The following is a 144179-nucleotide window of genomic DNA, read 5'->3' as shown; positions in this document are numbered from 1 at the left end:
GCACTTAATGACTTTCCAATTATTTAAATCTGACTATATTTTTGTGGCAAGTGTTTTGCCATTTTGCTCATATAATTCCTGACTTTTCTTTGATAGATGGATTCCTGAATATTTTATACTCTCGACAGCTGTTTTAAATGAAATTTCTTTTTGTATATCTTGCTGTTGGATTTTGTTGGTGATGTATAAAAGAGGATTTATGTGGATTTATTTTGTATCCAACAACTTTGCTAAAGTTGTGAATTATTTCTAATAACTTTTTATTAGAATCTCTGGGGTTCTCTAAATATACCATCATATCATCTGCAAATAGTGATAGTTTGATTTCCTCATTATCGACTCTTATTCTTTAATCTCTTTTTCATCTCTTACTGCAAAGGCTAGGATTTCTAATACAATATTGAATAATAATGGTGATAGTGGGCAACCTTGTTTCATGCCTGATCTTAATGGGAAAGGTTCCAGTTTATCCCCATTACACATGATGTGTACTGATGATTTTAAATATATGCTCCTGACTATTTTTAGGAATAGTCCATTAATTCCTATACTCTTAAGTGTTTTTATTACAAATGGATGGTGCATTTTATCACATGCTTTTTCTGCATCTATTGAGATGATCATATGGTTTTTGTTAATTTGATTATTAATATGGTCAATTATATTAATAGTTTTCCTAATATTAATCCAGCCCTGCATTCCTGGTATAAATCGTACTTGATCATAGTGAATTATCCTCAGGATGATTTTCTGAAGTCTTTTTGCTAATATCTTTTTTAAGATTTTAGGATTAATATTTATTAAGGAAATTGGTCTCTAGTTTTCTTTCTCAGTTTTCATCCTACCTGGTTTAGTACCATGTCTGTGTCATAAAAGGAGTTTGGTAGGACTCCTTCATTCCCTATATTTTCAAATAGTTTATATAACATTGGGGCTAATTGTTCTTTAAATATTTTGTAGAATTCACCTGTAAATACATCTGGTCCTGGGGATTTTTTCTTAGGGAGTTGATTAATAGCTTATTCTATTTCTTTTTCTGAAATGGGAGTATTTAAGAAATTTATCTCCTCCTCTGTTAATCTAGGAAGCCTATATTTTTGGAAGAAATCATCCATTTCACTTAAGTTAACAAATTTATTCGCAAAAAGTTGGGCAAAGTAACTCCTTGTTATTGCTCTAATTTCCTCTTCATTGGTGGAAAGATCCCCATTTTCATTTTTAAGACTAATAATTTGATTTTCCTTTTTCATTTTTCTGGTCAGATTTACCAAAGGTTTATCTATTTTATTGGCTTTTTCATAAAACAAACTCTTAATTTTATTTATTAATTCAATAGTTGTTTTTACTTTCCATATTATTGATTTCTCCTTTTAATTTTAGAATTTCATGTTTAGTATTTGCTTGGGTGTTTTTAATTTGGTCTTTTTATAGCTTCTTAAATTGCAAGCCCAATTCATTGATCTTCTCTTTCTCTATTTTATTCAAGTAATCCTCTTAAGATATAAAATTTCCCCTTATTACTGCTACAGCTGCATCCCTCAAATTTTGGTATAATGTCTCATCATTGTCATTATCTTGGGTGAAATTATTAATTGTTTCTATAATTGGTGTTTCATCCAATCATTCTTTAAGATGAGATTATTTAGTTTTCAATTACTTTTTGGTCTATTTACACCTAATTTCTTGTTGATTGTAGTTTTTATTACATTGTGATCTGAAAAGAAAGCATTGGCTATTTCTGCCTCCCTGCATTTAATTTTGAGATCTTTATGCCTTAATATATGGTTAATTTTTGTATAAGTTTCATGAACTGCTGAGAGGAATGTATACTCCTTTCTATCACCATTCAGTTTTCTCCAAAGTTCTATCATACATAAGTTTCCTAATGTTCTATTTACCTCTTTAATTTCTTTCTTATTTGTTTTGTGGTTTGATTTATCTAATTCTGAGAGTGAAAGGTTGAGATCTGCCAGTAATATAGTTTTGGTGTCTATTTCTTCTTGCAACTCTCTTAACTTCTCCTTTAGGAAGTTAGATGCTATATCACTTGGTGTATATATATTTAGTATTGAAATTGCTTCATTGTCTATGCTACCTTTTAGCAGGATATAGTTTCCTTCCTTATCTCTTTTAATTAGATCAATTTTGGCTTTTGATTGATCTGAGATAAGGATGGCCAGCCCTGCTTTTTTGACTTCACTTAAAGCATAATAGGTTCTGCTCCAGCCTTTTACCTTTGCTCTGTATGTATCTCCCTGCTTTAAAAGTGTTTTTTGTAAGCAACATATTGTAGGGTTCTGCCTTTTGATCCAGTCTGCTATCCTCATTGGCTTAATGAGAGAGTTCATCCCATTCACATTTACAGTTAAAATGACTAATTCTGCATTTCCTGCCATCATATTATCCCCATATTATGCTTTTTTCCCTTCTCCCTCCTGAACCCCTTCCCCAGTATTAAACTTATGGACTCCACTTGTGTCACACAGCCCTCTTTTTTTTAGTATCTTTCCCCCCTCCTCTTAATTTTCTTCTCCTTTCTTGTACCCTTCATTTGTTACTCTTTTCCTTTTCTTTTTTCCTCTCTCCCCTTTTAATGAGGTGAGAGAGAATTCTCTGAAAAACAAATATGTTAATTATTTACTCTTTCAGCCTACTCTGATGAGAGTACAATTCACACAATGTTCCCCCCCCTCTCTATTTTCCCTCAGATATGGTAAATTTTCTTTGCCTCTTCCTTAAATGTAGTTTCCCTCTTTTTATCTCCCCTTTTCCCGTTTTCTGATACTATCCCCTTTCCCTTTATACTTCCCTTTTTATTTTTATTATTTTTTTAACTTTTTTTTTTTACTTCCCCTTTTTTAAATGTTATATCAGTAAAATCAAATTATACATGTGGACTTTCTGTATATCCACAACAGAAATTAAGTTCTCAAGAGTTCCTTTTACCTTTTTCTGCTTCTCTTGAGTCTTGCAGTTTGAGATAAATTTTTTTTGTTTGTCTGGTTTTTTTCTTAGAAACAAATGGAATTTCTCTGTTTCCTTAAATGTCCATCTTCTTCCATGGAAGAAAACACTAAATTTAGCTGGGTAGTTTATTCTTGGCTGCATTCCAAGTTCTTTTGCCTTTCAGAATGTCAGATGCCAGGCCCTTCAATCTTTTAATTGAAGCCAAATCTTGAGTGACCCTTATTGTGGCACCTTGTTATTTGAACTGTTTTTTTTTCCTGGCTACTTACAATATTTTCCTTAGTCTGATAGTTCTGCATCTTGGCCACAATATTTTGTGGAATTTTTTTTAGGGTCTTTTTCAGAAGGTGTTTGATGAATTCTTTCAACACCTATTTTCCCTTCTGTTTCTGTTATCTCTGGGCAATTCTCTTTGATGATTTCCTGTAAAATAGAATCTAGGCTCTTTTTTTCATCATAATTTTTGGGAAGTCCAATGATCCTCAGATTATCTCTCCTAGATCTATTTTCCAAGTCTGTTGATTTTCCCAGTAAATATTTGATGTTATTCTCCAGCTTTTGATTTTTTGGGTTTTGCTTGAGTGATTCTTATTGTCTCAATGAATCATTAATTTCTAATTGTTCAGTCCTGATTTTTAATGAGTTATTTTCTTCGTTTGCTTTTTTTACTTCATTTTGAATATGTCCAATTGAGTTTTTAAATGAGTTATTTTGCTTTATTGAATTTTTTTCCATTTCACTAATTTTGTTTTTTAGTGAGTTATTTTCTTTTTCCAATTCACAAATCTTACTTTCTTGGGAATTCTTTATCTTTTCCAATTCATAGATCCTACTTTCCTGTGACTTTTTAACCTTTTCCAATTCACAAATTTTGTTTCCCTGCACTTCTTGTTGATTCTTTACCTTTTCCTGTTCAAATTTCAGGATGTTGTTACTCTCTATCATAGCTTCTCTTTCCTTTCCCCATTTTTTTATAACTCTCTTTTTGATAGTCTCTTCTAGGAGAGAGTTATGTGATGGGGGCCAGGTATCATTCCCCTTTAGGGAATTATCTGGAAATTTTCTGCTGTTAGCCTCCTCAGGGTTGGAAACACGCTCTTTTTCTGTATAGAAGGTGTCAATTTTTAGTTTTTTTTAAAAACCTATGGGGTCTGCCTCCAGGGTAGGAAATTTACCAGCTTCCTCACAGAACAGGGATAGGATGGATTTCAAGTATCTTGTGAATGGGTTGCAAAGACAAGAAGGAGCTCTGGGAGAGAGTCCTCCCCCCACCCCCACCAGAAGTGTCTCAGAGATGGTTAGCACAGCTGCTCTTTGGGCAGCCCCCTGCTGTGTGGCCTAGCAACTGCCCTGAGGCTAGAGGCTGAACAGTGAAAGTGTCACAACCCCAAGCCAAAGCCCTCCATGGGGCTGTGGACATTAGCAGCTCTAGCAAAAAGTCCCTGCACTTAGACCAGGAAGTATCTCTGCCTGGGGAAGCACAGTCGCTGCTGTGGGAGTTTCACTGTTGTGGGAATTTCACTGCTGTGAAAGTTTCCCTGCTGTGGAAGTTACACTGCCTCAGGCCTAGCCCCCCATGTGCAGGTTTTTAACTGTCCCAAGGAAAAGCCCTGATAGCAGAAGGCAGCTGCACAGCCGTGCTGCGATCTGTGTTGAGTCACTTCCAATTTAGAATAGTTATAGGTTCTGGTGGGTTTTTTGTTTTTGTTTTTGTTTTTGTTTTTGTTTTTGTTTTTGTTTTTGTTTTTTTAAGTGGCTTTGATTTCTCTGCTGATCGACTGTTTTACAAGCAGAGGAGATCAATCAGCCTATGCCAGATTCCTCTGTCTCAGTAGCTTTTCTAACCCCAGAGGCCTCCCCAGCCCATTTGGCACAAGATGCTAGCCTTTAGTCTAACCCTGTCTGTGCTGGTCTTTTTCTCCACCCCTCAGGACCAACCTTTTCTGATGATGAAATTTCAGTTTCTCTTTGCCTGGTAAGTTGTGCTTCTAATCTTTGTGGTTTTTACGTCTTTTTGCATTTTGTTTGAGGCTGAGTTAAATAGTTTGCATTGAGGGTAAGAGGGAGCTCAGACATTCATGTGTATCTTCTCTGCCATCTTGGCTTCTTCCCCATTTGCCAAACTGTTAACCCCTGCTTATGCTTTTCTCCTTTCCTTCTCCCTTACCTTCCTCCCCAGTATTAAACTTGTGAGCAATGCTTGCTTTTCACAGCCCTCCCTTTTTAGTAGAATTCCTCCCCCTATTATACCCCTTTTCCTCACAATTTCTGTATTGCCTTCCCTTTAGCTTACTCCTAACCTTTTTCACTTTTCCCCTCCCACTTTTCAATGAAGTGGAATAAGTTTCACCATAAATCAAATATGTATAATATTTTTCATCTTAAGCCAATTTTAATGAGGATATGATACAGGCTACGTTCATCCCCCTCCATTCTTTCTCTCAGATATAATAGGTTACCTTTGCCTCTTTGTGAGATGTAGTACCACCACTTTACCCCTTTTTATGATATAATTTCCTTTCCACTTCTAATCTCTAGAACAAATTATTTTTCTTCTTTTTTATTAATTTTATAATTATACATTTTTGACAGTATATATGCATGAGTAATTTTTTTGTAACATTATCCCTTGTATTCATTTTTCCAGATTTTCCCCTCCCTCCCTCTACTCCCTCTCCTAGATGACAGGCAATCCCATATATTTTACATGTATTACACTATAACCTAGATTTAATATATGTGTGTAATCCAATTTTCTTGTTGCAGATGTAGTATTGGATTCCAAAGGTATAAGTAACCTGGGTAGATAGACAGTAGTGCTAATATTTTCCATTCAATTCCCAGTGTTCCTTCTCTGGGTGTAGTTGTTTCTGTCCATCATTGATCTGCTGGAAGTGACTTGGATCTTCTTAATGTTGAAGATATCCACTTCCATCAGAATACATTTCCATACAGCATTGAAGTGTACAGCGATCTTCTGGTTCTATTCATTTCACTCAGCATCAGTTGATGTAAGTTTCTTCAAGCCTCTCTGTATTCCTCCTGCTGGTCATTTCTTACAGAGCAATAATATTCCATAACCTTCATATACCATAATTTACCCAACCATTCTCCAATTGATGGACATCCATTCATCTTCCAGTTTCTAGCCACTAGGAAAAGAGCTGACACAAACATTTTGGCACACACAGGTCCCTTTCCCCTCTTTAGTATTTCTTTGGGATATAAGCCCAGTAGTAGCACTGCTGGATCAAAGGGTATGCACAGTTTGACAACTTTTGGGGCATAATTCCAGATTTCTCTCCAGAATGGCTGGGTTCTTTCACAACTCCAATAATAATGTATTAGTGTCCCAGTTTTCCCACATCCCCTCCAACATTCATCATTATTTGTTCCTGTCATTTTAGCCAATCTGACAGGTGTGTAGTGATATCTTAGAGTTGTTTTAATTTGCATTTCTCTGATTTGGAACACTCTTTCATATGAGTAGATATAATTTCAATTTCATTATCTGAGAATTGTCTGTTCATATCCTTTGACCATTTGTCAATTGGAGAATGGTTTGATTTCTTATAAATTAGGGTCAGTTCTCTATATATTTTGGAAATGAGACCTTAATCAGATCAGAACCTTTAACTGTAAAAATGTTTTCCCAATTTGTTACTTCCCTTCTAATCTTGTTTGCATTAGTATTGTTTGTACAGAAACTTTTTAGTTTGATGTAATCAAAATCTTCTATTTTGTGAACAATAATGATCTCTAGTTCTCCTCTGGTCATAAATTCTTTCCTCCTCCACAGGTCTTAGAGGTAGACTATTCTCTGTTCCTCTAATCTATTTATGATCTCATTCTTTATGCCTAAATCATGTACCCATTTTGATCTTATCTTGGTATATGGTGTTAAGTGTGGATCCATATCTAATTTCGGCCATACTAATTTCCAGTTTTCCCAACAGTTTTTTTTTTTCAAATAATGAATTTTTATCCCTAATGTTGGTATCTTTGGGTTTATCAAACACTATATTCTTTTAGTTGTACCCTTTTTTGTCTTTTGTACCTAATCTGTTCCACTGATTGACTGGTCTATACCTTAGCCAATACCAAATGGTTTTGATGACTGCTGCTATATTATATAGCTTTAGATCAAGTATTCTCAGACCACCTTCATCTGACTTTTAAAAAATTAATTCCCTTGAAATTCTCGACCTTTTATTCTTGCATATGAACTTTGTTGTTATATTTTCTAGGTCACTAAAATAGTTTCTTGGGAGTCTGATTGGTATAGCACTAAATAAATAGATTAGTTTGGGGATTATTGTCATCTTTATTATATTTGCTTGGCCTACCTAAGAGCACTGAATGTCTTTCCAATTATTTAAATCTGACTTTATTTTTGTGGCAAGTGTTTTGTAATTTTGCTCATATAATTCCTGACTATTCTTTGGTAGATGGATCCCCAAACATTTTATACTCTCAACATTTGTTTGGAATGGAATTTCTCTTTGTATCTCTTGCTGTTGCATTTTGTTGGTGATGTATAAAAATGCTGAGGATTTATGTGGATTTATTTTACATCCAGCAGCTTTGCTAAAGTTGTGAATTATTTCTAATAAAATTTTATTAGAATCTCTAGGGTTTTCTAAATATACCATCATATCATCTGCAAATAGTGATAGTTTGATTTCCTCATTACCGACTCTTATTCCTTTAATCTCTTTCTCGGCTCTTATTGCCGAGGCTAACATTTCTAATACAATATTGAATAGTAATGGTGATAGTGGGCAACCTTGTTTCACTCCTGATCTTACTGGGAAAGGTTCCAGTTTATGTCCATTGCATATTATGCTTACTGACGGTCTTAAATATATGCTCCTGATTATTCTAAGGAATAGTCCATTTATTCCTATACTCTCAAGCGTTTTTAGTAGGAATGGATGTTGGATTTTATCAAATGCTTTTTCTGCGTCTATTGAGATGATCATATGGTTTTTATTAATTTGATTATTAATATGGTCAATTATACTAATAGTTTTCCTAATATTAAACCAGCCCTGCATTACTGGTATAAATCCTACTTGATCATAGTGTATTATCCTCAGGATGATTTTCTGAAGTCTTTTGATAATATCTTATTTAAGATTTTAGCATCAATATTCATTAAGGAAATTGTTCTATAGTTTTCTTTCTCAGTTTTCAATCTACCTGGATTTTTTCCTGGGAGTTGATTAATAACTTGTTCTATTTCTTTTTCTGCAATGGGAGTATTTAAGAAATTTATCTCCTCCTCTGTTAATCTAGGAAGCCTATGTTTTTGGAGGAAGTCATCCATTTCACTTTAGTTATCTAATTTATTGCCATAAAGTTGCACAAAGTAACTCCTTATTTCTCTAATTTCCTCTTCATTGGTGGAAAGATCCCCCTTTTCATTTGTAACACTAACAGTTTGATTTTCCTCTTTCCTTTTTCTGATCAGATTTACGAAAGGTTTGTCTATTTTATTGGCTTTTTCATAAAACCAACTCTTGGTTTTATTTATTATTTCAATAGTTTTTTTACTTTCACTATTATTTATTTCTCCTTTTAATTTTAGTATTTCAAGTTTGATTTTTTGATGGGGGTTTTTAATTTGGTCTTTTTCTAGCTTTTAAAGTTACAGGCCCAATTCATCAATCTTCTCTTTCTCTATTTTGTTCAAAGAAGCCTCTAAAGATATAAAATTTTCCCTTATTACCATTTTAGCTGCATCCCACAGATTTTGGTATAAAGTCTCATCATTGTCATTATCTTGGGTGAAATTATTGTTTCTATAATTTGCTGTTTCACCCAGTCATTCTTTAATATGAGATTATTCAATTTCCAATTACTTTTTGGTATTTACCCCTAACTTCTTATTGAATGTAGTTTTTATTGCATTGTGATCTGAGAAGAAGGCTTTTATTATTTCTGTCTTCCTGCATGTAATTTTGAGATCTTTATGTCTAATATATGGTCTATTTTTGTATAAGTTCCATAAACTGCTGAGAAGAAAGTATACTCCTTTCTATCATCATTCAGTTTTCTCCAAAAGTCTAGCATACCTAGTTTTCCTAATGTTCTATTTACTTTTAAATTACTTTCTTATTTGTTTTGTTCTTTGATTTGTTTACATCTGAGAGTGCAAGGTTGAGATCTCCCACTATGATAATTTTACTGTCTATTTCTTTTTACAACTCTCTTAACTTTTCCTTTAGAACGTTAGATGCTATACCACTTGGATCATATATGTTTAGTATTGACATGGCTTCATTGTTTATGCTACCTTTTAGCAGGATATAGTTTCCTTCCTTATCTCTTTTAATTAAATCAACTTCTGCTTTTGCTTGATATGAGATAAGGATGGCTACCCCTGCTTTTTTTGGCTTGACCTGAAGCATAATAGATTCTGCTCCCACCTTTTACCTTTACTCTGTGTGTATCTTCCTGCTTTAAGTGTGTTTCTTGTAAACAACATATTGTAGGGTTCTGCCTTTTGATACAGTCTGATATCCGCCTCCATTTGATGGGAGAGTTCATCCCATTCACATTTACAGTTAAAATTTCTAATTCTGTATTTCCTGCCATCATATTATCCTCAGATTATGCTTTTTCCCTTGACCCCCCGTGAACCCCTTCCCCAATATTTAATTTATAGACCCCATTTGGGATGCGCAGCCCTCCCTTTTTTAGTATCCCTGTCTCCTATTTCCAAGTCCTTCCCTTATTCCCCTTTTCCTTTTCCCTTTTCCTCTCCCCCCTTTTAATGAGGTGAGGGAGAATTCTCTGAAAAACAAATATGTCAATTATTTACTCTTTGAGCCTATTCTAATTAGAGTAAGTTTGACACAATGTTTCTCCCCTTCTCTAAATTGCCTCAGATATGGTATATTTTCTATGCCTCTTTCTGGGATATAGTTTCCCTCTTTTTATCATTCCTTCCCCTTTTTCTGATACTACCCCCTTCCCTTTATTTCTCCCCCCCCTTTTTTTTATATCCATGTGGACTTTCTATATATCCTCAACAGAGATACAGTTCTCAAGAGTTCTTTTTACCTTTTTCTGCTTCTCTTCAGTCTTGTGGATGTACATCAAATTTTTTGTTTAAGTCTGTTTTTTTTTTTCTTAGAAACAAATGGAATTCCTCTGTTTATTGAATGACCATCTTCTTCCATGGAAGAAAATGCTAAACTTAGCTGGGTAGTTTATTCTTGGTTGCAAAGCTTGATCTTTTGCCTTTTGGAATATCAGGTTCTATTCCCTTCAATCTTTTAATGTGGAGGCTGCCAGATCTTGAGTGACCCTTATTGTGGCCCCTTGATATTTGAATTGCTTTTTTCTAGCTGCTTGTAATATTTTTTCCTTTATGTGGTAATTCTGCAGCTTAGCCACAATATTCCGTGGAGTTCTTTTTTTAGGGTCTTTTTCAGAAGGTGTTCAATGAATTCTTTCAATGCCTATTTTCCCTTCTGTTTCTATTATCTCTGGACAGTTCTCTTTGATGATTTCCTGTAAAATAGAATCTAGGCTCTTTTTTTGGTCATAGTTTTTGGGAAGTCCAATGATCCTCAGATTATCTCTCCTAGATCTATTTTCCAGGTTTATAGATTTTCCCAGTAAATATTTGATGTTATTCTCCAGCTTTTCATTTTTTTTTTGTTTTTTTTTGACTGATTCTTGTTGTCTCAATGAATCATTAATTTCTAATTGTTCAGTCCTGATTTTTAATGAGTTATTTTCTTCATTCACATTTTTTAGTTCTTTTTGCATATGCCCAATTGAGTTTTCAAATGAATTATTTTGCTCTATTGAATTTTTTTCCATTTCCCTAATTTTTTTAGAGAGTTATTTTCTTTTTCCAATTCAGAAATCCTACTTTCTTGAGACTTTTTTATCTTTTCCAATTCAGAAATCCTACTTTCTTGAGAATTTTTTACCTTTTCCAATTCAGAAATCTTACTTTCCTGTGATTTTTAAACGTTTTCTAATTCACAGATTTTGTTTCCCTGCACCTCCTGTGAATTCTTTATTTATTCCTACTAAAATTTCTGGACATTGTTATTCTCTATCATAGCTTCTCTTTCCTTTTCCCATTTTTCCTCAAACTCTCTTAACTTTTTAGTAGTCTCTTTTAGGAGAGCATTATTTGATGGGAGGCAGGTATCATTCCCCTTTAGAGTGCTATCTGCTGACTCTCTGCTGTTAACTTCCTTGAGGTTGGATACCAGCTCTTCCTCTGTGTAGAAGGAATCGATCGTTCTCTTCAGCTTTTTACTCATTGTTAAAAATATTTTGGGGTCTGTCCTTGGGGTAAGTGTATTTATTTCATTATTTACCAGCTTCCTCCCAGACTGGATGGATTCAGTGGCTCCTGTGCCTGAGCTAAGAGAGAGCTCTGGGAAAGAGTTCCCCTCCCCCTCCCCGGAAATGCCTCAGAGGTGATATGGCTGTGCTGTGAGGGTGCCCAGTAAAGGACCCCACTGGGTGTCCTAGGGACTTCCCTGAGGTTTAAGACTGAACAGTAAAAGCGACACAAAGCCCAGCCAATGCATCCTGTAGGGCGTGGATATCAGCAGCTGATGTGAAAAGCCCCTGTGCTCAAACTGGAAGTGTCTGTCTGGAAACCACGGTCCCCATTTCAAAGGTTCTTCTTCTCTGGGAATTCTGGGGCTGCTAGAGTTCCACAGTCTCAGGCTACACCTGACCTTATGTGGATTAGATGTTGCCTTGGGCTGTTCAGCCTCTTAACTAGCCCAAGGTGAAGTCTTGGACAGCAGAAGGAGGCTTCACAGCCATGCCGAGATCTGTTAAGTCACTTCCCAATTGGGGTGGTTTTCGGATCTAGCTTTATATTTTAAAGTGGCTTGATTTCTCTTTCTGAACTGCTGTTTTATAAGCAGAGAAGAACTAACAGCCTGTGTCAGATCCCTCTATCTCAGTGGCTTCTCTGATCCCAGAGTTCTCCCCAGCCCAATAGGCGCAGTGTGCTAGCCTTTTTTCTTCCTCCCCTTGGAACTGACCTTTTCTGTAGAGACTCCAGATTTTCTTCAGCTGGTAAGTCGTGCTGTTAATCCTTGTGGTTTCTATCAGTCCAGCATTATTTTTGAGGCTGATTTAACTAATTGGTAATAAGGGAAGAAAGGAACTTAAAAATTCACGTGTGTCTTCTCTGCCATCTTGGCTCTGACCCTCTAGAACAAATTATATATGTGTTCTTTATGTATCTTTATGGCAGAAATATAGTTCTTAAGATTTCTTTTTATCTTTTTAAAAATCTCTTGATTTCTGTATTTGGAGATCAAACCTTTTGTTGAGATCCAGTTTTTTCATCAAGAATAGATGGAATTCATTTATTTCATTAAATGCCCATCTTCTTCCCTAGCAAAAGATGCTCATTTTTGCTGGGTAAGTTATTCTTGGCTGCATACCAAGTTCCTTAGCCTTTTGCAATAGAATGTTCCAGGCCCTTCGATCCTTTAATGTTGATGCTGCTAGATCCTGTGTAATCCTTATTGTGGCTCCTCCATATCTGAATTGATTTTTTCTAGCAGCTTGCAATGTTTTCTCCTTTGTCTGATGTTTCTTGAACTTGGCCACTATATTTCTTGGCGTTTTGATTTTAGGTTCCCTTTCAGTAGGTGATCGATGAATTTTTTCAATGTCTATTTTACCCTCTGTTTCTAAAATGTCTGGGTAGTTCTCTTTGATAATTTCCTGGAAAATAGTGTCCAGGCTCTTTTTTTCCTCATATTTTTCAGGGCGTCCAATTGTTCTCAGATTGTCTCTCTTGGATCTATTATCCAGGTCTGTTGTGTTCCCAAGAAGGTACTTGACATTCTTTTCCATTGTTTCATTTTTCTGGTTTTGCTTGACTGATTCTTGGTGTCTCCTCGAGTCGTTCACTTCTATTTGTTCCATTCTGATTTTCAATGATGTATTTTCTTCACTCACTTTTTTAAATATCTTTTTGTAATTGTCCAATTGAGTTTTTATCTTCTATGGAATTTTTTTCCATTTCATCAATTTTATTTTTTAGAGAGGTGTTTTCTTTTTCCAGCTCACTAATCCTGTTTTCTTTAGAGTTGTTTACCTTTTCTAATTCACTAATTTTGTTTTTCAATGATTTTTAAATTAATTTTATAATTATAACATTTTTGATAATATATATGCATAGGTAATTTTTTTACAACATTATCTCTTGTGCTCCCTTCTGTTCTGAATTTTCCCCTCCTTCCCTCCACCCCTTCCCCTAGATGGCAGGCATTCTTATACATATTAAATATGTTAAAGTATATCCTAGGTACAATATATATGTGCAGAACTGAATTTTGTTGTTGTTGTTGTTGTTGCAAAGGAAAAATTGGATTCAGAAGGTAAAAATAACCTGGGGAGAAAAACAAAAAATGCTAACAGTTTACAATCATATCCCAGTGTTCCTTATCTGGGGGTAGCTGATTCTGTCCATTATTGATCAATTGGAATGGGATTAGCTCTTCTCTATGTTGAAGATATCCACTTCCATCAGAATACATCCTCATACAGTATCATTGTTGAAGTGTATAATGATTTCCTAGTTCTGCTTGTTTCACTCAGCATCAGTTGATGTAAGTCTCTCCAAGCCTCTCTGTATTCATCGTGTTGGTCATTTCTTACAGAACAGTAATATTCCATAATATTCTCATACCATAGTTTACCCAACCCTTCTCCAATTAATGGGCATCCATTCATTTTCCAGTTTCTAGTCACTATGAAAAGGGCTGCCACAAACATTTTGGCACATACAGGTCCCTTTCCCTTCTTTAGTATTTTATTGGGATATAAGTCCAGTAGTTGCACTGCTGGATCAAAGGATATGCACAGTTTGATAACTTTTGGGGCATAATTCCAGATTGCTCTCCAGAATGGTTGGATTCTTTCACAACTCCACCAACAGTGCATCAGTGTCCCAGTTTTCCCACATCCCCTCCAACATTCCTCATTATTTGTCCCTGTCATCTAAGGCAATCTGACAGGTGTGTAGTGGTATCTCAGAGTTGTCTTAATTTGCATTTCTCTGATAAGTAGTGATTTGGAACACTCTTTCATATGAGTGGAAACAATTTCAATTTCATCATCTGAAAATTGTCTGTTCATATCCTTTGACCATTTATCAATTAGAGAATGACTTGATTTCTTATAAATTAGAGTCAGTTCTCTGTATATTTTGGAGATGAGGACTTTATTAGAACATTTAACTATAAAAGTGTTTTCCCAATTTGTTACTTCCCTTCTAATCTTGTTTGCATTAGTTTTGTTTGTACAAAAGCTTTTTAATTTAATATAATCAAAATTTACTATTTTGTGATCAATAATGATCTCTAGTTCTCCTTTGGCCATAAATTCCTTCCTTCTTCACAAGTCTGAGAGGGAAACTATCCTATGTTCCTCTAATTTATTTATGATTTCGTTCTTTATGCCTAAATCATGGACCCATTTTTATCTTATCATAGTATGTGGTGTTAAGTTTGAGTCCGTGCCTAATATCTACCATACTAATTTCCAGTTTTCCCAGTAGTTTTTGTCAAATAATGAATTCTTATCCCAAAAGTTGGGATCTTTGGGTTTGTCAAACACTATATTGCTATTTTTATTCACTATCTTGCCCTGTGAACATAATCTATTACACTGATTAATTAGTCTACTTCTTAGCCAATACCAAATGATTTTGGTGACTGCTACTTTATAATATAGTTCTAGATCAGGTACAGCTAGACCACCTTCATTTGATTTTTTTTTCATTACTTCCCTTGAAATTCTTGACCTTTTTGTTCTTCCATATAATTTTGTTGTTATTTTTTCTAGGTCTTGGGAGTCTGATTGATATAGCACTAAATAAATAGATTAGTTAGGAAGTATTGTCATCTTGATTACATTCGCTTGCCCTATCCAAGAGCACTTAATGTCTTTCCAATTATTTAAATCTGACTTTATTTTTGTGGCAAGTGTTTTGTAATTTTGCTCATATAATTCCTGACTTTCCTTTGGTAGATATATTCCCAAATATTTTATACTATCAACAGTTATTTTGAATGGAATTTCTCTTCGTGTCTCTTGCTGTTGGATTGTGTTGGTAATGTATAAAAATGCTCAGGATTTATGTGGATTTATTTTGTATCCTGCAACTTTGCTAAAATTCTGAATTATTTCTAATAGCTTTTTAGCAGAGTCTTTGGGGTTCTCAAAATATACCATCATATCATCTGCAAAGAGTGATAGTTTGATTTCCTCATTACCTATTCTAAATTCTTTAAATCTCTTTCTTGGCTCTTATTGCTGAGGCTAGCATTTCTAGTACAATATTAAATAGTAATGGTGATAGTGGGCAACCTTGTTTCACTCCTGATCTTACTGGGAATGGTTCCAGTTTATCGCCATTACATGTGATGTTTACTGATTGTTTTAAATATATGCTCCTGATTATTTTTAGGAATAATCCATTTATTCCTATATTCTCTCGTGTTTTTAGTAGAAATGGATGTTGGATTTTATCAAATGCTTTTTCTGCACCTATTGAAATGATCATATGGTTTTTGTTAATTTGGTTATTGATATAGTTGATTATGCTAACATTTTTCCTAATAGTTTTTCAATGATTTGATTTCTTTATCCACTCTGTTTTTACATGTGTGAGATGATTTCTCCAGACTCTCTTGACAAGCTTCCCTTTCCTTTTCCAATTTCTCTTCTAGCTCTCTTGTGAGAGTTTTTTTTTTATTTCTTCTATGACATTTTTGTGTATTGAGAAGCAGATCATATCCCCCTTTGGGGATTCCTCTGGAGATAGTCTGCCTCCTCAGGGTTTAAATTCTGCTCTCTATCCATATAGAAGCTGGCAATGGTTAGAGTCCTTTTAAATTTTTTGTTCATTTTGTCAGAGAAGAATCAAAGAAAACAAATTAATAAGGAAAAGAAACGGTCTGCTTTGGAAGGGGGGATGGGGCTGGATATTGTTATTGGGCTTCATCTACAGACTGTGAGAGACAGCAATAGCTGTGCTGTGTCTGTGCTCTGAAGCTTTGAGGCTCTAAGAATGCTCTGAGTCAGTCCAGGTGGAGGTGGGAGTGGCCAAGTCAGGAGAGACACTAGCTTTTCGGGATTTTATTCTTTACCTCCTGTGTTTACAGCTTCTCTGCTGATCCTGGCTTGCTGCCAAGACAGAATATCCATACTGGGGTAAAGGTAGTTCCACAGAAATGGCAGAGATCTTACCCCTCCCCACTCTGGTCTTCACAGTGTCAGCTGTCTTGCTCTTGCTACTTGCCCTCAGCCTGTTCCCATTCTGTTTGGCCCCTACCCTGAGCAAAACCAGACCTTTTCTGACAAGTTTCAAGGATGTCTTCTGTTGTTAATTATTTGTGTTTTTTTTTTCCCTTGTCAAGTATTCTGAGGCTTGTCATGAAGTAAATTCTGAAAGAAAATGTGGAACTCAAGCAGCTGTGTGCCTCCTCTCTGCCATCTTTGCCAGAAGTCCCAAGAAACTACATTCTTAAACTTCCCTAAGACAATTATGGGTGGGTTTAAGCCAAAGAATTATCATTTTTTTTTTAAAACAAAGTTACTCTCAACATTGTGTCTCATGCAGATAAATTATGAATGTGGAGTTTGCATCTACAGGCTAGATGAATGTTTAGAATGTAAAAAAAGGGATATTCTCAAATAATAAAAAATTTGCTATGATTTCCTAAAAAGATAAACTTTTATTGTATTTAGTGTGGATAGTTTTGCTTTTGCTGAGTAATGTCTGATTCTTTGACCTTATTTGGAGTTTCTTGGCAAAAATACTGGAAAGGTTTGCCATTTCTTTCTCCAGCTCATTTTATAGATTAGAAAAATGAGACAGAGTTTAATGAGTTGCATAGGATCACACAGGAAGAGTCTTCCTGACTTCATTCCTGCCACTCTATCTGTTGTAACACCTAGCTGCCTAGCATGGATACTACTAAATAGAAAGTAGCCTTTTGAAAATTTCCTCCTTTACAGTGTTGTTATGAAAAACATGCTCAGGAAAAAATGTTAATTGTTAATATGTAGGTATATTCAAATTTCTGATTCCCCTTTTGTCTACAGTGCATACATCTTAGTAACAAAACAAGGAAGATGAAGTAAATAATTTTGCCTTAGGTAAAATATTTTTGCTCCCCTTTGAAGCACATTCGTAAAGCACATCCAATTCATCTAAGAAAGCCTTGCATTCCCAGTTGATAGACAAGCCTTCTCATGTTATTCTTCTCTTGGATCATAAATTTCCAGGAAAGGTTGCTGGATATTTTGTAATCTTTTTGTTCATGAAGTTCAGTTTGAAATTCCCTTACACAGCTGTGTCTTCTTGTTTTCACTTGAGAAAACAAGAATTTTTTTTAATAGACTTCTGTGAGTATTTCTACAACTGTGGGCAAATGTTAAGCTTACTGTTTCCAATCCATGTTACACCACATTATTTATTTATCTGTCACAGAGCACTAAAACTTGGTTCTAATTTGAAGTTTAATTAAATCTTTTTCTTTTAAGCTCAAACACCATATGTATATAAATAAAATAGAAATAACAGAATTAAAGGTTTAAAATTCAACAAATGGAATCATCTCTGCCTAAAATAGACTAGCCTGTTAATTTAATTCAACAGACATGCCTACTATGGCTGCTTGCTAGGGTTATGAAGACAGAAATGAAAATTCTTTTCCTTAAGGAACTTCAATTTTATAGGGTAAGTACGCTATGTTCATAAATATATATAAGGAAAATTGAAGAGAAATTAATAACAACTGGGAAAAGGGTCAAATCAGGAAGAAGTCAGAGAAGGAAGATACAGAATAGAAGGAAACAGGAAAGATGGTTAAAGGTTCATATTGTCTGGGACACATGAACTGAGCCCAGAAGAAAGTCATGGCTTGATTCTGAGAAGTGAGAATGAATGCATTTTGGATAGCTTGTTTAACTATATAGAAGCAAGGTATAACAATATTGAATTCAGGGAATAAGTAGTAGTCAGTTGATTAAAAAGTAGTGGTTATAAAAAAAAGGAGAATGAAATAAGGCTTGAAAGTTGAATGGAAACCAGAATGTGAAAGGATATAACAAAGTATAAATGTTTCATCTGGCAGGCAATGGTAAATCAATTTACATGGTAAGGCACATGTGTTCACTTCAGAAACTTGCTATCATTTTTTCTTTAAAATCATAGCTACAGTGCTCTTGTTCATTATTAATTACTAGATGCAATAAACACTACTATGTGTCACTTTTATTTTAGGAATGCTGAGGTCCCCAGAAATACACTCAAAATCTTCAACAGAACTATTAAAAATGATAGCAAGGGAAAGCTCCCTCAAAGAGCAAGGATTCCTCTATAAAATAAGGCAGGTCAATCTGCTACTACTTGGAGTAACAGACATTAATCAGATAACTCATGGAATGAGGCTTCTGACATCAACTGATCTGGGTCAACTTCATTTTTTTTTATAAACTGAATCAAACATAGATTTTAACTGTAAGACATAGCTATTTATCTATTTAATAAACATTCTTGATTAGATTTTTAGATTTGTATGTCCTTTCTCATTGAAAATTGGGGCAGATATATCAACTTCTATTCCTCTGTAGAGCTAATGGTGGCTATCACCACAACTTCCTTTTTGTTATATACTTTATAAATCACTTTCTGCTTTGCAAAAATCAATGAAAGTATAATTACTCTCATTTTACAGGTGAGAAAATAGATGAGTTTTAGAGTAGTTTTGTAATTTTTCTATCATCACCCACCTAATAAATATTAGGGCCAGCAATCAATTCCAGCTCTCTTGATTCCATATCAAATTAATTTCTATACAGCATGTTGCTTAGTCCAATGCTATGTATTATTTAAATGTTCAGTAAATAAATGGCAATTTGCATTTATGATACGATTATTTCATTTTTTTATTTTTATGATGCTTTTATTTACTTTAGTTCACTGGCAAAGCTAAAAGTGTTTGAACTTCAAGCAAAGATCAGGAAACTTTCCTAAATAGAATAATCACACATATACCAGGGAATGGGGAAATATAATCACTGTTTCCATTTCCCTGTATAAACAGAGCAGTGATTCCCATGCATCAACAGGTAGCCCTTCTCAGTTAACATCATATACCTTTCAAAATAGGAGAATTTTAGACCTAGAATTATAATTTCTATAGACATGTCCTAAAGAGGAAACTCCTTCTACTAATGAATAATGATATCGGCTGAACAACTTAGGTGTAGAGAGTTAATCAGGGACTTCCCCAGGGCCACAAAGCCAGTATGTGGACCTTGAACCTAAGCCCTATTAATTTGAGGCTAATTCTAGCCACTATTCAACACTGCCTCTCCAGGAGGAAAAAAGTAGATTAAGCAAACCTTCGCCTGTGAAGTCTGTCAAAAATAATAGTGAAAGAAATGGGTAGCTGGGAGTTCTTCCTGTCCTTTCTCTAAATGAGGGTTGCCCTTTGTACTAAAGGCACAGTGTAGTGTGCAGAGCTTGTTGTCAGGGATTTGCCTCTTTTCCTTGCAGGCTGCTATGTACTTTTGTGCTAAATGAGCCATCCATCTTTAATTGCTGTGTGCCAAGTTGATTTGTCTGCTCTTGTCATTTCTTGGCATCCAATGAACACTATATTAACTCACACATTTTTCCCTTTCCCTCATGCATTTCTCAACATCCCATCACATTTTGAAGCAAAAATATGTTTTTCTTGTATAATCCAACCTTCACCTCATTTTTCATTTTAAAAATGGAATTCACAGATACAAGTAAAGATGTTTCCAGCCCACTTTGCTCCTGGCAGCTGCATACTTCCTGTTTTTTGGTTTGTGGGAGGGAAATAATTTATTAGTACACACTCCTGTGCTTTGTAGTAGATTCAGCCCCTCATCTTTATTTCCCTGGACATCTTCTGAACTGAGTTTTGAGAGATGTCTAGTCCTTTCCATGAGCAAAGGATCCTTAACCCTCATCTGCAAAGCTTGGAAGAAAAACAAATTCCCAATGTGCATGTCATTTATTTTCACTTGCAAACCATGACTTTTTTCTCCTTTTGTTTCTCACAAACAAAATATTCAATTTAAAGAAGGAAACTACTAAATTGTTAGAATTCTTACAAGGTGCTAAGTCACTGGAATGAATAGAGAAAATAATTATCTAATTCAGCATGATTGATCTGACCCTACAAGGAGACGTTATGGGCCAGAACTTGAAACAAGGTACTGAGTGGAATTGAGGAGACAATGGTTAAACCTAATTTAGCTTTGATTTAATCCTACAACAAATAGTGGTTTCCTAGTGATGAAATGATTGATGTATGCTCAGTGTACAGCAGTGATCTTCAAACTTTTTAAATAGGGGGCCAGTTCACTGTCCCTCAGACTGTTGGAGGGCTGGACTATAGTAAAAACAAACACTCACACTCTGTTTCCGCCCCTCAGCCCATTTGCCATAACTTGGAAGGCCCCATAAATGTCCTCAGCAGGCCAGCAGCGGGCCGTGGAGTTTGAGAACCCCTAATGTACAGTATATAAGCAAGAAGCTCCCACAAGCTCACAGAAACCCACAATCCCACATTCTAGGAGATTCAGAGTAAAGATTCATTCCCATGTCAACCTTTGTGCTGGCTGGAGACATTCGGACAAGAGCTCTCAGGAACCAAGGAGAAACGAAGGCCTCCAGAAAACTAGCTGAGCCCCAAGTGAAGGAGATAAGATTTTGAAAGACACAATAAAGGATCTGGACTTTAACTCCTGGCTGCATTTGAGGTGATTATTGAAACTGAACTGAAGCCAAGGCTGCCTCCAGAAGCTCTCCAAGAAACCTGCACCCAAAGAATGATTATAATTTAGAGAAAAAGAACATCACACTAAATAATACTCCAAAAAGAATTTAGAAATTCTTGTTAAAGATTAGGAAGTTTTGAGCAAAATAAGTGAAGATATTAGAAGTGTGATTAATGATTTTTGCTTTTTATTTTTGTTATTTATTTTGTGGTCATTTAAAAAATTATATTGTTTATTGAGTTTAATGGATTCAAAAGAGAGAGGCTGATTATAAAGTAAATTACTTTTTAAGAAGATGGTTTATGATGATGAATTGTAGATTTTCTGGAGCCACAACATCACAAAGATTGGAAGGATATTATAAAGCATCTAGACCAACTCATATCTGAAGAAGAATCATCTTCAGAGCATTGGTTTTTGAGGATATCTGAACCTTATTTACTTAATTAAAAAAAAAGCTAATGTCATCTATGCCTTATTACATTTTAGTTATTTTGTTAAGATGTTTCTCAATTATATTTTAATTTGGTTCAGGACACATTTAGAAATGTTGATGGCCTTATACGGTGATGTATTTGACATCTCTGGTTTAGAACATTTCCTATAAATGGTTATTCAAACTTTTCTTAAAGATCACTAGTGAGGAGACAGTCATTAACTCTTTGGGAAGTTCATTCTACTTTTTAAAATTTTTCATTTTATTAAAAAGAATAAAATAAAGAAAAACAGAAAAAGAAAACAAAGCAAAATAAGATAAAGTAGAATATTGCTAGGTGCCTAGCAGAACATCAGGGAGGATTCAAAATATATCATAATAAATTACCAATTCAAGAAATGATATATAATAGTAGAAGAAACTATATTTGTGAGTATCTATCTTTTCCTACTTCCTTGTAGGTCATTCTTTTATTTTCTGCTGTGTGCATTTTAAATTTTATTCTTTCCCCCCCTTTCATCCTCCCATCTCCTCCACGCAGGCTATAGTTAAGCAAAGATTTATTTATGTATTCATATATAGATATATACATACATTCACATACATACACCTGCTTTCATAAACACACACACACACACACACACACACACACACACACACACACACACACACCTTTCCTATCCCTGCTAATTCATTGCTTTAATTCTACTCCTTAACTTACCTTGCTTTTATTTAATTTCCCCCCACCCATGGATCTCTCCCTTGATTTCTTCCCCAACCTTTTGCTTTTCTCTTTGCCCTTTTCTCTCCCCTTATTTCTTTATAGATTTTGGAAGGTGCTATACTCTTTTGGGCATATATATTTTGTTGCCTATTTAACCCACTCCCAGTATGAGTAGGCTTTCAGAATTATGAGTCCTTCTCATGTCTCTAATGCCTCTGTATCAATTCTTCTGCTCCTCATTTATATAACATGATTACTATTTTTACCTTACCTTTGCCCCAGTCTTTACTTTGAGTTGCCTAGTTGCTGATGTCAATATTAAACATAAGGTATAAATTTTCAGGTAAAAAACATAAGTAATTTGTCTTGTGAAATTGTAAAGTTCCTTGAAATTGATCTTTGATATTGGCTCTTATATGTTAAATTTTCTATTGAATTTGGTTTGGTTTAAAGGTCTGAAAATCTTCAAGTTTGTTGAATACATATTTTTTTTCATTCAGTATCATACATAATTTTTCTGGATATGATATTTTTGTCACAGGCCTAGTTCTTTTGATTGCTGGTAGATATGATTCCAGGACCTGTGGTCTTTTATTATGGTTGCTGATAAGTTCTGTACAATTCTAATTATAGTTCTAGCATGTTTAGATTTTTTTTCTTGCAAGGTTTTTGTCTTTGTTGTGGGGGTTTCAAAATTTGGCAATAATATTTCTATGTATTTTCCACAAAGGATCTGTTTGAGGTGCAATCAGTGGATTTTTTCCTATTTCTATTTTCCCCACATGTTCTTTCACTCCAGGACAATTTTCTTGGATTATTTCTTGCATTACTGTGTCAAGATCCTTTTTTTTTTTTTTTTGGTCACAGCTTTTAAGTAGTCCAATTATTCTTACATTTTTTCTTCTTAATCTGTCCTCCAGATATGTTGTTTTTCTTACAAGATGTTTCACATTGTTCTATTTCTTCATTCTTTATAATCTTTTTTTGTATTTCTTAGTCTCTTATAGCTTCACTGGCTTTTCCTTGACCAATTCAAAATTTCAAGTAATTATTTTTGTCTTTAAAGCTCTGTACCTCTTTTTCTAATTGGTTAATTTTTTTCACAATCTTCTTGTTTTTCTTGGATGGCTTTTTATTTGATTTTTTATACTTTTTGTCAATGTCTCTAATTTGATTTTAAATTATTTTTTGAGTTCTTTTATAAATTTTCTCTGGGCAGGGACCCATTTAATCTTAGTCTTTAAGGTAGAACAAAGTTTTTTTTTTTTTTTTTTTTTTTTGCTGAGGTAATCCAGGTTAAGTGACTTGCCCAGGGTCTCACAGCCAGGAAGTGTCTATGAAGTCAGATTTGAACTCAAGTCCTCCTGACTTCAGGGCTAAGTTTTTATTTTTTATGTTGGGTTCTTTCTTTGCTAGTTCAATTTTCTTTAAATGAGAAGTGTTAATGTAGGCACTTCTAATTATAGATGTGGGGATAATGCCATTAGCTTCACTTCAGCTCTCCCCTCTGCCTGGAATCCTAACTAGGAATGCCATTCTCCTGCAAATACCCCAAACCAGCAGCATTCCTGCCCCATCTTCTAGTCTGCTGCTTCCCTCTTGCTCAGGGGTGTGTCTCTGAAGCACAACTGAACATGGTGGTCCTAATCAGCTGAGATTCACTCAGTCTTCTTGGACTCAGACCCCCAACTCCACCAACAGTCAGAGAGGTGAAAATTTCTATGGTTTTTGCGGAGGCTCCAGCCCAACCCAGCTAGCTCCAGGGTTTCCCACTTGATGTTTCTGTAGATCTAGCCTAGAGGTTGGGTAGAGAGGATGATTGGTTTAAGGCTGAAACTTTGAGTTGATGCACTGGAATTAGACAACTGAGCACTTAAGGCTAGTTATTGATTGGACAATACTTTATTAGCATATGCTTGGAAAATGGCCCTTCGCACTATTCTGTGCTGGCTCGATCTTTTGGTGTCTACAGATAATTGTAGGAGAGATTAGGGGATGGAGTAAAACAAGCCAGGGTCACTTTGGCTGTGGATGAGGAGAAGGAAGGTCGTAGAGAGCTTGTGTCCATTCCCTTCACTTCTCCCCCTAAAGACCAAGAATAAAGACAAAGGACTTTTGCTTATCCTGACTCTGGCTGATCCCAAGGCATCCAGGGTGCTAACCTGGACTTCACAGCCTCCAACTCGGGTATTTTTCTTGATAGGGTCTTCAGAAACATTTAGGGAAAAGCCTCCCATTATTGAACAGCAGGTTTGTCATAAACTCATGGGTTCTATAATTTACAATAACCTTTATCCTTTTAATACACTCCCCAAGAGAACTGTTATTCTCTCAGAATAGCTTACAGTATCCTCAGTTAGGTATTAGGTGAAAGAATGATCTTGTGTTGACCCAATTTACACTAATATGAATAATTGGCAATAATGGTTTATATTAATATAAGGCTGTAAGGTTTCTTGCCAACTATTTTTTTCTTTTAATACACACTACAACCCTATGAGTAAGTGCTTTTATCCATATATGAAACATGAAGAAACTATGTTCAGAATTTTTAAGTGATTTACCAAGGATCACATAGCTACAAAATATCAGAGGCAATGAGTATTTGAAACTATGTTTCTTTTTAAAATTTTTCTTTTATTTTTCTAGGTCATACATGTACATTTGTTTTTTCATCTACTTCTGTATGAATCAGATTGGAAGAGATAAATCAAAACAAAAGATAAAATAAATGAGAAAGAAAAAAAAATGATGAAAATAGTATGCATTGACACACATTCAGTCTCATCCTGAATGAGAAAGGCATTTGCCGCCTAAAGTTTCTTGGGATTGTCTTGGATCACTAAATTGCTAAAAAGAACCAAATCTATCATAGTTGATCACACAGGCTTATTCCTATGTACACTGTTTTCCTCATTTTGCTTGCTTCACTCAGCATCAATTCATGTAAATCTTTCCAGGCTTTTCCAAAATCAGACCCTTCACCTTTTTTTTTTTTAATAAAACAATAACATTCCATTACTCTCATATACCATAACTTATCCAGCCATTCCCCAGCTGATGGGTATCTACACATTTTCCAGTTCTTTCCAACCTCAAATAGAGCTGCTCTAAACATTTTTGCAAATGTGCATTTTCCCCCTCTTTTATGATCTCTTTGGGATATAGAGACAGTAATGACATTGCTGGATTAAAGGATATGTACAATTTGATAGCCCTTTGGACATATTACCAAATTTGAAGCTATATTTCTTCTACCAAATGTATCCGTCTATATACTATTGCATCCTTTCTCTCCTTATAAATATAATGGAGAAATGGAGATAAGAAAAAGAAATGCCTCTGAAATCAACGATGTGAACTGACATCCCATGCCAACCATTCTATCTCCAACTTCTCTGAGTCTCAGCTTCCTCATTAGGAAAATGAAGAGATTGGATCTAAAACCTCTGAGATCTTTCCAGCTCTACATCTATGATTCTAAACATTTCTATTAATAAAAGGAGATTTTGAATTTGGAACTCCAAACAAAAAAAATTAAAATTGCTTTTAATATAATAAATTTAATTTAATTAATTATTTTTTTCATACACATTGCTTGTATATTTGGAGAGAAAAATCAGAACAAGAGGGTAAAACCTTGAGAGAGGAAAATAATGGAAAAAAAGAAGTGAACATAGCATGTGCTGATTTACATTTGATCTCCATTGTTCTTTTTCTGGGTGCAGTTGGCATTTACTTCCCAAAGTTTATTGGGATTGCCTTGGATTGAAAAATATTTTTAAAATGTTTATTAACCCAAATGAACCTGTTGTTAATAGAATTTCAAAATGAACTAATTCTGGCAGTTTGAGGAAGGAATCACTGGATAAGGAGGCCACTACACAGTCACCAACCTTGTCCATTGTAACGAGCTGTCGTCTCCAGAAGCTGCTGGATCGCTCTCTGGGAAGAGATCTGCTGTGTCTTCTACTCAAATCTCTCCGACAGATTCTTCTTCCTGTAGAGAACCGTTGTCTCCAGGCAGTTGCTGTTAACTCTTGTCCTTAGCAGTGACTTCCCTTCCTGCAGAGAGCCCCGTCAGGCCTGATGTAATGCAGAGAGTCTTCTTCTTTCTCTGAGAGTCCTCTCTTTTATTCTCCCAGAGAATGGGCGTGGGATAATGCAAGGGCTTCTGGGAAGAACCACCCCAGCCAATGAGCTTGCCCCCTCTATCAAGTCAACCTGAGTTCTCACCTTGTAATTGTCCAGAAAACCTGAATTCTCACCTTGTCACTGTCCAGACAACCTCAGTTCTCACTTAGTAATCCTAACATCTCCCCCTTTCTTTTGATTTAGAACATAGGACAGTCATGACCTTGAAACATAAATCCATCAATATGGGAAGTATTACAGATAATTACATAAATTACATAAGCACATAGTAACATAGTAACATAACACATGCTAGAAGTATATAACATAATCATAAATTGAAAATTTATAAATGTCCATAAGTCCATTGTCCATTAGTCTCATCTTGTGTGAGGAAGTCTAATGATTCCTGCTGGTTTTTAAAGTTCTTTAACAGTCTTCTTATTATCCATGCTCTTTCAGTGTCAGATGTTTCTTAGATCTTCTCCTTTATTTTGAGATCTTTCTCTTTTTCTGTCTCTCTCTGATGGACAAGGCGAATATGACTCGTTGGCACCCATCTGATTCCTTCTCCTGCTGAAGAAATACAAGCAAACCCTCTCTCCCAGGCAGTTAACCTATCTAATTTCCTTCTATTTACCACTTTCCCTGTTCGGACGCCAAATTGCAAAGGTCTGGTCTAGCTCCTCTTGTCAGGATAAGCAAAAGTCCTTGCCCCACGTTGGGCGCCAATTGTAACGAGCTGTCGTCTCCAGAAGCTGCTGGATCGCTCTCTGGGAAGAGATCTGCTGTGTCTTCTACTCAAATCTCTCCGACAGATTCTTCTTCCTGTAGAGAACCGTTGTCTCCAGGCAGTTGCTGTTAACTCTTGTCCTTAGCAGTGACTTCCCTTCCTGCAGAGAGCCCCGTCAGGCCTGATGTAATGCAGAGAGTCTTCTTCTTTCTCTGAGAGTCCTCTCTTTTATTCTCCCAGAGAATGGGCGTGGGATAATGCAAGGGCTTCTGGGAAGAACCACCCCAGCCAATGAGCTTGCCCCCTCTATCAAGTCAACCTGAGTTCTCACCTTGTAATTGTCCAGAAAACCTGAATTCTCACCTTGTCACTGTCCAGACAACCTCAGTTCTCACTTAGTAATCCTAACAGTCCATGAATCTTTTAGTCTCATCTCCCTGAAATGAGACTTGTGTTCACCAGCAATTTCTCTGTCTCTATTTCCAAAGTCACAGGTTTTCAGAATGCACTAATATTTTTCTTAATGGCCTCTGGGCTATTATGAAAGTGGAACATAGAAGTGGTTATATGAATAAATCAGTATACATTTTTCTTTTAATGTTAACTCAGTTAATCTTTGAGAAGGCACAGACCAATTTACATGCTATGATATGACACTGTTATTACTATGATTGCTCTAACTTCTAAAAATAATGGATAATGAGAGACAAATACTTAGAAATCAATTGTTTACTTTTTATTCAAGTAATATGCCAACTGACCAGCACTGTAGCTACAGTTTTGTGGATTAAGTAAACCCTTTAGAAACATTCAATCCTCAATGATACTTGGTATTCTTGTTTCCAATTAAGTATAACTTTACTGGGTTACAATTGTCTATCTTCCTCAATGGCTTAAAACAGACAGTCTTAGCTTCATTCCACTTATTTTTTATTCATGTAACTCTTGACTATTTAGTTGTTTAGTTAAATTTTCTATTCCATTTACTTTCAGAGGGACAGTTATAATCATTGATATTCTCTCTCTCTCTTTTAATATGCCATGCCATTCCATTTATTTATTTTTTTATTTTATTTATAATTTTTTGACAGTATATATGCATGAGTAATTTTTTTTATAACATTGTCCCTTGTATTCATTTTTCCAAATTATCCCCTCCCTCCCTCTACTCCCTCCCCTAGATGACAGGCAATCCCAAACATTTTACATGTGTTACAATATAACCTAGATACAATATATGTGTGTAAATACCATTTTCTTGTTGCACATTAAATATTAGATTCCGAAGGTGTAAGAAACCTGGATAGATAGACAGTAGTGCTAACAATTTACATTCACTGCCCAGTGTTCCTTCTCTGGGTGTAGTTGTTTCTGTCCATCATTGATCAACTAGAAGTAAGATGGATCTCCTTTATGTTGAAGATATCCACTTCCATCAGAATACATCTTCAAACAACATTGAAGTATACAGCCATCTTCTTGTTCTATTCATTTCACTCAGCATCAGTTGATGTAAGTCTCTCCAAGCCTCTCTGAATTCCTCCTGCTGGTCATATTCCATAACTTTCATATACCATAATTTACCCAACCATTCTCCAATTGAAGGACATCCATTCATCTTCCAGTTTCTAGCCACTACGAAAAGAGCTGCCACAAACATTTTGGCACATACAAGTCCCTTTCCCCTCCTCAGTATTTCTTTGGGATATAAGCCCAATAGCAGTAATGCTGGATCAAAGGGTATGCACAGTTTGATAACTTTTTGGGCATAGTTCCAAAGTGCTCACCAGAATGGTTGGATTCTTTCACAACTCCATCAACAATGTATTAGTGTCCCAGTTTTCCCACATCCCCTCCAACATTCATCATTATTTGTTCCTGTCATCTTAGCCAATCTGACAGGTGTGTAGTGGTATCTCAGAGTTGTCTTAATTTGCATTTCTCTGATCAGTAGTGATTTGGAACACTCATATGAGTGAATATAATTTCAATTTCATCATCTAAGAATTGTCTGTTCATATCCTTCGACCATTTATCAATTGGAGAATGGTTTGATTTCTTATAAATTAGGGTCAGTTCTCTATATATTTTGGAAATGAGACCTTTATCAGAACCTTTAACTGTAAACATATTTTCCCAATTTGTTACTTCCCTTCTAATCTTGTTTGCATTAGTATTGTTTGTACAGAAACTTTTTAGTTTGATGTAATCAAAATCTTCTATTTTGGGTTCAATAATGATCTCTAGTTCTCCTCTGGTCATAAATTCCTTCCTTCTCCACAGGTCTGAGAGGTAGACTATTCTCTGTTCCTCTAATCTATTTATGATCTCATTCTTTATGCCTAAATCATGGACCCATTGTGATCTTATCTTGGTATATGGTGTTAAGTGTGGATCCATATCTAATTTTGGCCATACTAATTTCCAGTTTTCCCAACAGTTTTTTTTTTCAAATAATGAATTTTTATCCCTAATGTTGGTATCTTTGGGTTTGTCAAAGACTAGATTGCTATAGATGTACTCTTTTTTGTCCTTTGTACCTAATCTGTTCCACTGATCGACTGGTCTATTTCTTAGCCAATACCAAATGGTTTTGGTGACTGCTGCTATATAATATCTCTTTAGATCAGGTACACCTAGACCACCTTCATCTGACTTTTTTTCATTTGTTCCCTTGCAATTCTCGACCTTTTATTCTTCCATATGAATTTTGTTGTTATTTTTTTCTAGGTCATTAAAATAGTTCCTTGGGAGTCTGATTGGTATAGCACTAAATAAATAGATTAGTTTGGGGAGTATTGTCATCTTTATTTTATTCACTCGGCCTATCCAAGAGCACTGAATGGCTTTCCAATTATTTAATTCTGACTTTATTTTTGTGGCAAGTGTTTTGTAATTTTGCTCATATAATTCCTGACTATTCTTTGGTAGATGGATTCCCAAATACTTTATACTCTCAACATTTGTTTGGAATGGAATTTCTCTTTGTATCTCTTGATGTTGCATTTTGTTGGTGATATATAAAAATGCCGAGGATTTATGTGGATTTATTTTGTATCCTGCAACTTTGCTAAAATTCTGAATTATTTCTAATAGCTTTTTAGCAGAATCTTTGGGGTTCTCTAAGTTACCACCATGTCATCTGCAAAGAGTGATAGTTTGATTTCCCCATTTCCTACTCTAATTCCTTGAATCTCTTTCTTGGCTCTTATTGCTGAGGCTAGTGTTTCTAGTACTATATTGAACAATAATGGTGATAGTGGGCAACCTTGTTTCACTCCTGATCTTACTCAGAAAGGTTCCAGTTTATCTCTATTGCATATTATGCTTACTGACGGTCTTAAATATATGCTCCTGACTATTTTAAGGAATAGTCCATTTATTCCTATACTCTCAAGCGCTTTTAGTAGGAATGGATGTTGGATTTTATCAAATGCTTTTTCTGTATCTATTGAGATGATCATCTGTTTTTTATTAATTTGATTATTAATATGGTCAATTATACTAACAGTTTTCCTAATATTAAACCAGCCCTGTATTCCTGGTATAAATCCTACTTGATCATAATGTATTATCCTGGGGATGATTTCTGAATTCTTTTTGCTGATATCTTATTTAAAACTTTAGCATCAATATTCATTAAGGAAATTGATCTATAATTTTCTTTCTCAGTTTTCGATCTACCTGGTTTAGGTATCAGTATCATGTCTGTGTCATAAAAGGAGTTTGGTAGGACTCCTTCATCCCCTATTTTTTCAAACAGTTTATATAACATTGGGGCTAATTGTTCTTTAAATGTTTGGTAGAATTGACATATAAATCCATCTGGTCTTGGGGATTTTTTCCTGGAGAGTTGATCTTGTTCTATTTGTTTTTGTTCTATTTCTTTTTCTGAAATGGGACTATTTAAGCAATTTATCTCCTCCTCTGTTAATCTGGGAAGCCTATATTTTTGGAGGAAAGCATCCATTTCACTTAAGTTATCAAATTTATTGGAATAAAGTTGGGCAAAGTAACTCATTATTTCTTTAATTTCCTCTTCTTTTGTGGAAAGATCCCATTTTTAATTTGTAAGACTAACAATTTGATTTTCCTCTTTCCTTTTTCTGATCAGATTTACCAAAGTTTTATCTATTTTATTGGCTTTTTCATAAAACCATCTCTTGGTTTTATTTATTAATTCAATAGTTTTTTTAACCTTCAATATTATTGATTTCTCCTTTTAAATTTTGTATTTCCAGTTTGATTTTTCGTTGGGGGTTTTTAATTTAATCTTTTTCTAGCATTTTAAGTTGCAGGCCCAATTCATTAATCTTTTTTTTCTCTATTTTGTTCAAATAAGCCTCTAAAGATTTAAAATCTCCCCTTATTACCGCTTTAGCTGCATTCCATAGATTTTGGTATCATGTCTCATCATTGTCATTATCTTGGGTGAAATTATTGTTTCTATAATTTGCTGTTTCACCTAGTCATTCTTTAAGATGAGATTATTCAGTTTCCAATTACTTTTTTATCTATTTATCCCTAACTTCTTACTAAATGTAGCTTTTATTGCATTGTGATCTGAGAAGAAGGAATTTATTATTTCTGTCTTCCTGCATTTAATTTTGAGATCTTTATGTCCTAATATATGGTCAATTTTTGTTTAGGTTCCATGAACTGCTGAGAAGAAAATATATTCCTTTCTATTGCCATTCAGTTTTTTCCAAAGGTCTATCATGCCTAGTTTTCCTAATGTTCTATTTACTTTTTAAATTTCATTCTTATTTGTTTTGTGGTTTGATTTGTCTACATCTGAGAGTGCAAGATTGAGATCTCCCACTATAATAGTTTTACTATCTATTTCTTTTTGCAACTCTCTTAGCTTTTCCTTTAGAAAGTTAGATGCTATACCACTTGGTGCATATATGTTTAGTATTGACATGGCTTCATTGTGTATGCTACCTTTTAGCAGGATATAGTTTCCTTCCTTATCTCTTTTAATTAGATCAACTTCTGCTTTTGCTGGATCTGAGATAAGCATGGCTACCCCTGCTTTTTTTTTGGCTTGACCTGAAGCATAATAGATTCTGCTCCACTTTTTACCTTTACTCTGTATGTATCTCCCTGCTTTAAGTGTGTTTCCTGTAAACAATATATTGTAGGGTTCTGTCTTTTGATCCAGTCTGCTATCTGTCTCCATTTGATGGGAGAGTTCATCCCATTCACATTTACAGTTAAAATTACTAATTCTGAATTTCCTGCCATCATATTATACCCAGATTTTTCCTTGACCCCCGTGAACCCCTTCCCCAATATTTAATTTATAGACCCCACTTGCCATGCGCAGCCCTCCCTTTTTTAGTATCACTCCCCCCTCCTTCCAAGTCCCTTCCTTTATTCCCCTTTTCCTTTTCCCTTTTCCTCTCCCCCCTTTCAATGAGGTGAGAGAGAATTCTCTGAAAAACAAATATGTCAATTATTTACTCTTTGAGCCTATTCTGATGAGAGTAAGATTCACACAATGTTTCTTCCCCTCTCTAAATTCCCTCAGATATGGTATATTTTCTATGCCTATTCCTGGGATGTAGTTTCCTTCTTTTTATCACTCCTTCCCCTTTTTCTGACACTACCCCCTTCCCTTTACTGTTCCCCCCCTTTTTTATATCCATGAGGACTTTCTATATATCCACAACGGAGATACAGTTCTCAAGAGTTTTTTACCTTTTTCTGATTCTCTTCAGTCTTGTGGATGTACATCAAATTTTTTGTTTAAGTCTGTTTGTTTTTTCTTAGAGACAAATGGAATTCCTCTGTTTCATTGAATGACCATCTTCTTCCATTGAAGAAAATGCTAAACTTAGCTGGGTAGTTTATTCTTGGCTGCAATGCTTGATCTTTTGCCTTTTGGAATATCACGTTCTAGGCCCTTTGATCTTTTAATGTGCAGGCAGCCAGATCTTGAGTGGCCCTTATTGTGGCCCCTTGATATTTAAATTGCTTTTTTCTAGCTGCTTGCAATATTTTTTTCCTTTGTGTGGTAATTCTGCAGCTTAGCCACAATATTCCGTGGAGTTCTTTTTTTAGGGTCTTTTTCAGAAGGTGTTCAATGAATTCTTTCAATGCCTATTTTCCCTTCTGTTTCTATTATCTCTGGACAGTTCTCTTTGATGATTTCCTGTAAAATAGAATCTAGGCTCTTTTTTTGGTCATAGTTTTTGGGAAGTCCAATGATCCTCAGATTATCTCTCCTAGATCTATTTTCCAGGTCTATAGATTTTCCCAGTATTGGGAAAAGTATTTGATGTTATTCTCCAGCTTTTCTTTTCTTTTTTTTTTTTTTTTCTTTCTTTCTTTCTTTCTTTCTTTTTTTTGTTTTGTTTTGTTTTGTTTGACTGATTCTTGGGTTCTCAATGAATCATTCATTTCTCTTTGTTCCATCCTGATTTTTAATGAGTTATTTTCTTCATTCACATTTTTTAGTTCTTTTTGTATATGCCCAATTGAGTTTTTAAATGATTTTGCTCTGTTGAATTTTTTTCCATTTCCCTAATTTTTTTTAGAGTTATTTTCTTTTTCCAATTCAGAAATCCTACTTTCATATGATTTTTCTAATTCACAAATTTTGTTTCCCTGCACCTCCTGTGAATTCTTTATTTTATCCAACTCAAATTTCAGGACATTGTTATTCTCTATCAGAGCTTCTCTTTCCTTTCCCCATTTTTCTTCAAACGCTCTTAACTTTTTAATAGTCTTTTCTAGGAAAGAGTTATGTGATGGGGGGCAGGTACTGTTCCCCTTTAGAGTGTTATCTGCTGACTCTCTGCTGTTAAGTTCCTCGGGGTTGGATACCCGCTCTTTCTCACTGTAGAAGGAATCAATAGTTCTCTTTAGCTTTTTACTCATGTTTAAAATCTTTTGGGGTCTGCCCTTGGTGTAAGAAGTTTATTTATTTATTTCTTTACCAGATTCCTCCCAGACTGGATGGATGCAGCGGCTCCTGTTCCTGAGCTAAGAGAGCTCTGGGAGAGAGTTCCCCTCCCCCTCCCTGGAAGTGCCTCAGAGGTGATTAGTATGGCTGTGCTGTGAGGGTTGCTCAGTGAAGGACCCCACTGTGTGTCCTAGAGACTTTCCTGAGATTTAAGACTGTACAGTAAAGGCGACACAAAGCCCAGCCAATGAGTTCCGTGGCACGTGGATATCAGCAGCTGACATGAAAAGCCCCTGGGCTCAAACTGGAAGTGTCTGCCCGGAAACTGCAGTCCCTATTTCAAAGTTTCCCCTTCTCTGGGACTTCTGTGGCTGAGTTCCACAGCCTCCACCCAAGCCCAGCACTATGTGGATTAGATATTGCCTCAGGCTGTGTCCCAGTTGTTCAGGCTCTTAACTACCCCAAGGTGAAGCTGGACAGCAGAAAGCAGCTGCACAGCCTTGCCGAGATCTGTTAGGTCACTTCTGGATTGGGGTGGTTCTGGTATCTGGCTTTATATTTTAAAGTGGCTTGATTTCTCTTCTGAACTGCTGTTTTATAAGCAGAGAAGAGCTAACAGCCTGTGCCAGATTCTTCTATCTCAGTGGTTCCTCTGATCCCAGAGTTTTCCCCGGCTAGATCGGCACAGTTTGCTAGCACCTAACCCTGTCTGTGCTGGCCTTTTTTCTTCCTCCCTTGGGAACCGACCTTTTCTGTTGAAACTCCAGATTCTCTTCAGCTGGTAAGTCATGCTTCTAATCTTTATGGTGTCTATCAGTCCAGTGTTATTTTTGAGGCTGATTTAACTAAATGGTAATGAGGGAAGAAGGGAGCTTATAGATTCACGTGTATCTTCTCCAACATCTTGGCTCCGCCCTCATTGATATTCTCAAGTATTTTACAGTTTGATGTCTTTTCATGATGTCTTTTGATTCATGTATAAATTGAATTTAATTTAAGTTATACAGATTAGCACAAGGTCATTATTCATTCTCTCTCTTTCAGAGTCATCGATGTCCAGTAGCAGGAGAGAACCAAGATAACTATTGATGACTAGATATGCAGTGCATGACTTTGTCTGTGATGGCTAACTAAACCCTAAGTGCTCCACAACACCTCTTTTATCTACCTTCATGGTTGTTGGAACAAATTATTTTTATCTGCCTATTCTTCTAGGGGAAGTCTTTACATGCTTGGGATATACATCCATGTAAGTCACTGTATTGAGACACGTTGGTTACTTTCAACTTAGTTTTAACTCATCTGGTGTGTAGATGCTGTGCATGCTACAGCTTATGGAAGCCACCAGTGAGAGTTAAGTGGATCAATTGGATCCAAAGATGGAAAACAACCTTATAAAAAGTTTGGCAGCCTTCACTCTTGAACATACCCCATTTTGTAGTTTACAAAGTTCTTAATTTGTATCCTATGCTGATGCTTCATTTTAGTCACTATGGAAGTGACACTGAGCTCTTCTTGAAAGTAAGGTCAGCAGAGTGAAAGGTTTTACATCAAAATGAAATGATTACAATGTCTTAGTAATAGCCTATGTATGTTTGCTGTCTGAAAAAATATTTAACTAAAGTCAGAGTCAGATTACAAGGTTAGACACATACAGCATGAAGTATTTTTCAGTCAGAAAATGCATTAGAAGAAGATTATTTACTAAATTGAAAAGATCCAACAAAAGGCATCAATGAGAAGAATACCCTTGTAGATGAAAGAATGCGGATTCTCAAATTATCAATATACTATCTACTTCTTTATTCCCATGAAGAATGTGAGATAGATAGTGAAATTATTTTCATTCAAATATGATAGATGAGGAAACAGGGCAGGAGAGGTTGTATAGTTAATAAAAATGGATACAGTAGTAAATTGTAGTGTAGTAAAATGTAGTAACTGAACGGAGCTCTCCTAAGTACAAACCTAGTGCTTATTCTATTGATCACATATACTCTAGAATGCCAGAAAATTAACTCATGTTTATCTTCAAAAATAACTATTGATTTTTAAAAAATTTATTGATTTTCTTTTGTTATCAATTAAGAGTGTCACCTAAAACATGTGGTTATGTGTGTCTATCACATAAATTATACATTATTTATCTTATTGTGAATGTACATATACAAAACCATACAGATAAATGATTTAAAAATTAGAAATCCAGGGGCAGCTAGGAGGTGCAGTAGAAAGAGCACCAGCCCTGAATTCAGGAGGACCCGAGTGCAAATCTGGTCTCAGACACTTAACACTTCCTAGCTGTGTAACCCTGGGCAAGTCACTTAACCCCAGCCTCAGGAAAAAAAAAAATAAATCCATAATTTCATCATTGAGATGGTTTCTCTGCCTGTATCTATCAGCATATGTTTACCTTCTTGTCCTATGAAATTCTTTCCCATGGTAAAATATTCAAAGAAATCTATGATCTCATTAATTTAAATTTTTTTTTCTCTCATAGTGTAGATAACAATTCTGTGCATACACTCCTTTTTGATTCTTGCTCATTGTTCTTATATAAATTTATCAAGGATAGTCAATACAATGCACTTGACATCCTTTTTTTTTTTTTTCTATTGACATTATAAGAATATTACAGAAATACTTAGGCTATCTCTTGTTGTCCTTTGCCCATGGCATAATGCTAGCAACTCTTTTGTTTCTGTCATATACTTTCCTGATAATATTTATATAGTTCTTTAAAGTTTCTCATTAGTTATATTTTGAAACCTCATCACACTAAGTATGTGCATCTCTCCTACTCTTTATGACATTCATTTTCTTTTTTAAACTTTTGTCTATGGTTTTTTTATTTGTAGTTTTAAATAATAGCTTTCTATTTTCAATATACATGCAAAGAGAGTTCTCAACATTTATCCTTGCAAAACCCTGTGTTCCAAATTTTTCTCTTTTCCTCTCTTCTGCCCCCTCCCCTACATAGCAAACAGTCTAGTATATGTTAAACGTGCAATTCCTCTACATGCATTTTCATACTTATATAATAATCATTTTCAATTATTTGAAGATTGTTGTATTCCATATCTTGCATATACAAAATTATTGTTAGAATATTGTTATTAAGAGATGAGTTTTTCTTTCTGGGAGACATTTGCATTTACAAAAAGAGAGCTACATTTTTTAAAAAGCAGTATCATCTCATCTACTCTCCCAACTGTTCAATTATGGATCTAATTCACGTTCTTTTTTTTTTTTAATTAATTTATTTTTTTTAATTTTTATTTTATTTTATAATTATAACTTTTTTTTTGACAGTGCATATGCATGGGTAATTTTTTACAACATTATCCCTTGCACTTACTTCTATTCAGATTTTTTCCCTTCCTCCCCTAACCCCCTCCCCCAGATGGCAAGCAGTCTTATATATGTAAAATATATTACAGTATATTCTAGATACAATATATGTGTGTAGAACCGAATTTTTTGTTGCACAGGAAGAATTGGATTCAGAAGGTAAAAATAACAGTTTACACTCATTTCCCAGTGTTCCTTTTCTGGATGTAGCTGATTCTGTCCATCATTAATCAATTGGAATCAATTCCTTTCTGTCTCCATTTAGCTTTCGCCAAAGATCTATCATATCGAACTTTTCTCGTATTCTATTTACCTCTTTGACTTCTTTCTTATTTATTTTGTGGTTTGATTTATCTAATTCTGAGAGTGCAAGGTTGAGATCTCCCGCTATTATAGTTTTGCTATCTATTTCCTCTTGCAGCTCTCTTAATTTCTCTTTTAAGAATTTAGATGCTGCACCACTTGGTGCATATATGTTTAATATTGATACTGCTTCATTATTGATGCTGCCCTTTAGCAGGATATAATGCCCTTCCTTATCTCTTTTAGTTAGATCAATTTTTGTTTTTGCTTGATCTGAGATGAGGATGGCTACTCCTGCTTTTTTGGTTTTGCCTGAAGCATAATAGATTCTGCTCCACCCTTTTACTTTTAGTTTGAATGTCTCACCCTGTTTCAGGTGTGTTTCCTGTAAACAACATATAGTAGGATTCTGACTTTTAATCCAGTCTGCTAACTGCTTCCTCTTTATGAGGCAGTTTGCCCCATTCACATTTATGGTTAGAAGGACTAATTCTATATTGCTTGGCATCCTATTAACTCCTGCTTATGCTTTTCCCCTTTCCTTCCCTTTTACCCCGCTACCCAGTATTAAACTGATGAACACCACTTGCTTTTCCCAGCCCTCCCTTTTTAGGATCCCTCCCCCACCTTAAAGTTCCTCCCCTTATTTTACCCCTTTTCCTCGAAATTTCTGTATTCCCTTCCCCTTAGCTTACTCCTTCCCTTTCACTTTTCAATGAAGTGGAAGAAGTTTCACCATAAATTTGTATTGAAGAGCAGCTTATATCCCTCCCAGGGGATACATCTGGGGACAGTCTGTTCCTAGTCTCCTCAGCATTTGAAGTCTGCTCCCTCTCCACACAGAAGCTGTCAATGATTAGAGCCCTTTTGAATTTTTTGTTTATTTTGTCAGAGTAGGAATCAAAGAAAACAAACTGACAAGAGAAACAATTGGTCTGTTTTGCGGGGGATGGGGCTGGATGGTATTAATGGGCTTCCTCTACAGACTGGGGGTAGGGCAGCAGAGAGCCACTAACAGAATAGCAATGACTGTACTGAGTCTGCGCTCTGAGGCTCTGAGAATGCACCGAGTCAGTCCAGGTGGGGGTTGGGGGTGGCAGGGCTCTGAGAGATGCTGGCTTTCTGGGTTTTAATCTTCACCTCCGGTGTTTACACCCTCTCCGCTGCTCCTGGCTTGCTGTCAAGACAGAGCATCCATACTGGGGCAAAAGCCCTTTTGCAGAAACGGCAGAGATCACACCTCTCCCCCTCCGGTCTGCACTGTGTGAGCTGCCTGTCTTGCTCTGGCTGCCTGCCCTCAATCTGTGCCCAGTCTGATTGACCCTCCCTCGAGCAAACAGAGACCTTTTCTGGCGACTTTGAAGGATATCTTCTCTTGGTGATTATTTGTGGATTTCTTTCTGGGTCAAGCATTAAGTCAGAGGCTTGTCATGAAGTAAATTCTGAGAGAAAAGGAGGAGCTCAAGCAGCTGTCTGCCTCCACGCCGCCATCTTGGCCAGAAGTCCTCTAATTCACTTTCTTTCTTTTTTTTTTTTTTTTTTTTTATTATATATATATATATATTTTTATAATATTATCCCTTGTATTCATTTTTCCAAATTACCCACCTCCCTCTATTCCCTCCCCCCGACGACATACATTTTACATGTGTTACAATATAGTCTAGGTACAATACATGTGTGTGAATATCATTTTCTTGTTGCACAATAAACATTAGAATCCGAAGGTACATGCAACCTGGGCAGACAGATATTAGTGCTAACAATTTTCATTCCCCTCCCAGTGTTTCTTCTCTGGGTGTAGCTACCTCTGTCCATCATTGATCAACTGGAAGTGAGTTGGATCTTCTTTATGTTGAAGATTTCCACTTCCATCAGAATACATCCTCATACAATATTGTTGTTGAAGTGTACAGTGATCTTCTGGTTCTGCTCATTTCACTCAGCATCAGTTGATTTAAGTCTCTCCAGGCCTCTCTATATTCCTCCTGCTGGTCATTTCTTACCGAGCAATAATATTCCATAACCTTCATATACCACAATTTACCCAACCATTCTCCAACTGATGGACATCCATTCATCTTCCAGTTTCTAGCTACAACAAAAAGAGCTGCCACAAACATTTTGGCACATATATGTCTCTTTCCGCTCTTTAGTATTTCTTTGGGATATAATCCCAGTAGTAGCGCTGCTGGGTCAAAGGGTATGCACAGTTTGATAACTTTTTGGGCATAATTCCAGATTGCTCTCCAGAATGGCTGGATTCTTTCACAACTCCACCAGCAATGTATTAGTGTCCCAATTTCCCCACATCCCCTCCAACATTTGTCATTATTTGTTCCTGTCATCTTAGCCAATCTGACAGGTGTGTAGTGGTATCTCAGAGTGGTCTCTGAGTTTTTTTTCATTAGTTCCCTTGCAATTCTTGACCTTTTATTCTTCCATATGAATTTTGTTGTTATTTTTTCTAGGTCATTGAAATAGTTTCTTGGGAGTCTGATTGGTATAGCACTAAATAAATAGATTAGTTTGGGGAGTATTGTCATCTTTATTATATTTGCTCGGCCTATCCAAGAGCACTGAATGTCTTTCCAATTATTTAAATCTGATTTTATTTTTGTGGCAAGTGTTTTGTAATTTTTCTCATATAATTCCTGACTTTTCTTTGGTAGATGGATTCCCAAATATTTTATACTCTCAACATTTGTTTGGAATGGAATTTCTCTTTGTATCTCTTGCTGTTGCATTTTGTTAGTGATATATAAAAATGCCGAGGATTTATGTGGATTTATTTTGTATCCTGCCACTTTGCTGAAATTTTGAATTATTTCTAGTAGCTTTTTAGCAGAGTCTTTGGGGTTCTCTAAGTATACTATCATGTCATCTGCAAAAAGTGATAGTTTAATTTCCTCATTTCCTACTCTAATTCCTTGAATCTCTTTCTCGGCTCTTATTGCCGAGGCTAGCGTTTCTAGTACTATATTGAATAGTAATGGTGATAGTGGGCAACCTTGTTTCACTCCTGATCTTACTGGGAAAGGTTGCAGTTTATTTCTATTGCATATTATGCTTACTGACGGTCTTAAATATATACTCCTGATTATTCTAAGGAATAATCCATTTATTCCTATGCTCTCAAGAGTTTTTAGTAGGAATGGATGTTGGATTTTGTCAAATGCTTTTTCTGCATCTATTGAGATGATCATATGGTTCTTATTAATTTGATTATTAATATGGTCAATTATATTAATAGTTTTCCTAATATTAAACCAGCCCTGCATTCCTGGAATAAATCCTAGTTGATCATAGTGTATTATCTTGGAGATGATTTTCTGAAGTCTTTTTGCTAATATCTTATTTAAGATTTTAGCATCAATATTCATTAAGGAGATTGGTCTATAATTTTCTTTCTCAGTTTTCGATCTACCAGGTTTAGGTATCAGTACCATGTCTGTGTCACAAAAGGAGTTTGGTAGGACTCCTTCATCCCCTATTTTTCAAATAATTTATATAACACTGGGGCTAATTGTTCTTTAAATGTTTGGTAGAATTCACATGTGAATCCATCTGGTCCTGGGGATTTTTTCCTGGGGAGTTGATTGATAGCTTGTTCTATTTCTTTTTCTGAAATGGGACTATTTAAGCAATTTATCTCCTCCTCTGTTAATCTAGGGAGCCTATATTTTTGGAGGAAGTCATCCATTTCACTTAAGTTATCAAATTTATTGGCATAAAGTTGGGCAAAGTAACTCCTTATTATTTCTCTAATTTCCTCTTCATTGGTGGAAAGATCCCCCTTTTCATTTGTAAGACTATCAATTTGATTTTCCTCTTTCTTTTTTTTGATCAAATTTACCAAAGGTTTATCTATTTTATTGGCTTTTTCATAAAACCAACTCTTGGTTTTATTTATTAATTCAATAGTTTTTTTACTTTCAATTTTATTGATTTCTCCTTTTAATTTTTGTATTTCGAGTTTAATTTTTGGTTGGGGGTTTATAATTTGGTCTTTTTCTAGCCTTTTAATTTGTAAGCCCAATTCGTTAATCTTCTCTTTCTCAATTTTCTTCAAATAAGCCTCTAAAGATATAAAATTTCCCCTTATTACTGCTTTAGCTGCATCCCAAAGATTTTGATATGATGTCTCATCATTATCATTATCTTGGGTGAAATTGTTAATTGTTTCTATAATTTGCTCTTTCACCCAGTCATTCTTTAAGATGAGATTATTCAGTTTCCAATTACTTTTTGGTCTATTTACCCCTAACTTTTTACTGAATGTAGCTTTTATTGCATTGTGATCTGAGAAGAAGGCATTTATTATTTCTGCCTTCCTACATTTAATTTTGAGATCTTTATGTCCTAATATATGGTCAATATTTGTATAGGATCCATGAACTGCTGAGAAGAAAGTATATTCCTTCCTATTGCCATTCAGTTTTCTCCAAAGGTCTATCATACCTAGTTTTTCTAATGTTCTATTTACTTTTTTAATTTCTTTCTTGTTTGTTTTGAGGTTTGATTTGTCTAAATCTGAGAGTGCAAGGTTGAGATCTCCCACTGTTATAGTTTTACTGTCTATTTCTTCTTGCAGTTCTCTTAACTTTTCCTTTAGAAAGTTAGATGCTATACCACTTGGTGCATATATGTTTAGTATTGATATGGCTTCATTATTTATGCTACCTTTCAGCAGGATATAGTTTCCTTCCTTATCTTTTTTTAACGAGATCTACTTCTGCTTTTGCTTGATCTGAGATAAGGATAGCTACCCCTGCTTTTTTGGCTTTACCTGAAGCATAATAGGCTCTGTTCCAACCTTTTACCTTTACTCTGTATGTATCTCCCTGCTTTAAGTGTGTTTCCTGTAGGCAACATATTGTAGGGTTCTGCTTTTTGATCCAATCTGCTATCCGTCTCCGTTTGATGGGATCGTTCATCCCATTTACATTTACAGTTAAAATTACTAATTCTGTATTTCCTGCCATCGTATTATCCCCAGATTATGCTTTTTTCCCTTGACCCCCCTGATCCCCCTCCCCGATATTTAATTTACAGACCCCCCCTTGTGACGCGCAACCCTCCCTCTTTTTTTTTTTTTTTTTTTTTTTAGGATCCCTCCCCCCTCCCTCCAAGTCCCTTCACTTATTCTCCTTTTCCTTTTCCCTTTTCCTCTCCCCCCTTTTAATGAGGTGAGAGAAAATTCTCTGAAAAACAAATATGTTAATTATTTACTCTTTGAGCCTCTTCTGATGAGAGTAAGATTCACACAATGATTCTCCCCCTCACTAAGTTCCCTCAGATATGGTGTATTTTCTATGTCTCTTCCTGGGATGTAGTTTCCCTCTTTTTATCACTCCTTCCCCTTTTTCTGAACCGACCTCCTTCCCTTTACTACACCCCCCTTTTTTTCTTTTATATCAGTAAAATCAAATTATCCTTGAGTATTTTTTATATACCCACAACAGAGTTACAGTTCTCAAGGGTTCTGTGTACCTTTTTCTGTTTCTCTTCAGTCTTGTGGATGTAGATCAAATTTTTTGTTTAAGTCTGGTTTTTTTCTTAGAAACATATAGAATTTCTCTGTTTCATTGAATGACCATCTTCTTCCATGGAAAAAGATGCTAAACTTAGCTGGGTAGTTCATTCTTGGTTGCAGTCCTTGATCTTTTGCCTTACGGAATATCAGGTTCCAGGCCCTTCTATCTTTTAATGTGGAGGCAGCCAGATATTGGGTGACCCTTATTGTGGCACCTTGGTATTTAAATTGTTTTTTTCTAGCTGCTTGCAGGATTTTCTCCTTTGTGTGGTAATTCTGCAGCTTAGCCACAATATTCCGTGGTGTTCTTTTTTTAGGGTCTATTTCAGAAGGAGTTCGATGAATTCTTTCCACATCTACTTTCCCTTCTGTTTCTATTATCTCTGGACAGTTCTCTTTGATAATTTCCTGTAAAATAGAATCTAGGCTCTTTTTTTGGTCATAGTTTTCTGGAAGTCCAATAATCCGCAGATTATCTCTCCTAGATCTATTTTCCAGGTCTATAGATTTTCCCAGTAAGTATTTGATGTTGTTCTCCAGCTTCTCATTTTTTTTGTTTTGTTTGACTGATTCTTGGGTTCTCTGTGAATCATTCATTTCTATTTGTTCCATCCTGACTTTTAAGGAGTTATTTTCTTCTTTCACAGTTTTTAGTTCTTTTTGTAAATGCCCAATTTCGTTTTTAAATGAATTATTTTGCTCTATTGAATTTTTTTCCATTTCCCTAATTTTTTTTTTGAGAATTATTTTCTTTTTCCAATTCAGAAATTCTATTTTCTTGAGACTTTTTTATCTTTTCCAATTCAGAAATCCTACTTTCCTGTGTTTTTTTAACCTTTTCTAATTCACTAATTTTGTTTCCCTGCATCTCCTGTGAATTCTTTATTTTTTCCAACTCCAATTTCAGGACGTTGTTATTCTCTATCATAACTTCCCTTTCCTTTCCCCATTTTTCTTCAATCTCCCTCAATTTTTTAAGAGCTTCTTCTAGGAGAGAGTTATGTGATGGGGGGCAGGGATTGTTCCCCTTTAGGTTGTTGTCTGCTGATTCTCTGCTGTCAACTTCCTCGGGGTTGGATACCCGCTCTTTCTCTGTATAGAAGGAATCTATAGTTTTTCTAGCTTTTTTGCTCATACTTAAAAAAAATCTTTTGGGGTCTGTCCCTGGGGTAGGAAATTATTTACTTCTTTACCAGCTTCCTCCCAGACTGGATGGATGCAGCGGCCCCCTGCGCCTGAGCTAAGAGAGAGCTCTGGGAGAGAGTTCCCCACCCCCTCCCTGGAAGTGCCTCAGAGGTGATTAGCACTACTGTGCTTCGAGGGCGTAGAATAGTGAAGACAGCACGAAGCCCAGCCTATGTGTCCGGGTGGGCAGTGGATGTCTGCAGCAGGTGACGTGAGAAGCCCCTGTGCTCAAACTGGAAGTGTCTGCCAGAAACCGCGGTCCCTAGTTCAAAGTTTCTGCTTCTCTGGGACTTCCTGGAGCTGAGTTCCACTCCCTCCAGCTAAGCTAGGCAGTGTGTGTTGCCTTGGGCCGTATCCACCCACTTGTCAATCTCTTAACTATTCTCAGGTGGTAGCTGAGGCCACACCCCCTGGTGCCAAGAGTTCTGCTGAGTCACCCCCAGGGTCCGGGGGGAAAATCTAATTTGAGTTTTAAAATATTTTGGCTTTCTCTTCTGAACTGCTAAATAATTAGCAGAGAAGAGCTAACAGCCTGTGCCAGATTCCTTTACCTCAGTGGCTTCTCTGATCCCAGATCCCTTCCCAGCGCAATGGGCGCAGTGTGCCCCTACCCCACCGTCTGTGCTGGTCTCTCTTATTCCTCCCCTGAGAACTGACCTTTCCTGTTGAAACTCCAGATTCTCTTCAGCTGGTAAGTTGTGCTTCCAGTCCTTGTGGTATCTATCAGTCCTGAGCTAATTTTGAGACTTAATTTATCTAATTGGTTGTGAGGGAGTGAGGACGTTCACTGAGTCGTGTGTTTCTTCTCCACCATCTTGGCTCCGCCCTCTAATTCACTTTCAATTTGCACTTTCTAACCCATGCTAAAACTTTCCTAACACATACTGAAAGACAAGCTCCATAGATTGTCCAAGCAGTTGCCTGCCATAATCTAAGCAATAGACATTCTTTATCCAATTGGTATTTCCAATATGGTTAGTCATAAAACAAAAAAAAAATTCTTTTCATTGTTTTCTTATCAATCATAGGAACAATATTGAGTTCTGGTCTAGACTGTAGAGGTCACTTAGTCCTATCTTCTTATCTTTCAGATGTGGAAACTTAGGTCAAGAGAGGTAGGATAACCTTTCCAAGGTTACATAGTTAAGAGCAGAACTGAGATTTGAACCCAGAACTTCTGACTCCAAATTCAATTTTTTGACACAATACCAAGGTATCTTCTAAGTCTTCCATCAGATATCTACCCAATATATTATAAACACTTCTCTAATTATTTAATAAATTTTAGAGCACTAAGATCTCTCTATGCACTATTCATTTCTATTTCTATATATTCCACCCATCTGTTTTTTGAACCAATGATGTGAGAAGATTTGGCTAGTTTTTCTTAGATCCTTTACCACATGTAAAGTAGTTCTTTGTCTTATAATAAAATAAATGATTTTTCGAAACATTGACTTTATCTGTGACTCTGCCAAAAGATTGTCAACATGACAAAAACTATATTTATTTTACCTGGAAAGGGGACAGACACTGAAGACTATCAAGAGATAGTCATCATATGGACTAAGAAATAAGAAAATTGAATTGACCTTTTTTTTAATGCATGTATATATATATAGAGGGTAGCTTAACTCCTACTTTTGACTTTGACTCAATGTTGCTAGACTGGTTACATTTCAGGCTTCTGCTGCTGCTACTTGTGGTGATCTTGTCTTGCTGAGTAATGTGAAGAATGGTTCATAGGTGACAATAAAGAAAAAGTAAGCTCTAGCAGGTCTGTGTCTCTCATGTGCTTTTAAACAACAAAGCATATTTGTTCCTTTGTGAAAATTTATGATTGGAGACAATGATGTGAAAAAACTCAAAGAGTAGTAAGGACAAAGTTGTTTTTGCAACCAGCAAAATCTATTAATATGAGGGAAAACTTTTCACAAAACCCTTCAGTAAACAGCATGATGAATTCCCAAATAAAGCCCTGGCACAGGCTAGTCACTTTCATATTAACATCTAGAGAAAAACTTAATCTTTGGAAAAGTTCTTGACTTTGAAATAACTTGCCACAAAGTCTAAGTTCACCCAACTTTCCTAAATTGGAGCAGATTGCAGCTGACTTTTACATTGCATAAAAACTTCCCAGCATACTTTACCCCATTTTTAATTCCTGCCATCTGGCTAATACAAGAAAAAACAAAGTTAGCATTGTAGTATGCTGGAAATTCCATTCATCCTTAAATCTCTTGTTGGTCCATCTCTGTTGTGGGGCACTAGGCATATGCAAAAAATAAACAGTATAACCAAAACATATGTTCAATTACATCACTTCTACACTAAAAAAATAATTTTATTGGTTCATTTTTTTTAACCCCACAATTATTTCACAACCTGTTCTTCTTACCACAGGACCCTCATTTGTAACAAAAAGAAAATTGAGCATAATCAACAAAGTGACAGCAACATCCTATCCCTACAAACTCTCATTTTTCTAACAGTAAGAGGAAATATTATCTGTTCTTAAGGTTCAAAATTTGTCATTGTAATGCATTTCTGCTCAAATACTTATCATCAATTTGCTAAATAAAAATATTCTAATAACTACTCTCTACTATGTGGCTTAAGACAAAACTTCACTCTGCCTTTAAAAAGTTCACATTCAGAAAGAAAGTGAGAGAAAAGGAAGGAGGGAAAATTAATAATTAGTGGAATTGATAAACCTATTTAGTAAAAGATGGCATATAAGTTGTGTTTAAAAGCAAGCTAAATTTTTTAAAAGGCAAAGTTTGGGACAGAATACCTCCCAGATATGGTAAACATAGTGGGGAATGAAATATTTTCCATGGGGACCTGTTCAAAGTCCAGTGTTTGGAAAGGTGGATGAAATCCAAATTGTGTAGGGCATTAAATTGCTGAATACTTACCCCCCACCAGAAGTGATTGGGAGTCCCTGATGATTACTGATCAGGAGAATGACAAGGTCACACAGATGCTTTAGGAAGATTATTTACAGATATTTGAAAATGACTAAAGAAAGAGAGACCAACTAGGATACTATTACAATAATCCAAGAGAAAGGTAATGAGTGCCAGAATTAGGATGATGATTTGGGGAAGAGAGGTAAAAGATAGATTTTAAAAAGTAATATATAGGTAGAATCAGCTAAACTTGGCAATTGATTGGTGGCAATGGATGTTGATGATGGGATAATAAAATTAAAAAAAAAACACTATTAAGAATGATTATAAGGTTGTAGATCTGTGTGAATGGAAAAACGGACATGAAACAGAAAAAGTAAATTTGGAGAATTAAGATATTTTAGAGAAAATGAGTTCCACTGTGAAAAAAGTTTGCAAGATAATTCCTTAGTAACTAACCATTTTATTAATTAATGCTAGTGAATTATTAATAAAGGATCATTTGGTTATCTCTCCTAAACCAAAGACAGATCATGACAGCTTCTTGGCACTTATATGTCCTTGGAAATAGTTTTGGACTGGTGGTAATCAATTCTGATTGGTTAACAGTCAATGAAAAAAGTGAATATTATAATGAGAAACTAGGGAACATGACTTTAATTATGTTACTCATGGACAAAGAGAAATGTTCTCAAGCCAGACTACTTCCAGGATCTGGCAATCTAGACAAATGATCTACATCATTACTCCCCAATTCTATTTCTAGACTTTTACTCTTTACCTTTACCAAGTAACTTCTTCTCCAAGGTCCATTTAATCTGAATTTATCATCCAGTTGAGTTTATGGTACTGTTACCTACAGAATTCTAGGACATTCTCCTTCCTTCTTCAATGATTGTACCTCAACTGTGTCCCTCATAATAGGAGATTTTTAACATATATCTTGACATTCTCTTGAATACCCTAAATATGTCAACATATTCATTTCCAATGATCCACTTTTGTATTCTACATAAGAGATAGTTATACTATTTATCTTATCTTCACTCAAAAGTTTTCCACTTACATATTCAGAAATTCAGAAATGTCTTTATCAGATAGTGATCTTTAATAAATTCAATTTCCCTCTTCCTGACGACCTCTGCCCTTGACCTCCATCCTCATCATAATATCCAAGACTTTCACCTTTTCTATCCTAGGGTATAACTCTCCACTTTTGATACAATGGACTCTCATTTCTCAATCTCTCTTATTAAATGAGTTCAATTACATACTATCCTCTACTCTTGATTCTCTTGTTCTTTGTCCTACTATCTATCATGTCTTGTCAAATCCTAACCTTTGTTTACTCTCACGTTTGAACAACTTTGTCCTTATTCATACTACTGAATAGAAAAAGAGAAATTTCCAAAATTGCTAATCAAGTCTATTACAAAGTTATGATAAATAATCTCTATTTTCCTTTTATTTTCCCCTCTAACCCAAGTAATCCATGATGAAAAAATAACTGTGGGTCCAAATTATATAATCTTCAAGAAAAAAATATTGAGGCAGAGTTCCAAGCCAAAAGCACATTAATAAAGGGTTTATGACCCCATCTAAGGAAGTAAACCTCATATGTTACATGATTTGACATATTCCCTTTGTCTAGTACCTCAGTTTAATAATGCTTGATCAGACAATGCAGATAAAACAAACTAAAACTACAGAACCTTATTAATTAAAAGACCTTGATTCTGAATCTCCAGGAGGGTCTATATAAAATGCATACTCCCATTGGCTAATAAATGAGTTTTGAACAGACTTTTACAGAAATATTTTGATCTTCCAGGAAGTCCTACCTTAATCAGAGAAAGCAAATAGTGTGAAGAATATGTGTCTCTGTGTGTATGTATATATCTACATTTGTACACATTATACATACATACACACACATATATATATATATATATATATATATATAATTAATTAATTGCAGCTTGCTTGGGAATTGTGGAGGGGGATAAAAGGGAAATATATATGTGTTTATATGTGTGGATGTATGTATCTACTTATGTATACATAAATAAATCCTTTTGTAACAATAACCTGCTTGGGGGTGGGATAGAGATTAAAGGAGGAAAATAATAAAGTAAAAGAGGTGTGCAGCAGAGAAAAAAAGATCAATTTACAAGGAAGTAAAGAAAATATAAACACTCTTAAACACACACACACATATAATTCTTACTATTTGTTATATTTTTATAACTTGAATCATTCCTGATGTTGGGCTGGGGACATGATAATGTTCTCTTTTCTTTTGTGTAATTTTGTTTTGTATTACTTTTCTCCTTTTCTTTTTTCTTATTCTGTTTCTTCAAATAAAATAAATTTGGAAAAAAATAAAAGCAAGACTTTGATGAATAGTAATTGAATGAATGTTAAACCTTGATGAGTTTCAACAAGGGAGTACCAGAAAACTTACAAGAGAGTAACTTCACTCACTCAAAATCAAAATCAAATCTGATTGTCATTGATGTCAAAGCATCTGAAACTTCCCAAATTTCATTCATCAGAGGGGAGAGATGAAAAGAATATTCTTTCATTGAAAAATCAGATAATTCACATTCCACTCTGGTATTAACAAAATTGACAATTTATTTTTTTAAAAAGATGCATTTTACTGCAAATTTCTAGAGATTGTTCAGCTACTTTCTTGATTTACCTCATTATTATCTTAAGAGAAAGTAGATAGGTATCAGGATTGAACTTTCTTAAGTTCTTTCAGAACTGGGTGAAGTGATCTGCCAACAGTTAGTTCATAGTATAGGCAGGATTAAATACTAATCTGTGTGACCTAATTTCTTGTGGGTCCTCTTTTTAAAAAAAATTCAATAGTATTTTATTTTTTCAATTGCAACATTCAATTTTTTAAGATCTTTAGTTCCAATATTTTTCTCCCTCCTTTTTTTATCTCCTCTTTCCTTAAGATCGCAAGGAATCTGATATAGGTTATACATGTACAATAATATAAAATTATTTCCATGTTAGTCATGTTGCGAAAGAAATCATGAGAAAAAAGGTAAACAGACAAAAAAAGGTGAAAATAGTATTCCATCATGATATATACCACAACTTTTTCAGCCATTCCCCAATTGACAGGTTTCCCCACAATTTCCAATTATTTGCTACCACAAAGAGAGCTGTTATAAATATTTTAGAATATACAAGTTCTTTTCCTTTTACCTTAATCATCTTTGGAAATAGGTCAAGTAGCGGTATTTCTGGGTCAAAGGGTATAAATAGTTTAGCAATTTGTTGGGCATAAATCTCAGATTACTCTAAAAAATAGTTAGCTAAACTCACAATTCTTCCAATAATGAATTAGTGTTCCAATTTTTTCATATCCCCTCCAATATTTGTTTTCATTTTTAAGCATTTTAGCAAAAGCAATAGGCATAAAGTAATATCTCAAGGTTATCTTAATCTATATTTGTCTAATCCATAATGATTTATTCATGATTTTTTCTTTGTATTCTGCAACTTTGCTGAAGTTGTCAACAATTTCAAGTAATTTTTGATTTTATTCTCTAGAATTCTCTAAGTATAACCTCATTTCATCTGCAAAGAATGACAGTTTTTGCCTATTCTAATTCATTTAATTTTTTTCACTTATTATTATACCTATATCTCTAGTACAATATTAAATAATAGCAGTAATTAAGGGCACCCTTACTTCACCCTGATTCTATTGGGAAGGCTTCTGGCTTATCCCCATCACAAATATCATTGCTGATGGTTTTAAATATATATTACTTGTCATTTTAAGTTAAACTCCATTTATTCCTATGCTGACAAGTATTTTTAATAGGAATGAGTCAAAAGCCTTTTCTACATCTATTAAGATAATCATATGATTTCTGTTGATATTATTATTAATATGGTCAATTATGCTGATAGTTTTCCTAATGTTGAACCAGTCCTGCTTGGTACAAATCTCACCTGTGCATAGTTTATGACCCTAGTGATATATAGTTGTAATATTTTTATAGTATTCAATTTAAAATTTTCTGCATTATATTCATTAGAGAAATTAGTCTATAATTTTATTTCTCAGTTTTGGCTCTACCTTATTTGAGTACCACCACCATATTTTTGTCATGAAAGAAATTTGGTGGGATTTTATCTATTTTTCAAAATAATTGATTTGATATTGAAGTTAATTGTTCTTCACATGCTTGGTAGAATTCATTTGTGATTCCATTTAATCCTGAAAATTTTTTCTTAGGAAGTTCATTGATAGTTTGTTCAATTTCTTTTCCTAATATTGAGTTATTTAAGCATTTTATTTCTTCTTTTAATCTTGGTAATTCATATTTTGTATATATTCATCCATTTAATTTTTATTGTCAAATTTCTTGGCATATGATTAGGCAAAATAGTTCTTAACAATTGTCTTTTTCCTCTTCACTTCACTTTCATTTTTGATACTAATTAGTTTTCTTTTTTAAATCATTAACCAAATGTTTGTCTTTTAAAATTCTTTTTCCTAATTTTTTAAATTGCATGCTCAATTCTCTTTTCCTCTATTGATATAAGCAAAGATGGTAATTTTTTTCTAAGTACCTCTTTTAGCTGAATTCCATAAATTTTATTATGTTTTCTCATTATTTTATTCTTTAATGACATAAATTGTTTCTATTATTTGTTCCATGATGCACTTGCTTTTTAGGATTAGATTATTAAATTTCCAATTAAGTTTTAAGCTCTCTTTATACTGTCCATTATTGATATAATTTTAATGCATTATGATCTGAAAATCATGTGTCTACTATTTCTGGTTTTCTGCTTTTTTATATTTTATGTTCTAATACATGATCAACTTTTGTGTAGGTGCTATTTACTGCTGAAGTAAAGAAACATTTTCTCCACAGGTTTATCATTTCTCAGTTTTCCAGATCTTTATTCACCTCTTGAACTTCTTTCTTGATTACTTTTCTGGTTAGATTTATTTAATTCCAAAAGAAGAAAATTGAGGTCTTCCATTAGTATAATTTTATTATCTATTTTCTCTTATAATTCATTCAACTTCTCTAAAAATTTAGATGCAGTAACAATTGATGCATATAGGTTTAATATTGATATGACTTCATTCTCTCTGGTACCTTTTAGCAAGATATAATTTCCTTCTTTATTTATTTTAATTACATCTATTTTTGCTTTTCCTTGATTGCTACTCCTATTTTCTTTGTTTTGGCTGAACCATAAGAGAATCTGCTCCAGCTCCTTATTTGTATCTTATGTATATCAGTTTGATTCAGATGTGTTTCTTGTAAACAGACAATTTTAGGATTCTAGTTTATAAAAGCCCATTCTGTTATCTGCTTCTTTTTTATGAGTGAATTCATCCCTTCATATTTATATTTATGATAACTAGTTGTGTATTACTCTCCCTTATATTTTCCCACTTGTTTGTCCCCTCCTCTCTCTTACCATTCAACCTTTTTCTTTTCACTCTGAGTTTTCCTTCTGGTCAACATCTTCTCAAATATGACCTTCCCATTTATCAGTTGCTCCCTCACACTCCGTTACCTTTGTACTTAGAGGGTAATATTGGTTTCTATATCCAATTGAGTATCTATGTAATTCTCTTTTTGAGTCAATTTTGATGAGAGGAATGTTAATCTTTATCTTCTCCCCACACATCTTTTATTCCATTATAATATCTTTCATGCTTCTTTTTGTGGGATAATTTAGCCAAGTCAGTCTTCTCCTTTTTCTTCTTCCAGTGCAGTTTTCCTTCTTCTTTCTTCATATTTTTTGTATCATCTCATCCCAAATATCTTATTTTTGTATCCTCTAACCAAAAGTCTTTTAAATTGTTCATGTAATTGTTGAGTTACAAATAGTATCTTGCCGTAAAGATATGTAAGTACTTTAACCTTATTGGGGTTTTTTATGCTTTCTCTTTCTTTTTAACCTTTTTATATTTCCCTTCAGTCTTATTTTTAGAAGCCAAAGTTTTTATTCAACTTTTTTCTTTTAATTAGAAGTTTTTGAATGTCCTCTATTTCTTTAAATAGCCATTCCTTCCTCCATACTTGAAAAAGATAATATTCAGTTTTGTTGGATAGGTGATTTTTGGTCATAATCCTAATATTTTTGCCTTCTGGTAAGGTCATATCCCAAGCCATCTAGTTCTTTAATATGGAAACTGCCAAATCCTGTATAATCCTGATTGTACATCCATGATAGTTGAATTGTTTCTTATTGAGTGATTGCAATGCCTTCTTGATCTGGGAGTTTTGTTTTGGAGTATCTTTCAGGTGTTTATTATTTCAATTTATATTTTGCCCTCTGGTAATAATATATTAGGATAGTTTCTGAAATTTCTTGAAAGATACTTTCTAGTCTTTCTTATTCTTATTGTGACTTTTAAATAATCCAATCATTCTTATGTTATCTTTCCTGGATTTATTTTCTAGGTCAATTGTTTTTAAAATGATAAATTTAACATTTTCTTCTATTTTTTACATTTTGATTTTGTTTTATAATATTTTGATGTCTTAAGCAGTATTTACTTTCAATTCTAAATTTTAAGAAATTATTTTTTTCAAAATCAAATCAAGGTAGCCTAGCTGCATTAGATCAAAATTATATTTTAAAGCAGCAGTCACTAAAACCATTTGGTATTAGCTAAGAAATAAACTAGTTGATCAGTGGAATAAGTTAGGATCAAAGGACAAAATAGTCAACCTTAATAATCTAGTGTTTGAAAACCCAAAACCCCCAGCTTTTGGAATAAGAATTCACTGCTGACAAAACCTGCTGGGAAAATAGGAAATTAGCATGGCAGAAACTAGGCACTGACCCACACTTAACACCGTGTACCAAGATAAGGTCAAAATGGGTTCATGATCTAGGTATAAAGAATGAGATTATAAATATATTAAAAGAAATTAAAAGGATAGTTTACCTCTCAGACCTGTGGAGGAGGAAGGAATTAGTGACAAAAGAAAAACTAAAGATCACAAAATAGAAAATTTTGATTATATCAAATTGAAAAGATTTTGTACAAACAATGCAGACAAGATTAGAAGGGAAACAATAAACTGGGAAAACATTTTCAGATAGAGGTTCTGATAAAGGGCTCATTTCCCATATATATAGATAATTGAATCTAGTATATAAGAAATCAAGCCATTCTCCAATTGATAAATAAATGGTCAAAGGATATTAACAGACAATTTTCAGATGAAGAAAATAAAATTATTTCTAGCCATATGAAAAGATGCTCCAAGTCATTATTAATCAGAGAAATGCAAATTAACACAATTCTGAGATACCACTACACACCTGCCAGATTGGCTAAGATGACAGGAAAAGATAATGACAAATGTTGGAGGGGATGTGGGAAGACTGGGACACTGATACATTGTTGGTGGAATTGTGAATACACCCAGACATTCTGGAGAGCGATTTGGAACTATGTTCAAAAAGTTATCAAACTGTGCATACCCTTTGATACAGCAGTATTACTACTAGGCTTATATCCCAAAGAGATTTTTAATGAAGAGAAAGGGACCTGTATGTGCAATAATGTTTGTGGCAGCCCTCTTTGTAGTGGCCAGAAACTGGAAACTGAGTGGATGTCTATCAATTGGAGAATAACTAAATAAATTATGGTTTATGAATGTTATAGAATATTATTTTTCTGTAAGAAATGAAGGATGATTACAGAAAGCTGGAGAGACTTACATGAATTGATGCTTAATGAAATAAGGAGGACCAGGAGATCATTATATACTTCAACAACAATATTATATGATGATCAATTCTGATGATCATGGCTCTCTTCAATAATAAGATGAACCAAATCAGCTCCATTTTTTCAATAATGAAGAGAACCAGCTACACCCAGTGAAAGAATTTTGGGAAATGAGTGTGAACCACTACAAAGCATTCCCACTCCCTTTGTTTTTGTCCACTTGCATTTTTGATTTCCTTCACAGGTTAATTTTACATTATTTCAAAGTCCAATTCTTTTTGTGCAGCAAAGTAACTGTACAGATGTATATAGATATATTGTATTTAATATATACTTTAACATATTTAACATGTATTGGTCTACCTGCCATCTGGGGGGTGTGGGGGGAAAGAAGGGAAAAATTGGAACAAAAGGTTTTGCAATTGTCAATGCTGAAAAATTACCCATGCATATATCTTGTAAATAAAAACTATACAAAGTCCAAATTAAAATAAAAATTTTTTTCAGCTAACTTTTGTATTTCTTTTCCCATTTGGCTAATTATGGTTTTGTACTTCTTTGCCAATATGGCCAATTTTCTTCAGTAAATTTTTGAATATTTCCCCAATACTATTGACTTTTTTTTCATATATCTTCTTTGTAACGCTATTCTTTTCCCCACTTTTTCTTCTACTTCTCTAATTTGCTTTTAAAATTATTTTTAAATTTGCCTTTTCAGGAATTCTTCTGGGACCTGAAAACAAATTACATTTTTCTTTGAGGTTTCATATGTAGCCATTTTGACACTACTGTCCTCTTCTAAGTGTCTGTCTTGATCCTCCAATGTAAAGTTACATTAGCATAGTAACTTTCTATAGTCAACTATTTTTTTGCATTTTCTTTTGTTCTTTTCTTTATTTTTTTAGTTTTGTATTTGAAATTTTTTAAAATTAATTTTATGATTATAACTTTTTTTTTTAATGATACATATGTATGGGTAATTTTTTACAACATTATCTCTTACACTCACTTCTGTTCCGAATTTTCCTCTCCTTCCCTCCACCCCCTCCCCTAGATGGCAGACATTCCCGTACATGTTAAATATGCTATAGTATATCCTAGATACATTATATGTGTGCAGAACTGAATTTTTTGTTGTTGAACAGGAAGAATTGGATTCCAAAAATAAAAATAACCTGGGAAGCAAAACAAAAATGAAAACAGTTTACACTCATTTCCCAGTGTTCTTTCTCTGGGTGTAGTGCTCTTGGATAGGCCGAGCAGATATAATAAAGATGACAATACTGCCTAAACTAACCTATTTAATTAGTGCTATATCAAAGCCATTTGGTATTGGCTAAGAAATAGACTAGTTGATCAGTGGAATAGTTTAGGTTCACAATACAAAATAGTGAATACCTATAGCAATCTAGTGTTTGACAAACCCAAAGATCCCAACTTTTGGGATGAGAATTCATTATTTGATAAAAACTTCGGGGAAAACTGGAAATTAGTATGGAAGAAATTAAGCATGGACCCACACTTAACACCACATACCAAGATAAGATCAAAATGAGTCCATGATTTAGGCACAAAGAATGAGATTATATAAATAAATTAGAGGAACATAGATAGAAAGGAGTATACTTTCTTCTCAGCAGTTCATGGAACCTATACAAAAATTGACCATATATTAGGACATAAAGATTTCAAAATTAAATGCAGGAAGGCAGAAATAGTAAATGCTTTCTTCTCAGATCACAATGCAATAAAAACTACATTCAACAAGATATTAGGGGTAAATAGACCAAAAAGTAATTGGAAACTAAATAATCTGATATTAAAGGATGATTGGGTGAAATAGCAAATTATAGAAACAATTAATAATTTCACCCAAGATAATGACAATGATGAGACATCATACCAAATTTTGTGGGATGCAGCTAAAGCAGTAATAAGGGGAAATTTTATATCTTTAGAGGCTTACTTGAGTAAAATAGAGAAAGAGAAGAACAATGAATTGAGCCTGCAACTCAAGAAGCTAGAAAAAGTCCAAATTAAAACCCCCCAACCAAAAACTAAACTTGAAATTCTAAAATTAAAAGGAGAAATCAATAATATTGAAAGTAAAAAAAAACAAAAACAAAACCAAAAAAAACTATTGAATTAATAAATAAAACTAAGAGTTGGTTTTATGAAAAAGCCAATAAAATAGATAAATCTTTGGTAAATCTGACCAGAAAAAGGGAAAAGGAAAATAAATTTGTTAGCCTTAAAAATGAAAAGGGGGATCTTTCCACCAATGAAGATGAAATTAGAGCAATAATAAGGAGTTACATTGCCCAACTTTTTGTCAATAAACTTGATAACTTAAGTGAAATGGATGACTATCTCTAAAAATATAGGCTTCCCAGATTAACAGAGGAGGAAGTAAGTTGCATAAATACACCCATTTCAGAAAAAGAAATAGAACAAGCTATTAATCAACTTCCTAAGAAAAAATCCCCAGGACCAGATGGATTTACAGGTGAATTCTACAAAACATTTAAAGAACAATTAGCCCCAATGTTATATAAACTATTTGAAAAAATAGGGGATGAAGGAGTCCTACCAAACTCCTTTTATGATATAGACATGGTACTGATATCTAAACCAGGTAGGTTGAAAACTGAGAATGAAAACTATAAACCAATCTCCTTAATGAATATTGATGCTAAAAACTTAAATATTAGCAAAAAGAATTCAGAAAATCATCCCCAGGATAATACATTATGATCAAGTAGGATTTATACCAGGAATACAGGGCTGGTTTAATATTAGGAAAACTATTTGTATAATTGACCATATTAATAATCAAATTAACAAAAACCATATGATCATCTCAATAGATTCAGAAAAAGCATTTGATAAAATCCAACATCCATTCCTACTAAAAACACTTGAGAGTATAGGAATAAATGGACTATTCCTTAAAATAGTCAGGAGTATATATTTAAGACAATCAGTAAGCATAATATGTAATGGGGATAAACTGGAACCTTTCCCATTAAGATCAGGCGTGAAACAAGGTTGCCCACTATCACCATTCCTATTCAATATTGTAATAGAAATACTAGCCTCAGCAATAAGAGTGGAGAAAGAGATTAAATGAATAAGAGTAAGTAATGAGGAAATCAAACTATCACTCTTTGCAGATGATATGATGGTATACTTAGAGAACCCCAGAAATTCTAATAAAAAGTTATTAGAAATAATTTACAACTTTAGCAAAGTTGCTAGATACAAAATAAATACACATAAATTCTCAGCATTTTTATACATCACCAACAAAATACAACAGTAAGAGATACAAAGAGAAATTCCATTCAGAACAACTGTTGAGAATATAAAATATTTGGGAATCCATCTACCAAAGAAAATTCAGGAATTATATGAGCAAAATTACAAACACTTGCCACAAAATATAGTCAGATTTAAATAATTGGAAAGAGATTGAGTGCTCTTGGATAAGCTGAGCGAATATAATAAAGATGACAATACTCCTCAAACTAATCTATTTATTTAGTGCTATACCAATCAGACTCCCAAGAAACTATTTTATTGACCTAGAAAAAATAACAACAAAATTCATATGGAATAACAAAAGGTCTAGAATTTTAAAGGAATTAATGAAGAAAAATGTCAGATGAAGGTGGTCTAGGTGTACCTGATCTAAAGCTATATTATAAAGCAGTAGTCACTAAAAACTTTTGGTATTGGCTAAAAAAATAGAATAGTTGAGCAGTGGGACAGGTTAGGTACACAGGACAAAACAGGGTACAACTATAGCAATCTAGTGTTTGAGAAACCCAAAGATACCCACTTTTGGGATAAGAATTCATTATTTGAAAAAAAACTGTTGGGAAAACTGGAAATTAGTATAGCAGAAATTAGGCATGATCCCACACTTAACACCATATACCAAGATAAGATCAAAATGGGTCCATGATTTAGGCATAAAGAATGAGATCATAAATGGATTAGAGGAACATAGGATGGTTTACCTCTCAGACTTGTAAAGGAGGAATTTATGACAAAGGAGAACTAGAGATCATTATTGATCACAAAATAAAAGATTTTGATTACATCAAATTAAAAAGCTTTTGCACAAATAATACTAATGCAAACAAGTTTAGAAGGGAAGTAATAAATTGGGAAAATATTTTTACAGTTAAAGGTTCTGATAAAGACCTCATTTTCAAAATATATAGAGAACTGCCTCTAATTTATAAGAAATCAAACCATTGTCCAATTGATAAATTGGATATGAACAGACAATTTTCAGATGATGAAATTGAAACTATATCCACTCATATGACAGAGTGTTCCAAATCACTACTGATCAGAGAAATGTAAATTAAGATAACTCTGAGATACCATTATACACCTGTCAAATTGACTAAGATGATAGGAAAAGGTAATGATGAATGTTGGAGGGGATGTGGGAAAACTTGGACACAGATGCATTGTTGGTGGAGTTGTGAAAGAATCCAGCCATCCTGTAGAACAATTTGGAATTATGCCCCAAAAGTTATCAAATTGTGCATACCCTTTGATCCAGCAGTGCTGCTACTGGGGTTATATTTCCAAAAAATACTAAAGAAGGGAAAGGGACATGTATATACCAAAATCTTTGTGGCAGCTCTCTTTGTAGTGGCTAGAAATTGGAAAATGAATGGATGCTCATCAATTGGAGAATGTTTGGGTAAATTATGGTATATGAATATTATGGAATATTATTGCTCTGTAAGAAATAACCAGCAGGATGAATACAGAGAGGCTTAGAGAGACCTACATGAACTGATGCTGAGTGAAATTAGCAGAACCAGGAGATCACTATACACTTCAACAGCGATATTTTATGAAGATATATTCTAATTGAAATGGATATCTTGAACATAGAGACAATCCAATCCAGTTCCAGTTGATCACTGATGGACAGAAACAGCTACACCCAGAAAAGGAACACTGGAAAGGAGTGTAAAATGTTTGCACTATTGTCTTTCAACCCAGGTTACTTATACCTTCAGAATCCAATTCTTACCGTGCAACAAGAAATTTGATTTTACACACATATATTGTATCTAGGATATACTGTAACACATTTATTATGTATGGGATTGCCTGTCATCTAGAGGAGGGAGTAGAGAGAGGGAGGGGAAAATCTGGAAAAGTGAATACAAGGGATAATGTAAAAAAAAAATTACCAATGCATATGTACTGTCTAAAAAATATAATTATAAAATTAAAAAAAATAAGAATCTGATCAAGCCTCTGAATGGATTTTGGAGTGACAATACATATAGACATTCAGAGTAGAATAATTTTCCAGCTTCCAGTCTTGCAAGGACTTCAGGAGAGATATATCTCAATTGGATAAGAGGAAATGCAGCAAAGTACAGGTGTGACTGTACTTTGGAGACTCAGTATGGGGAAGTCCAGTGCTGGAAACTTAATGAAAGGCTTTTAGTCGCTACATTAGTAATGCCTATTCTGTCCCAGTTCACAAGTCCAGAGGATCAGAAGACCTCCTGTGAGGACTCCAAGGCAACCACAAAAGGCAAATTGTGAGCCTCAGAATCCAGCATAACTTACAGGGCTTGGCCAGGTTACCCCAGCACAGTGGGTAAGTGCCAGTACTGGGGAGAATCAGCAAACTAGTTCTGCAAAAGAAGTTTTGATCTTTATTCCCTGTGTCCTAGGAGCAGAAATGAACTTTTAAAAATGAGGAAAAAAACAAAAAGAGCTCTGACCATAGAAAGGTACTATGGTGACAGAAAAGATCTGGACACAAACCCAGAAGAGTAGAGCAATGGCGATATAAACTGGTTTCAAACTCAAAAGGCTGTCTCAGAAGAGCTCAAAAAGGATCTTAAAAAGAGAGATAGAAGAAAAATAGGAGTAAGAAATGAGATCTCTGCAGAAGAATTCTGAAGGTTTTGGGGGAAAAACCCAACAGCTTGGAAAAGGAAGCAAAGAAATTTATTGAAGAAAACAACTTCTTTTAAAAATAAATATGGCAAAATGGGAAAAATATAATGAAAAAAATAACTTAAAATACTACTGGCAAAATAGAAGAAACAAAACAACTCCTTAAAAATAGAATTGGTAAAATGGAAAAAGAAAATAACTTATAATATAAATTTGGTGAAATCAGAAAAAATCCACTGAACAAAATAATTTCTTCGAAAGTATAATCAGCTAAAGGCAAAAAGCAAAAACAAAACAAAACAAAATAAAAAACAAAACAAAAAAAAAAACCCAACTCTAACTGAAAAAAAAATATTAAAATTAGAAGTGGATACTTCCATTAGTGAATTACTTAATGAGTCATCAGGAATCAATGAAAAAAATTAAAAATAGAAAAAATGTAAAATTCCTCATTGGGAAAACAACTAATCTGGAAAATAGACCCAGTAGATCTAAGAATTATGTATCTGAAAACCATGATCAAAAAAAAAAGAATGTCCAGATAACATTATTGAAAGAATCATAAAGGAAAACTGATCTAATATCTTAGAACCAGAGGATGAAATAGTCATTGAAAAAATTTACCAGTCACTTTCTAAAAGAAACATCAAAATGAAAACTACAAGGAATATTGTATCTAAATTCCAGAATTTATTAAAATTATCAGATGAAGAAGAAAATACTTCAAACAGCCAGAAAGAAACAATTCAAGTAACAAGAAAAAACTATCAGAATTACCCTTGGCAGCTTCCATATTATCTGAAATATGATATTCAGTAAGGCTAAGGAGAATCAACTACTCAGAAAAATTGAGAATTTTCTTTCAGGGAAACGATGGATGTTCAATTAAATAGGAGATTTTTAATGTTTTCTAGTGAAAAGAACAGATCCAAACAGAAAATTTGATCATAAAATACAAAACTCAAGAGAAGCATGAAAATATAAACAGGAAAGAAAAATAAAGCAATTTTTTAAAGTTACAATGTTTGTATCACTATATGGGTAGATGTTACTTGGAACTCTTGAAAACTATTTGTGTCAGGGCACTTAAAAGTGGTATTCATAGACAGAGGTTATGGCTATTAAATTAATGAAGTGAAAAGTAAAGGGGTGGAAAAAGGATTATACTGGGAGAAGAAAAAAGGAGAGGTAAGTGGGGTAAATTATATCACATGAAAAGGCACAAAAGACCTATTACAATGGAAGGGAGGAAAGGAGGTACATGAATATTGTTTGAATCTAATCTCATTGGATTTGGCTCACAGAAGGAATAATATACTTACTAAGTTTAGTATAGAATTTTGTCTCATTTTGTAGAGAAGTAGGAAGGAAAAGGGAAAAGGAAAGGAGGAAGCTAATAGAAGGAAGGGAAGAAATAGAAGGGGAAAGGGAAAAGAAAGGGGGGCTTATAAAAGGGAGGGCAGGTTGAGAGAGGGTGGAGTCAGAAGTAAACTATTGGTAAGGAGAGAAAAGATGGAAAGAGGGAGAAAAGTGTAAAAGGGTAACATAGTATGGCAGAAAATACAGAGTTATTAATTTTAACTGTAAATGTGAATGTGATGAACTCTCCATAAAATGGGAATGGATAGCAGAATAGATTAAACTCCAAAATTCTACAATAGGTTCTTTACAAGAAACACTTTTGAAGTAGAGAGTGAAAGTAAAATGCTGGAACAGAATATATTATGCTTCAGCTGAAGTGGAAAAAAAAAAAGGCAGGATCCTGATCCTGATCTCAAATCAAACAAAAGCAAAAATAGATCTAATTAAAAGAGATAAGGAAACTACATCTTGCTAAAGGATACCATGGATAATGAAGTAATATCACTAATATCACCAGGTAGTTTAGTAGCCAAATTTTTAGAAAAGTTAAGTGAGTTGCAAGAAGAAATAGATAACAAACCTATTCTAATGGGAGATTTCAACTTCCCTCTCTCAAGGAATAGATAAGTTTAAACATACAAACACACAACAACAACAACAACAACAAGAAAGAAATGAAGATGAATAGTATTCTACAAAAGTTAATTATGATAGAACTGCAGAGAAAATTGAATGTGGATAGAAAGGAATATTCCCTTTTTCTGAGCTGTACATGCACTTACACATATTAGAACATATCACATCAAATGCAGAAAGATAGAATATATTAAATACATTCCTTTAAAATCATGATACAAGAAAAGTATGTGTAGTAAAGGGACATGTATAAAGAGAATAAAGATTAATTGGAAACTAAGTAATTTAATCCTTATAAAAGAATCAGTCTAACAACATATCATAGAAACAATTAATAATGCTATCCATGAGAATGATAATGACACAATATACTAAAATTTATGAGATGCAGCCAAAGCAGTTCTTAGGGGAAATTGCAAATCTCTAGATGCTTATATGAATAAAATGGAGAAAGAGGAGTTCAATTAATTGAGCATGCAAGTACAAAAACTGGAAAATTAAAAAAAATACAATTAAATACCAAATTAAAAATTCTGAAAATCAAAGTAAAGATCAATAAAATTGAAAGCAACTATACTGCTAATAAATAAAAATAAGAATTGGTTTTATGAAAAAAATAGATAAACCTTTGGTTAATTTGATTAGAAAAAGGAAAGATAAAAACTAAATTACTAGTATCAAAAATGAAAAGTTTGAATTTATCAGCAATGAAGAGGAAATTAAAGCAATAGTTAGGAGTTATTTTGCCCAATTTTCTGCCAATAAATCTGGCAATCTAAGTATAATGGATGAATATTTATAAAAATACAGATTGCCAAGATTAACAGATGAGGAAAGAAAATACATAAATAGTCCTATTTTAGGAAAAAGAAATTGAACAAACCATCAATGAACTCCCTAAGAAAAAATTTCCATGATCAACTATGAAAGACTTGGTTCTTGTCAGTGCTTCAGTAATGCAAAGCAATTCCAATAGACTTTGGACAGAAAATGCCATTTGCATCCCAAAAAAGAACTAAGGAGACTAAATCAACACATGCTACATTCACATCTTTTTTTTTTCTCTTTTTAAAAAATGATCCATAAAGCAATGTGTATTAAAAATAAATAAACTTACTAGAAAAAAAGAAGAAAAAATCTTCATGGCCAGATGGATTTATAAGTGAATTCTACCAAACATTAAAAAAAGTCAATTCTAATGCTAAATAAACTATTTAAAAATAGGAGAAGAATTCCTTTTATAACACAGATATGTTGCTGATATTTAAATCAGGAAGGGTCAAAACAGAGAAAGAAAACTATAGCCCAATCTCCCTTATAAATATTGATTTAAAAAATTTAAATATATTATTAGCAAACACATTACAGCAACTTATCATTAATATAATACACAATGATTTATACCAGTAATGCAGGACTGGTATATCAGGAAAACTATCAGCATAATTGGTTATATCAATAACCAAACTGACAGAAATTATATGGTTATCTCAATAGATGCAGAAAAAGCAATTAACAAAATATGACACCAATTACTATTAAAATGCAAGAGAGCATATGAATAAATGGGGTTTTCCTTAAAATGATAAGCAGCATCTAAATAAATCATCTGCAACATTCTATGTAATAAAGATAAGCTAAAAGTATCCCCATTAAAATCAGGGATGAAACAAGGATGTCCATTATCACCACTATTATACAATATTGTACTAGATAAGTTAGTTTTAGCAATAAGAAAAGAAAAAGAAATTGAAGGAATTAGAGTAGATGATATGGAAACAAAACTATCACTTTGCTGATGATATGATGGTATATTTAGAGAATCCTAGAGAATTAATTAAAAAGAACTAAAAAAAATGAACAACTTAAGCAAAGTTGCAGGATATAAAATAAACCCACATGAATCAGACATTTCTATAAATTTCCAACAAATATCAGTAGCAAGCAAGAGATAGAAAGGGAAATCCCACTTAAAACAACTCTAGACAAAATAAAATCAAGTACTCATGTGCAAACTGAGTCAATGTAATAACAATGACAATTCTACCTAAATTAGTCTACTTATTCAGTGCCATACCACTTACAGTACCAAAAATTACTTTTTAGAGCTAGAAAAAATAATAATTAAAAACTCACCTGGAAGAACAAAAAGTCAAGAGTATAATGGAATTAACAAAAAAAAAAAAAGTGGCCTGGCCATACCAGACCTAAAAACTATATTATAAAGTGGCTGTTAGCAAAATAATTTGTTACCAGTTAAGAAAGAGTAATCAGTGGAATAAGTTAGGTACACAAGATATAGTAGCCAATGACTATAGTAATCTAGTGTTTGATAAATTCCCAAATTCAAGCTTTTGGAATAAGAATTTTTTGTATTTGACAAAAATTATGAAAATTGATATGAAAACAGTATAGCAAAAACTAGGCACTGACCAATAGCTAATACCCTTTACCAAGATAAGGTTGAAATGAGCTCATAATTTAGACATAAAGATTCTTACTATATTAGGAGAGAGTTTCATGTCTTAGTGTTTTCTAGCTTTTTGGTCACAAATTTTTCCCTTCTCCACAAATCTGAGAGATAGACTATCCCTTGCTAAAAAAATTAAAAAATTAAAAAGTACTAAAAAAAGTGGAGAGAATAAAGACACAGAGATGGGAAAATATGTGACCTTTTTAAGAGATGCAATGGTTTTTAAAATTCTATTGTTGCTTTAAAAATATCATAGTTATTTGCTGTTAAGCCATTTCTCTTTAACATTCTTCCATGGATAAATACTTAGAGATCACACAAATCCTTCATTTTATTGAAAAGAAAACGCAGGCTCAAGGGGGTTATGATTTTTTTCAAGGTCATGTATGGATTAAAGAGCTGGAATCAATTTTTCTGATACCACTTGGCACATAATAGGTGGTTAATAAATGCTTCTTGATTTGACTCTAATTTGAAACTGAATATTCTTTTTAATTGCTTTCCACCTAGAAATTAATATATATAGCATATGCTGAAGAATATTGTAAGACTGGAAATATAGGATGAAAGTAGATTGCGGATATACTTGAATGCCAGGGTAAGGAGTCTGGATTTTGTTTGGTGGCTAATGATATTATCAGAACTTTTAACTGTAAAAATGTTTTCCCAATTTATTACTTCCATTCTAATCTTGTTTGCATTAGTTTTGTTTGTACAAAAGCTTCTTAATTTGATGTAATCAAAATTTTTGATTTTGTGATCAATAATGATCTCTATTTCTCCTTTGGTCACAACTTCCTTCCTCCTCCACAAGTCTGAGAGGTAAACTATCCTATGTTCCTCTAATTTATTTATGACTTTTTTCTTTATGCCTACATCATGGACCCATATTGACCTTATCTTACTATGTGGTGTTAAGTGCAGATCCATGCTGAGTTTCTGCCATTCTGATTTCCAGTTTTCCCAGCAGTTTTTTTCAATTCTTATCCCAAAAGTTGGGATCTTTGGTTTGTCAAACACTAGATTGCTATTTTTATTCACTATCTTGTTCTGTGAACCTAACCTAATCCACTGATCAACTAGTCTATTTCTTAGCCAATACCAAATGGTTTTGGTGACTGCTGCTTTATAATATAGTTTTAGATCAGGTATAGCTAGGGGTGGCTAATGATTTTATCAAAGAAACAATAGAGGGGGCAGAGCCAAGATGGCGGAGAAGATACATGCAAATCTGTAAGCTCCCTTCTTCCCTCATTACCAATTAGTTAAACCAGCCTCAAAAATAACGCTGGACTGATAGAAACCACAAGGATTGGAAGCACAATGTACCAGCTGAAGAGAATCTGGAGTCTCTACAGAAAAGGTCAGTTCCAAGGGGAGGAAGAAAAAAGGCCAGCACAGATGGTTAGGTGTTAGCACACTGTGCTGATCAGGCTGGGGAGAACTCTGGGATCAGAGAAGCCACTGAGATAGAGGAATCTGTCACAGGCTATTAGCTCTTCTCTGCTTATAAAACAGCAGTTCAGAAGAGAAATCAAGCCACTTTAAAATATAAAGCCAGATACTAGAACCACCCCAATCCGTAAATGACCTAATAGATCTCTGCAAGGCTGTGCAGCCTCTTTCTGCTGTCCATGCTTCACCTTGGGGGAGTTAAGAGCCTGAACAGCTGGGACACAGCCTGAGGCAATATTTAATCCACATAATGCCAGTCTTGGACTGAGGTTGTGGAACTCAGCCACAGAAGTCCCAGAGAAGGGGAACCTTTGAAATAGGGACCGGGGTTTCCTGGCAGACACTTCCAGTTTGAGTGCAGAGGCTTTTCATGTCAGCTACTGATATCCACACTCCACAGAATGCATTGGCTGGGCTTTTTGTCACCTTTATTGTTCAGTCTTAAACCTCAGGGAAGTCTCTAGGCCACACAGTGGGGTCCTTCACTGGGCAACCCTCACAGCACAGCCATATTAATCACCTCTGAGGCACTTCCAGGGAGGGGGAGGGGAACTCTCTCCCAGAGCTATCTCTTAGCTCAGGTACAGGAGCCACTGCATCCATCCAGTCTGGGAGGAAGCTGGTAAAGAAATCAATAAATAAACTTCTTACACCAAGGGCAGACCCCAAAAGATTTTAACCATTAGTAAAAAGCTAAAGAGAACTATTTATTCCTTCTACAGAGAGAAAGAGCGGGTATCCAACCCCGAGGAACTTAACAGCAGAGAGTCAGCAGATAACACTCTAAAGGGGAACGGTACCTGCCCCCCATCACATAACTCTTTCAGTTTGAAGAAAAATGGGGAAAGGAAAGAGAAGCTATGATAGAGAATAAAATGTTCTGAAATTTGAGTTGGAAAAAATAAAGAATTCACAGGAGATTCAGGGAAACAAAATTTGTGAATTAGAAAAGGTTAAAAAAATCACAGGAAAGTAGGATTTCTGAATTGGAAAAGATAAAAAAATTCTCAAGAAAGTAGGATTTCTGAATTGGAAAAAGAAAATAACTCTCTAAAAATTAGGGAAATGGAAAAAAATTCAATAGAGCAAAATAATTCATTTAAAAACTCAATTGGGCATATACAAAAAGAATTAAAAAATGTGAAAGAAGAAAATAACTCATTAAAAATCAGGACGGAACAAATAGAAATGAATGATTCATGGAGAATCCAAGAATCAGTCAAACAAAACAAAAAAAAATGGAAAGCTGGAGAATAACATCAAATACTTACTGGGAAAATCTATAGACCTGGAAAATAGATCTAGGAGAGATAATCTGAGGATCATTGGACTTCCCAAAAACTATGACCAAAAAAAGAGCCTAGATTTTATTTTACAGGAAATCATCAAAGAGAACTGTCCAGAGATAATAGAAACAGAAGGGAAAATAGGCATTGAAAGAATTCATTGAACACCTTCTGAAAAAGACCCTAAAAAATAACTCCACGGAATATTGTGGCTAAGCTGCAGAATTACCACACAAAGGAAAAAATATTGCAAGCAGAAAAAAGCAATTCAAATATCAAGGGACCACAGTAAAGGTCATTCAAGATCTGGCTGCCTCTACATTAAAAGATCGAAGGGCCTAGAACCTGATATTCCGAAAGGCAAAAGTTCAAGAATTACAACCAAGAATAAAATATCCAGCTAAGTTTAACATTTTCTTCCATGGAAGAAGATGGACATTTAATGAAACAGGGGAATTTCATTTGTTTCTAATAAAAAAAAAAACAGAGTTAAACAAAAAAAATTTGATCTACATCTACAAGACTGAAGAGAAACAGAAAAAGGTAAAAAGAACTCTTGAAAACTGTATCTCTGTTGTGGATATATAGAAAGTCCGCATGGATAATTTGATTTTACTGATATAAAAAAGGGGAGTAGCAAAGGGAAGGGGTTAGTATCACAAAAAGGGGAAGGAGTTATAAAAAGAAGGAAATTACATTCCAGGAAGAAGCATAGAAAATATACCACATCTGAGGGAATTTAGAGAAGGGGAGAAACATTGTGTGAATCTTACTCTCATCAGAGTAGGCTCAAAGAGTAAATAATTGACATATTTGTTTTTCAGAGAATTCTCTCTCACCTCATTAAAAGGGCAGAGAGGAAAAGGAAAAAGGAAAAGGGGTACAAGAAAAGGGAAGGGATTTGGAAGGAGGGGGAGGGATACTAAAAAGGGAGAGCTGTGCATCAAAAGTGGGGTCTATAAATTAAATATTGGGAAAGGGGTTCAGAGGGGTCAATGGAAAAAAGCATAATCTGGGGATAATATGATGGCAGGAAATACAGAATTAGTAATTTTAACTGTAAATGTGAATGGGATGAACTCTCCCATCAAATGGAGATGGATAGCAGACTGTATCAAAAGGCAGAACCCTACAATATGTTGTTTACAGGAAACACACTTAAAGCAGGGAGATACATACAGAGTAAAGGTAAAAGGTTGGAGCAGAATCTATTATGCTTCAGGTCAAGCCAAATAAGCAGGGGTAGCCATCCTTATCTCAGATCCAGCAAAAGCAGAAGTTGATCTAATTAAAAGAGATAAGGAAGGAAACTATATCCTGCTAAAAGGTAGCATACACAATGAAGTCATGTCAATACTAAACATATATGCACCAAGTGGTATAGCATCTAACTTTCTAAAGGAAAAGCTAAGAGAGTTGCAAAAAGAAATAGATAGTAAAACTATTATAGTGGGAGATTTCAATCTTGCACTCTCAGATGTAGACAAATCAAACCACAAAACAAACAAGAAAGAAATTAAAAAAGTAAATAGAACATTAGAAAAACTAGGTATGATAGACCTTTGGAGAAAACTGAATGGTGATAGAAAGGAATATACTTTCTTCTCAGCAGTTCATGGAACCTAAACAAAAATTGACCATATATTAGGACATAAAATCTCAAAATTAAATGCCGGAAGGAAGAAATAATAAATGTTTTCTTCTCAGACCACAATGCAATTAAAAACTACATTCAATAAGAACTTAGGGGTAAATAGACCAAAAAGTAATTGGAAACTGAATAATCTCATCTTAAAGAATGACTGGGTGAAACAGCAAATTATAGAAACAATTAATAATTTCACCCAAGATAATGACAATGATGAGACATCATACCAAAATCTGTGGGATGCAGCTAAAGCAGTAATAAGGGGAAATTTTATATCTTTAGAGGCTGATTTGAACAAAATAGAGAAAGAGAAGATTAATGAATTGGGCCTGCAATGTAAAAAGCTAGAAAAAGACCAAATTAAAGCCCCCCAACGAAAAATCAAACTTGAAATACTAAAATTAAAAGGAGAAATCAATAATATTGAAAGTAAAACAAACAAAAAAAAACTATTGAAGTAATAAATAAAACCAAGAGTTGGTTTTATGAAAAAGCCAATAAAATAGATAAACCTTTGCTAAATCGGATCAGAAAAAAGGAAAGAGGAAAATCAAATTGTTAGTCTTACAAATGAAAAGGAGGATCCTTCCACCAATGAAGATGAAATTAGAGAAATGAGTTATTTTGCCCAACTTTATGCCAATAAATTTGATAATAAGTGAAGTGGATGACTTCCTCCAAAAATATAGGCTTCCTGGATTAACAGAGGAGGAGATAAATTGCTTAAATAATCCCATTTCAGAAAAAGAAATAGAACAAGCTATTAATCAACTCCCCAGGAAAAAATCTCCAGGACCAGGTGGATTTATATGTGAATTCTACCAAACATTTAAAGAACAATTAGCCCCAATGTTATATAAACTATTTGAAAAAATAGGGGATGAAGGAGTCCTGCCAAATTCCTTTTATGACACAGACATGGGTACTGAAACCTAAACCTAAAACTGAGAAAGAAAATCATAGACCAATTTCCTTAATGAATATTGATGCTAAAATTTTAAATAAGATATTAGCAAAAAGAATTCAGAAAACCATCCCCAGGATAATACATTATGATCAAGTAGGATTTATACCAGGAATGAAGGGCTGGTTTAATATTAGGAAAACTATTAATATAATTGACCATATTAATAATCAAATTAATAAAACCCATAAAATCATCTCAATAGATGCAGAAAAAGCATTTGATAAAATCCAACATCCATTCCTACTAAAAGCGCTTGAGAGTATAGGAATAAATGGACTATTCCTTAGAATAATCAGGAGCATATATTCAAGACCTTCAGTAAGCAAAATATGCAATAGACATAAACTGGAACCTTTCCCAGTCAGATCAGGAATGAAACAAGGTTGCCCATTATCACCATTACTATTCAATATAGTACTAGAAATGCTAGCCTTGGCAATAAGAGCCAAGAAATAGATTCAAGGAATTACAGTAGGAAATGAGGAAATCAATCTATCACTCTTTGCAGATGACATTATGTTATACTTAGAGAACCCCAAGACTTTGCTAAAAAGCTATTAGAAATAATTCAGAATTTTAGCAAAGTTGCAGGATACAAAATAAATCCACATAAATCCTTAGCATTTTTATACATCACCAACAAAATGCAACAGCCAGAGATACAAAGAGAAATTCCCTTCCAAACAACTGTTGAGAGTATAAAATATTTGGGAATCCACCTACCAAAGAAAAGTCAGGAATTATATGAGCAAAATTACAAAATATTTGCCACAATAATAAAGTCAGATTTAAATAATTGGAAAGCCATTCAGTGCTCTTGGATAGGCCGAGCGAATAAAATAAAGATGACAATACTCCCCAAACTAATCTATTTAGTTAGTGCTATACCAATCAGACTCCCAAGAAACTATTTTAATGACCTAGAAAAAATAACAACAAAGTTCATATGCAAGAATAAAAGGTCGAGAATTGCAAGTGAACTAATGAAAAAAAAGTCAGATGAAGGTGGTTTAGGTGTACCTTATCTAAAGCTATATTGTATAGCAGCAGTCACCAAAACCATTGGTATTGGCTAAGAAATAGACCAGTCAATCAGTGGAACAGATTAGGTACAAAGGACAAAAAAATGGTACATCTATAGCAATCCAGTCTTTGACAAATTCAAGGATACCAACATTAGGGATAAAAATTCATTATTTGAAAAAAAACTGTTGGGAAAACTGGAAATTAGTATGGCAGAAATTAGATATGGATCCACACTTAACACCATACACCAAGATAAGATCAAAATGGATCTATGATTTAGGCATAAAGAATGAGAGCATAAATAGATTAGAGGGACAGAGAATAGTCTACCTCTCAGACGTGTGGAGGAGGAAAGAATTTATGACCAGAGAAGAACTAGAGACCATCGTTGATCACAAAGTAGAAGATTTTGATTACATCAAACTAAAAAGTTTCTGTACAAACAATACTAATGCAAACAAGATTAGAAGGGAAGTAACAAACTGGGAAAATATTTTTCTAGTTAAAGGTTCTGATAATGGTCTCATTTCAAAAATATATATAGAACTGACCCTAATTTATAAGAAATCATACCATTCTTCAATTGACAAATGGTCAAAGGATATGAACAGACAATTCTCAGATGATGAAATTGAAATTATATCCACTCATATGAAAGAGTGTTCCAAATCACTACTGGTCAGAGAAATGCAAATTAATACAACTCTGAGATACCACTACACACCTGTCAGATTGGCTAAGATGACAGGAACAAATAATGATGAATGTTGGAGGGGATGTGGGAAAACTGGGACACTAATACATTATTATTGGAGTTGTGAAAGACTCCAACCATTCTGGAGAATAATTTGGAACTGTGCCCAAAAAGTTATCAAACTGTGCTTACCCTTTGATCCAGCATTGCTGCTATTGGGCTTATATTCTAAAGAAATACTAAAGAGGAGAAAGGGACTTATGTGTGCCAAAATGTTTGTGGCAGCTCTTTTCATAGTGGCTAGAAACTGGAAGATGAATGGATGTCCATCAATTGGAGAATGGTTGGGTAAATTATGGTATATGAAGGTTATGGAATATTATTGCTCTGTAAGAAATGACCAGCAGGAACAATACAGAGAGGCTTGAAGAGACTTACATGAACTGATGCTGAGTGAAATGAATAGAACCAGAAGATCGCTGTACACTTCAATGCTGTATGAAAATGTATTCTGATGGAAGTGGATATCTTCAACATAAAGAAGATACAACTCACTTCCAGCTGATCAATGATGGACAGAAACAACTACACCCAGAGAAGGAACACTAGGAAGTGAATGTAAATTGTTAGCACTACTGTCTATCTACCCAGGTTACTCATGGCTTTGGAATCTAATACTTAACGTGCAACAAGAAAATTGGATTTACACACATATCTTGTATCTAGTTTATATTGTAACACATGTAAAATGTATGCGATGCCTGCCATCTAAGGGAGGGAGTGGAGGGAGGGAGGGGATAATTTGGAAAAATGCTTACAAGGGTTATTAAAAATTATTCATGCATATATACTGTCAAAAAATTTTATAATTACAAAATTAAAAAAAAATTAAAAAATAGATGAACTGAAAATGGAAACATAGTATGCCCCTAGAATTTCCAGTTACATCATGTTTTGAGATGACTTTTGAGAAGTGAAGATTTTTATTATCTTCTAACACTTAGAAATATTTGCTTTGTCTTGGTGGCATATAGAATTCCCATTGTACTCTAGTCCTTGTTAGTCTTAATCAGAGACCTGATAACTTTGATAATTTCTTTTTTTCTTCACTTGAGCTAGATTACTTATAACCACACTTGAACTTACTCTTGGCTTTATTTCAAACACAATGTCAAGATTTGCTTTAATGTAATGATATTTTAAATATGATTGAAAGGCATATGGTGGGATATTTTACAGTCATACTTCCATCTTAATTTTCTCTACATTTGGATCAAAACTAGAGACAGAATCATTCTTGAAAATGATTTTCTTTAAGTTATTACATTTTTTGGTACTTTTACAAAGATTTACTTCTGCAATATTATTCCAAGTTTTGTAGGAATAGTTGACCAAGGTGTTCCTAGAATACATTAAAGACACAAATGGGATAAACAGGACTTCAGCAAAAGGCCATAGTTTTCATAAGATTCAAAATTCTGAATATGATTTTAGACCATAAATTGGTAATTTGGTATCATTTAATTGTAACAGATAAAATGATTTTTAAAAATTATCCGGGGCTCATGTTCTAATTTCTCTTCGCGATAATATGGTCAGAAGTAATGCACATGATATTAAAGAACTATAGAACAATAGAGCTAAGAAAAGAACTTCAACAGCTCATAATCCTATCCTCTTTATTTTTAGGTGAAGAAACTAATACTCAAAGGTGAAGTCACTTGCTAAAGATCACATAAATAGTAACTAATCTAGAACTAGAATTCTTAACATTACTGATATGATACAAAAATTCTTTGTAACCTAAAACATTATACAAAGATAAGATTATTAGTATAATTTCCATCACTGCCATCCCATGACATTCCAAGAAGGACCAATTTTCAGAGATCTTGTAATAGTAGACTCTTCACATGGTAAATCACCCATTGTACTGTTTGGAAGAACTCCTTTGCAGTTCTGTATCATATTCAGGAATCTTATCACTAACAGTCTCATTATCCCGCAGAATACCTCACATCAGCCTTTGTCCTTGTAATTCATCGATTTATACATTCTGCCTTTTGGATTGGAAGGTAGAGTAAAAAGCTCATTTCAAAATATTCCTTTAAGCATGGTGTTGAGGCCATCCAGTCATTTTCCATCCAAATGTCCACTTTTCCATGTATTTTGAAAGCTATGATAGACTTCACTATCATCCTTATAAGCTGGGTACCATCTTCTCTTAATCTATCTTTTAGTTTCTTTTGTGTGTTATTTTCTGAACTAGATTATAATTTCTTTCAGGGCAGGGAACCTGTTTTTTCTTTGCATTTGTATCCCCAGCACATAGCACAGTGTCCAACACACAGTAGTCACTTAATAAATGTTATTGACTTGTACTGACTGCCAATAAAATCTTTTAATATTCATAAGCTTTTATCATTCATTATATTTTAAAACTAACCTTTTTCTTCATTTTTAATTTAAAGATGATTCTTTCCTTGAGTTAATAGTTTATTCTCATAAATTGTATTTATAAATTAAATTTTCCACTTTTTAAAAAATGGTTCTTTCCTTTAGTTAGTCATCAAAATCATCATCCCATATTTTAACTAAAAATGGATCATATGAGAAATCACTCTTTTTAAAAAAAGAAAAATGCTCCCCTTTTCTTATTATTTTTCTGAATATTAAACTTGGATAACTCCTACAGGAAGAATGCTATGATATACATAGAATATTCTATCTAAAGCAACAATATTCATCAGCACAAGAGGACTATATAGGGAGCTACTGTAGATTATTTGCTCATACAGCTATTAACAAAAATTAGCTGCTCCTAATGATACTCAAGTAAAATGCTATTAAACTAAAATCTACAGCTTGTTTTTCCATAGTTGGCTTGATTTATGACATGTGCATTGTTTTTCTTCTTCTAATGTAAATTTCTGATTAATAAAAACAACTTGAGATCTTTCTGATATAGCTCCTCACACAGAGAGTTTAATCTCCTGTCTATGAAAGGCCAAAAATAGTTTGAGACAAAGAAGTGACTAATGTTCTACTTTAATTTGTATGACACTGGTATTCCTTCGTTTATTATGCTTATTTGAAAAGCTTATTAGGTCATATTTTCCTAGCTGTCTCTCCTTATTTAATTCAATTGAATAACTTTATATTAAATGCTAGACCTTGTCAAAGGAACTGTCCCCTGGGGCTTATAAAAATCAGGAAGGAGTAAAAGGTAATACTATATTCATGCAACCATTTCCTTTTTTTTTTTTTAATTCCCTAAATGAAGACATTTTGAATGGTCATGCTCTCATAAAATTACTTTAGGGTTTATGTCATGAAGAGTAGTAGGAAATATAAGCCATATTGTGGCATGCAGTAAATGTTATGATATGGAATTTTTATTTTAACCTGGAGGTAAAAGGGAGCCAGAGAAAACTTTTGAGCCAGGAAATGATGGTCAGATCTCTTGGATAATTTGAGTAGGGTTGTTTCATGAGAAGGGATGTTATTACAGCAGTGAAATAAGAACTATTAAAGTTCCTTTAATATTCCAAATTGCTAGATCCATATGCAACAGTGTGGTATGGTATATTGGGAAGTATTATTTATCTACTCAGTTTGCCTTCTATCCTACAATGATTTGTTGCTCAGATAAGCTTCCTGTTATAAAAAAAATTCTCTTTTCTGAGAAACTAATTGTCTAAATTTTGTTTTGTTTTGTTTGCCTCTGAGCTCCCACCAGAGATAACACTTTGACAGACACTCCTGGGACGCCACCCTTCAATTATTTTTTTTCCAACTGCAATTCTAGTAAGTACACCCAGATCCACAAATGCTGGTGGTTAACACTATTTATAAAAGATTAAGCAGATTCAAAAAAAGAAAGAAAAATAAATTTTGCCTCTTTTAAGATAAAAAGATTTCATTTTCCCAAAGCACCCAAGAGCAGATAGGAATATAGAGTACTGTTTTGGGGTCTCTACTATCTGAAAGAAATGGGGAATGAGGTTCAGATACAAAGCATATATCCTATCACTCCATAAAGTCCGAATTCCATGCTCCTCATTGTGGTTGCCCTCTCCCATAAACAAAGTTTCTCATGGACTCTCTTTCTCTAAATCTATACATTTTTACCTCATCTCATGAAGTGTTGATGGTAGAGTATGTTCCTGAACCTGCTTAAACTGATTTCCTTTTAAATGAGTTTAATTATTCTTTAGGGATTTTAGTGGGAGGGGGAATGGATATAATCAATAATCAACTGGTCAATAGAACTGTTACCTTTCTAATTCAATCAAGGGATATGTTCATATTTCATAGAGGGATTACCAGATGTGAAGTCATGTTTACAAGTGAGTTTCACATCTTATTATTGTCCCTTGCTTCCCTGATTAGGTCCTGAGCTTTATATTCCTTCAGAATTACCCAGACCTTCCCATTCTTGCTAAAGCTAATATGATGATACATAAGATGGCATGGGGTTCCCTTAATTTTTGAATTTATAGTTTCTCTTAGAGAGATTATTATTTTATTTTTATTCTTTCCTGCTTGTCTATGATCTGATTTTTCTTAGGTTTATATATTCTATTATTTTTTGCTTCATTAAATTTTCATGGATGACTTTTTTACATTTAATTTGTATAAATATGTCATTCAGGGTCATGTGAATATATATCATTTATATTAACAGTGGGAATGATTTAATTAATACTCATATTTTATAGCTTTACAAAGCAATCTTTACATTAGAGATATAGAAAATACAAATTCAAATGTTTCTTCAATATATTAAGACATTCTCTTCAATATACTTCATAGGTTTTCAGTTGTGGCATGACTTCACAAATTTTGTCTGAGGTGTGGTTTTAAAAATATTCCAGAACATCCTTCAGGCTCCTCAGGTTATCAATACTGCGCAGTCTCTAGAACTTTGCATAGATCTACTTCCTCACCCAGCTGCTCATAGTTCATATTACTCTCCTCTATAAGCTCCTAGGTTTTGGGAAAAATAAACACTACTTCACATATTTATAAACATCACCCTCATGCTTGGAAGGCACTTCTTTTTTTATCTTCTTATCTTAGGATGTCTACCTCATTTCACAGTTCACCACAATAGCCACTTTCTTTAAAACATTCTTAAACTATGCAGGAAGTATTTCTCACTCTTGGCTGAATTTACCAGATCAATGAGATAATCAGATGAAATGATATTTGTAAAGCATTTGATACAGTATCTGGCACATAATAAATATCATAAAATATTTGTTGTTAATATCGCTACTTTAAAATGTTGTACTTATTTGTATGTATGTTGTTTCCACAGTAAAATGTAATTTCTTTAAGGACAAGAACTGTTTTAATTTTTGTTATTATGCTAGATGCTCAGCATGATACCTTGTGAATGAGAGATTCTGATTTATTCTGAAATATTTCCTGAATTAAAATCGACTATTACTTAGTCCTTTATAAGCTAAATCTAACCCAGGCTATTAACACAATCCTACAATCCTACAGGCTTGTCATTTTTATGAGCTTCACTATGATTTCATATTTCTCTCAACACCAGAAACACAATTCTGAGTTATAGAGGTAGCATTTATTAGAGTGAGTGGTGAATTTTTCTTAATTTTCTTTCTTTTCCTCTGGATCAAAATATCTCATTTGTTGGTTTTGAATAGTCTGATTGTTATTTAGGTGCTTCCAATAAAAAAAGGATGCTATAAGCAGTTATCTCTGAAGGCCTGCCTGATCAGAAAAATAGAAATGATAATTACATCAAGCAAGAAGGAATAGGTGAAAGCTATGATTTTCCCAGTAGTAATGTGTGCTACAGGAGTTGTATTATTTAAAAAAAATACTGCATACTATAGAACTGACATTTCAAATTGTGGTAGTTCTGGAGAAAACTTTCAAGAGTCCTTTGGATAGCAAGAGGTCAAGTCAGTCACTACTTAAAAAATTTAGATAACTGATTAGAAGGACAAATATCAAAGCTGAAGCTTAAATATCTTGGCTACACAAGGAAGACAAGACTCATTTGAAAGAATCCTGATGTTGAGAAATATTAAAGGCAAAAAAGGAAAAGGAAATGGCAAAATATGAGATAAATAGATAGTGCTATGAAAGCAATGAACATGAGTTTGGACATGTTTTGGGATATAGTGGAGGACAGAAGGACCTGGTATTCTTTGGTCCACTGGGTCACAAAGAGTCAGTTATGAGTGAACAAATGAATAGCAACAATAGCAACACCTAAGGTATACATCAGTTGTGATCTTCATTGATGGAGAGATTAAACCTTGTAGTCTTTAAGTAGTAAAGTATAATATCAATAAAATGGTTAGAATAAGCACTTAATAGATCTCATTTTTCCATTTTTCCCAGGGGACATTGCTCTCTTTAAATTACTTTTATATTTTTTTGGCTAAGTGCATTTTCAATTGTTTGATCTTTATAAAGCAGTGGTCCTCTTGAAGACTGATGGCTGTTTTTTACTCAAAGAGAGAAAGTATGTTTACTGTGGGGATGAAATGTTTATTTTGATGCAGCATGGAAATATACCAAGTTCATGTTTTGTTGTTTTTTGTTTTGTCTACTCATTAGCATCCACTTGGCTAAATTTTAAGAACCCAGAAAAGATATGCTGTCCTCTGCCCCACACAGGCTATGTTGAAGATTTATTGCTGTAAGAACATTTGGTCAGGCCTTTAAACTCTGGGAGTTTTTGTTTTTTTATCACAGAATTGAAAAGAGCCCTAAGATCAATGCTTGAGAATACTAAGTGAACATTGTAAATAAAACATATTGTGATATACTGATAAATGCACAACAGAATTAATATCAAAACATTGTGGCTTGACTTTCAAAACTGGTGCTGGATTTTATCAATACAAATATTGGACTTTTCAAAATAGGCTGTATCATTTTATTAACATTTGTAACTGTGCAAGCTAGGGGAGAAAGAAGGTTATTTAAATTGCATGCTTCAGGGCTCTAGATGATTGCTTTTGGGACAAAGAGGAGACTTTTTTACTTAACTTGAGGATGGAATAATTGACTAGCAGCTTAGTAGGCCTTTTCACCATATATTACCTGAAGTGATAGGGATTTTCTTATGACCAGAAGCACAATATTCAAATAAATGTCTGATGTAACTGTGAGATGCAAAGAGGAAAATCCAATGTTCTATTAATGGTAAGCTGACTTCTACATCTTAAATATATATATATATATATATATATATATATGTATATATATATATATATATATATATATATATATATATATATATATATTACATTTAATGTCTGTCTTCCTGAGGTGCTTCACAAAATCTGAAGTTCTATTTTTTTATGTTCAAGACTCTTTTACATTCTTAAAAATAATTAAGGACTCCAACATGATTTTGTTCATGTAGGTTACATTTATTGATGTTTACTATCTTCACAATAAAAATGTTTTAATATTACTATGAAAATTGTTAAAAAGTTATGGACCCTCATATCATACTTTGAGAACTGCTGGCATAGATCATTGATAGTGATGGATATTTAGTTGCTGACTTAAAACAATGTTGCTTCTAAGAAAGATCTGTATGCAATATAAAATATTAAATGATTTAAATTCTAGCTAGATAGATTTATGTCTCCACCATCCTTTTTAAAAAATCAGCAATTTTGCATGATTTAGGCATCTTAGGCTACTTCTCATTTGCAGTTCAAACTTGTCTGTCACTCTCCAATAACAAGGGCCACCATTTATCTTGAACCTTCAAAAATTCATTTTTTCTTAACAGTGCATATGTTAGTTTATTATTATCCACCTTTAAAAAATGGGGAAATCGACAATATTGTGTCTTAATTAAGTCTGATCTAACCAATTGGGAAAATATTAAATCCTCTTGAATAGGGCAAGCAAATATAATAAAGATGACAATACTACCTAAACTAATTTATTTATTTAGTGCTATTCCAATCAGATTCCTAAAAAAAACTATTTTAATGATCTAGAAAAAATAACAACAAAGTTCATATGGAAAAACAAAAGGTCAAGAATTTCAAGGGAATTAATGAAAAAAAAGATCAAATGAAGGTGGCCTAGCTGTACCAGATCTAAAATTATACTATAAAGCAATGATTAACAAAACCATTTGGTATTGGCTAAGAAATGCACTAGTTGATCAGTGGAATAAGTTAGATTCAAAGGACAAAACAGCCAATAACGTTAATAATCTAGTGTTTGGCAAACCCAAAGACCCCAGCTTTTGGGATAAGAACTCAATGTTTGACAAAAATTCCTGGGAAAATTGGAAATTAGTATGGGGGAAACTAGGCATTGACCCACATTTAACACCATACACCAAGATCAGGTCAAAATGATTTTATGACCTAGGCATAAAGAATGAGAGTATATATATATATATATATATATATATATATATATATATATATATATATATATATATTCATATATAATTTTTTCTCTTCTTTTCCTTTTTAAAATTAATTTTATAATTATACATTTTTGACAGTATATATGCATGAATAATTTTTTATAACATTATCCCTTGTATTCATTTTTCCAGATTTTCCCCTCCCTCCCTCTATTCCCTCCCCTAGATGACAGGCAATCTCATACATTTTACATGTGTTCCAGTATAACCTAGATATAATATATGTGTGTAAATCCAATTTTCTTGTTCCACGTTAAGTATTGGATTCTGAAGGTATAAGTAACCTGGGTAGATAGGCAGTAGTGCTAATATTTTACAATCACTTCCCAGTGTTCCTTCTCTGGGTGTAGTTGTTTCTGTCCATCATTGATCAGCTGGAAGTGAGTTGTATCTTCTTTATGTTGAAGATATCCACTTCCATCAGAATAGAATGGTTGGATTCTTTCACAACTCCACCAACAATGTATTAGTGTCCCAGTTTTCCCAGATCTCCTGCAACATTCATCATTATTTGTTCCTGTCATCTTAGCCAATCTGACAGGTGTGTAGTGATATCTCAGAGTTGTCTTAATTTGCATTTCTCTGATCAGTAGTGATTTGGAACACTCTTTCATATGAGTGGATATACTTTCAATTTCATCACCTGAGAATTGTCTGTTCATATCCTTTGACCATTTATCAATTGGAGAGTGATTTGATTTCTTATAAATTAGGGTCAGTTTTCTATATATTTTGGAAACGAGACCTTTATCAGAACCTTTAACTGTAAACATATTTTCCCAATTTGTTACTTCCCTTCTAATCTTGTTTGCATTAGTATTGTTTGTACAGAAACTTTTTAGTTTGATGTAATGAAAATCTTCTATTTTGTGATCAATAATGATCTCAAGTTCTTCTCTAGTCATAAATTCCTTCCTCCTCCACAGGTCTGAGAGGTAGATTATCCTCTGTTCCTCTAATCTATTTATGATCTCAAAGAATGAGAATATAAATAAATTAGAGGGACATTACCTCTTAGACCTGTGGAAGAGGAATGAGTTTATGACCAAAGAAGAATTGGAGATCATTATTGATCACAAAACAGAAAATTTTGATTATATGAAATTGAAAAGTTTTTGTACAAAAAGAATTAATGCAGATAAGATTAGAAGGGAAGCAATAAACTTCAAGCAAAAAATGGGCCTCGTTCAATTTCTGCAGAAGTATTTTATATCTACAACATAGTTCAATTAGCCTTAAACTATCAAGCAAGTTGTAGGAGAAGGAAAAGTTCTAAAAATGAACAGAGGAGGAAGTGTGAGGAAAAAAGGAAAGATCAAGATCTTTCCCTAGAGCAAGAGGATTTAAATGAGGAATTATGGTATGATTCTCTTGAAGAAGCTTCAACCCTGCCTAGAGAACAGATTATTGACAGGCCCACATCAACCCCACCTTCAGAGATGGAGGAAGAAAGAGGGGAAGAGGCAGAAACACAAACAGAATTGCCTGTGAAGAAGCCTAAGCCTATGACAAGATTAGAAAAAGCATTGGTTAAAGCTAAGAGAGAAGGACAGGATATAAGTAATTTTATACATGCATATCCTGTGATTGAAAATACTGACTCTGTAGGTAAAAAAAGGAGAAGATATGCACCTTTAGATTTGAATACAATTAAGGATTTGAAAAAAGGTTGTACCCTTTATGGGGCTACATCAGCTTATGTCAAAATGTTACTAGATGGTTTGTCTTATGAAGTCCTAACCCCGAATGATTGGAAATCCATAGCAAGGATATGCTTGGAACCTGGAGAAAATTTATTATGGCTTGCGGAATTTCATGAATTATGTAAAATTCAAGTCAGATGCAATTTGGAAATAGGAGTTAACACACAATTCACTTTTGAGCACTTGGCTGGTGAAGGTTGGTATGGAGAGAATTCAGAACAGATTAATTATACCATGACAATATATGAACAAATTGCTAAGGCTGCAATAAAAGCTTGGGGTGTCCTTCCTGGACAGAAAGATCGTGGAGAGGCTTTAACTAAAATACAGCAAGGTCCCAATGAACCTTTTGCAGATTTTGTGGGACGTTTGCAAACTGCTGTCAAAAGAACTATTGGAGAAAATTCAGCTACAGAAATAATGACCAGACATCTGGCTAAGGAAAATGCCAATGAGATTTGCAAAAGAATTATATGGGGATTAGACAAAGATGCTCCTTTAGAGGAGATCATAAGACGCTGTGCTACAGTGGAAACAAATGCTTTTTACACCCGGACAATGATGAATGTGGAAAGGCAGGGTCCCTCCTGGCAAGGGCCTTCTAGAGAAACTCGGTGATGTTTTCAATGTGGAAAAATTGGGCATCTAAGAGCTCAGTGTAGGTATGGAGATACAGTGAGAAGACAGGGTGAGAGAAGACCTAAAACCCCATGTCCAAAATGCAACAGAGGACTCCATTGGGCTTCAGAGTGTAAACTAATTCAGGGAAATAGGATGAGGGGCCCAGATCCAAGGCCCCAGGCAAAAAAGACTTGGGGCATGATGGCAGCTGATGTTACACCTAAAGAGCCTTTAGAAGGTCAGGATTCTGATTTGATCAACCAGCAGAAAAGCAATCACATGGCAGAAAAGGATTACCTGATAAGTGAGTCAAAAGGCAATCAGATTGCAAAAATGGATTACACTTGGGGAGAATATAGGCCTTTTAAACCAACAGGGCTGTGTCCAGTGCAAACAAATCCAATGTAATTGCCAGATGATGAGAAGAGATTTAGAAAGTGGTAAATAGAAGGTAATTAGATAGGTTAACTGCCTGGTAGAGAGGGTTTGCTTGTATTTCTTCAGCAGGAGAAGGAATCAGATGGGTGCCAACGAGTCATATTCGGCTTGTCCATCAGAGAGAGACAGAAAAAGAGAAAGACCTCAAAATAAAGGAGAAGATCTAAGAAACATCTTACACCGAAAGAGCATGGATAATAAGAAGACTGTTAAAGAACTTAAAAACCAGCAGGAATCATTGGACTTCCTCACACAAGATGAGAATAATGGACAATGGACTTATGGACATTTATAAATTTTCAATTTATGATTATGATTATGTTATATACTTCTAGCATGTGTTATGTTACTATGTTACTATGTGCTTATGTAATTATCTGTAATACTTCCCATATTGATGGATTTATGTTTCAAGGTCATGACTGTCCTATGTTCTAAATCAAAAGAAAGGGGGAGATGTTGGGATTACTAGGTGAGAACTGAGGTTGTCTGGATGGTGACAAGGTGAGAATTCAGGTTTTCTGGACAATTACAAGGTGAGAACTCAGGTTGACTTGATAGAGGGGGCAAGCTCATTGGCTGGGGTGGTTCTTCCCAGAAGCCCTTGCATTATCCCACGCCCATTCTCTGGGAGAATAAAAGAGAGGACTCTCAGAGAAAGAGGAAGACTCTTCATTGCATCAGGCTTGACGGGGCTCTCTGCAGGAAGGGAAGTCACTTCTTTGGACAAGAGTTAACAGCAACTGCCTGGAGACAACGGTTCGTTACAAGAAGAAGAATCTGTCTGAGAGATTTGAGTAGACACAGCAGATCTCTTCCCAGAGAGCGATCCAGCAGCTTCTGGAGACGATAGCTCGCTAAAGTTTTTATAGTAAAAAGTTCTTAAAAAGGCCTCATTTCCAAAATATATAGAGAACTAACTATAATTTATAAGGAATCAAGCCATTCTCCAATTGATAAATGGTCAAAGGATATGAACAGACAATTCTCAGACAAAGAAATTGAAACTATTTCTACCCACATGAAAGGGTGTTCCAAAATAGAGAAATGCAAATTAAAACAACTCTGAGATACCACTACACACCTGTCAGATTGGCTAGAATGACAGGGAAAGATAATGTGCAATATTGGAGGGGATATGGGAAAACAGGGACACTGATACAATGTTGTTGGAATTGTGAATACATCCAGCCATTCTGGAGAGCACTTTGGAACTATGCTCAAAAATTTATCAAACTGTGCATACTTTTTGATCCAACAGTGTTACTACTGGGCTTATAACCCAAATAGATTTTAAAGAAGGGAAAGAGGCCTGTATGTGCAAGAATGTTTGTGGCAGCCTTCTTTGTAGTGCTCAGAAACTGGAAACTGAATGAATGCCCATCAGCTGGAGAATGGTTGAATAAATTGTGGTATATGAATATTATGAAATATTATTGTTCTGTAAGAAATGACCAAAACGATGATTTCGGAAAGGCCTGGAGAGACTTACATGAACTGATGCTGAGTGGGGGAGCAGAACCAGGAGATCATTATGTACTTAAACAACATATGATGAGCAATTCTGATGGAGATGGACATCTTCAACAATAAGATGAACCAAATCACTTCCAATAGAGCAATAATGAAATGAACCAGCTACACCCAGCGAAAGGAATTCTGGGAGATGACTATGAACCACTACATAGAATTCCCAGTCCCTCTATTTTTGTCCTCCTGCATTTTGGATTTCCTTCACAGCCTAATTGTACACTATTTAAAAGTCCGATTCCTTTTGTACAGCAAAAATAACTGTTTGGACATGTATACATATATTGTATTTATCTTATACTTTAATATATTTAACATGCATTAGTCAATCTGCCATCTGGAGGAGGGGGTAGAGGGAAGGAGGGGAAAAATTGGAACAAAAATTTTGGCAATTGTCAATGCTGTAAAATTACCCATGCATATATCTGGTAAATAAAAAACTATAATAAAAAAAAGAATATTTTGTCTTAACCTCTGCCATCTACTATTAAGAAACAATACTGTCAAGATTTCAAATAACATCTTTTTATTTTTTTTTCATTACAATGTGCTGTTTTATTCATTCAATTTTTTTCTCCTACTGTCCAAAAAGACAGATACTAAAGCCCTATTTATGTATCCTCCTTAAAGTTCTGCTTTAGATTCTTTTCTCACGTACTTCTATAGAAGGAATTTTTATCTGGGATCTCATTTTGTTTTTGAAACTATTTTTGTTACTATATTTTAGCAAAATTTATTTCTTCTAAATGATATAATTTATTTTATACATTTAAAAATATTATTCTGAGAAAGAGTAAATGGGCCTTGTCAGATAGCCAAAAGGGTTCATGGTACACATAAAATACTGCTCAAAATTTTTCCTCTATATTCTTTCTTTTTATTATAGCTTTTTATTGACAGAACATATGCATTGGTAATTTTTCAACATTGTCCTTTGCAATCACTTCTGTTCCATCTTTTCCCTTCCTTCCTTCCACCTCCTCCCCTAGATGACTGGCAATTTCACACATTTTAAACATGTTAATGTATATCTTAAAGACAATATATGTTTACACATTTATACAGTTCTCTTCTTGCACAAGAAAAAATTGGAGTTAGAAAGGTAAAAATAACCTGGGAAGAAAAATGCAAGTAGTCCATATTCACTTCCCAGTGTTTTTTCTCTGGGTATAGTTGGTTCTGTTCATCATTGACCAATTAGAACTGAATTGGATCTTCTCATTGCCGAATATATCCACTTCCATCAGAATTGATCCTCAGATAGTATTGTTGCTGAAGTGTATAATGACCTCCTGGTTTTGCTCATTTCACTTAGCATCAGTTCATGTAAGTCTCTCCAAGCCTTTCTGTATTCATCCTGTTGGTCATTTCTTAGAGAAAAATATTCTGTAAATAAATTAAAACATTCATATACCATAGTTTACCCAGCCATTCTCCAAATATGCATCAGCACACCCATTCAATTTCCAGTTTCTAGCCACTACAAAAATGGGCTGCCACAAACTTTTTTGCACATCCAGATCCCTTTCACTTCTTAAATATCTTTTTTTGGGATATAAGCCTAGTAGTAACACTGCTGGATCAAAAGGTATGCACAATTTGATAACATTTTGAGCATAGTTCTAAATTGCTCTCCAGAATGGTTGGATCCATTCACAACTACATCAATAATGCATCAGTGTCCCAGTTTTCCTGCATCCCCTCCAACATCCATAATTATCTTTTCCTGTCATCTTAGCCAATCTGACAGGTGTATAATGGTATCTCAGAGTTGTTTTAATGTGCATTTCTCTGATCAATAGTGATTTGGAACATCCTTTCATATGAGTAGAAATAGTTTTAATTTTATTATCTGAAAATTATCTGTTCATATCTGTTAGGATTACTAGGTACTAATTTGGTTATCTAATTTAGCCTGGTACTTAACAATTCTCTAGCTCAGAGTTTACATCTTTAGTTCAAACCTTTAAAAGAGTTTACACTTTTAAAGAAGCAAGTTCATTGGTTGTAGGAGTTCCCACAAGCCCCTGGGAGTACTCACAAGCCCATTCTCTGAGAGGATAAAAAGAGGAACAATGAGTCTGGAAGACAGCAGTCTGGAAGGATAGAGTCTGGATTGGGTTAAGGACAAGACTTCCCAGGAGAACTTCAGGGAAGCTTGAGGAGATTTAGAGCCAGGATTAAGGAAGAAGAGGATACAAGATTCTACCTTCACTCTGACGGGAGGCTCCAGAAGCCTCCCAAGAAACCTGCTCACAAAGAAAAGGATTTACAGAAAAGAGAACGATCACAAATCTAAGACAACAGGACATTTACATTTCGGTGCCCAATGTGGGGCAAAGACTTCTGCTTATCCTGATTCTGGCTGACTCTGAGCCCTTCAGAGTGAGCTAGCCCGGACTTTAACACATATCCTTTGACCATTTATCAATTGGAGAATGGCTTGATTTCTTATAAATTAGAGTCAATTCTGTATATATTTTGGAAAGAGGCTTTATCAGAATCTTTAATTAGTAAAAAAAATGTTTTCCTAGTTTATTGCTTCCCTTCTAATCTTGTGTGCATTAGTTTTGTTTGTACAAAAGCTTTTTAATTTGATATAATCAGCATTTTCTATTTTGTGATCAATAATGGTCTCTATTTCTTCCTTGTATATTCTTTCTCAGTAACATCAATTGCCATATTTAACTGTCATTTTTTTTTTGCAGATGACTAACATAATCTACATGTAATAATGACATATTTACTATATTTCAGGCACTGTGATAAGCATTGGGGATGAAAAAGAACATAAAAAGATAATCCTTGCCCTTAAGGAGCTTAATAGATTGGAATAAGCAACATATAAACAAATATGTGCAAAGGAAGCTATACATAGATTAAATAGGAATAAATTAAAAGAGGGGAAATAGTGGAATTAAAAAGGGTTAGGAAAGGCTTCTTACAGAAGGTAGGACTTAAAGGAAGTCAGAGATATTAATAGTAGGAACAGAGAAAAGAGAGCATCCCTCACATGATGGACAAGCAGAGAAAATGCCTGAAACTGAGAGATGGAATATTTTGTTTAGAGGGTTGAAAGTCCAAAAAGGTATACTTGAATCAGACAACTGAGCATTTAAGGTTAATTACCTATTGGATGTGAGACAATGACTCTATTAGCATATGTTTGATAAATGGCTCTTCTTATTATTGGTGCCTGCTGAAAGTTTGGTATTAAGATAATCATAGGCAAGGATTAGAGGGCAGAGGGCAATTCTATCTACATCCCAGTAGGCTCTTGACCCTTACCTATCAACTTCACCTTCCTGGGTGAAGGGAAGATCAGTGATAGCACCAGCATCTCCCCCCAAGCAATCATCCCCTCCTATGACTTGACTGCAAAAGTCACTACTTAAAGCCAAAAAGGAAGGCAGAATACAACTAATTTGAGAATAGAAATGTATCCTGTGATTGAACAACTTAACTCTTCAGGTCAAGAAAGGAGAAGATACACTCTTTTAAATCTAGAAATCATGAAAAACATGTAAAAGGCTTGTACTCTTTATGGGGGTCTTATGTTAAGATGTTATTAAAGAATTTGGCTTATGAAATTTTAACTCCTAATGACTGGAAATCTATAGCAAGGACATGCATAGAACCTGGACAAAACTTGTTGTAGCTCTCTGAATATAGTGAACTCTGTATGATACAAGGCCAATGAAATAGGCAAACTGGAGTTAAAACATAAATCACCTGTGACCAACTAACAGGTGTAGGTCCTTATACAGACACTTTAGCACAGATTAATTACCCCATAGCAGCATGTAAGCAAATTGCTTCTGCTGCTATCAAATGACATGGAGCTTTATTCCAGGTCAACAGGACAGAGGAGAGTCCTTCATCACAATAGCACAAGGGCCAAATGAACCCTTTGCTGATTTTGTGGGACATCTGCAGACAGCCGTCATACAAACTATTAGTGAAAATGTAGCAACAGAAATTATGATAAGGCAACTTGCTAAAGAAAATGCTAATGAGGTTTGTAAAAAATTATACTAGGACTACACAAGGATGCTCCTTTAGAGGAGATCATTAGACGCTGTGCCCCAGTGGGCACAAATACCTTTTATATCCAGGCTATGATGCAGACTCCCCAGGATCCGAACATGGGAAGACAAGGTCCCTTTTGGCAAGGGACTTACAGAGAAATTTGTCAGTGCTTTCAATATGGTAAAGTAAGGCATCTGAAAACTCAATATTGGCATAGATACAGAGTGAAAAAACAGGGTGGGAGAACAAGACCTAAAACCCCATGTCCAAAATGCAACAGAGGTCTCCACTGGGTATCAGAATGTACACTGATTCAGGGAAACTGGATGGGGGGGCCTAGTCCCAGGGCCCAAAACAAAAAATAATTGGGGCATGATGCCAGCAGATGCTACATCCAGAGAGTCTTTAGAAGTTCAGTATTAAGACATAAACAATTAGCCAGGAAGCAACCTGATGGGAGAAAGGGATTGCAATTGGAGAAATTAGAGTTTTATGCGTCTGGGAGAGATGAAATCTGTTCCTCTTCAACCTATAGATCCCTTGCCTCCAGGCAGAGTAGGCTTGACCATTTCACTGCCTGAGAGTACTTACAAAGCAGTATTCATCCATACACTGATGTGGAAAACTGGAGATAATATCCCACTCATTGATACAGGCAGCAATGACTTATTAACCAGGAGAAGTAGTAGCATCAGGTTTACTGATACAGACTCCTAATAGACAATCTGGTAATAGTTGCCCAGATTGTTACTCCAAGCAAGAGAATCCAAGAATATTCTGGATTGCAGTAGTTACAGCTGACTGTCCTATACTCACTATCTATGTTAATGGCAGACATAGGTGCCAAAGATTAAGGTAGACACCTATATGTCTGGAATAGGAGGATCAATAGCAGCTGAAATTTGTGCTACCCCTTTGAGATGGACATTTGAAGACAAAACAGGAGTTTTACTCCTTTTATAGTTGAAAAAATCCCCATCAATCTGTTGGGAAGATACAATTAGGATTACAGATGAGTAATTCAGTTTTTTAGGCAGGGCTGCTGTTGAAGGTCTGCCAGCACTCTCACCTGTTCCTATTCAATGGAAAACTGACATACCTGTGGATAGAAAAGTGGCCCTTAGCTAGCAATAAAATTCAGGCCTTATTAGATATAGTACAGGAGCAACTTGACTGCTGGAACTCTGTCTTCCCAGAAATCAGCCAAAGTCAGGATAATCAAAAGTCTTCATTCTTGGTCTTTTGAGGTCTCAGTTAGGGGATTAGATCTAGCAATCTCCATACCTCCTTCCTCTCTCTCCACCACCAGGAGAATGCCTCAATTTCCTCCTCCTACTCCATCCACACAAGTCACTTCCCCTTCTTTGTCCACACCCACCAATAGAGCCAGCACAGAATGGTTGGGGAGGATCATCCTTCAAACATGTTAATAGAAAATCGACCAATTGGCAATTAGTCTCATGTGCTCTATTATCCAAGTGCATTTGCTCAGTTCTAGCCCTTTACATCTTTCTCTTTCTTTTGTTTTAGAACACAGGTGATCGCGCCCCCTGACTTCTCAGGAAGAAAGATGGAAGCACTAAAAAGGAGATAATCACACCCTCCTTGACATCTCAGGAAGGGAGATGAAAAGCACCAAAGGGAAGTGGGGATTGCTAGCGGGTTTCTGGGTTGAAGGGTCTTATTAGAGACAAGTATGCACAAACCTATCAGCATGGGAGTTATTACACAAGCACATAGCAATAACCCAGAAGCTATTAGTGATAACTCTCCCCACTATCAGTGCAGGCTTGATAAGGTGTAACAAACATGAATTGTACATGCAAATAGTGATATAACAAACAATATGAATCAACATGGTGTTGTAAAAGATTTCCAGAAGTCCTAGAAGGAGGGTATGTAAACATCAGTCACACATACATGCCTTCTTCAGCAACCAAGAGATAGTCCAAAACCAATCTATTGTCCATTACTTCACATGTTAGGGGATCCAATGATCTCCACAAGTTTTTGAAGTCCCGCAACAGTATTTTTATATGTTAGGGAATCCAATGATTCCTACAGGTTTTGAAGTCCTGCAACAGTCTAATGATGCCTCAGAGAATCCAATGATTCCTGAGGACTTTCAAGTCCTACAATAGTCTTATGATGTCTCAGAGAATACAATGATTCCTGAAGGTTTTCAAGTCCAACAATTTTTGATGTCCATGAGTCAAATTCCATAACTGCCAGGTTCTTTCAGTGGTGGGCACAGTCAGCAATGGAACCACCTGATGTTTCTTGGGTCTTCTCCTTCATTTCAAGGGTCTGCTCCGTCTCTTTCTGATGGACAAGGTGAATGTGGCTTGCTGGCACCCATCTGATTCCTTCTCCATCTGTGGAGATACAAGCAAACCCTCTCCCCCAAGCAGTTAACCTATCTGGTCCCTTCCATTCACCACTTTCTGGTCTTTCCACATGACCTGGTGATTATCCAAAGACAGTGGAGCTGTGCGCACTGGACACTGTCCTTCTGGTGGGTTATAAAACCTGTCTGCCGGAGCCAGTGCATCTTTGTCAAAAATCAAGAAGTTAATTGTATAAAGAGCTAGATTTAGAAGTTCTCTAGGGTTACCCGTGGCTACCCCTTTCTTTTGTTTTTTGGAGGAGTGTCTTAATATTTCTGTTCTTCACTCTACTATTGCTTGCCCTTGAGGATTAAATGGTATGCCAGTAGTATGTAAAATCTTATACTGTGCACGAAAGTGTGCAAAATGTTTAGAAGTATATGCAGGTCCATTGTCTGTTTTTATTGCTTGTGGCACACCCATAATTCCAAATGCTTGTATAAGGAATTTAGTGACCACTTGGGCTGTCTCTTTTGCTGCTGGCATTGCATAAGTGAATCCTGAAAATGTGTCTACCACAACGTGGATAAAAGATAGATGACCAAAAGATTTCTAATGGATCACAAGCATTTGCCAGATTTCATTAGGTCTCAGTAGGTGTGGTACAAAGAATTGGCACAGCCAAATAGAATTTATAGCTTCCAATATATATCAGCACTTTAAGGAACTTCAAGAGCAGGTGAAAAAGTATCCAGGTAAGATTTATATCTTGCATGTCCACTCTCATAGTGTATTTCCAGGTCCTATTTTTAATGATAATTCAAAGGCAGATAGCCTTCTAACTATGTTGGCCAATAATCCTTTATTTCAGGAAGTCCAAGAATCTCATTCTAAATATCATCAGACCACTCGAGCTTTACCTTTTCAATTTGGGATAACAAAAGAGGAAGCTAGGAGAATAGTAAAAACCTGTCCAGTTTGCCTTCCTTTCCATGCTCCTACATTCCCTCCAGGGAAGAACACTCATGGTTTGAGACCCAATGAAAACTGGCAAATCGATGTGACCCAGTCATAAATCTTTTGGTTGTCTGTCTTTTATCCATGTTGTAGTAGACACCTTTTCAGCATTTACTTTTGCAGTACCAGCACCAAAAGAGACAGCCTGAATGGTCACTGAATTCCTTAAAAAACATTTGCAATTATGGGTGTTCCACAAGCAATAAAAATAGGTAATGAACCTGCATATACTTCCTAAACATTTTGCACACTTTTGTGCACAGTATAAGATTTTACACACTACTGGCATACCCTTTAATCATCAAGGACAGGAAATAGTAGAGAGGAGAAACAGAGACATCAAGACACTCCTCCAAAAACAAAGTGAGAGTCACAGGTAACCATTGGAGAACTTCTAAATCTAGCTCTTTATACAATTAACTTCTTGATTTTTAACAAAGATGCACTGGCTCCAACAGACAGCTTTTATAACCCAATGGAAGGGCAGTGTCCAGTGCGAGCAGCTCCACTCTTTAGATAATAGCTAGATGATGTGGAGAGATCCAGAAAGTGTTGAATGGAAGAGACCAGATAGGTTGCCTGTTTGGGGAAGAGGGTTTGCTTGTATCTCTACAGATGGAGAAGGAATCAGATGGGTGCCAAAGAGCCATATTTGCCTTGTCCATTGGAGAGATATGGAGCAGACACTTCAAATGAAGGAAGGAGAAGATCCAAGAAACATCGGATGGTTCCATTGCTGATTGTGCCCACCACTGAAAGAGATGGCAGTTATGGCAACTGACTCATAGGCATCAAAAATTGTTAATGACTCTAATGCAGGACTTCAAAACCCTCAGGAATCATTTACCTTTTTTGTTGTTTGCTTGCTTATTTTATACTTTCTCACTTTTCTCCCTTTTGATCTGATTTTTCGGGTGCAGCATGATAAATGTGGAAATATGTTTAGAATACTTGCACATGTTAAACTAATATTGGATTACTTGCTATAAAAGTAGGGAGGTGGGGAGGGAGGAAGAAAAATTTAGAATACAAGATTTTACAAGGATGAATGTTGAAAACTATCTTTGCTGATATTTTGAAAAATAAAAAAAAATCTATTATCAAAGAAGAATATATGTAATAGAGTAAAGTGTGAGAAGATTATATAGGAAGGAGGGAGCCAGATTATGAATGGCTTTGAGTGTCAAGGAGAGGGTTTTATATTTGTTCCAGGAGACAATAGGAATTCACTATTCATTGAGCTTGGTAATGAAATGATAGGACTTGTATTTTTAAATTTTCTTTTATTTATGGTTTTTTATTTTTATTATAGCTTTTTATTTACAAAAGACATGTATGGGTAATTTTTCAACACTGACCTTTGCAAAATCTTCTATTCCAAATTTACCTCTTCTTCCCTTCCCCCTCCCCTAGATATGCATGTTAAATATGTGAAGTCCAATATATGTATACATATTTATGCAGTTATCTTGCTGCACAAGAAAAATTGAATCTGTAAAGAAAAAAAAGACTTGAGAAGGAAAACACAAATGCAAGTAAACAATAACAGAAAGAGTAAAAAATGCTATATTGTGGTCTACATTCATTGTCCATAGTTCTCTCTCTGGATGTAGATGACTCTCTTCATTACTGAAAAATTAGAACTGGTTTGCATCATCTAATTCTTGAAGAGAGCCACGTCTATCACAATTAATCTTTGTATAATGATCTCCTGGTTCTGCTCATTTCACTTAGCATCAGTTCATGTAAGTCTTTTAGTACTCTCTGAAACCATCCTGTTGGTCATTTCTTACAGAACAAAAATATTCCATAACCCTCATATACCACACTTTATTCAGCCATTTTCTAATTGATGGACATCCATTCAGTTTTTAGTTTCTAGACACTACAAAAATGGCTGCCACAAACATTTTTGCACATATGGGTCCCTTTCCCTTCTTTAAGATCTCTTTGGGATATAAGCCCATTAGTAACACTACTGGATCAAAAGGTATGCACAGTTTGATAACTTTATGAGCATAGTTCCAAATTGCTCTCCAGAATGGTTGGATTCACTTAGAATTCCACCAACAATGTATCACTATCCTAATTTTTTTCTTTTTTTAAAATTAATTTTATAATTATACATTTTTGACAGTATATATGAATGAGTATTTTTTTTATAACATTAGCCCGTGTATTCATTTTTCCAGATTTTCCCCTCCCTTTTTCTATTTCCTCCCCTAGATGAGAGGCAATCTCATACATTTTACATGTGTTACAGTATAACCTAGATATAATATAGGTGTGTAAATCCAATTTTCTTGTTGCATGTTAAGTATTGGATTCCGAAGGTATAAGTAACCTGGATAGATAGACAGTAGTGCTAATATTTTACATTCACTTCCCAGTGTTCCTTCTCTGGGTGTAGTTGTTTCTGTCCATCATTGATCAGCTAGAAGTGAGTTGTATCTTCTTTATGTTGAAGATATTCCCTTCCATCAGAATACATATTCATACAGTATTGTTGTTGAAGTGTATAGTGATCTTCTGGTTCTGCTCATTTCACTCAGCATCAGTTCATGCAAGTCTCTCCAAGCCTCTCTGTATTCATCCTACTGGTCATTTCTTTTTTCTTTTTTTCTTTTTATTTTATTTTATTAATTTTATAATTATACATTTTTGAAAGTATATATGCATGAGTATTTTTTTATAACATTAGCCCGTGTATTCATTTTTCCAGATTTTCCCCTCCCTTTTTCTATTCCCTCCCCTAGATGACAAGCAATCTCATACATTTTACATATGTTACAGTATAACCTAAATATAATATATGTGTGTAAATTCAATTTTCTTCTTGCACGTTAAGTATTGGATTCCGAAGGTATAAGTAACCTGGGTAAATAGACAGTAGTGCTAATATTTTATATTCACTTCCCAGTGTTCCTTCTCTGGGTGTAGTTGTTTTTGTCCATCATTGATCAGCTGGAAGTGAGGTATATCTTCTTTATGTTGAAGAGATCCACTTCCATCAGAATACATCTTCATACAGTATTGTTGTTGAAGTGTACAGTGATCTTCTGATTCTGTTCATTTCATTCAGCATCAGTTCATGCAAGTCTCTCCAAGCCTTTCTGAATTCATCCTGCTGGTCATTTCTTACAGAGCAATACTATTCCATAGCCTTCATTTACCATAATTTACCCAACCATTCTCCAATTGATGGACATCCATTCATCTTCCAGTTTCTAGCCACTATGAAAATAACTGCCACAAACATTTTGGCACACACAGGTCCCTTTCCCCTCTTTAGTATTTCTTTGGGATATAAGCCCAGTAGTAGCACTGCTGGATCAAAGAGTATACACAGTTTGAAAACTTTTTGGGCATAGTTCCAAATTGCTCTCCAGAATGGTTGGATTCTTTCACAACTCCACCAACAATGTATTAGTGTCCCAGTTTTCCCTCATTCCCTCCAACATTCATCATTATTTGTTCCTGTCATCTTAGCCAATCTGACAGGTGTGTAGTGATATCTCAGAGTTGTCTTAATTTGCATTTCTCTGATCAGTAGTCATTTGGAAAACTCTTTCATATGAGTGGATATAGTTTCAATTTCTTCCTCTGAGAATTGTCTGTTCATATCCTTTGACCATTTATCAATTGGAGAATGGTTTGATTTCTTATAAATTGGGATCAATTCTCTATATATTTTGGAAATGAGACCTTTATGAGAACCTTTAACTATAAAAATATTTTCCCAATTTGTTACTTCCCTTTTAATCTTGTTTGAATTAGTATTGTTTTTTTCAGTCACTTTTTGGTTTGATGTAATCAAAATCTTCAATTTTGTGATCAATAATGACTCTATTTCTTCTCTACTCATAAATTCCTTCCTCTTCCACAGGTCTGAAAGGTAAACTATCCATTTTTTCATCTAATCTATTTATGATCTCATTCTTTATGCCTAAATCATGGACCCATTTTGATCTTATCTTGGTATATGATGTTAAGAGTGGATCCATATCTAATTTCTGCCATACTAATTTCCAGTTTTCCAAACAGTTTTTTTTCAAATAATGAATTTTTATCCCAAATGTTGGTATCTTTGGGTTTATCAAACACTATATTCTTTTAGTTGTACCCTTTTTCGTCTTTTGTATCTAATCTGTTCCACTGATCGACTGGTTTATTTCTTAGCCAATACCAAATGGTTTTGGTGACATCTACTATATAATATAGCTTTAGATCAGGTATACCTAGACCACCTTCATCTGACTTTTTTTTTTCATTGATTCCCTTGCAATTCTCAACATTTTATTCTTGCATATGAACTTTGTTGTTATTTTTTCTAGGTCACTAAAATAGTCTGATTGGTATAGCACTAAATAAACAGATTAGTTTGGGGAGTATTGTCATCTTTATTATATTTGCTCAGTCTATCTACGCGCAGTGGATGTCTTTCCAGTTATTTAAATCTGACTTTATTTTTGTGGTAAGTGTTTTGTAATTTTGCTCATATAATTCCTAACTTTTCTTTGGTAGGTGGATTTCCAAATATTTTATACTCTCAACATTTGTTTGGAATGGAATTTCTCTTTATATCTCTTGCTGTTGCATTTTGTTGGTGATGTATAAAAATGCGGAGGATTTATGTGGATTTATTTTGTATCCAGCAACTTTACTAAAGTTGTGAATTATATCTAATAACTTTTTATTAGAATCTCTGGGGTTTTCTAAGTATACCATCATATCATCTGCAAAGAGTGACAGTTTGATTTCCTCATTACCTACTCTAATTCCTTGAATCTCTTTCTCGACTCTTATTGCCCAGGCTAACATTTCTAATACAATATTGAATAGTAATGGTGATAGTGGGGAACCTTGTTTCACTCCTGATCTTACTCGGAAAGGTTCCAGTTTATCTCTATTGCATATTATGCTTATTGATGGTTGTAAATATATGCTCCTGATTATTCTAAAGAATAGTCCATTTATTCCTATACTCTCAAGTGCTTTTAGTAGGAATGGATGTTGGATTTTATCAAATGCTTTTTCTGCATCTATTGAGATAATCATATGGTTTTTATTAATTTGATTATTAATATGGTCAATTATACTAATAGTTTTCCTAATATTAAACCAGCCCTGCATTCCTGGTATAAATTCTCCTTGATCATAATGTATTATCCTGGGGATGATTTTCTGAAGTCTTTTTGCTAATAGCTTATTTAAGATTTTAGCATCAATATTCATTCAGGAAATTGGTCTATAGTTTTCTTTCTCAGTTTTCGATCTACCTGGTTTAGGTATCAGTACCATGTCTGTGTCATAAAAGGAGTTTGGCAGGACTCCTTCATCCCCTATTTTTTCAAATAGTTTATATAACATTGGGGCTAGTTGTTCTTTAAATATTTGGTAGAATTCAAATGTAAATCCATCTGGTCCTGGGGATTTTTTCCTGGGGAGTTGATTAATAGCTTGTTCTATTTCTTTTTCTGAAATGGGACTATTTAAGCAATTTATCTCCTCCTCTGTTAATCTAGGGAGCCTATATTTTTGGAGGAAGTCATCCATTTCACTTAAGTTATCAAATTTATTGGCATAAAGTTGGGCAAAATAACTCATTATTTCTCTAATTTCATCTTCATTGGTGGAAGGATCCTCCTTTTCATTTGTAAGACTAACAATTTGATTTTCCTCTTTCCTTTTTCTGATCTGATTTAGCAAAGGTTTATCTATTTTATTGGTTTTTCATGAAACCAATTTTTGGTTTTATTTATTAATTCAATATTTTTTTAACTTTCAATATTATTGATTTCTCCTTTTAATTTTAGTATTTCGGAGGGCAGAGCCAAGATGGCGGAGAAGAAACACACGACTCAGTGAACGTCCTCACTCCCTCACAACCAATTAGATAAATTAAGTCTCGGAATTAGCTCAGGACTGATAGATAACATAAGGACTGGAAGCACGACTTACCAGCTGAAGAGAATCTGGAGGTTCAACAGGAAAGGTCAGTTCTCAGGGGAGGAATAAGAGAGACCAGCACAGACGGTGGGGTAGGGGCACACTGCGCCCATTGCGCTGGGAAGGTCTCTGGGATCAGAGAAGCCACTGAGGTAAAGGAATCTGGCACAGGCTGTTAGCTCTTCTCTGCTAATTATTTAGCAATTCAGAATAGAAAGCCAAAATATTTTAAAACTCAGATTAGATTTTCCCCGATCCTGGGGGTGACTCAGCAGATCTCGGCACCAGGGGGTGTGGCCTCAGCTACCACCTGAGAATAGTTAAGAGATTAACAAGTGGGTGGATACGGCCCAAGGCAACACACACTGCCTAGTTTAGCTGGAGGGAGTGGAACTCAGCTCCAGGAAGTCCCAGAGAAGCGGAAACTTTGAACTAGGGACCGCGGTTTCTGGCAGACACTTCCAGTTTGAGCACAGGGGCTTTTCACATCACATGCTGCAGACATCCACGCCCCACCGGGACACATAGGCCGGGCTTTGTGCTGTCTTTACTATTCTACGCCCTCGAAGCACAGTAGTGCTAATCACCTCTGAGGCACTTCCAGGGAGGGGGTGGGGAACTCTCTCCCAGAGCTCTATCTTAGCTCAGGCGCAGGAGCCGCTGCATCCATCCGGTCTGGGAGGAAGCTGGTAAAGAAGTAAATAAATAATTTCCTACCCCAGGGACAGACCCCAAAAGATTTTTTAAGTATGAGCAAAAAAGCTAGAAAAACCATAGATTCCTTCTATACAGAGAAAGAGTGGGTATCCAACCCCGAGGAAGTTAACAGCAGAGAGACAGCAGATAGCAACCTAAAGGGGAACGATCCCTGCCCCCCATCACATAACTCTCTCCTAGAAGAAACTCTTAAAAAATTGAGGGAGATTGAAGAAAAATGGGGAAAGGAAAGGGAAGATATGATAGAGAATAACAACGTCCTGAAATTGGAGTTGGAAAAAATAAAGAATTCACAGGAGATGCAGGGAAACAAAATTAGTGAATTAGAAAAGGTTAAAAAAACACAGGAAAGTAGGATTTCTGAATTGGAAAAGATAAAAAAGTCTCAAGAAAATAGAATTTCTGAATTGGAAAAAGAAAATAATTCTCAAAAAAAAATTAGGGAAATGGAAAAAAATTCAATAGAGCAAAATAATTCATTTAAAAACGAAATTGGGCATTTACAAAAAGAACTAAAAACTGTGAAAGAAGAAAATAACTCCTTAAAAGTCAGGATGGAACAAATAGAAATGAATGATTCACAGAGAACCCAAGAATCAGTCAAACAAAACAAAAAAAAATGAGAAGCTGGAGAACAACGTCAAATACTTACTGGGAAAATCTATAGACCTGGAAAATAGATCTAGGAGAGATAATCTGAGGATCATTGGACTTCCAGAAAACTATGACCAAAAAAAGAGCCTAGATTCTATTTTACAGGAAATTATCAAAGAGAACTGTCCAGAGATAATAGAAACAGAAGGGAAAGTAGATGTGGAAAGAATTCATCGAACTCCTAATGAAATAGACCCTAAAAAAAAGAACACCACGGAATATAGTGGCTAAGCTGCAGAATTTCCACACAAAGGAGAAAATCCTGCAAGCAGCTAGAAAAAAACAATTTAAATACCAAGGTGCCACAATAAGGGTCACCCAAGATCTGGCTGCCTCCACATTAAAAGATAGAAGGGCCTGGAACCTGATATTCCATAAGGCAAAAGATCAAGGACTGCAACCAAGAATGAACTACCCAGCTAAGTTTAGCATCTTTTTCCATGGAAGAAGATGGTCATTCAATGAAACAGAGGAATTCTATATGTTTCTAAGAAAAAAACCAGACTTAAACAAAAAATTTGATCTACATCCACAAGACTGAAGAGAAACAGAAAAAGGTACACAGAACCCTTGAGAACTGTAACTCTGTTGTGGGTATATAAAAAATACTCAAGGATAATTTGATTTTACAGATATAAAAGAAAAAAAGGGGGGTGTAGTAAAGGGAAGGAGGTCGGTTCAGAAAAAGGGGAAGGAGTGATAAAAAGAGGGAAACTACATCCCAGGAAGAGGCATAGAAAATACACCATATCTGAGGGAACTTAGTGAGGGGGAGAATCATTGTGTGAATCTTACTCTCATCAGGAGAGGCTCAAAGAGTAAATAATTAACATATTTGTTTTTCAGAGAATTTTCTCTCACCTCATTAAAAGGGGGGAGAGGAAAAGGGAAAAGGAAAAGGAGAATAAGTGAAGGGACTTGGAGGGAGGGCGGAGGGATCCTAAAAAAAAAAAAAAGAGGGAGGGTTGCGCATCACAAGGGGGGGTCTGTAAATTAAATATCGGGGAGGGGGATCAGGGGGGTCAAGGGAAAAAAGCATAATCTGGGGATAATACGATGGCAGGAAATACAGAATTAGTAATTTTAACTGTAAATGTAAATGGGATGAACGATCCCATCAAACGGAGACGGATAGCAGATTGGATCAAAAAGCAGAACCCTACAATATGTTGCCTACAGGAAACACACTTAAAGCAGGGAGATACATACAGAATAAAGGTAAAAGGTTGGAACAGAGCCTATTATGCTTCAGGTAAAGCCAAAAAAGCAGGGGTAGCTATCCTTATCTCAGATCAAGCAAAAGCAGAAGTAGATCTCCTTAAAAAAGATAAGGAAGGAAACTATATCCTGCTGAAAGGTAGCATAAATAATGAAGCCATATCAATGCTAAACATATATGCACCAAGTGGTATAGCATCTAACTTTCTAAAGGAAAAGTTAAGAGAACTGCAAGAAGAAATAGACAGTAAAACTATAATAGTGGGAGATCTCAACCTTGCACTCTCAGATTTAGACAAATCAAACCACAAAACAAACAAGAAAGAAATTAAAAAAGTAAATAGAATATTAGAAAAACTAGGTATGATAGACCTTTGGAGAAAACTGAATGGCAATAAAAAGGAATATACTTTCTTCTCAGCAGTTCATGGATCCTATACAAAAATTGACCATATATTAGGATATAAAGATCTCAAAATTAAATGTAGGAAGGCAGAAATAATAAATGCCTTCTTCTCAGATCACAATGCAATAAAAGCTACATTCAGTAAAAAGTTAGGGGTAAATAGACCAAAAAGTAATTGGAAACTGAATAATCTCATCTTAAAGAATGACAGGGTGAAAGAGCAAATTATAGAAACAATTAACAATTTCACCCAAGATAATGACAATGATGAGACATCATATCAAAATCTTTGGGATGCAGCTAAAGCAGTAATAAGGGGAAATTTTATATCTTTAGAGGCTTATTTGAAGAAAATTGAGAAAGAGAAGATTAACGAATTGGGCTTACAACTTAAAAGGCTAGAAAAAGACCAAATTATAAACCCCCAACCAAAAATTAAAATTGAAATACAAAAATTGAAAGGAGAAATCAATAAAATTGAAAGTAAAAAAACTATTGAATTAATAAAACCAAGAGTTGGTTTTATGAAAAAGCCAATAAAATAGATAAACCTTTGGTAAATTTGATCAAAAAATAGAAAGAGGAAAATCAAATTGATAGTCTTACAAATGAAAAGGGGGATCTTTCCACCAATGAAGAGGAAATTAGAGAAATAATAAGGAGTTACTTTGCCCAACTTTATGCCAATAAATTTGATAACTTAAGTGAAATGGATGACTTCCTCCAAAAATATAGGCTCCCCAGATTAACAGAGGAGGAGATAAATTGCTTAAATAGTCCCATTTCAGAAAAAGAAATAGAACAAGCTATTAATCAACTCCCCAGGAAAAAATCCCCAGGGCCAGATGGATTCACATGTGAATTCTACCAAACATTTAAAGAACAATTAGCCCCAATGTTATATAAATTATTTGAAAAAATAGGGGATGAAGGAGTCCTACCAAACTCCTTTTATGACACAGACATGGTACTGATACCTAAACCAGGTCGATCGAAAACTGAGAAAGAAAATTATAGACCAATCTCCTTAATGAATATTGATGCTAAAATCTTAAATAAGATATTAGCAAAAAGACTTCAGAAAATCATCTCCAAGATAATACACTATGATCAAGTAGGATTTATTCCAGGAATGCAGGGCTGGTTTAATATTAGGAAAACTATTAATATAATTGACCATATTAATAATCAAATTAATAAGAACCATATGATCATCTCAATAGATGCAGAAAAAGCATTTGACAAAATCCAACATCCATTCCTACTAAAAACTCTTGAGAGTATAGGAATAAATGGACTATTCCTTAGAATAATCAGGAGCATATATTTAAGACCTTCAGTAAGCATTATATGCAATAGAAATAAACTGCAACCTTTCCCAGTAAGATCAGGAGTGAAACAAGGTTGCCCACTATCACCATTACTATTCAATATAGTACTAGAAACGCTAGCCTCGGCAATAAGAGCCGAGAAAGAGATTCAAGGAATTAGAGTAGGAAATGAGGAAATCAAACTATCACTTTTTGCAGATGACATGATGGTATACTTAGAGAACCCCAAAGACTCTGCTAAAAAGCTACTAGAAATAATTCAAAATTTCAGCAAAGTGGCAGGATACAAAATAAATCCACATAAATCCTCAGCATTTTTATATATCACTAACAAAATGCAACAGCAAGAGATACAAAGAGAAATTCCATTCCAAACAAATGTTGAGAGTATAAAATATTTGGGAATCCATCTACCAAAGAAAAGTCAGGAATTATATGAGAAAAATTACAAAACACTTGCCACAAAAATAAAATCAGATTTAAATAATTGGAAAGACATTCAGTGCTCTTGGATAGGCCGAGCGAATATAATAAAGATGACAATACTCCCCAAACTAATCTATTTATTTAGTGCTATACCAATCAGACTCCCAAGAAACTATTTCAATGACCTAGAAAAAATAACAACAAAATTCATATGGAAGAATAAAAGGTCGAGAATTGCAAGGGAACTAATGAAAAAAAACTCAGAGGAAGGTGGTCTAAGTGTACCTGAGCTAAAGCTATATTATATAGTAGCAGTCACCAAAACCATTTGGTACTGGCTAAGAAATAGACCAGTCGATCAGTGGAACAGATTAGATACAAAGGACAAAAAAGGGTACATCTATAGCAATCTAATCTTTGACAAACCCAAAGATACCAACATTAGGGACAAAAATTTATTATTCAGAAGAAACTGTTGGGAAAACTGGAAATTAGTATGGCCGAAATTAGATATGGATCCACACTTAACACCATATACCAAGATAAGATCAAAATGGATCCATGATTTAGGCATAAAGAGGGAGATAATAAATAGATTAGAGGAACAGAGGATAATCTACCTCTCAGACTTGTGGAGGAGGAAGGAATTTATGACCAGAGGAGAACTAGAGATCATTATTGATCACAAAATAGAAGATTTTGATTACATCAAACTAAAAAGTTTCTGTACAAATAATACTAATCCAAACAAGATTAGAAGGGAAGTAACAAATTGGGAAAATATTTTTAAAAACAAAGGTTCTGACAAAGGTCTCATTTCCAAAATATATAGAGAACTGACCCTAATTTATAAGAAACTGAACCATTCTCCAATTGATAAATGGTCAAAGGATATGAACAGACAATTCTCAGAGGAAGAAATTGAAACTATATCCACTCACATGAAAGAGTGTTCCAAATCACTACTGATCAGAGAAATGCAAATTAAGACCACTCTGAGATACCACTACACACCTGTCAGATTGGCTAAGATGACAGGAACAAATAATGACGAATGTTGGAGGGGATGTGGGGAAACTGGGACACTAATACATTGCTGGTGGAGTTGCGAAAGAATCCAGCCATTCTGGAGAGCAATCTGGAATTATGCCCAAAAAGTTATCAAACTGTGCATACCCTTTGACCCAGCAGCGCTACTACTGGGATTATATCCCAAAGAAATACTAAAGAGCGGAAAGAGACATATATGTGCCAAAATGTTTGTGGCAGCTCTTTTTGTTGTAGCTAGAAACTGGAAGATGAATAGATGTCCATCAGTTGGAGAATGGTTGGGTAAATTGTGGTATATGAAGATTATGGAATATTATTGCTCTGTAAGAAATGACCAGCAGGAGGAATACAGAGAGGCCTGGAGAGACTTAAATCAACTGATGCTGAGTGAAATGAGCAGAACCAGAAGATCACTGTACACTTCAACAACAATACTGTATGAGGATGTATTCTGATGGAAGTGGAAATCTTCAACATAAAGAAGATCCAACTCACTTCCAGTTGATCAATGATGGACAGAGGTAGCTACACCCAGAGAAGAAACACTGGGAAGTGAATGTAAATTGTTAGCACTAATATCTGTCTGCCCAGGTTGCATGTACCTTCGGATTCTAATGTTTATTGTGTAACAAGAAAATGATATTCACACACATGTATTGTACCTAAACTATATTGTAACACATGTAAAATGTATGGGATTGCCTGTCATTGGGGGGAGGGAATAGAGGGAGGGGGGGTAATTTGGAAAAATGAATACAAGGGATAATATTATTAAAAAATATATATATATAATAAAAAAATTAAAAAAAAAAGAAAATTAACAAAACCAAAAAAAAAAAATTAGTATTTCAAGTTTGATTTTTATTTGGGAGTTTTTAATTTGTTCTTTTTCTAGCTTTTTACATTGCAGGCCCAATTCATTAATCTTCTCTTTCTCTATTTTGTTCAAATCAGTCTCTAAAGATATAAAATTTCCCCTTATTACCACTTTAGCTGCATCCCACAGATTTTGGTATGATGTCTCATCATTGTCATTATCTTGGGTGAAATTATTAATTGTTTCTAAAATTTGCTGTTTCACCCAGTCATTCTTTAAGATGAGATTATTCAGTTTCCAATTACTTTTTGGTCTATTTACTCCTAACTTCTTATTGAATGTAGTTTTTATTGCATTGTGATCTGAAAAGAAGGAATTTACTATTTCTTCCTTCCTGCATTTAATTTTGAGATCTTTATGTCCTATGCCCAGCCAATGCGTCCCGTGGGGCATGGATATCAGCAGCTGATATGAAAAGCCTCTGTGCTCAAACTGGAAGTGTCTGCCTGGAAACCCTGGTCCCTATTTCAAAGGTTCTGCTTCTCTGTGACTTCTGTGGCTGTGTTCCACAGCATCAGGCCAAGACTGGCACTATGTGGATTAGATATTGCCTCAGGCTGTGTCCCAGCTGTTCAGGCTCTTAATTACCCGAAGGTGAAGCCTGGACAGCAGAAAGAGGCTGCACAGCCGTGCAGAGATCTGTTAGGTCACTTCCCAATTAGGGTGGTTCTAGTATCTGGCTTTATATTTTAAAGTGGCTTGATTTCTCTTCTGAACTGCTGTTTTATAAGCAGAGAAGAGCTAATAGCCTGTTCCAAATTCCTCTATTTCAGTGGCTTCTCTGATCCCAGAGTTGTCTCCAGCCTGATTAGCATAGTGTGCTAGTACCTAACCATCTGTCCTGGCCTTTCTTCTTCCTCCCCTTGGAACTGACCTTTTCTGTAGAGACTCCAGATTCTCTTCAGCTGGTAAGTCATGCTTTTAATACTTGTGGTTTCTATCAGTCCAGCATTATTTTTTAGGCTGATTTAACTAATTGGTAATGAGGGAAGAAGGGTGCTTACAGATTTGCGTATATCTTCTCTGCCATCTTGGCTCTTCCCCCTCACTATCCAAATTTTCCCACATCTCCTCCTTTCAACATTCGTCATTATCTTTTTCTGTATCTTAGCTAATCTGAGAAGTGTGTAATGATATCTTAGAGTTGGATATGACCTATATCTTAAGAAGATCATTTCAATGGTTGGACAGAGAAATAGATACAGATAATATAGATTAAATATAGATATCTGTAGCCCAATTGCTCTTCAATTCCACTATATCCACTATATCAATTTGGTGACTTGAAGTAGATATCCTTGACAAATTTCCAACTCAGCATATCCAAAAGTCAACTCATTTCCTTTTTCCTCAAACTTTTCCTTCTTTCAAACCTACCCATTTCTGTTTAAGTTAACACTATCATTACACTCTCCCAGGTTCATAACCTCAGCCTTATCCTGCATATCTCATCTTTACCTCACAATTTCAATCAATGACTCAGGAAAACCTTGCTATTTTTCCTTTTTCCCTCGTCTCTTTTTTTTAGTTCTTCTCACATAGGCAAACATGTAAGTTTACACTATCATCACCTCTCACTTGAGAAAGTATTATTGCAATACTTTCTCAACACATTTCCCTGTTGTCACTCTCCATCCTCCATACTGCTGCCAGATTTTCCTTAAGGGCTTATCTAACCATGACATTCTAATGCTTAATCAACTCCAATGGTTTACAATTGCCTCTAAGATAAAATATAAACTCTTCTCATTAGTTTTTAAAATCTTTCATAACCTAATATTAATATATGTCTATTCTCATGGATATTATTCTCTTTCCTTCCATCTTTTATTTCTGGTTCTGATATATGATACTTTATCTCTGTCTCTATAGTATGGTGCTTCATTTCTCATCACTGCATTTATACATTGCTTGTCCCCATGTTTTTATAATAACCCACAACTATCTCTACCTCATTGAGTCCCCTTTATTCCTTTAAATACAGATCAGGAATCAACATATCAAATGATCAAGCATCATTTAAATGATTAGACAGTTTGTCCAAACTTCATGTTCTCTCACACCTCTGTAAAATGGGAATTTTACATAAAAAGTAAAACAACTTTATGTATTTCTGTGCTATAGGATACCAATAACCCAAAAAAGGTATAAACAAAACCTTAACCTTTACTGCACCCATTGAGCATCTCTTTACCCAAATGGTCATCACATTCCCAGGAGTATGGCTATAAGCCAACCTACACATTTGCAACAGAACTCAATTCTGTATCCTTAAATTCCTCCCTTCCTCCCAATACCAGAAGATCTGAACTATAGAAATACACTGAGCAGAAATTTGTTCAGATTATTGTATCAGCTGATCATTTTCTTGCCTCAATAGAATTTAGCCAATGAATAGAAAAATAAATGTAAAAAGAGCTGAACACTTGCAAATGTGGCTATATGGCAATTTATCATGCCTGAGAGAAAGAATATAACATTGTGCAAGGGTAGTTTGGTCCCTCATCCCATTTGGCATAAACTAAGGCTGACAACCTGAGAATTACCCAGAGTGGGTAGGGTAAAGTGACTAAGATGCTTTGAGATCCAGCTCCCAGAGAAATTACTTCTAAAAGGGAGGAAATCATAAAAAGGGGGGAAATAAAAAGGAGGAAGATTGAAGTTACACTCTCAAGAGGAAGAAAATTCACCTTTCTCAGGAGGAGATACATCAACAGGAAAGATGTCAATAGTAGAAGGGAATATGTCTTTTAGTAGAGATAAAAGAGTTCAAACATCTATGAATATAAAAGAAAGAAGCACAGAAGTAACTTAAAGACTATAGAACTCACAGAAGAACATGATGGTTAAGAAAACAAAACAAAACAAGATAAAACAAACAACAAAAACCAAAAGACTGAACAACATAGTGCAAAAATTAATATAATAAAATTTCTCAGATTTTTATGAACATAGAAAATAAAGTAACAATTGAAAGAATATGTTGATCACCTCTATGAAAAAGAAGGAAAAAAATCTATATTAGCAATGTGATTAAACAACCAAAATTTTTTGAATCACCAGAAGAAAGACATTAAACATAAGGAATTAAAAATTTTAATAGCACAAGAAAATAATCCACAAGGAACATCGTAGGGAAGTGAATTATTTATTTGGGAGGGCAAAAAAGTTAAACTGCTGCATTTAGCTCAAAATGAAAATATGAACCTATCCATAAATAAAAAGATGGTGATTCAATTAAGAAAAAAATGGAACATTAGATGGAAAAATAGACTTTAAGAATTTATTTGCTTCTCAAATACCCCAGCAACAGAAATACAAGAAAAGTAAGTGAATATAGCAAATAAAACAAGAGTCAAAATAAAACAGTTATAGAAAAATCATTAAGAGATTTATTCATAAATATGAGTAGGAAAAAGTGAAAGCAGAAATTAAATGAAAGAGATGGTGGTGAGAAACAGGCCTGAAAAGTCATGTATAAAATATCACAATACCTATCAATTTGTAAATGGGATGTTGCATAAAAAAGGGAAGGAGAAGAAGAAGATAGGGTGGATTATGTCATGTACTCTAACCATATCAAAGGCTAACAATGAAGAGAAAAAAAAAATTCCCCATACGAGAATGGGTGAGAGTGTAAAGAGATGGACTGCAAAAAGGTGAAAGAAAAGAGGAAAAGTCTTGTTTAGGGGTGGGAGGAATTATTATTGATGAATGTATTGGGAAAGGGAAATGTTCTATAAAGAGAGAAAGCTACTTATGGCTTAAATAATTTGGAGCTTAGAAAGACTACTCATCTTGCCTCAGAAGTAAAAAAAAAAAAAAAAAAGCTTCTTGGGGCAACTGACATCTAGGGGAGTTAAAGGGCATGAAACAACTAAAGATATTTTAGGTCAAAAGGGGGGAAATTATCAAGTGGTGGGTAAAGGTCAAATAGTCACATAATCAGGGCATAGAAAAAAATCCTTTCATAGGACAATATTCTCTTTGTCACCTGTAGGAGTTGGTATTTCTAAGGCTGAGGCAGAAAAGAAAAAAAGGGAGGCTAGGGACTAGATATTCAAGACCACAACATAGAAACAATTTAGAAGGAATCCAAATTAGATTTTTAGAAGCTTTAATTCCAAGAAAAATGTAATCAATAAAAAAGTCAATAAATAAGAATTAGGCAAGTAACAAGAAGTAAGGTGATAAATGTTTGCAGTAATCAGAAAGAAAAGTTAAATGATAAAAAATGAAGGAGAAAAATAATTTTAGGAAAAACACAGAAAATTAGAATTTTAAAATGAAGGAACAAAGAACATAAAGATGAAGTTTTAAAAAAAAGATTTTACTTGACTAACAAAGAGGAGGGGAAAAGGGGGAAGAATTAGTTAGCTAAGCAAGAAAATAAATAATTAATAAATAAAACTTTGAAATTAAGGAAATTAGTAAAAATAATAGGAGGGTCTTGAGGGTAAAAGGAAGACAGATGATGGATATAGGGTTTCCTTAAAATGGATTAAACTAAAAAAATAGAAAAGAAATAATATAGTATTTATAGAGTATGAGGGAAAATTCTTATTTCTGAAAAAATAATATTAGAGATTAAAAAAGTAAATATAAATCTAATTCACAATTTTAAATGTGAATGAAATAAACAATCTGATAAAAGAAAAAAAAAGAGTGCCAGATTAAATAAAAAACCAAAATTCTACAAAAGACAGAATGAAAGTTAAATTTTAAAAATTAAGATATATGAAGTGCATAAAAAGCAAGTGTTATAAGCATTTTATTAGGAAAAAATAGCAAATATAAAAACAGATAAATAAGGGAACTTCATTATGCTGAAAAGGAACCATATACAACCAACCAATATCAATTCTAAACTTTTATACACCAAAAGACTTAACATTTAAATGTTTAAAAAATAATAAAATTACAAGAACACAGAGATAGAAATACAAAAATGATAGATTTAATAACCCTCTGTAAGTGATAAATAAGTCTAACAAAAATATAAACAAAAGGAAAAATATAGAACTGAATAAATTGTTGGAGAAACTAAAGCTAAAAGATTTACGATATCTTCTCAGTAGTAATACTAAAAAAAGATACTTATTTCTCAGATTTATATGTGACTTTTTCAAAAAATGGATTATTTATTAGGGCAGAGAGATACTGCAAACAAATATAAAAAAGGTGTAAATACTAAATATATTCATTATAGACTCAGAAAACAATAATCAAAGAGGACAACAAAAGCCTCAAATCCTAATGGAGGCTTAACAATAAAAGTCTAAATAATAAATGATTCAAAGAACAAACCACAAAAAACAACAATAGTTATGTTAAAGAAAATTATACTTCTCAAACCATGTATTAAAATTATTGGAATATAGCTAAAGCAGTCATTGGAGAAGGAAAACATATCTTTACAAACATGTATTAACAAAATAGTTAAAGGGAAGATTAATGAACTAAATATATATGTATTTACAAAATTAGAAAGCCAACAAATAAAAACAAAAACAACAATAAGAAGAGAAGAGTGGACATTATAAGTTGGAAATAAGTAGATAAACAATAAACAAAACCCTATGGAAATGATAAACTAAAACTAAAAGAAGATTCTTCAAAATAACTTCTAAAATAACAAACTTTTAGCCATTATGATTAAAAAGAAGTTTGCAAAAACCTCATTGAATAGCCAATGAACAAGATTAATTCAGAACAAAACCATAAGAAATGGGAAGAAGAATTAGAACCTATTATGTCCAGTTATATATTAACACAGTCATAAAAAACTTTCAAAATATTTTAATCAACCAAATAAATAGATAAAATATAGATCTTAAATAACTTACCACCCTTAAATAGAAGTCATTCTAAAGGAACTACTGATTGGAAAAACAAACAAAAACAAGACTCCTGATGAATTGTTTTAAATTAAAAAAACTTAGTGTCCATACTGTAAAAATTATTCTCAAAAATAGAGAAAGAAAGGAAATTGCCAGAATCCTTTTATAAGACAAATGCAATAGATACTTTAACAAAGGAAAGACAAAGTTCAGAAAGAGAACTACAGATATCATTAGTAAATAGCTATAATAAATAAATACAATCCTGTCAAACAGATTTCAGCTATCTTTCCAAGAATTGATTATGACAAAATAATATTTATACAAAAGATGCAAAATTTATTCAAGATTAGAAAAGCAACCAACATAACTAATCATACCCTGTTCATCCTATAACATTATGTCAATATTAAATTCATACCTTCTCAATAAACCCTACATTTGGGGACCTTGCCTCCCCCTTATTGGTAAAGACATGAAATAGAATATCTGAAGGCTCTCCCTCTTTATTTACCATTTCCCTCAATGTTTTGCTTTTTAGTTTTTGTTTACGTGTCACCTTACTTCATTAAATTATAAGCTCCTTGAAGGGAGAGACTGTCATTTGGCATTCTTTGTATTAGCATATCTTAGCATAGCATCTGACATATTAAGTATTTATCAAATGTCTATTGATTATTTGTGATTTAGTAACTTAAAAAAATTTACAAACTATAGACATAGAGAAAACTTTTGAGTATTACAAAATATATATCTAAAACTAAAAGCAATCACTCCCATACAGTGAGGATATACTAAAATCCTTTCTAATAAATAAGGTGGAGAAGCCAGGATGCCAGGTCTCTCCATTACTATTTAATCTAGTTCAGGAAAACTGGCAATAGCAATAAGACAATGGAAAGAAATTAAAAACATAAAGATAGATAAAGAGCTATCTGATCATAATATGATGGTTGTCATAGAGAATCAGAAAATAATAATTTAGATTATTAATAACTTCAGCAAAGTTGCAGGTAACAAAATGAACACTCAAAAATCTGTTGCAATTTTATACAATAAAAACAAAATCTGAAGCAATAATAGAGAAATTCTATTCAGTGTTCATGCCTAGGTCCTACCAACATAATATGAATTACAATATTACTTAAGAAAATTTAGGTTTTTAACATTATATTGATCAAATTATCAAAAGGATTCTATTTAGAACTTGATAAAATAATAACAAAACTATTTTTACTATTAGATTTTGTTATTAGTCTAGGTAAAATTAGCCTAACAAGGGAAATGTTGAAAAGACAGGAATAAAGATTGGGTAGAACTTCCAGACTTCAAACTATATTATAAAATAGCAGTTTATACTGGTCTAGAGGTAGATCAATAGAACAGACTCTTAGATAATGAAAAATCAGAAACAAAGAAATTCCACAATATAGTATTCAATAAAGCAGAAAATATAAATTACTTAGTATAGAGCTCAGTACTTGATAATAAATCTTCTAAAAACTGAAAACCAGTCCTGCTGAAATTAGGTTTAAATAAACATTTCACACAAATTGATTAGTCAGGTAAATATTTAGTAAGCACCCACTATGTGTCAGTACTGTAGCAAAACTTTAGGGGTATAAAAAAAGGAAAAGAACATTTCCTTTTCTTGAGAAACATAATGTAAATAGAAAGAAAATATGTAAGCAACTATGTACAAACAAGACACATATAGGATAAATAAGAACTAACCAATTGATGATAGAAATAAATCAATTGAAGATGCAAAGCATTTGACAAAATCCAACATTCATTCTTACTAAAATCACTTAAGAGTATAGGAAGAAATGGATTATTCCTTAAAATTATCAGGAGCATATATTTAAAACCATCAGTAAACATCATATGTAATGGCAATAAACGGGAACCTTTCCCAGTAAGATCAGGAGTGAAACAAGGTTGCCCACTATCACCATTACTATTCAATATTGTGTTAGAAATGCTAGCCTCAGCAATAAGAATCGAGAACGAGATTAAAGGAATTAGAATAGGTAATGAGGAAATAAAACTATCACTCTTTGCAGATGATATGATGGTATACTTAGAGAACCTCAAATATTCTGCTAAAAAGCTATTAGAAATAATTCATAACTTTAGCAAAGTTGCAGACTATAAAATAAATCCACATAAATCCTCAGCACTTTTATACATTACCAACATAATCCAACAGAAAGAAATACAAAGAGAAATTCCATTCAAAATAACTATTGATAGTATAAAATATTTGGGAATCTATCTACCAAAGGAAAGTCAGGAATTATATGAGCAAAATTACAAAACACTTGCCACAAAAATAAAGTCAGATTTAAATAATTAGAAAAATATTAAGTGCTTTTGGATAGGCTGAATGAATATAATAAAGATGACAATACTCCATAAACTAATCTATTTATTTAGTGCTATACCAATCAGACCTAGAAAAAATAACAACAAAATTCATATGGAAGAACAAAAGGTCGAGAATTTCAAGGGAATTAATGAAAAAAAAATCAAATGAAGGTGGCCAAGCGGTACCTGATCTAAAACTATATTATAAAACAGTACTCACCAAAACTATTTAGTATTGGCTAAGAAATAGACTAATTGATCAGTGGAATAATCTGGGTTCAAAGGACAAGATAGGGAATAAATATAACAACTTAGTGTTTGACAAACCCAAAGATCCCAACTTTTGGGATAAGAATTTATTATTTGACAAAAATTTGCTGGAAAAACTCGAAATTAGTATGATAGAAACTAGGCAATGACCCATATTTAACACCACATACTAAGATAAGATCAAAATGGGTCCATGATTTAGGCATAAAGAACAAGATCATAAATAAATTAGAGGAACATAGGATAATTTCCCTCTCAGACTTGTGGAGGAGGAAGGAATTTGTGACCAAAGGAGAACTAGAGATCATTATTGGTCACAAAATAGAAAATTTTGATTACATAAAATTAAAAAGCTTTTGTACAAACAAAAGTAATGCAAACAAGATTAGAAGGGAAGTAACAAACTGGGAAAACATTTTTACAGTTAAAGGTTTTGATAAAGGCCTCATCTCCAAAATATACAGAGAATTGACTCTAATTTATAAGAAATCAAGCCATTCTCCAATTGATAAATGGTCAAAGGATATGAACAGACAATTTTCAGATGATGAAATTGAAACTATTTCCACTCATATGAAAGAGTGTTCCAAATCACTATTGGTCAGATAAATGCAAATTAAGACAACTTTGAGATACCACTACACACCTACCTGTCAGATTGGCTAAGATGACAGAAAAAATAATGATGAATGTTGGAGGGGATGTGGGAAAACTGGGACACTCTTGCACTGTTGGTGGAGTTGTGAAAGAAGCCAACCATTCTGGAGAGCAATCTGGAATTATGCCCAAAAAGTTATCAAAATGTGCATACTCTTTGAACCAGCAGTGATACTACTGGGCTTATATCCCAAAGAAATACCAAAGAAGGGAAAGGACCTGTATGTGCCAAAAATTTTATGGCAGCCCTTTTTGTAGTGGCTAGAAACTGGAAAATAAATGGATGCCCATCAATTGGAGAATGGTTGGGTAAATTATGGTATATAAATGTTATGGAATATTATTGTTTTGTAAGAAATGACCAACAAGAGAAATACAGAGAGGCTTGGAGAGACTTACATGAACTGATGCTGACTGAAATGAGCAGAACCAGGAGATCATTATACACTTCAACAACAATACTATATGAGGATGTATTCTGATGGAAGTGGATATCTTCAAAAAAGAGAAAATCTATCTCAGATCCAATTGATCAATTATGGACAGAATCAGCTACACCCAGAGAAAGAACACTGGGAAATGAGTGTAAATTGTTTGCATTTTTGTTTTTCTTCCCAGGTTATTTTTACCTTCTGAATCTATTTCTTCCTTAGCAACAACAACAACAACAACAACAACAACAACAACAACAACAACAAAATTCAGTTCTGCACACATACATTGTATTTATGAAGTACTATAACATATTTAATATGTATGGGAATGCCTGCCATCCAGGGGAGGAAATGCAGGGAAGGAGGGGAAAATTCGTATCAGAAGGGAGTGCAAAAGGATAATGCTGTAAAAAATTACCTATGCATATGTACTGTCCAAAAAAGTTATAATTATAAAATTAATAAAAAAACAAAAAATAAAGTTATCAATCTAAGATCCTAATTATAAAAAAGAAATAAAGCAATTGAATTAAGAAGGATTGGGAAAGGCTTCCTGTAGAAGAGAGAGTAGACATTGTAAGCTAAAAAAGTCAACAAAAAATTGTAATAGGCAGTGCTGGATGGGTTGTGAGGAGATGGGCATACTTGTGATGGAGCTATAAATAACCATTTTGGAAAGCAACTAGGAACTATACAAAGTGAGCATGCAATGCCCATTCCTTTAGACCCTTCTGTACTTATATATAGCAGGAGGCCACTGATAAGAAATCCAAAGCACACTACAACATTAATAGGAGCACTTTTGGTAATAGCACACACTTTTTTTTGGGGAAAATAGGTATTTATTAATTCTGGGAATGACTAAACTAATTGTGGTAGATGGAATGGAGTAAATATTGTAAAAATATTGTAAAAATGACAAATTTTAATAGACTTCAGACTCAGAATTCTACGCATTGCCTCATTTTGCCTCTGACCTTTTTTTCTTTTTCTTTTTTTCTTTTTTTTTCTTTTATTACAGTGACATAATCAGGCACATTTCAGGTGTTGTTTTGCAAACACAAAATGTTTAAATTTTTAATCCTTCTAACTTGCCTTGTCTCCCTTTCCCCAGATAACTATGATTTCTCCTGAATTGAAGATGAGAAGAAAAGTTGTAATTATTGTGATGTACTAAGGCAACAAAAACATTTTTAGTTGAAGTTCTATTAAAATGTGATATTGTTTTGTTTCTACCCACTTCATATTACACTAGGGTAGACAAAAGGCCCAGAATTCTGAAAAAAAAATTTCCCCTCATCAACCTAATTCAGTTCCTCAGATCATTAATCTTTTTTATGAGTTTCAAGAGCTTGGAGAATTTTCAAAATAGCCTTGTTGTTTCTCAGAGCAGGAGCCAGGACCTTTTGCTGCAATGACATGCTTGTCAGACACCAGAGCAGGGAAACAAAAGTCCTCATCTTCTTGACTAGGAAGTAAGCTGAAAATAGACTAACAAGACATTTTCCACCTGGACAATGTGGCCTTAGGGAGACACTTAAAATGTAGATTATCTATCAAGACCTTATAAACATAAATTTAAATCATCATTGTCATCATTCATCATTATTTACTGCAGGTAATAGAAGACACATTCAAATCCCAATAATGTTAATAAGTTACAAAATTCAATCATTTTACTGTCTCCACCTGTGTAATAATGTACTAACTGCTAAATATAAAAGAATAATAACAAGGTGACCTTACAGGCCCTATTTTTATCTGAATAACATCTCATAGAGTATCATGATAAAATGATAAACCCACATAAATCTTCATTTCTATATATTATCAACAAAGCCCAGAAGCAAGATATAGAAAGAGAGGGACCATTTAAAAGATTTGTAGATAACATAAAATACTTGGAAATCTACCTCCCAAGACAAAGCCAGAACTATATGAACACAATTATAGAACACTTTTCATACAAATAGATCTAAACAATTATAAGAATATCAAGTGTTCAAAGGTGGACTGAGCTAATGTCATAAAAATGACAATTCTACCTAAAGTAGTCTAGTCATTTAGTGTCATATCAATCAAACTGTCAAAAATTATTTTATAGAGCTAGAAAATATAATAACTCATTTGGATGAACAAAAATCAATAGTATCAAGGGAATTAATGGGAAAAATTCAAAGGAAGGTCACCTAGCTATACCAAATCTAAAACAATAAAATGGCTGTTATCAACATCATTTGATCTAACTGAGAAGTAGAGTAGTGGATCAATGAAATAGGTTAGCTTCACAAGACACAATAGTCAATGATTATAGTTAAATCTAGTGTTTGATAAGAACTCAGTATTTGACAAAAATTGATGGGAAAACTGGAAAATAGTGTGGTAGAAACTAGGCATTGACCAATATTTAGTACCCAACACCAAGATAAGGTTGAAATGGGTTGATGATTTAGGCATAAAGGGTCTTAGTATAAGCAAATTAGGAGAGCATGGAATGTACCTCTCAGATCTGTGGAGAAGGAAGGGATTTATGGCCAAAGAAGAACTAGAGAACATTTTGACATGAAAAAAATGTTTAGTTTTGATTACATTGAATTAATCAGTTTTTGCACAAGCAAAACCAATGCAGCCAATATTAAAAGGAAAGCAGAAGACTGGTGGGGAAATTATATTCCTGATTTTTCTGATGAAGGCCTCATTTCTAAAAAATATAGAAAAATAACTCAAATTTGTGGAAATATTAGAAATTAAGATAACCCTGAGGTACCACTTCACACTTCTTAGATTGGCTAAGATTACAGGAAAAATGATGATTAATGTTCAAGAGGATGTAGGAGTTGTGAACTGGTCCAAGCATTCTGAAAACAATTTGGAACTATGCTCCAAAGACTATCAAACTGTGCATACCTTTTGATCTAGCAGTGTCTCTACTGGATCAGTAATCAAAAGAAATAATAAAAAAGGAAAAAAGGACCCATTTGTGCATAAATGTTTATAGTATCCCTTTTTGTAATGCCAAGGAACTAGAAACTGAGTGGATGCTCCTAAGATGGGTAATGGCTGAATTAATTTGGTGTATGAATGTAATGGAATATTATTGTTCTATAAGAAATGTTCAGCAGGGTGATTTCAGAAAGGTCTGGAGAAATTTACATTAACTGAAGTGAGTAGAACCAAAAGTACATTATACACAGCAACAATAAGATTTTGTGATGATTAACTGTAATGGACTTGGCAATTTTCAACAATGAGTTGATTCAAGGTAATTACAATAGACTTGTGATGAAAAGAGCTATCTCTATCCAGAGAGAGGACTATGGGGACTGAATGTGGAGCAAGTCATATTATTTGGAACACAAAGTTTTATAAAAATGAATATTGAAAACTATCTTTGCACACATTTGGAAAAATAAAATACTATTTAAAATTATGTTGATGAATATATTTATGCAATCATTGTAAGTGATTCTTCCATTTCCTTCTCTCAACTCTTGAATCTACTCTTAACAAATTCCAATCTCCTGTTTGAATCAAATGTAAAGAAAGGTTAGTGCTTGCTTCTAGAGCAAAACTAAAAAAAGTTGCAGAAGGAAAATTTAAAAGTGGAATTAAAAGGTTCATATCTTTCAATTTGGCTAGTAATACACACAGTCAACCTTCTTTTGACTCTTCTTAGGCATTAAAAAACTTCTTCAAGTGGTCTTCCTTCCCTATTACTCAGTGTTCTGACACTCCCAGAGAATGGTGTAATTAAATTGTGTCAACACTGCATGTTTCTTTGATATCAGTGTGGTTAGTGAAATGTGATTTTTAAACAATGCAAACAATCCCAGGATGCTATATTAGGGAAACAATTTTGCTGAGACCATAAAAAAGAACAAAAGTCAGTATCTGAATATCTGTCTTAAAATATTTAGGACTTTGAATGCTAGTTTTTCCAAAATAAGCCTTTTTACCTGAAAACAATGTTTTAAATGCATAAGGTATCAAAAAATTGTTAGGGCAAATTTGAAAATTTGCAAACTTACTAAAGAAATAAAGATCTCTAATTTGTGGATCATGAGAAAGATCTAGTTAGGTAAATAACAACTATTCCCATGTCTGCAGAGTATAAACTAAGCATTTTAGGAAGTTAATTGTTTCAGACTACTGTTTATAAAGTTATAACTACAGGAAACCCTCTATATCTTGAAACTTGACTAATTTAGGTTCTCAAATAACAAAATTTTCTTTCTATAATCTTACTTTTTGAAAAAAAGAAATCATATGAAAGTAGGTATATATCAGCAATTTATTAAATAAGTTTCCAATATGTCAAAGAATGTTAAAGCTATAAATTTTAGGTCAATCTAATCTGATACATTTCTAGTCACATCAAAGTTTCAAATCAATCTTCTGTACTTTTTACAGCTGTGCTATGGTGCTACAGGTCATTGGTATTTACAATGGTTAAGTTTAGATAAGATCCTACAAAGAGGTGGGGCGGAGCCAAGATTGTGGAGAAGCTAGACAGAACTTTCTAAGCTCTCTAATTCCCTTTCTACCAAGTATTTAATTCAGCCTCAAAAACAGTGCTTGACTGGTAAAACCCATGAAGATTGGAAATACAAAAACTTACCAGTGGAAGAGAATCTGGAATATCGCCAGAAAAGGTTTGAACTGAGGTGGCGGGAGCAGACCAGTGCAGAGCAGGGAGAGAAATGGGAGTGAGGCGGCATCTGTGGTGGGAAGGTTTACACAGAGCTCTCTGCTGTAGCCTGACTGCTTTGCTTTGGTGGCAGAGTAGGGGATCAGCAGAGAAGTTGGAGCCTGGGGTAGTGGATATGCTGAGGGATGCCAAAGCCCAAGAGACTCTAGCTGTGTCCACCTAGGACTGGAAGTGACCCAGCACAGACCATAACACAGCTCTTTGTGGCATTCGGCAGTGAAGGGCTTATGGGGGGGGGGCAGTCACACACAGCAGGGGCACAACCCAGGGCAGCCTTTCATCTCTATAGTGAGAAGCTCTGTGGGAGATAGTGGAATTTCTCCAGCCCAACTGCACTCCCCAGGCAGGGACACTTCTGGTAAGGTAAGAAACAGGACGATTGCAAATACTCAAAGTGACCATTTGTGGGAGGGCAGTGATACCTTTGCTCCTTAACTACTAGCCCCAATGTGGTCACTAATCCTCACAACGGGGCTTCTAACAGGGCACTTACACAGCCCAGCTAGTGATACCCAGGCATAATCACTTCCCCATGGAGTTCTTCCCAGAGCCCTCCCGTAGCTCAGCTGTTCCTTGCAGCCCATTGAGAGGGCAAATACTGCCCATAAACCCATCCTCACTCTGCAGAGGAAGCTGGTAATCTCCTTGCCCTGAGGGCAGACCCTGAAGGTTTTAAAAAATGAGCAAAAAAAATGAAGAAAACGATTGAAAGCTTCTATGCAGAAAAAAAGAGCTGGTTTCCAAACCTGAGGAGGCTAATAGCAGACAGCTTCCAGACAATTCTCCAAATAAAGCTCTCCTAGAAGAAACTATTAAAAATCTGAAGAGAGAATTAGAAGAAAAATGGGGAAAGGAAAGAGAAGCTATGCTAGAGAATAATAATGTCCTGAAATGTGAATTAGAAAAGGTAAACAACTTCCTGAAATATGAATTGAAAAAGGTAAAGAATTCACAATAAGTGCAGGGAAACAGAATTAAGGAGTTGGAAAAGGTAAAGAAATCACAGGAAAGTGGGATCTGTGAATTGGAAAAGATAAAGAATTCCCAAGAAAGTAGGATTTGTGAATTGGAAAAAGAAAACAACTCACTAAAAAACAAACTTAGTGAAATGGAAAAAAATTCCATGGAGCAAAACAACTCATTTAAAAACTAAATTGGACACATACAAAAAGAAGTTAAAAAAGCTAATGAAGAAAATAACAAATTAAAAATCAGAACTGAACAAATAGAAATGCATGATTCATTGAGACACCAAGAATCAGTCAAGCAGAGCCAAAAAAATGAAAATCTGCAGAAAAAAATGTCAGCTATCTACCTGCCTAAACAACAGACCTGGAAAATAGATCTAGGAGAGACAATTTGAGGATTATTGGACTTCCCGAAAATTATGATGAAAAAAAAGTCTAGATACTATTTTATAGGAAATCATCAAAGAGAACTGCCCAGAGATAATAGAACCAGAAGGTAAAATAGACATTGAAAGAATTTATCGAACACCTTCTGAAAAAGACCCCCCCAAAACAAACAAATAAACAAACAAACAAACAAACAAAAAAACTCCACGGAATATTGTGGCCAGATTTCAGAACTATCAGACTAAAGAAAAAATATTAAAAGTAGCCAGGAAAAAACAATTCAAATACCAAGGTGCCACAATAAGGGTCACTAAAGATCTGGCTGCCTCTACATTAAAGGATCAAAGAGCCTGGAATCTGATATTCAGAAAGGCAAGAGAACTGGAATGCAGCCAAGAATAAACTACCCAGCTAAGTTGAGCATTTCCTTCCATGGAAGAAGATGGATATTTAATGAAACAGATGAATTCCATATGTTTCTAAGTAAAAAACCAGATCTAAAGAAAAAAATTGATCTCCAATGGTAGGACTCAAGAGAAGCAGAAAAAGGAAAAAGGGACTCTTGAGAACTGTATTTCTGTTGTGGATATAAATTAAGACTACATGTATAATTTGATTTTAAGGATATAACAAAAAAAAAGGGAAATAGAAATGGAAAGAGGATACTGTAAGAAAAAGGGGAAAGGGGAGGTAAAAAGAGGGAAACTACATCCCACAAAGAGGCAAAGATAAACTATCATATCTGAGTGAAACTAGAGAGGGGGAGAAACATTGTGTGAACCTTACTCCCATCAGAATTGGCTCAAAGAGAAAATAATTAACATATTAGTTTTACAGAAAATTCTTTCTCACCTCATTAAAAAGAGGGAAAGGAAAGGGGAAAAGGAAAAGAGCAATAAGGAAAGGGAATAAGAAAGGGAAAGGGATTTAAAGAAGGAGGGTTATGTGACGCAAGTGGGGCTCATAAGTTTAATACTGGAGAAGGGGTTCGGTGGGGATAAGGGAAAAAAGCATAATCAGGGGATATTATGATGGCAGGAAATACAGAATTAGTAATTTTAACTGTAAATGTGAATGGGATCAACTCTCCCATTAAGCGGAGGCGGATAGCAGACTGGATCAAAAGTCAGAACCCTACAATATGTTGTTTACAGGAAACACATTTAAAGCAGGGAATACAGAGTAAAAGTAAAAGGCTGGAGCAGAATCTATTATACTTCAAGTGAAGTCAAAAAAGCAGGGGTAGCCATCCTTATCTCAGATCAAGTAAAAGCCAAAATTGATCTAATTAAAAGAGATAAGGAAGGAAACTATATCCTGCTAAAGGGTAGCATAGACAATGAAGCAATTTCAATACTAAACATATATGCACCAAGTGGTATAACATCTAACTTCCTAAAGGAGAAGTTAAGAGAGTTGCAAGAAGAAATAGACAGCAAAACTATAATAGTGGGAGATCTCAGCCTTGCACTCTCAGAATTAGATAAATCAAACCACAAAACAAATAAGAAAGAAATTAAAGAGGTAAATCAAATATTAGGAAATTTAGGTATGATAGATCTTTGGAGAAAACTGAATGGCGATAGAAAGGAATATACTTTCTTCTCAGCAGTTCATGGATCCTACACAAAAATTGACCATATATTAGGACATAAAGATCTCAAAATTAAATGCAGGAAGGAAGAAATAGTAAAGGCTTTCTTTTCAGATCACAATGTAATAAAAACTACATTCACCAAAAAGTTATGGGTAAGTACATCAAATCATAATTGGAAACTAAATAATCTCATCTTAAAGAATGATTGGGTGAAACAGCAAATTATAGACACAATTAATAATTTCACTCAAGATAATGACAATGATGAAACATCATACCAAAATTTGTGGGATGCAGCTAAAGCAGTAATAAGGGGAAATTTTATATCTTTGGAGGCTTACTTGAAGAAAATAGAGAAAGAGAAATCAATGAATTGGACTTGCAACTTAAGAAGCTAGAAAATGACCAAATTAAAAACCCCCAATCAAATACAAAATTTGAAATACTAAAATTAAAAGGAGAAATGAATAATATTGAAAGTAAAAATACTATTGAACTAATAAATAAAACTAAGAGTTGGTTTTATGAATAAACCAACAAAATAGATAAACCTTTGGTAAACCTGATTATAAAAAGGAGAGAGGAAAATCAAATTGTTAATCTTAAAAATGAAAAGGGGGAGCTATCCACCAAATGAGGAGGAAGTTAGAGAAATAATGAGTTACTTTGCCCAACTTTATGCCAATAAATTTGATAACCTAAGTGAAATGGAGGACTACCTCCAAAATTATAGGCTTTCCAGATTAACAGAGGAGGAAGTAAATTGCTTAAATAGTCCCATTTCAGAAAAAAGAAATGGAGCAAGCTATTAATCAACTCCCTAATAAAAAATTTCCAGGACCAGATGGATTCATAGGTGAACTCTACCAAACATTCAAAGAACAATTAGCTCCAATGTTATATAAACTATTAGAAAAAAGATGGAATGAAAGAGTCCTACCAAATTCCTTTTATGACACAGACATGGTACTGATAACCAAACCAGGTAGGTTGAAAACAGAGAAAGAAAACTATAGACAAATTCCCCTAGTGAATATTGATGCTAAAATCTTAAATAAGATATTAGCAAAAAGACTTCAGATAATCATCCCCAGGATAATACATGATGCTCAAGTAGGATTTATATCAGGAATGCAGGATTGGTTCAATATTAGGAAAACTATCAGTATAATTGGCCATATTAATAATCAAATTAACAAAAATCATATGATCATCTCGATAGATGAAGAAAAAGCATTTGATAAAATCCAACATCCATTCCTATTCAAAAACTTGAGAGTATAGGAATAAATGGACTTTTCCTTAAGATATTCAGTAGCATGTATTTAAAACCATCAATAAGCATCATATGTAATGGAGAAAGATTGAAATCATTCCCATTAAGATCAGGGGTGAAACAAGGTTGTCCACTATCACTATTACTATTCAATAATGTATTAGAAATGCTAGTTTTGGCAATAAGAGTGGAGAAAGAGATTAAAGGAATTAGAGTAGGTAATGAGTAAACCAAATTATCACTCTTTGCTGATGATATGATGGTATACTTAGAGAACCCCAAAGATTCAACTAAAAAGCTATTAGAAATAATCCACACCTTTAGCAAAGTTGCAGGATACAAAATAAATCCACATAAATCATCAGCATTCCTATATATCACTAACAAAGTCCAACAGTTAGAGTTACAGAGAGAAATTCCATTTAAAGTAACTACTGATAGTTTAAAATATTTAGGAATCTATTTGCCAAGGGAAAATCAGAAACTATATGAACAAAACTACAAAACACTTTCCACACAAATTAAGTGCGATCTAACCAATTGGAAAAATATTAAATGCTCTTGGATAGGGTGAGCAAATATAATAAAGATGACACTACTATCTAAACTAATCTATTTATTTAGTGCTATACCAATCAGACTCCCCAAAAACTATTTTAATGACTTAGAAAAAATAACAACAAAGTTCATATGGAAAAACAAAAAGTCAAGAATTTCAAGGGAATTAATGAAAAAAAAAATCAAATGAAGGTGCCCTAGCTGTACCAGACCTAAAATTATATTATAAAGCAGTGGTTACCAAAACCATTTAGTATTGACTAAGAAATAGACTAGCTGATCAGTGGAATAGGTTAGGTCCAAAGGATAAAATAATTAATAACTCTAACAACCTAGTGTTTGAAAAACCCAAGGACCTCAGCCTTTGGGATAAGAATACAATGTTTGACAAAAATTGCTGGGAAAATTGGAAATTAATATGGCATAAAGTAGGACTGATCCACATTTAACACCATACACCAAGGTCAGGTCAAAATGGATTCATAACCTAGGAATAAAGAATGAGATTATAAATAAATTAGAGGAATATAGGATATTTTACCTCTCAGACCTATAGAAGAGGAATGAATTCATGACCAAAGAAGAACTAGAGATTATTATTTATCACAAAATGGAAAGCTTTGATTATATCAAATTGAAAAGTTTCTGTACAAACAAAATCAATGCAGATAAGATTAGAAGGGAAACAATAAACTGGGAAAACATTTTTACAGTCAAAGGTTCTGAACTACGTGGATGCCCATCAATTGGAGATTGGCTGAATAAATTGTAGTATATGAATATTATGGAATATTATTGTTCTGTAAGAAATGACCAACAGGATGATTTCAGAAAGGCCTGGAAAGACTTACATGAACTAATGCTGAGTGAAATGAGCAGGACCAGGAGATCATTATATACTTCAACAACAATACTGTATGATGATCAATTCTGATGGACGTGGCCCTCTGCAACAATGAGATGAACCAAATCAGTTCCAATAGAGGAGTAATGAACTGAATCAGCTACACTCAGCGAAAGAATTCTGGGAGATGACTATGAAACACTACATAGAATTTCCAACCCCTCTAATTTTGTCCGCCTGCATTTTGGATTTCCTTCACAGGCTAAATGTACACTATTTCAAAGCCCAATTCTTTTTGTTCAGAAAAACAACTGTTTGGTCATGTATACATATATTGTATTTAATTTATACTCTAATATATTTAACATGTATTGGTCAACCTGCCATCTGGGGAGGGGGGGAAGGAGGGAAAAAATTGGAACAAATGGTTTGGCAATTGTCAATGTTGTAAAATTACCCATGCAAATATCTGGTAAATAAAAACTATGAAAAATTAAAAAAATATAAAATAATGTTAAGAATAAAAAAAATCCTACAAAGACTCAAATATGTTTAAAGTACTATCTACACTAAAGCATACTGTGATCCTTGGATATCTTAGAATCAGCCAGAGTCAGCATAAGCAAAAGTCTTTATTCTTGGTTTTTTGGAGTCGCAGTCAGGGGATTAAATTTAGAAATCTCCAAACCTCTTTCCCCTCTCTCCACTGCCAAAAGAATAACTCTCCTCCTTTTACTCCATCCACTGATCTTACTTCCCCTTCTTTTTCCACACTCACCAATAGAGCCAGCACAGAATAGTTAAATAAGGTCATCCTCCAAACATGTTAATAGAGAATTGTCCAATTGGTAATTAGCCTCAAGTGCTAGGTTACCTTGCATCTGCTCAGTTGTACCCCTTTACAAAAGCAAGAAGCTGGACTCATATATGCTTTTATTTTATTTATTTTTTGTTTTGTTTTTTCAAGGCAATTGGGATTAAGTGATTTGCTCAGGGTCACACAGCCAGTCAGTATTAAGTGTCTGAGGCTGTATTTGACTCTAGAACCACTGCTCTATCCACTGTAATATCTAGTTGTCCCTTCACATATATATTAAAGGATTTTTCAGGAGAGATGACAACAGAAAGGACTAGGGCAATAATCCTCAATTACCTAGAAAATTGTGCTAACCACAGTAATACAACTTTACCTTTTTGGTTAATTGAAATTTTTTTGACTAAATTCTCCTAGTAGTCAGTCATAAATAAATAAGCATTTATCAAGTGCTTATTCAGATACTGTGTTTTATACTCTAGTAAAATGCTCAGGCACTATGGTTTGTTTCTTCCACTCAATTCCTAATAAATATTTCTAGAGTGCCATTTTTTTCTTCCATAAAATTTCTTTTCTACTATTTATAATGGCATTAAGATGATCACAGGTTCTCAAATTCTGTACCAGTGGAACATAACTTTTAGAGTTTAATCCTAGTAAAAGCCTGAGTCTTCTTTGTAAGGGGTGCTAACTTGCCTAAATATAGAAAGGCTCCTCAACATTAATGTGGTTAACTAAGTGATGAATTTTTGGCCACAGAGAGTCATAGAAATAAAGAAAAATATAAACTCCTTCTCTATCCTTTGTAATTCACTATCACATTTTAGTAAGCATAAAGAGAATGATAGAAAATAGTATAGAAAATTCTCAGAATCACAGAATTTTGAGACAGTCTCTCTCTCTCCCTCCCTCTCTCTCTCTCTCTCTCTCTCTCTCTCTCTCTCTCTCTCTCTCTCTCTCTCTCTCTCTCTCTCTCTGTGTGTGTGTGTGTGTGTGTGTGTGTGTGTGTGTGTATTAGCTCTTGGTACTGCAAAAGAAATATCTAGTGAATAGAATGTAAGGTTGGTATATCTAAGCTAAAAAAGAAATGTTTCATAAATTTGCTAAGCAGATCACAATGATTGTTATGGCAAATCAATTCTGAATAATAACAATATTAGCATTTTATAGTAGAAGGAGTAAGAGTAGTAATAGTAATAGTTGTAATAGCTAATATTTGTGTATCACTAAGATTTTCAAAGAGATTCTCACATACTGTCTTTTTTCATCTTCATGACATTCTTGGGAAATAGCTGCTGTTATTATCCTTGCTTTACTGGTGAGGAAACTGAAGGAAGATTGAGATAAAGTGATTTGCCACAGATACTAGTACGTATCTAAGACCAGATTTGAACTTAATTCTTTCTGATTGCTGGTCCAGGCTCTTTCCATTGTGGCCCTTTCCAGCCAACTAGAGATAGTGTTAAAAGCAAATCGGATAGTCCTGTGTAACTTATGTTAACTGCCTTCTCTGGATGCTATGAATCTGATACCAATGCCATAAGACTCCAAATTCTGAAATTAACTTTTCCTTCATCCCTCATTGTATAGAACTTGCTCTCATTACAAAAGTGTTAAATAAGAAATTGAATGACCATTAATGAGAAATGTTACACAAGAAATTTCTATATTTCCAATTTTATGAAATTCTAGCATACCAGAATGTTCTGGAGACTGTCTGTTGAAAACTGGAATGCTCAAGAATAAATCATAGTATTTATCAGTAACATGGCCAAGTTTCCATGCTTAGTATAGTATCATGTCTCTTCTGACCATCCATTTAATACTAAATCATAAAAATAATCTTGAGGACTACACTTAACAGTAACAAAGACCCTTAGGAGATTTTGAGAAGAAAAGATAAAAAATCTTTGCCCAATTTCATTCATTTCAGATGAAAAAGGTGTGGTCATTTCACTGTTCTCTAAAACAGATTTTATTCTGCACATAAATGGCATCGAAAGAGTCTAATTATTAAAAAGTTCTACTTTCAAATTGTGATGATTTAAATACTTTAATTTTTTGCCATCTTTCCTAAAATCATGACCTTTTGTCATATCAGTACCAACAAGCTAAATAGAGCTTTTAAATGGTTTGAAAAATTCCGTTTTCAAAATCCTTTTAAATGATAATGTACATTAATTGCATTTGAGTTTAATGCTATTTTCAGCCTTGAATACAGAAAAATGGTTTTATCCCTTTAAATATGATATTTGAAAGACATCTGAGGCCAAAAATAATGTTGGTTTGGATGAGCTCCCCAGATAGAAAAGGTTAGTTTGGGGGAATGATACTTATTTTTGATTTTTAAAAGCACATAAGTTGGATGGCCTTCCATGCCATATTCTGAGTTAGATCACCTGTTCTTAGATTAAAACAACAACTAAAACTATATCTGAGGTTAAGAAGACCTGAATTAAAATCCTTTCTTGAGTACTTTTAAGCTATGGATCCCTAGACAAATCACTCTAATTCTATGTACCCTTAGTTTTCATTTCTGTAAAATGGGAATATTAATGGTATCTCATTTCCCAGGATTGTTGTAAAGAGATAATATTTGTAAAGCAGTTTACAGATCTTTGCATTCTATATAAATGTCATTTTAAGGAACTTTAGAAAACATTTCTTTGAACACACTAATTTCATACATGAGAAAAATAAATCCAGACAGAGATTATGGGACTTTTATTTCTTCATTTTTAAAATAAAAGAATTAAACAAGATAATCATCAAAGAGTTAATAATAGAAAGAGTATTAGATTTCAAATCAGAGGACCTAGGTTAAAATTCTGACACCAATCTGCATGACCTTGGACAAATTATTTATTCATTCTGGGAATTTGAGCCTCTTCTAAGGATTCAGTAATAGAGAGACAGGTACCAGATGAACAGACACATACACCATTTTCTTCCTATTGACATTCATTTTGGATTGGAGATGACAGAACTAGACTGGCAAAAAGGGAGCACCAAGATTTCTAGGAAAGATCCTGATCTGTCTCTAGTATTTTTCTTCTTTACTGTCCTCTGCTTCCTCTATTCTAAAATGTTATGCTATTTTCTGAATCTATTTACCAAGTGTAGAGGGCTGGAACTCTGAAAAGGTATACTTAAGATTCAGTGTACTTGATTACATAATAATTCTCTAGATATTTATGTTTTCACTCTAGTCAAGTATATATACTGTATATATACAAGGTAATATAGTGAAGGTGATGTAATGTCTCTCCTGACAAGTTGGCATGTGCTCAAGTGTGGTTTGGCATGCTCTGTGTGAGATAGTGAAGTGATTATACTGGAGTATTTAAAGGAGTCACAGACACAGGACTTTCTCTCTCTCAGCCAGGCTATCTCAGCAGCAGCCCTAAGCCCCAGAGAATATCAGGCTCCAGACTCCATCTTGGACCAGCCATGTGGTGGCTCTCCTGCCTCCTTTACTTCTCTACCTAATGACCAAGGACTTGGGTTGAACCTGAGGCCTTCCAGAAAGCTAGTCCAGACACTACAACCAAGAACTTGAAACTTTTTTGGGGGAGAGACATTTCAAATATATTAATTTCACAAATCACCTGAAAATGGCATTTATTTTGTTCCTCCAATTAAAAATACAATTTAGAATTTTGAAAATTTAAATAATACAAGGGGTGATTTAAATGAAGTACTTTTTAAATAACACCAATTCTTTCTGACAAAATCTGTCAAGTATTTTAATTAGAAGAGTAATTTTGAAACCTGACTTTATTAGATGGAGCAGTAAATAGAGTGTTGGGCAGGAAGACTCATTTTCCTGAGTTCAAATCTGTCCTTAGATAATGACTAATGGTGTGACTTTGTGCAAGTCATTTAACCCTGATTGCCTCAGTTTCTTCATCTGTAACATGATCTAAAGAAGAAGATGTCAAATACTCCAATATCTTTGCCAAGAAAAAAAAAAAAACAAATGGGGTCACAAAGAATTGGATATAACTAAAAAGGACTGAAAGGGACAGACCTATTTGCAATAATATCTTTAATGTTACTTATCTTGGATTATCATAAAATTATAAAAACTTTTTAATAGAATTATAAATACATATATATGTATACAAATATACATGAGTACTTATTGGATGAATTCAGGCATTGTAAAATTAAAATCATTAAAAATATTGGAAACTATTGCATAGGAATGATAATTTGCTGAGGAGTATTTTAGAAGTAGAACAAAATTACATTTCATTCCAATTCCATTGCATTCTATTGTTAAATCTCCATTATGTGAAAGGCACTTTATTGAACCCTAAGATGATGGAAAGTAACATGGTCCTTTTTCTAAAAGTAGAAGGTGAAGGAGTATGTTGTACACAAATAACTTTGTTCAAGATAGGATGTGTTAGAGAAAAGGAAAGATCTAGATAAATTGTTATTAAAATGAAAAATTTAAATTGGGATCTGAAATGTTAGGTACTTCTATAGCAAGGCTTAGCAACTTCTTTCCCTAAATGGCATTTGTAATATTTAACAATTCAATTCAGTGTTACAGTATTTACAAATAATCTATTGTGCATCTGATAAATTTAACTTGATTGAGAAGCCAGGAGAAATAGACAATATGGTGCCTTCCCTACATGGGAGGAATGAGAAAGAAAAAAGCAGAGGAAAAGGGCACCAATTAGAAAGAAAGAAGTGTTCAAGTGGAACTAAGAAGCACCTATCCGTTTCTTTCCCTTTTCCTTCTCTCAGAGGATAGGAAATATACCAGTTAGGCATGTAATAAAGGTCTGTAAACCAGTGAAAATCTTAATACTTTTCCTCATTTAAATTGGTTTACCTGGAAATAAAATTCTGCACTCAAACCAAATAAGATTTTGGGAATAAACCCTTTGAACTCTAGCAAGTTCTTAATCACCCTGATTTTAATAGGTAGTTTTCAATACTTATTTATTCATTCTACATATATTTATTAGAGCCCTCAAGGAGCAGTGATATGTGCTGGGTACTCATGGAAGATACAAAAATTATTCTTTAGATCAATGAATTTCTCATAGGTTCCTAAGATTTATAATTTAAAGGAATCTTAGGGACCACCTGTCTATTCTATAAATAAGAATGCTAGAGCCAGGAGACAAGAATGGATTTATACCACCTATGTACTAAATAATAGGGTTAAGATTTGAACTCGGAGTCTTCTCTATATACAGACATTGTTGCTGTTTTTCTTTTCCTGAGGTACCATGATGCCAATTCTATTGATTATTTGTAAGACTGTTTTATATAGGTAGCCAGGAATGGAAAATTAAAAGTAAACTGGACTGTCAGTCTAAGCCATGAGTCAGAAGAAAAAAGCCTAGTCTGGGCTCTGATCACTTTGAATGTGAGCAAATCCTTTCACTTCTCTGGTCTCAGTTTTATTCTCTGCAAAATGAAGCCTTTAGACTAGATGATCTCTGAGGTCCTTTCCAAATGTAAGATTGTACAATAAGCTCATCATTTGCATTAGTGGCAACATGCTTTTCAAACTGGGCCTATGAACTTATTATAGTTAAGGGAACCACATTCAGAGGATTTAACACCAGCATGTCATTTAAAACACGAACAACTTTTACTCATCCTTCATTCATGGCTCAGGCCTTTTGAACTTCCATGAAATAGGCCCACAAAACAAAATGTTCAGGATAGAAAGCAACCTTTATCTGGGAGGCTAAAAGAACTACATTGTGCTCTCCAGGTTTTTCCATTCATTTGCTCAAAGATAAGCAGCAAGCTATTACTCTCTAGTGGGGCTGTCTTCAGGGACTATTTTTGGCCACCACTTGTGGGAATGCTTTATGGGATGTCAGCATGTGTGAGCAGAGATAGTATGGCTTGTCATGTGTAGATAGGCCATATTCTGTTATAAACTGATGGCTTTGTCGTTTATCACTGTCACAGGCTCACTTAACAAGCTATGACTCTGTGGTTCATCACAAAAGAAACTGTCATCCCCAGACACATGGCCTGAACATCCTTTCATCTTCCATGCAGGTAAGATCTGTCATGTGACATCAAGCAGAACAGGTCCAGATGGACCAAGCTAGTGGAACTGCAAAACAACAAAGGACTTTTTTTGGCATATAACCAAGCTTTGCACCTTTGATTAGATTACATAGATGGGAGGAATATGTGTAGACTTTTAAGCTATGCACATTGATAACATGTCATAAATACCATTGGAAAGATGATGCTATACCAGTTGTGTTTAGGTGATAATTGTTTATCACAGTGTTATTCTGTGGAACAGATAAATCAATTAAGGTTGATTTTTAAATACCCCAAAACTCTTTTCATAGACAGTTGATGACAGAAGGAATCATAATAAGTTTTCTTTCTTTTGAAACTTTTATCATGTACATTTATTTTAAAATGTATTGGTACATTTTGCTTTGATTAATAGACATTTCTGGGTAAAAAGTCAAACAAATCCCTTTAAACTGTAAATGCCAGTAAAACTAATAAGTTTATTGCTTATTTACAAAAAGAAGTGCTCTGTCCTTTAACTCTTACATTAAGACAATGAAATTGGTAACCATATTTGACGTTAATTTTGTTGTTTTTCTTTGTTACTTTTAAAAACATTTTGTGTATATAATTATTTTGACTCTACATTTTTAATCCTGTACCATTTCTTACAAATCTCCCCATGTTTCTTCGACTTTGACATTTGTCATTCCTGACAGTACATACATATTTCTGATTCCCTCTGTTAGAAATGACATCTTACTCATAATATTTCCTATAGATATTTGTCTAAACATCCTCCTTTGTTCTTATGAAATTCTATCATATAACAATACCAAAATATCTTCTAACAATTACAAAAAAGTATCTCTCTAAATTATGATGATAACAGTTAACATTTATGTATTACTTATTATTTGCCAGTCACTGTGCTAAACACTTTACAATTATTGTTTCATTTGATTCTAGAACAGTCCTGTGAGGTAAGTGCTATGATTATTCCCATTTTACAGATGAGGAAGCTGAGTAATAATGAGGTTAAGTTACTTGCCCAGAGTGACACACAATGTCTGTGCATGGATTCAAACACAGGTGTTTCTGTCTCCAGTCCCAAGGCTCTGTCCTCTAAAGTCATTTCTAGCTCTGCATCTTTGACCATCTATGATCCTATTAGATGATAAACTTATAAATTCTTTGGAGGAGGAGATTATTTTTCATATTTGTTTTTCCAGTGTCTGAGGGAATCATCATTATAATCATATTATAATCATAACAGTTATCATTTCTGTAGCATTTTAAGATTTGCAATGTGCTTTATATATGTATCCTCTTTCATCTTTGTATTAACCCTTTGTTGTTGTTATATATCTTTTACAGATAAAGCAACTAAGGCAAAAAAAATTAAGTGATTTGCCCAGAATCAGACATTAACATATCTCAAATAGAATTTGAATTCATATTTTTCTGACTCCAAGTCCAACACCCTATGCAATGAGTGACCAAGCTCCAATATAGCATTTAACATCTACCAAGTTATTTCCATTTATTTTTCTCCTTTGAACTTCAAAACAGCTCTATGAGGTAGAAACTCTAGACATTATCACTCCCAATTTACGTATAAAGAAACTGAGGCTGAGAAATGTAAAGTGTCTTGTCTATTGTCACAGAACTAGTGTTAGAAGGATGACTCAAACTTGGATGTATCTGATTTCAGCTCCAGAGCTCTACCCATTCTCTACGCTTTACTCTCAGTTGTTTAATAAGTTTTTATTGAATTGAATTGACATAATTAGCTTGTTCTGATTTTGAGGTAGCTATGTTGCTTAGTGGTTTTGAAGTCAGGAAGAATTGTAATCCTGACTGGAACACTTGTAGCTTTAATTTCCTAATCTTCAAAATTGAGATTATAATAATAGCACCTACCTTTCAGGTGTGTTATGAGGATCAAATAAGCTTTCATGTGTAAAATACCTTGTAAACTTTAAAATATGATATAAATTCTAGCTCTATGGGGATCATACCTGCTAAGTAGAACTAGTTGATCAACTAGTTAGGCAGTCTGGTCTTCTGGAAAAGGCCAGATGAACCTTTACAAATTCTAATTTCTCTAAGATTATATTCTATTTGCTCTTTACTTATCTTAAATATATTTAAGCACATTTAATGAGATGGCTTATAGAGTCCTTTTCGGACCTGCTCATCCACCTTTGATGTCCACCTGTTACTCAACTCTCACCTATGGTTCAAGAAGCTGTAGAATGCTCAGTAGAATCATCCACAATTCCACTAGGGTAGCCACATTGTTTTGATGCCAAATGCATGATTGCCAAAAAGATTATTTTATGGAGAACTCACAAAGGACAAGTGCACACAAAGTTGCCAGAAAATTGATATAAGAACACTCAAGATATCTCATAAGAACTTTAGAATTGATTGTGTGACATGGGAGACACTTGCACAGGACTGCCCATCATGGCATGACTTTATCAGAGAAGGAGCTGTACTCCATGAGCAAAGCAGAATTGAGATTGCTCAGAAGAAATGTAAGATGTATAAAGTTAGTTTATAGTGACTATTTGTGTTTGACATGTAGCGGAACATTCCAAGATCTTATTGGTCTGATCAGCCATAGTTGGGCACATTGTAATTTGATTTAATATAATGATGTCCTTTTGGATCTTCTTCTAGGATAAAGGATAACCAATTTTCCAGCCTCATCCCAGTAAAATCATGTTTGCAGAAGGGCTAAACTAGGGTGAGCATGACAGACAGACTTTAAACCCTTTGATGAGTTAAGTGAAAACCTACTTCAAGCATGTGAAGACTTCCCCTGTCAGAATGTGCAGATGAGAACAATTTGTCCCAACAGCCATCAAGGCAGCAGGAGCAGGCATTATGGTGTATTTAGAGTTTAGTTAGATATCAAAGACCACAAGTTCATTTACTACATCCCAGGCTTCTGTCAGCCAATATGAATTTTATCTAGCCACTAAACTTTGATGATTCTGGAAGAGAGAAGGAGGATGATCACTTTGTACATCTGTTCACTTAGATATAGTAGTCAAGATGTCAATCCACTGTGTCATTGGTCCTTTTCGAAATGAAGAAAATTTTATCATAGGTACCTCTTAATTTATTTCTCTCACCAACTAGAAAACAGAATCTTGTTCAGCTTATAAAGTTTTCATAACTTTGTCCCAGTGAATCTTTCTAGCCTCACTGGACATTTGTCCCCCTCCCACATTCTATGGTCCACCCCAAACAGTCTTCTTTCTGGTCTTTCTACCATGATATTCCATATCCCTTTGCATCCATATTCCCCTCATTCCTGGAATGTGCTCCTCACTTCTATCCCAGGGAATTTCTCCCTTATTTAAGATGCATCTTAAGCTCTACCTTCTACATAGGTCTTTCATGATCTCCCAATGCTCTTCTCTCACAGTACATTGTAGTAATTTCTATTCTTCATACTGGTTTTTATTTTATTTTTATTTATTCTTCATATTTCTATATAAGTTCCTGTGGTTTCCTCTTCTAAAATATATGCTGCTATAAAATCATAATTGATTCATTGCTTTTGTTGTTGTTTTGTGACTTTAGAATATAATACAATGCCTGCAGAATAGGCACTCAAATACTTGTTAGTTGATTGATTATTCTTCAGCCCTCCTTTTTTGAGATTCCATACTCTGTTACTTATTCTTCTGTTTTGACATTACTTTGGGCATACTGAAAATATTTAGATAACTCATCTTTTTATATTCCTTATGTTTTAGTTTCCTTGATGATATTTGGGAGAGAATTTAATATATTGCTTTGATTTTGGTGGCACTTTGACCTCTTTGAAAAGACTTAGAAGAAATATTGTTCTCATCAATAACACATTTACAATCTTCCTTTTAGAATATGTGACTTTTGAGGCTAGCTAATTCCATTCATTTTATGATGATTCACATTAACCCCTAGTTCAGACTCTGACATTGCCATCAAAAGCTGGCATGCATTCTATATGTGAGATGCTGCTCATTGCTACACAGGATAAATATTGAAGCTGTTGTTTTAAATAGGTATTCAAAATTGGATCACAGGATTATAGATTTAAAGTCCATAGGTTTATAAATATAATGCTGAAAGAGACTTTCAAGGTCTAATTTAATCCCATTGATTTATAGGCAATGACCCTGAAGCATACAGAAAGTGAGAGTTTTTTCTAATATTACAAAGGTCAAGTTGTTATCCAAACCCAGGTCCCTTCTTTTGAAAACCAGTCTTCTTTTCCTCATGCCTTGCTACTTGCAATTAGTGGCAAATGAATCCTATTTTGGTAACTAAAATTACTAAATCTTATTTCTTTTTTTTTTTTTTACTTTCAATTTTATTGATTTCTCCTTTTAATTTTTGTATTTCGAGTTTAATTTTTGGTTGAGGGTTTATAAATTGGTCTTTTTCTAGCCTTTTAAGTTGTAAGCCCAATTCGTTAATCTTCTCTTTCTCAATTTTCTTCAAATAAGCCTCTAAAGATATAAAATTTCCCCTTATTACTGCTTTAGCTGCATCCCAAAGATTTTGATATGATGTCTCATCATTATCATTATCTTGGGTGAAATTGTTAATTGTTTCTATAATTTGCTCTTTCACCCAGTCATTCTTTAAGATGAGATTATTCAGTTTCCAATTACTTTTTGGTCTATTTACCCCTAACTTTTTACTGAATGTAGCTTTTATTGCATTGTGATCTGAGAAGGCATTTATTATTTCTGCCTTCCTACATTTAATTTTGAGATCTTTATGTCCTAATATATGGTCAATTTTTGTATAGGATCCATGAACTGCTGAGAAGAAAGTATATTCCTTCCTATTGCCATTCAGTTTTCTCCAAAGGTCTATCATACCTAGTTTTTCTAATGTTCTATTTACTTTTTTAATTTCTTTCTTGTTTGTTTTGTGGTTTGATTTGTCTAAATCTGAGAGTGCAAGGTTGAGATCTCCCACTATTATAGTTTTACTGTCTATTTCTTCTTGCAGTTCTCTTAACTTTTCCTTTAGAAAGTTAGATGCTATACCACTTGGTGCATATATGTTTAGTATTGATATGGCTTCATTATTTATGCTACCTTTCAGCAGGATATAGTTTCCTTCCTTATCTTTTTTAACGAGATCTACTTCTGCTTTTGCTTGATCTGAGATAAGGATAGCTACCCCTGCTTTTTTGGCTTTACCTGAAGCATAATAGGCTCTGTTCCAACCTTTTACCTTTACTCTGTATGTATCTCCCTGCTTTAAGTGTGTTTCCTGTAGGCAACATATTGTAGGGTTCTGCTTTTTGATCCAATCTGCTATCCGTCTCCGTTTGATGGGATCGTTCATCCCATTTACATTTACAGTTAAAATTACTAATTCTGTGTTTCCTGCCATCGTATTATCCCCAGATTATACTTTTTTCCCTTGACCCCCCTGATCCCCCTCCCCGATATTTAATTTACAGACCCCCCTTGTGACGCGCAACCCTCCCTCTTTTTTTTTTTTTTTTAGGATCCCTCCCCCCTCCCTCCAAGTCCCTTCACTTATTCTCCTTTTCCTTTCCCCTTTTCCTCTCCCCCCTTTTAATGAGGTGAGAGAAAATTCTCTGAAAAACAAATATGTTAATTATTTACTCTTTGAGCCTCTTCTGATGAGAGTAAGTAAATCTTATTTCTTTTGTTTGTAATATCATTCAAGGATGAACAAATCAAGCAATCCCAAAGAGACAAGCCCTAGCTTTTTTTTTTTTCTGGAAGGAATAAAGAGCTAACAATTAAGGTAGATGCTTTGTACTGTGGCTTGCAGGTCAGTATTTTCTTGGCCTCAGAATTTGGGCATTGACTGTTTACTTCAGCACAGTGTCTGTCTGGGGGACATATTATATTGCTGTAGCAGTGATTCTGCAGATCACATTAAACTACTTTGGGGACATTAAAGCATAAATATTTTATGGGAGCTTTCATGGGTTTGAATTTAAAGTAAGATGCTTACATGTCCCACAGTTGTTTCATCTTAACTGGTGATTTTTGCTTCTTTCTTGTCAACTCCCCAAATCCTAGTTTTGTGCTAGCTGTCATGGAAATAGAGAAAAAATTCCCAAGTGTATTAAGGCAGGAATGTTACTAGAAGCATACTAAATCCCAGGACTAAGTAAGGAGAAAAGTATCAGTCAACAAGAATCTTTTGATGGGCAAATGACTAGTACTGGAGACATGGCTCCTTTTATGGAAGGAAATCACAATAACAACTAAGCATAGAGGAGATTTCAGAAAGAAATTTTCTCATGCAAAAGTGAACTCAAGCAGAAGAATTAGCCAAAAGGGGTGTGTATGTTTTAAGAGTGAGAGGAGTGAAAGGAGGGCTTGAGACATGCAATTTCATCAGTGTAGGGAACTCCAAATATAGAAACTTTTTTCTAGCTAGAGCAGGAATTTTATGTTACTTATACTTTTTTGGCTATTTGGGGACACTAAGAGGTAAAGTGACTTGAATATAATTATATAGCTGATATATATACATATATATACACATACACATATATGTGTGTATTAAGGGATAGATCAATTCCCCAGAGCTTCCACATCTGTAGATCAAAACATCTGAAGGAGTTGCAAGGCAGCCTTTGCTGACATGTGTTGTGGACTGGGAATGAGATAAATTGGAAGCAGAGGGAAGAGGAAAGAGGTCAGATAACGCAATGGTCTCTCCATCAGAGAAGTCAGCGAACAGCAATTGCCTTTTACTCTCCTTGTATCATCCTCTCAGAAGAGGAGATCCATTCTGGTTGGATCTTCAGCATCCACTGTCAGGTGGCTTCCGTGTATTCCAGCAGCTCTCCTGTGTATTCCAACACATGTGTATATCAGATACAGGACTTTCTGATTTCTGTCTATCATGATAACTTCTAATTTATTTTGATTTGTTTCTTTGCTTAGTACTCTATGCGAGGGTTTTGTCTTGGATACTATTCTGATTTGTTCTGTTCTACTTTTTTCCCTACAGTTTTTCTTTTTAAAGTTCAATGAGAAATTATCATCTATATGCATATGATTCCTAGATCTACATGTACCCTAATCCTATCAGACTTAATCACCAACTGCCTGTTGGACATTGCTAGTCATATATCCTACAGGCATATTAAAGACATTTCCAATGTCCATGTTCATTATCATGTACTCCTCCCTCTCCCCCTCAAACCCCAACCCCTCTTCTGAGCTCATCTTTTCTGTATTGGGCAACTATATTCTTGTAGACTTACAGATTTCCAATTTCAATGTTCCTTTAACCCCCCATTATCAATACTTCACATGTTTAATAATGCAACAAATCATGTTGTTTTGACTTCCATATTTTTGAAATTTGTCCTTTTCTCACTAGCCACTATCTTAATTAAGGCTCTCCTCTGTGGTTTTCTATTTTTTTTAAGGTAAAAAATCCTCTTTTGACTTTTACATTTTCTCAGAGTTTTTTGAAAAACCAAAACCTCCTTAAATATTACTTCTATTTTGGTATTCTATGATGTAATCAGACTAAATGTATTATTCTTTCTAATCCATGTTGCAACTTTTCCCATCCCCAGGATTGATAGGTCATCATCCCTAAAATGTTTTCATTCTACAATCACCTTTTAAGAATAGAACAAGTAGAAGCTATTTCTAGTTATAATTTAGGTTTAATTACTGATCCCTCTTGTCATCTTGGATCAGTTATTACTGTGTCAATAAAACAAGTCAAGTAGTTTAGTATAATGGAAAGAATAAGGGAATAAGAGCTAGGAAAACTACTCCATCTCCATCATAAGCTGACCATTCTTCAAAGGGTTAAGTGACTTATTTAGGGTCAAACAGCTTGTACATGTCAAGTGTCTGAAGCTGGATTTTAACTCCAGTCCTCCTGACTCCACAATCAGTATTTTATTCACTGTACCATGTACTTACCTCCATCTCTTTCAGTTTTCATGAAGTAAGTGTCTTTTGCTTCTCTTTGGACCTGTTTTGTGTTTCCTTCTCCATTTTTCTTTGTTGGCATGTAATGTCCCTCTATTATGGGCATTGCCAAAGCTCTTTTCTCTGCTTCCCTTTAGGTGCATCATCAGATTTTAGGTTTTTATTATTATCTGTTTGCAGATCTGAATATAGAGTCCCAGAATTCCCCATATTAACAATTTTCTATTTAAATTCCCAACTATATGTCCTAGAGACATTTCAAGCTCAACATTCCAAAAATGTAACTCGTGATGTCCCCCTCACCCAAAATTCTCTTATAATTTCACTTTTTCAATAGAAAAGACCATCATACTTACTTTCTCCCAGGTTAGTCATCTGGGCTTTTCTTGGATTCAAGGCAGCATAGGATAATAGATTTGAACCTGAGATGAAGCTAAGAAGTCATCATGTTCAACCATCTCATGTTACAGATGAGGAAATTGTCTCATAGAGATGAAGTGACTTGTTAGAATCTAATAGCTAGAGTCAGAAATATGATTTACATTCAGATCTTTCTGATTTCAAGTCCAGCATTCTAGCTTCACTATCTCAGTTCTTTCTGATGCTATCACCCATGTACTAGCCATGTTCTCCTTCCTTCCACTTCTTGACTTCTTGGGAAACCAATTCAAATCTACAATATTTTATTTTCTGTGCTGACAATTCTTAACTTTATTTGTCCAACTCTTAATATCTTTCCTCACTTCTAGTCTTGTATCTCCAAATGTCCATTGAACATCTCAAATTGATTCTGTGTAAACATCTTTAACACAATGTCCAAAATTGAGCTCACTTATATTTCCCAAAGTCTCCCCTCTTCTTAACTTCTTTCTTCATGTCAAACCTCTTAGTCACATAGACTCACCATCTTGATATCATCCTCTGTCACACACTTCATATCCAATCAGTTATCAATTATTTCTACCTCTATAACTCCTCTTGTGAATGCTCCCTTTTCTCCCTTGAAACTGCCTTCATCCTGGTGCAAATCATTATCATACCTGGATTACTGCAGTACCTTACTAGTGGTCTCTCTGCCTAAAGTCTCTTCCAATTCTGCTTTGTCCTCTATTCAGCTGTCAAATTGATCTTCCTAGATAATTGTAAATCTAACCATGTCATATCTTTTTTGGTCAACTTAAATGGCTCTCTAATGCCTCTAGAATCAAATAGTAAATCCTCTTTTGGACTTCTAAAGCACTTCATAATCTGGCCTTCTCTCCTTTTCCTGTTTTCTTATATATTATTGTTTTATATATAATCTGTAATACATTGACACTAGCCTCCTTTTTTTTTCCTCCCACAGAAAACTTTATGTTTGACTCTGGACATTTTAATTGGCTACTCTTCATTCCTGATACTCTTCCTCATCTCTACTACTTAGATTTCCTCACTTTTTCAAATCTCAGCTAATGTTTCACCTTTAACAAGAAGCTTTTTTCTAATCCCTCTAGGATAATTTTTAATTTAGTCTGTCATTTATCTTATGTGTAGATATTTGTTTGCATGTTGATTTATTAAAAGTGGACCTTTTGAGAGGAGGGACTGTTTTTTTTTTCTCTTTTATATAATTATGTATCACTTAGCATAGTATGTGGCACATACTTGTTGACTGACTAGCTTATTGAATGCCTTTCTCCTACCCTAAATAATTCAATTGTCAAATATCACCAGTTTTTTTTTATTATTAGTTTTATTTTCCCATGTAATTTTTTTTAGTTTAGTTTAGTTTAGTTTTTAGTTTTAGTAAGTTTAAACTTTTTTAGTTTTTTAGTTTGACATGAATGTTTATTTTTTATATATGTCCATATGAATCATATTGGGAGAGAAAAATCAGAACAAAAAGGAAAAACCACAAGAAAGGAAAAAAAAACAAGAAAAAGAAAAGGTAGAAGCAGTATGTGTTGATCTACATTCAGTCTCCATATTTCTTTCTCTGGTTGTAGATGGCATTTTTCCATCCAAAGTTTATTTGTATCACTGAACTGCTGAGTCTATCATTGTTGATCATCACACAATCCTGCTGTTGCTGTGTACAATATTTTCATGGTTTTGATTGCTTCACATAGCAACAATTCATGCAAATCTTTCCATTTTTTTCTCAAATCAGCCTGTTCATCAGTTTTGAATAATAGTATTCCATTAATTTTGTGTGCCATCACTTAGCCAATTCCCAAATGATGGGCATCTACTCATTTTCCAATTCCTTGACACTACAAAAAAAGGAGCTGCTACAGTTTTGCATATGTCTTTTACCCTCCTTTGTGATTTCCTTGGAATACAGACCCACTAGTGCCAATTCTTTTCCCACAAAATATCTCATAATTGACTCTTTCACAGCTATTACCTTAACTTTTCCCTGATTACTGTGTAATACTCTCTTAATTTGCCTCTCTTGCTTCCTTTCTTACATTTGCAATCTATCATCTACAGTACTCCAAAGTGATTTTTCTTAAGTGCAGATCATATAATTTTATCTTCCTACTCAATCAATAAATCATTCAATTGATAAGCATTTAGTTAGTGCCAAGAGTAAAAGTACAAAGAACAAAAATCCCTATTCACAAACAATTTATGTTCCTATGTAGAAAAGAGGAAGTACTTATATAAGTTTATAAAACATTAATTATAAAGTGGATAAATACAAAGCAGTCAAATATGAGACAATTTTAGAGTTTGGATAATAACAGTAAGTAACAAAAGAAAATAATTTATGCAGAAGATGTTGCTTTAATTGCATCTTATATGAAGAAGAGAGTACTTTTTAGGGAAAAAAGAAATTAATATCAATTCTAGTGATTCTCTTGTCTTTGATAATCTCTTCTCTCTAGGTTTTTAAGACTCTGCTCTTTTCTCTCCCTTCTCACCTGATCTCTCCTTCTCTGTCTGCTTTTCCGAATTGTGTTTTGTAATTTAGGTGTCCCTGAAAGTTTTTTTTTTTTTTCTGGGGCCTCTTCTCTTCTTCCACCATGCAACTCCACTGTATAATCTCACAGTTCCTATGTATTTAATTACCATCTCTATCTATCCTGACCAAACTCAGTGATGATTTCTAATCTTGCATCTCCAACTGCCTTTTAGGCATTTTGAGTTGGATATCCAGGAGTTATCCTAAATTCAATGTACTCCAAACTGAACTTATTATGTTTCTCCCTAAATCCTTTTCTCTCTCCTACTTTCCTTATTACACTGAAAAGGGAAACACTATCCTCAAGTCCTTATCAAAATTGAAACTTGAAGTCATTTTAGACTCTTCACTCTCTCTCACCTCTCATATCCAAGTTGTTGTCAAGATGTGATGATCTCACTTTAGCAACATTTCTCAAATAAACCCCCTTTTCCCCTGACTTTACTACCACTCAATTACAATCCCCTATCACCTCACATCAGGAGTAATGCAATAGTTTGTTGGTGTATCTACTGTCTCAACTCTTTCCCTATAATCCATCCTCAATTAAGTGACTACAGTGGTTTTCCTAAACCACAGGTGACTCCTTATTGCCACTTGAGTAAAATACAAAATTTCATAATCTAGCCCTTTCATACACTTCTTGTCTTTTTACACTTTGTTCCCCAATATGTATTCTTCAGTCCAATGACACTGGCTTCCTGGCTGTTCCATGCACATGGATATTATCATCTCTCAGTTCCAAGAATTTTTGCTGGCTATCCTCCATAACTAGAAACTTTTCCCTCTTCTTCTCCAGCAATTGTCCTCCCTAATATTTTTGTTAAGTCCCAATGAAAACCCCATGTTTTTTAAGAAACCTTTCCTAATCCCTATTTGTACCATTGGTTAACTCCCTGTGGGGCTTGCAACAAAAGATAATATTTATAAAATACTTTACGGTGTTCAAAATGCTTTTCTCATAATTTCCAAAGAAAAGTTTCATGTCTTTCCATTTTGCAGATGAGGAAACTGAGATTCAGAAATTTTGTAACTTAGTCAAGGTAAAATAACTCTTGTGTCGTGGTTCTAATGTAAGTCTTATAATTCCAAAAGGTCTTTATATCATATGCTATTTGTAACAAGGAATACTAGATAAGAGAGTATAGATGATTCAGTAAAACCTTTTAACACCATTGGGAAAAACGACTCAAAATTCACATCAAATTCATAGTAGGCCAGTAGTATCATCTAATTATGATAGGAAGAATACACAATCCCTTGACTCATATAAACAACAGATAAATTTTTAATGGGATGTCCTACCCCTTTCTACTTTCTTTATAAATTAGTAAAATTCTCAGTATATTCATGGAAGCAGGAAAGTTTGTCTATGGAATAGGAAGATGGAAGCTATTACTAATTGCTTTAATGAGGTCACTAGCTTCTTTCACATTAAGAAACTTTATATAGCATCATATAAAAAGCAAGAAGAACCAGAGGGTTTATAGGCTGATCCATTCCAGTGGCAAAA

The sequence above is a fragment of the Sminthopsis crassicaudata genome, chromosome 3, assembly GCF_048593235.1.
Source record: "Sminthopsis crassicaudata isolate SCR6 chromosome 3, ASM4859323v1, whole genome shotgun sequence".
Classification (NCBI taxonomy): Eukaryota; Metazoa; Chordata; class Mammalia; order Dasyuromorphia; family Dasyuridae; genus Sminthopsis; species Sminthopsis crassicaudata.
Note: the sequence above shows the minus strand (reverse complement) of the source record.